Source organism: Micromesistius poutassou (genome assembly GCF_964030765.1).
Source record: "Micromesistius poutassou genome assembly, chromosome: 2".
Classification (NCBI taxonomy): Eukaryota; Metazoa; Chordata; class Actinopteri; order Gadiformes; family Gadidae; genus Micromesistius; species Micromesistius poutassou.
In genome coordinates this window covers 15,704,779-15,819,778 of record NC_140272.1, presented here as the reverse complement: position 1 = coordinate 15,819,778, position 115,000 = coordinate 15,704,779, and the positions used below count along the sequence as shown (strand labels likewise).

Here is a 115,000-nt window from a genome sequence, read left to right as displayed (position 1 = left end):
CCCGGCCTGGCCCACGCAGTCACCCAGACGGCCCCTACACTCCACCACCTCTTTTCTTTTTTCTTTCTCTTGTAAATAAAGATTTAATGGCTTACCAGTCTGCCAATAACCGTAATGCCTTCAGAGGGAATTATCTCGGGGAGAAGTGAGGCAGCAAATCTGGAGGGAACCAGCCAGGCTAGCATGCTAGCTACGCTAAGGAAGTATTTTCAAGGGTTAGGGTTAGGGTTAGGGTTAGGGTAGAGGGTTAGGAAAATAGAAATTGAAGCATTGATTTACCGAATGATGCCAAATATACGTTTTGGCTGTGTGTGTGTGTGTGTGTGTGTGTGTGTGTGTGTGTGTGCGTGCGTGTGTGTGTGTGTGTGTGTGCGTGTGTGTGTGTGTGTGTGTGTGTGTGTGTGAAACGTGTGTTTGTGTGTGTGTATGCATGCGTAAAAATGTGTGTGTGTGTGTGCTAATCCAGTAGTGAATATGCGTATGTGTGTGCATGCTTGTGTGTGTGTGTGTGTGTGTGTGTGTGTGTGTGTGTGTGTGTGTGTGTGTGTGTGTGTGTGTGTCGCTAAACCACCGCGGTGGTCGGTGAAGCAACCGTTGTGAGAGTTTTAACTTTTGATTTTGGCAGCCCTGAGCCAGCTGGTTTACATGCAGCTGATGTCATTCCTGTCCGTGTTCCTGAGGCCAAGGGAAACCTCCATGTTTCAACAAGCACAGACCCACAGGGCTTTAATGTAATACTGCATTGGAATAGCCAGAAAATACAGGCCACCTTTATGTTATATGAGAAAAAATTATTGACATCATTAAATTCAAAGTAGAGAAATGATTTAATTACAATTAACGAAAAATTTGCTTTGCTACTAAAAATCGATGCACTACATTGAATTAATTATATTTACATTTTATCTTTAATAAAAAGAAAGAAAAGACGAACTCCCTCGTGTATGTCCTAAAATAAAGTCATTATTTTCAATGAACTTTTTCGAGCTTATAAACAGAGAGAGGTTGTGGGGACCAAACAGCGAGCCAAACAGCCGTGTGCCATGCACCAACGGCCTGGGGGAGTGAGCTGCTCTCTGTCCGTTGGAAACGCGAATCCACGTGAAGACTAAGCAGGGCCCAGATCCTCCTCCTGCTGAGCAAAACAAACAGCGAGTGTGCTGGCACGGAGGAGAGAGAGGAGGCAGCCGCATAGGGTCTTATCAGATCCAAAGGCCTTGGTTAAAAGGTTCGGAGTCTGGCGGCCATGTTGTGCGTCGTTGTGGACGACGTTAAACCTAACCGGTTAAAAAGTTTGCCACAATATATACATCCAGCAGATCTCGATTTTTGGGGAGTACAAAGTGGACTATCGTTTTTTTGTGTGCTCTATTTTTTTTTAAGTGAAACACACTTTTAATAAAAATCATACACGGAATGAAACTAATTCAGAGAGAGAGAAAGGGAAAAAAAGCACTCTCGGAGTGTGGTAAAGTTGTGGAAGGCTGTACTGGGTAGTAAGTCAGCCAGTCAGCCAGCTAGCGAGCCAGCCAGCCAGCCAGTCAGTAGGGACAGTGGAGCTGTAAATGTGTTCCAGCAGGAAAAGCTAGGCTGGAGAAGTCTGGAGCCGGCAACTTTCCCCTGCTGCAGCTAGAGCACCTCCCTCCCTCCCTGCCCCTCCCCCCACCCCTCCCTCCCTCGCCGTAGCCCACCCAAGAAGCAGCCCATGGGCATAAATTTGAGAGCCTGACTCAGTGCGGATTTAAAACAATCTGCATCTCTCTCGCTCTCTCTCTCTCTCTCTTTCCCTCCTTCTCGCTGTCTTACTCCTTGCCTTGCTATGAAAAAATGTCTCTCTCTCTCTCTCTCTCTCTCTCTCTTTTCTCCCATTCCTTTTTAGTCAATACCCACGGTTATGAGGGAAAAAATAATTCATTCTTGGTTCGTGCCAATAATATTATTTTCACAAATACTTGATTTGATTTGTCTTTGCAAATGCTGTAGCAAATGGGCATTAGCGGTATTTTAGTGTGGAAATGTGGGCTGCGTTGACTTGTTTTCTGAAAGCTGCTGGCCCAAACACAGTCATTACAATCTGAAACAATGATAGCAGCATGTCCCGAAGCGAGGTTTAGAGAAAGCCTCTTGCTCTCCAGCAAGGAACCGCGCTCTTTGTAATGATTTCAGCTCAAGGACAATTATTAGTTTCCATGTCTTTGTAATTTATGGCCGTGGACCACATGGAACATAACAATAAATAATATTTAAAGCTCCAGAAAGGGACACAAACGGCAGAAGGGACAGTTACTATGGTACAAGATGTTTCTACTCAAAGTAAAGCCAAATATTGATGTGGAGCCAATTAGAAGATGTAAAAATAAAGCAAAACTCAATCTCAAATTCGAAAGAATTCCTATGACTTTTCTGAATGGGACCACCAGTGTAGTTGGTAAATTGAAAAGATACATTTACAGTGAATACAATACACCCCAAAACATGTTTCTAGATTGCAGAGTTCAGGGACATGACTTAGTAAGTAAGGCAAGTTTAGTTGGAGTACAACTTACTTGTTAACATGCATGTCACGCATAGCGGTTGTAAATATTAGTCATGTCTTTTTGACTGTGGAAGCAGTTACCTCTGACCTACGGTGGATTCATGTCAGCGTATCAGTGACGAGCTGCCCACATTTGGCTTGCAGTGGTTGTAAGTCATCTGCATGTGTGTGTGTGTGTGTGTGTGTGTGTGTGTGTGTGTGTCCCTCAGCTATGTATGTACACTGATTTCCTGTTGTGACATCTGATTTGGCTAACGTGAGGCTGACAAGTGGCCCTTCAAACACCCTGATTGACAAAACGACATCCAAAGAGAGGGAGTGTGAAGCAACGCGTCAATTTAGCAGAGGACAAAGAAGGATGGGACATCTTTATGCAAACAAAAGACACCACAACCAGTGATTAGGAGCAGAAATAGCATAGCCGGCCCCTTTAACAACACATGCGTGTGTTAGACTAGTAGTTTAGCATGAATGGTGCCGTGTTACATGGGTACTGTAGTTGCCTACTCAAGGGTTAAGGGTTGGGTGTGGGACTGCCATAGTTCCAGCTTGGCCGGCACATGTGTCCGTTCCAAAATGTTCTTCTTTTTTTTTTAAATCTCATCTCAGATAACGAGAGTTGTTGTTGAGAAGGCTTGTCATCAACACACAGTCAGCATATCTCTCTGATCTCGGTCTCCTTGAAAATATTTCTCTCTGGCGCTCAGTGCTTCCCTCACTCTTGCCGGCTTCACTTTGCTTATTTCCAGTTTTTTTCCCGCTTGACGTTGAATGGAAATAAGAAGAAATGATGGCGGCCATTTCACTTTATGCTTTCCCATAAAACTGTTTCATATCTATTTAGGATACCTAATAAGACCTCTTAAAAGAAACAACTCATTCTGAATGGAGAATACCATTAACTCGCAGCCTTGTTGGCTGTAAACAAGTTGCATGCACAGGCTAGTGTTTCAAAGATTAAACCCCAATTTTTGCCCAATTCCACTTTTTCCCCCAAAAAACCTCAACTGCACTCAAAGCTGTCACACACACACACACACCGATGTTTTCTCATTTTTTTGTTTCACTCGCTAACACATTCAAACCAGTCCATCTCATCACCTGTCTAATCGCAGGGCAGCCGTCCAAGAGTGAGGACCTAATTGGCGCGAGAGAGAGCAGTAGCTTACACTGAGGAGGACAGTCCGACAGTCACAGCGCTGCAATTACACGGACCATGACGCCGCCCTAACGCACCGTGGCCATGGCAACCGGGGGAAATAATAAACACCGCCTCCTCTTCAATCTCTGCCTGCCAAGGGGACGACACCATGTGAGTCATCCACTGTGGAGAACACACACATTGAGACACACACACACACACACACACACAGACACACACACACACACACACACATTCTCCTAACAATGCGGGTGCCCTCATTGAAATGACCCAAGTGAGAACATGCACCACACACAGACAGACACACACACACACTCACACACACACACACTGTACTTTTTAACCTAGTTGCACATGCATTAATGTAGATATTGAAAATATAGTAAAGTAGTTTATTCTGTTATTCTTTGATTGTCCACATTCTATGGAGATGTGTGCTAGCGACCACCACTCTCTTATTGAACCATCTCATCAGCCAACTGTTACCAAACTGAATAAGGGCATTGAATCTGATGTTGGAAAATGGAAAAAAAACAGCAACACAAAGACCTGTTCGTTTTCATCAGTGCTCCACACACAAACAAGACACACACGCACACACACAGACACACACACACAAACTGAGACACACACACACACACACACACACACACACACACACACACACACACACACACACACACACGCACACGTCTAGTGTTTCACCTGGTCTTTGTCAAATCTAGATGGAATCCACAGGCTCCTCCATCACGCTGCTCAGGGAGCCCCAGTCGGCCCGGCCGCCTCCGTGCTGTGGGCCAGCCTCACCCGGCGGAGGCAGGAAATGAGCAGTGTGTGAGCAGAATCAGCGGCTGGCCGTGCATGTGAAAGCCATCGGCTGTGTTCACCTGGATCCCATTACTACTGGTCTGATTTCTAATATTAACCACATGAGACGACAGCGAGTCGCTCTGGCGGCCTGCCTCCAGCGTGCATGCTCCTGCCCACGCGCGTACGCTACGCACACACATATATGTACACACACACACACACACACACACACTCATACAAACACACACACACACAGAAACACCAACGCAGTATGCACGTACACACACCTACGCATATATACATAGACACACACGCGTATGGGCTGGGGGATTTGGCCTAAAAATAAAATCTCTTGATTTTTTTCAAACCAAACCCGATTATCGATTTTATTCCATTTTTTTTCTGTAAATTACAATATTTTTAAGTTTGGGTTTTATTTGAAGAATAACAATGATTAACAAAAGCAAAATAAATAACACACGTCTCCCACTCTGCTGCGTGCCTCAGTTTAAGATGTTGGAATAAATGTGTTGCTGCTGCTTCTGGTTGCCACAGCCTTTGGGCAAACTCTACACACTCACTTTTTGGAGTGTATGCTGCCATGTTGATATTTAACTTTTTGTGAAGAGGAGGGGGCGTTACTATGAACTATGGGACCTCAGAGAAGGGGAAGTGGTGGCGCTACTGTAAATACCCGATTAAAATCACTGCACTTGATAAAAAAAAGAAAAAAAAAGTTCAATATATATATTATTTTATAATTGATTTTCATTTTTAAAAATCGCCCTAAACCATAAATTCTAATTACGATTAAAAATGTATTAATCGCCCTGCTCTTACATATCTTTTATATTTTATAGATATATACAGATATATACAGACACACACATATATATCTTATATATCTTATAGATATATACAGACGCACACATATATATACACACGCACATATGCACAGAGGCACACATTCACACACACTCAAGCATACACACACTCACACATGCATACACACAGCATATCAAATACTATAGCACACTAAATACACACACAAACACACACATGGATGAAAAACAAAAAGAAAATAAATCGCCACCCTGAATCAAAGCGTAGGGGGGGGGAGGTAGAAGGGAACGGGTGAGAGAACAGATCCACTCTGCCTGTTACTGTCAGTATCATAAACTACAAGGAACACACACACACAAACACATTCCTGGGGCATATGCCTGGGCGCTAACATGAACGTGCATACCAAGCCTTAACGAATACTGAACACATGCTATGGACAAGAGAGCATGGCCCACTGATGTACTACTGATGACTGGAAGTCGTCTTCTCCGTCTCATCTCCTTCAGCATGACCGCCGGGTCAAGACGGCTTGTTTACATTCACATTCAATTCGTATCCTTTTTTTTTAACACCTTGCTGAAATTAAACGTGCCTTACTTAAATACCCTGATGTTGATTATCGTGACTAAAGAAGTTGTTAAGTGATTCAATGCCATTTTAATGTAAAAAAAAGTATGGTTAGAACCGTTTTTATAATTACCAACATTGAAGCACATTTCACCCATTATTTTATCACAGAAATAAAGTATACCCGCCTTTGTAAATGGATTCATCAGATGCCCTCAGATCCCTTGGGTTAAACATAACCTTTTCCAACGCTCGCTCTGCTCTGGGGAATTTCTTGTGAGCTGCAGTTCTCCCTAGCCATTATTTTCATTGCTGTCCCCTGCCACTGTTGTGACCCCGTCTCAGTATGGACACGATTTAAATATAACCCTAAAAGACGAATTTCCGAATATTCGTCATGAATGTCACATTTCTCCATTAGTTTGTGCGTGCCCTACGCTTACTCTCATTGAGCGCTTTCAAACGCATAATGCCTTTGCCCTCTGGTGTCACACATCCATTTTGTGTAGCCCCGTGTCCCACCCCCCAGGATCATTCCACGGATTCCCCCGAACATCCCCTTATGTTTTACTAGAGGGCCTCACCGTGGCCCATTGAATGAAATCATTAGTGCAACAAGGGGCTCGTCACGAGGGCTGACTTTGGCATCTCCAGTGGATAGATGTTAGTCATTTAGTCAAAAGAAAATAATCCCGATGGTCAAGCACTTTGCGATGAGTCGCCAACGACCTGTGTGGTTTAACACTGTTTTGTTGTTCTTCAGGCTAAATTACACAGAATAAAAGATCTCAGCAATGGTGTGTCATAGTCACATCAAATGTTTGTGAAGACGACAATATGACAATTGATTTGAGAACTCGAGTCTGATTCACACTGAGGGGATGTTTCAAAGGGACGTTTCATTCAGTAATGTTAATTCACTGCAAACCAAAACAATCACTTCTAATTTGAAAACTGAAAATCCAAGCGAGACGAATTAAAAAAACGACAAAACCTACACCGGGGGTAACAGAGAAAAAGACGGTGGCATGAACCGTGTCCACGTGTTATACATATCATGTTCGTGGCTCTACGTGTGTGCACTCAACGTGCGTGCCAATGTGCCTGCGCTGCCTCTGTGTGTGTGTGTGTGTGTGTGTGTGTGTAATGGGTAGGCACCATTCTGTTTTTTTCAACAACAACAAGAAATAAATCTTCTCTTGGAGCATCTCCCCGCTTGTCCCAACCTAAAGAAGGTCTTCTCCGCCCCTACCAGAGCCCAGCCAGGGCAGGGGTATAGCCGGGCTATGCTGGGCCAGGCCAGGACAGGACAGGGCAGACAGACAGCTGCTATTAAACCACAATTGTTTCAGGTTCACAGGGTGTGAAAGGCCCTGATTGAGGGGCTCTGATCCCAGTGAGGGTGGTCCTTCTCTCGCTCTCTCTCTCTCTCTCTCTCTCTCTCTCTCTCTCTCTCTCTCTCTCTCTCCCTCTCCCTCTCTCTGTGGAAGAAAGGAAGGAGGGAGGAGGTGTTGGGGAAGAAAGAGGAGTGGAGGACGGGATTGTAAGCGTCACATCACGTGACACAAGTTCCTTGCCGAGCGGACCAAAATGGAATCTGGACAAAACCACACCACTTGTTGCTGCCTGCCTGCCACCGTGTGTGTGTGTGTGTGTGTGTGTGTGTGTGTGTTGTGGTGTGTGTGTGTGTGTGTGTGTGTGTGTGTGTGAGGCTGAGTGCGTGGGTTTGTGTGGCACATGACTCACAGTCCTTAATTTCAAAGCATGCATTACAAATCATTACCGGCCAATCAATCATCAATCATACCCTCAAAAAATGTGCTCCACAATTGGCACAAGAGGCGCTTTTGGTGGATCATGGCGCGACGCTGAAGGAAGACCCCGCTTAAGAACATGGTCCCATGTTTCACATGGACGAGTTATAAGATTCTGAAGATATCTGTCATTGAAGCCTCACCATGTATTGTTCCTCTTACAGTTTACCGGTTTACAATTATCCCTCATTAAAAAAAAAAAGACACAGTAGTCCTTTGTTTGTTTCAATCGGGACATGCTCTCCGCGTGTGTGTGTTTAAGACTTATCTCTCTGCTCCTGACTTATCGGTGATAACCCTCTGCTGGAGTTAACCCAGCACTGGCTGTATAGGACAGTTCCTTCCTGTATATACGCTTTTCTATTTGTTTAAGGACATTCCTTATAGGGGGACCTTTTGGCCTTAACACAGTGACAGAGAGGAGGAAGCCTCCCTGCAGTGCCTTTCACACACAGCCAAAGTGCACTTTTCATCCGAAAAAAAAAAAAGGTTCACAACTCCACCCTGACCAAAAGGAAAAGAGTTCAAGCTATATCTTCAAGTGCATTCAATTCATTCTCGATAGCATCAGAATAGCATATACTATTGTTATATATATATGTATATATGTATTTGTGTGTGTGTGTGTGTGTGTGTGTGTGTGTGTGTGTGTGTGTGTGTGTGTGTGTGAATATGAAATGGCTGCTTAGCTTGTGTGCTCAGCACTCCACTGTCAATGTAGAATAAATAGGTGTTTGGCTCTTCTATTGAGTTTGGTGTTGACACTCTCGAGCGCTCGCCCACAACATGAGACAAACGGCCTAATCTGTCCACATTAACAGCTAAAGTGACCTTTTAAGAGACAATAAAATGGATTATGGTACAATTATGCAAAATGTCCCTGTATTTGCCACTTCAGATGAAAGAAAGTAAATAAATTTTAAAAAGACTATAATTTTGAAGTAGAGAGGCCTATTGCACTACAGGCCTTACGCCAGTCCAAATTCAACCAAACTTGATAAGAAATCTGTTTATAACCCGTTGGTGCTCGTTTTGTGGTGGGGTCTCTGCCAGAAACTCACATTTGGAAAAATATATTGGCACCTTAAGTATTTCAGGTTACAAGAAACAGCTGTTTTCAGGCGGCCTTACGAACCTCGGAAGAATCCCCCCCCCCCTCCACACACACACACACACACACACACACACACACACACACACACACACACACACACACACACACACACACGGCAAAGAGAAAAAGGTATAGCTAATATTGGCAGACAGACATCTACAATTAATTTCTCAAATGAAAAGTGAAGGCAAAGTCTTCAATGTATCCTTAAGTCTGGATAGTAACATAATTATTACGAGTGTGTGTTGTCACACACGTTTGTCCATCACAAACATTGATTTCGCCTGAACAGAGGAACAGCAAGCAGTTGAATCCACAGGTTGTTATCAACATGTGTCATTTCGCCTTGTTTAGACCACAGTGGGTTCAGCTCTGGTGTGTGTTGCATTGACTGGGCATCACACTGAATAGCTTCCACACTTCAGTCATTGAATCCACTGCTTAATATGTGGTCTGGTTCATGCAGTTTGCAAATAGTTGTAATCATTTGCATGAATGCTTGAAAAACGCAGTTGAAAAATACAATTCTACTTATATGAATTGCGATGTTTTGAACATTTGGATGAAGCAGAAACACCGTTTAGTCGTTTCACTTCGTTTCTGCTTCCACTGCTTCCACAGCAAATCTCTACAGATGAATCAATAAATAAAGCCCTACCTTATCACTTCGGTGGAAGAGTATTCTGCATTAATTCTCTGACTTCATGCCCAGTCCTCGGATGGTCTCGGAAAGTTCAGGGACTGAAGTCTCAGCGTCCGGCTGGGGGTTCGAGAATTTCCAATAAAGTCTCCTCTTCTTCTCTGCGTTCTGGCGGACGCAACACAGATGGAGATGGTTCGCCCCGCGAGTAAAAAGCAAGACGTTATCCCTTCCGTTAAAAGTTATTTTCCATAGTTTTCTTTAAAGCCACGTATCGTAAACAGTGACAAAATTGTATCCCATGTTCGGTTATGGAGTCCCGCAAAATCCGAAGTTGGTTCAGCCAATGCGGGAATGCGCACCCCCTTCGCCTGACTCCCTCCTCCCCTCCCTGCTCCAGTCTGTGGACCACCCCGAAACAGGAAGCTCACTTTTTGTTTTTCTTAAAAAAAAGAGAAGAAAAAAAAGAAGACCACGCTGGTTGGGGTTTTTCTGTTCCAAGTTAATTTATTGCACACGTCATTCGCACACAGTTGAAGGATAAACGCCGCTGCTTTATTTACTTGAATATCAAATTAAACCAATACATAAAGGCCTACATATATTTAAAAAAATATTTACAATTGCGTTTTGTTGCATGAGTGAATTAAGGACACCACGACCTTCCAAAAAGGTATCGTGGTCTTATCTAACGCAGGGCCTACTCACGTCGATCTATAAATATGTGTGTTTACTTAAATGCTGTAACTTCATAGGCAACTTCTTGGACTGCGTGTGTGGGTGGCTTACGTGTGTGTATGCTGTAGAAGCCGAGTCTTACTAGGCTATTAAGTTGTTTAAATCAACCCAAAACCCGGGGTGGATTTCAACCCGGATCTTCCAGACCATATGAATCTGCCTCTGTGAGTGCGCGCGCGCGTGTATGTGTACAGTTTGAATAGATATCAACGGATTTATTGAAAACGCCGAGTCATTTTTGCATTTGCTCTTGACAGCACAGCTCAGGTTTTGCTTCAAATCCATATGCAAATATTTTATACAGATATGACATTTTATAAAGTACAAAATTAGAATGTGACTTTATTATATTATGAAATGCAAACTTGCTGTAGGACATCGACCACAGATTACCCTACAGATTAGCAATGAGTTCAGAACGTTGCTTTGAACAAGGTCTCAAACTGCTCAGCGCGTGAGTACACCGAGAGAGCATAACAGCAGGTAACCAAATCAGATATCCTCAATGAGAGTCTTGGGAATTAAGTCCCAACATAGCCACCCCTAAGCGGCCTCACAGGGGATATGGTGGTGGTGGTGGTGCAAGCAAATATCTCCACAGATGCCGGGGCCATATGCCTTATCAGACTGTGGCAATGAAAATCCTGTGGCGGCTTAGCGCCTCATTCGCACCAGGTGGAAAGTCCTCCACTGTAGAGTATCAATGGAGAGGATTGCATTTTCAATGGAGCTGTTGAATGAGTGAGAGTGTCATGGCATAGGAGGTGGGCTGTGTGTCATTTATTTATGTCAATGGTTTTCAATGTGAGGTAACTGCATATGTAGTTTTGTAAATGTATACATATGCATATGATCACGTTTGAATGGTTACACTTTCCGCACACACAGACACACACACACACACGCATGCTCACACACACACACACACACACACACACACACACACATGTGCACACACATACACACACTAAAGTGCATGCACGCATACACTCAAACACTCACAAAGTTGACCTCAATATGTTTATATTTTACATTAAAATGCCTAAATCCTGTCAAAATATCTACAGAATTAACAGTATCTTCAAATTGAAGGTTAGAAGGATGAGTGAATAACAGTTACAGGTGTTGACTTTCAGAAGGAGTCAGAAACTCATGCAGAGTTTACCCTTGACGACAGATTACACAGAGGGTGAGTAGCTATTCAGCCAAGGCAGAGACTTCTGGCTGCGCTACCTAGTTCGAGGGAAAATTAAAGAGTGGCAGCCTTCACCAAAACAAACCTTTGACAAGCCGCTCTACATGATCTTGGTCATGAAAACACGACTGAGTAGGTTTTCACTCATTTGTGAACAATCTCAGTGCGGAAGCTACGTCGACAGAAATACACCCTCATTGTAATTACCGGTGGTTCAATAACCGTTAGTTTACACTAATTGGATGATAAAAACATTGATTTTCAACACACAAACGGAGAAACGGGAAAGCAAGTGAAAGAAGCACATTGCGAGGGAGTGTCAGCTTGACTGGTCTCCAGGTTAGCCCCAGGGCCATATGAGGCTAGAGGCTCATATAGCCTGGGTGTGTGTGAGCGAGACGGAGCGAGAGACCATGCATCTGTCATTAAGACTCGGGAGCAGCTGGACATCATTCCCCATGTGCTACAAAATCCAGCAAATTGTTGACAGGATTTGTTTTTCCATTGCAGATGGCCCTTTGCACATGTTCCGCTCCCATTGGTCAGGGTCTCAGGCACACTGCCGATGTGTCGCCTGTATGACGGAGCTCTCTAATGTCTCTGGTCTTCACCTTGGCTCACGCCACACCCACACACTCACATACACACACGCGGTAGAAATGAGAGGTGTAAGAGGCTCAGAGAACCGAGAACAGAGAGAGGGTATAGGGGAGGTTGCAATGCATCCACTGTCCCAAAGCATTGTTTTTTTTGGAACACCATTCCATGTTTGGAATCATTGAGAAAATTAAAAACATTGATGCAACTTTGAATTTTCCTCTGCTAGATTGTGTGACAGATGTTGATGGGGAACAGCGGTGACACAATGTTATTGGGTTCATACATTTTTTTAATGGAATAATAAGTAATAATAAGTCCTCCAGCATAATTTAAGAAACTAGAATTATGGTGTTGCTGTTTTCTTTAATTAAACTGCAGTTACATTTTATGATCTAGCAAACTATATAGCATGAATACGGAATTGTGATGCTTTATCATTACTTTGTTCATCAATCCATCCCTTCATCCATTTTCTTTACTGATTCTCAATTAGGGTAACACACGCACACAAACACACACGCACGCACACACACACGCACGCACGCACACACACACACACACACACACATTATTATTCTTATATATATCAGAATGTTCTTTAAGTTTTTTCAGTTGCTTTTTTAGCACAAATGATCATTGTAAATGTGTTATTATGTTGGAATCCCGATATACGACCATCAACAAATCAATTTACAGCCGCTAGAGGGCACCATAACACAGGCTAGGAAGTGGACGTCCCAATACAGAAACTATATGCAATGGATGAGTAGACTCTACTAACGAGTGGTAATAGCCTATATCGCCTGTGTCCAAAATAAAGCTCTGTGTAATACTTTGTAATATAATGTGACCTAGTCTAAATCGTGAAATGTTACAAAAAACGTTTATGTCTTCTCTAGAAAATACAATAATTAAACACAGCCAAATTTGGAAATAAAACTGTTAGCGGTTTGTCAGAGATGTAGCCTAAGTAAAACAGTCTTCATTATGCTAGAATATTGTCTACTTCTATGTGTGTGTGTGTGTGTGTATGTTTGTGTGTGTGTGTGTGTGTGTGTGTGTGTGTGTGTGTGTGTGTGTGTTTGTGTGTATGTATTTGTTTGTATGTGTGTGTGTGTGTGTGTGTACGTTTTTGCATGGTTGTTTGGAAATCTTAGGCATCGATATATATTTACACATGTATGTATGCATCTATGTATATGTGCATTTAATAAATGTGAATAACTTGTGACGTGACTCAAATTCATTGGATGTGTACTAAGATGCCTACCCAACCTGCAATATTGTTGGCAGATTCTATGAAACAGTGATGTACGCTGTTTACACATGGAATCAGTAACTAACATTTTATCACATTAAAAATTAATGCAACAATTGTAATATATATTAATTTAGATCATAAAACCCTATACAAGTAGTGGTAAAAAAAATGTTCAGGGTCATAAGATTGTAATTCAAATAAAAATAATAATAATCCACAACATAATCGGACATAATAGAGTGAAACATTGAGACAACCAATCTCCCTATATACTTCCTTAAAATTCTATAATTATCTCTCAAAACAAAGAGAACAACTAATCTCCATTTGTCCATTGTATATGCTGCTCTACAGCAGACTCCAGTGGTCACACGTGTTAGCTGTAAACTACAGGAAGTGGCATAAAAAAAATACTGGTCGGGTATTTTCCGCTCGATCTGGCTCCTTAGGAGAATTAGGAGGAAAATCTCCACAGGAAATTGCATGCGGTAAGAAATAGCCAAAAGTATGAGTGGAGGCTAAGATGAAACAGCTAGCTCTCTGGCATTAATTCCCTGAATTGTTCTGCAAGAACAGTTGCAAAACAACTCTCCCCATTATGCACTCACTTATGCATTCACTTCTCCCACCTTTGTGTTTGCAAAGCCTTTCTAGGACAATAGCAAATAGCTCTGATGGTAACAACCATAGTGACATTGTAGAAGGTATATCCACTGTTTATTTTAACCGTTGTGAAACTTCATTAACCATTAACCATATTAACAATTGTACCCCCCCAAGGGTTTTCAATACAATGTTAAATGTGTTATATATGAAACATAATTGCTAAACATTATATATTTTATGTTAGAAGAAAGGTAGAAAGGAAGAAAGGTAAAAGTCAGCGCAGACCATTATTAAACAATTTTGTCAGACCCCCGACCATTGTTTTCTAATTAAAAAGTTGTCTGTAAGTTGTAACAGAAAGGCGCGTTGTAGAAGAAGATAGAGACAGCAATAGAAGCTGGGAGAGCTTACTACAATTATTGGCCATTTCCACAGCATGGCACGCCAGCGTCAAATCTCTTTTTAATTTTCATACTGGCTACAAATAAGAAACAGGCAATGATTACTTGTGGATTGGTGGCTATATAATGTAAGCAGGCATCACATCTACAGGCCAAGCAATAACGGGTTCTCTGGAAGCTAAGCAGGGCTGGTCATGGTCAATTATTGGCTGGGAGACCAGTTGGAGTTGCTCATCACTGTTCTCTATTTGATATCCCCAATGACTTGAGGCAGAGACAAGCACTGTCATTCAGATGAGATGTTAAACCGAGATCCTGTCTTCCTTTGGTCACAAAAGATCCCATGACACGCATTGTAGAGGTAGGGCCCATTTGCAAACATGGCCCCCTGATCATTCCCCCTGTCTTTAGTTGGATTGCCAGTGTGTGTGAGCATATTGGCAGCACCTTTTGTGCCCCTTTTCCACCAACAGTACCAGCTCAACTCGCCTTGACTCGCCTCGACTTGGTCCGCCTTTTTTTGTGTTTCCATTGCCAAAAAAAGTACCTGGTACCTGGTACCAGGTACTTTTTTTAGTAGCACCTCTGTCGAGGTTCCAAGCGAGCTGAGCTGGTACTTTTGTGTGACGTAAACAGGCTGCTGGCCACTGATTGGCCAGCGGCTGCAGTGCGAACGGAATAATCACAGTTAAAAAGTCAAGGTCAAATTGTGTCCGCCGTTGCTGGAGTCCATGGACCTGCTCCCGAGGGGGACACGGGTCAGCGTTTTGCCTTGTGTGTCGCTCCTTTCCCGGGGCTAGAGTTAGGCTGCGCATGGTTGTGTGTGTCCGGTGTGGTTGTGTGTGTCCGGCATGGTTGTGTGTGTTTGGCGTGGCTGGAGTCCACGGACCTGCTCCCGAGGGGGACACGGATCAGCGTTTCGCTGTTTCGTTTTTGCATTGTTCCTTTCCCAGGGCTCGAGTTTCGCCTCCATCAACGTTACCGTATGACAATAGACGCACAGTCATTGCGTTTTTTATTTTATTTTATTTCCCATTTCCCGTCATAACCTTTCCCGGGAATCAGGAAATAGTCTTGATCAGATTTCCCGGGAATCCCGTCTCCCGGGATTAAAACCTAATGAAGACCTGCCCACGTTGAAGAGGTTCTTTTCTATGACCCGCCCACGTTGAAGAGGTACTTTTTTATATGGAAACACGACGTGCCTGGAACCAAACCAAGTCGTGCCACGCTAAGTCGTGGCGAGTTGAGCTGGTACTGTCGGTGGAAAAGCGGCAATCACACTGGTAGTGGATAAGGTGTCATAACCCCCCCTAAAACACACTCCCTATAAAGCGCTTTTGGTCTCTTTGAAAGCACTATCATACATTTTTACTGGTTTACTGGTTACCAAGGTAGAATGGCAAGGCCAAATCAAAATTCTGCACCCTGCACATATGAGAAGGTCACTACTCAGCCGTACACACCCCCTTTGCCATTTGAGGACCTATGAGTATGAAAATAAGTTATCACTGATTGGTCCAGAGGGGAACAGGCAGAGTGTTTGTTTTGGTCTGCCAGATACAAAATTCAAAATGAAATGTACACTCAGTTGGCTGAAATTCTCCAACACCTTTTCAGACATCAGTCTAAATCAGTCATTGGAATGATTTAGCATCTTTTTCACTTGGACATATTTCATTATGCAATATAATTTCAGTGGAGCAGACTCAGTCTTGCGATTTGGTTACAGATAAGCCCATCGGTTCATGAACATTTGGGATTAGAAACTAGGGGTGTAACAATACAGAAAAGTCACGTTTCGGTACGTACCTCAGTTTTTAAGTCACGGTTCGGTATGTTTTTCGGTACAGCATTTTTATTTTTTTTTATTCAACTTTTAAATCTTTTTTTTAAATTTAATTTAATTTTGATTTGATTGAAATTGTATCAAACAAATGCCTTACACAAATGAAAAGACCTCAAATACATTTGAGGATAAAAACAATAAAGTCCAGGACTTGGTGGTCCTCAACACAAAACATCAGGACAAGACAAGACAAGAATGTGTGATAATCAATAAAATCTTTTTTCTTTTTCTTTTTTTCGGTACGTACCGAAATGGAATGTGCATCGAACCATTAGACCCGTACCAAAACATTTTGGTACAAATACTCGTATTGTTACACCCCTATTAGAAACACATGGTATAGCCCTGTTTCCACTTTAATTGAACGTGGAAGTATGGAGGTATGAATGCCGTCGTGCCCCTGGTTCCTGACCTTTATCTTTGCAGAAATGCTTTACGCAGAACTGTGAGTTAAGCTTTAGTATGTATTTGTCGAGCACGATAGAGCTGGATCTAGTGTGCATGCTCAAAGTTGGGGACCAGACGTCCATACCAGAGTTGGCCACTGGGACATGTTTGCCGGAGGACAAGTATAAGTATTGTGCCATACCTTGCCTTACTCTTGATGGCCTGAGCCCATTGACCATCAGCTACATACTGCCAGGCAATACACCAGAAGGCCATTAGTTTCCAAAGTACTGCAGATAAATCAGCTTTCTCGGTTGCCTCATTGCCTTTAAATCTCCCTCCCTTTTCCACCGACAGTACCAGCTCAACTCGCCTCGACTCGCCTTGACTTGGCCCGCCTTTTTTTGCGTTTCCATCGCCCAAAAAAGTACCTGGTTCCTGGTACTTGTTACTTTTTTTAGTAGCACCTCAGTCGAGGTTCCAAGCGAGCTGAGCTGCAACTGATTGGTCAGCGGCTGCAAATGGGAATAATCACTCAAAGTTAAGTTGTGTACGCCGTGGCTGGAGTCCACAGACCCGTTCCCGAGGGGGACACGGATCAACGTTTCGCCTTGTGTGTCACTCCTTTCCTGGGGCTAAAGTTAGGAGTCCACGGACCCGCTCCCGAGGGGGACACGGATCAGCGTTTCTCTGTTTCATTTTTGTGTCATTCCTTTCCCAGGGCTCGAGTTACGCCTCCATCAACGTTACCGTATGACAACAATAGACGCGCACTCATTGCGTTTTTTCCCGTCATAACCTTTCCCAGGAATCAGGAAATAGTCTTGATCAGATTTCCCGGGAATCCCATCTCCCGGGATTAAACCCTAATGACAACAAGGTTATTTTCTACGACCCGCCCACTTTAAGAGGTACTTTTTTAGATGGAAACACGACGTGCCTGGAACCAGAGCTGGTACTGTCGGTGGAAAAGTGGCATATGTATCAGATATTATCTTAATTCCCATATGACAACAACTCAGAGGTTATATCACAGAATCATTGCCGGCCTAGCAGCCAGAAAGTACTTTGGCTTTTCGGGCTTTGGGCGTGACCATGATCTCAATAGAGTTGCAGAGGAGTGGCCTTATTCAAAGAATTAACCCTAGTCTTATTTGGTCTGTTCTGGCAGCAGGGAGCCCAGATATGTATATATTTTTCTTTAAGCATATATTGTTACCGTAGTTCAATCAGTCACAAGCATATTGTATTATTAATATTTACAAAATCATTACCAAAAAATATTTACTGTTAGCTGTCAAGAAAACAATTTGCCAGCTGTTTAAGTTTATAAGTTAAACTTTCAGGTACTACTTCAGTCAGTAAAGTATCTGTAATCTCGCTAGCCTCAGCATCTTGGCTACAACTCTGAAAGGTTTGTGTTTTTGGTTTTGGACTTACACAATCAAGTGTAAGTCCTACACAATCAAAATCCTAACATTTGGCCATTAAGTGTTCTAGAATTCCCCACTGGCTAAGCTAAAGTAAGCTGTGGCAAGATCAGCCATGACTGGTTAACGTTGCCAGGCTATCTCCCCCAGCTGAGTCACCATGCTCTCTAATCCCATGACTATTATCATGAATTGGTGATGAACATATTGTACCACATCATACTGCCAAATTTCTGGTTGTCTTTATCAATTAATTATAAAGCCTGTTTACATATAGTTAAAATAAATTTGAATACTTCATTAAATTTATAATCAATGTTTTAAATAAATAAATGTTGCGTACGGATGTTTAGAGGGGGATAGCAAAAGTAGTCCTGGGAAACGTAAACAAAATAGCACACTGGAGCAGATTGTGGGAAGCCTGACATGACAACCAGTGACAAATTGCAAACAATAAAGAACAATATTACACAATTACAATATTATTGCCTCACATTTCAGGATCAGGTGTCATAGGATCAGGGTTTTCTCGTTTTTTAAGCTGGGGAACTTTGGAGAAAGCAACCACAGTAAGCTAGAATTTGAAAGTATCCAGCCGATTAAAATCCTCCCCACCGCCTCCCTACTGAGTTTTGTATGACTTTTGACAATCAAAACCTTCTGTCAGTGGGTGAAACAATAATTGAACCCCTGTAATGATAGATATTAGTAATCGTCCAAGTTTGACAAATCTAGTCAAACTTGGAACAGAAATCTGAACTAGAACTCCATATTGAGGCAGTCTGCATTTGTCGCATTATTTTTTAGGTCAAAGCAAATAAAGGCCCGGTTTTGCTAGCAAAGCTAATACTTGAGTATAGGGATGGGATGGGATGGTGGATAAGGAGTTTGACACCAAACCACAGGTTAGGTTTACTGGGTTTGATCTCCAATGTCGGAAGTCTATCTATCCTTGGGCAAGATACGTAACCCCTAGTTGGTCCTTAGAAACCTGTCTCTGTATTTATTTACTGTTGGTTACGTGGAAGAAAAGTGTCTGCTATATGACTAAGTAGTGGAAGCAGACAGTGTGTCACTCATTGCCAATGTGTGACAAACCGCCGCTCAAGTCAGCACATGAACGCTTTTATGAGTTTTATATGTTATGTAGTTGTCTTTCTAAAGGATGGTCACACCATTTAGCCATGATCTTAAAACAATTGAAGAGAAGTAATCCATGCCATTTGTCATGGAAAACATAGAACTTAAGAAATGTAAAAAAGTTTTGTGTCAAATTTAATGAACAAATACCTTGGGTATACAGTAAGTATATAGCTTCAGTTGTTGCTTAAAACCTTTGGCTCATATAAGTGCAAGTTTCATTCCAATGTTGCCCTGTTATAATGATCATGCACTCACATGCCTATATTCTTGTAGGGTTAGGCATGTCGCTACACGTACAATACATACTCAATACAGGAATCATTGCTGGTTGGGGCATGTTTAATGTGTTTTTGGATAATAGCGTTTTGACAGGCAGAGTTATGTTTCCTTTGTCTCTCAGCCGGGATTCTAAAGTTTTTTTTTTTTTTAAGTTTAGTGCTGCTGGTTGAGTTTGGTTCAATTACGCACTTACAGACCCCTGCCCCCAGGAGAGATTGGTTGAAACAAATATGAAGTGAAAGAAAGTGAAACGCCTTATTCCCCCAGATCCACACTCGTATGCCATCAGACTTTAGATATTATTTTAAAGTCTAATTTGTGAGACTTTAAAATAATGTATTTTGAGCTATCTTCTTAGACTCTGCCATCAAGTGGCAAACATTTCACTGGCATGCTGCTCCTATTTTGAAAAGAAAGCGGAAACCACTTGCACAAAAAACAATGACGTTTGTAGTTTGAAGTAAGTTAAAAGGTATTGAAGGTCACCTTAACATATATTTGTGTTCTCAATTGTTTCTTTGTCGTGGGGTACCAGATTGTTCAATATAATTTGCCACAATATAATATGTATTTTGCACTATATTATGTTTGTGAATACAAATATAGAAAAAGATAATCTTAGAATCATTGCAGATATATTACTTTACATAACTTATTTTCCAAATGTCCTTATGCCAATGCCCACATGAAGATGCTTAAACTAAGGGCAACGTATCTAAATTAATTTTGTATTTGTATTCATATAGCTAACAACAAGGTGCAATTTTAATAGTTAAACATAAGCATAAATGTATTTTGTATGACTTTCAAAACCAATCAAGCAACAAAGGTGTACCCCCTAGAGTCCTCTTATGGGCCCTCAGTGGTCCCCAACTCTACCTTTGAAAACCACCCAGCTAAGGCATCTATTCTTCAAGTTAAGACCAGCACATAGACAATCTAGTTGAAGTAATTACATAAGAAAAGTAAACTAGTCTATAACTATGCTTTAAGTTATGTGCTTAAATGATCCTTGAGGTCACCAAGGATTGAGGATACCTGTTTTTTTCCCAGAAGTAAAGCCATTTTGATGTCACACGTATCAGGAAACTGGCTCTGTCGTAACAAGATCATCCCGTGCTGATCCTTCCGTTATTTGGAGTGGTTTGTACAAGGCTGTAAAAGCACAAGCCAGCCAACCATATACACATCTTGTCGACAGTGGAAGCAAGAAGTGTGTGTTAATTGGGTTTTGTATGGGTTATGCTTCATCAGAAGGCACACACCCTTTCGGGTCAGATCTGCATTTATATAAAGAATAGCAATTCTAGTCTTCTTCAACAGGCAATATTAACACTGTTATGTCACTTACTCGCCAGTGTATCTACTGTGTTTTCAGTGGTAAAAGTTAAGAGGTGGACCATGTATGCAACATTTACGTCGTCTTTCTAAACAAAATGAACACATCTCTTTATTATCAGGAAGGAACTTGAAGACTCAATTCAGTCAGAGGTCATATTTATTGAAACTGTTAAGTTTTGCAGCCCATATTACCGGTTTACTGAGCAAACTGCCTTAAGCACAGGCTTGCACAAATAAATGAGAAAGCCCCTTGAAACTTGCTGTCAGACATGTGTGTCTGACAGCAACATAAACCTCCCCCCCAGCCCGCGCCCTGGGGGATTTGTGGGATGGCAAATGGAGTGAGGGATTAGGGTTTTTTAGTGTCAGCAATCAGTGGGCCTGTGGGTCAGTGTGCCAGTATATCAGTGCGTCAATGGGTCTTTGATACAATCTTCGAGTACTCCCCCATCTCCTTTTCATAATAAACATGGATTTGTCATGCAGATTGCTGTCATCACAGTCTCATCTTCTCACGCATTCATGGGGAAACTGTTTTGTCTCTTCACCCGTCACACCTGCAGCTACACGCTCACTGCCTTTTGCCTGTATTCTCTCTTGGATAAGATTTGGTTGTTCTTGAACTGTGGCAGGGGAAGAAGAAATGTGTTGTGATGTGAAGCAGAGGAACTGTGGCAACATTCTTAGTAATAAGGACCGAAGTAGGCAATTCATTCACAATGCATGGAACTTTCCCTTTCCCTTTGCCTTTGAAATTACATTTGAATACAGAAAAAGGCAACGATGATGCAGGTAAATCATGATGAATCAGTCAGTTATTCTCATGACTCAGTTTTGGTTGCTCTACAGGAATTGCCACATTTGGACTTCATTTTATAAACCCATATGGTTGAAACTGCTAGTCACATCCTCTGTGACTAACTGAATGGAAAGTGTCAGTGTTTTTTTAGAGAAGGGCAGAACGGACTAATTTGAGTCACAGCAACAGACCAAAACCAAACGCCCTAAGGTACCTGGATATGGTTTGTATTTCTTTGCACTTCATTAGAGCTAGGGTCGGCAATTTGGAGAAACCAGCCAGAGTAAGCCAGATTTTTTAAGTTTCCAACTGAGAAATTTCCAACCCTCCCTTCAGGCCTTGCTCCAAAACCAAAATTTAAAAGGCGTCTTCTCTAAAGCCATTGGTCTGCTCTGGGCTGCTGTAGAAACATGGCTATGCAACATAGCACGTCAATAAAGAGAGAGGGACGGGCCGGGAATAGATCAGTTATAGGATGTGATTTTAACATTATTGAAATCATTATCGATCAGCATTGACTACAGATATGTACAGAGCTGAAATGTTCCGTATTGTCACTTTGTTCTTAAGGCACATGCCAATGTGGTGCCAGGTGCCAGGGGAATCTGGAAAGTGTTTACAACACAAACATAGACTCGATAGCACTTCCACCTTTTGTTTGCGCAAGCACAACCTTTGCCTCGGGGTGGGGAGCACGCCGGTGACATGACAAATCCCATGTTTCTCATGGAATGTGAAAATAAATCCTTGAATTTATTTCAATTTGATGTTGTGAAGTATGACAATGCATTAAATGATAAGAAGGAGAAGAGAGAAAAGACCCTCTGATATCTATAAATACAAATACAAAACAAATGCAGCACAGATTTTTACTATTTTTTATTTAAAATATAATTTGACTGTCATTTCAGACCACCCTGAAAATTTTAACCCTAACCTAACCCTAACTTTTAGTTACAATTGATTCTTCAGACAGAGATACGATTACGATTTGAAAACAATTCCAATGCCACAGAATTAATTTTCACCATCAGTTCAACTCTACACACATATTCAACATCATACTGTTACACAACTATAGCATGAGACAAAAACATTAGCTTTTTGCTTTATTTTAGGCAGTACTCAAACATGCTACGAGACGTAGATGCTTCAAGCAGAACTCAAAAGTACAGTAAGTTGATAAAGTGCTTAGTAAGCTTTGTACGGCCCCTCCTTAGGGCTGAGGGGCCTGGAAGAGGAAGTGCTTGCAAAAAAAGGAAATATAAAAAATAAAATAACACAATAACTCTTAGCTTAAATTGATGGCTGCAGGGTTTAACTATTAGGTGAACAGATGTTGCATATCATTTTTGTTTTACAAACATTGGCAGTATTCATTATTATATCATTATAATTGTATAGTAGTAATCTCAATTTATGGATAGCTTTGTAGCCGTGTGCTATTTTATCCTTGCCTATTTCAAAAGCTCATCATCTACTTGCTTCAAATTTGTACCTGTTATATCACATTATCTAAGTCCTGTGATTTGAAGAGACAGCCCATACAGCAGAACGGTACAGTACAGACCATTCAGGCCATTACACCATTAAGGATAGACCCAATACAAGAAAGCAAAAACACACATTTCATTCTAAGTCAAAACTTCAATGAAAGACATACATAGCAAGAACCAGATGTTTCCAAAATCAGATGAATAATCAATGGTTTGCTTGGTGGAACTTGAGACGCATATGACTTTAAAAAAGACTTTAGACTTTGGAAAATGCTAATGCCGACGTGCCTGCAACACATGCCAAATGACCCATCTGTTTCGCAGACCTTCACATTACCTGGTTCTGAAGCAATCGCTGAATGTTTACTCGTGTGGCTGGGAAATAACCTTGAGTTCAGGCCATCGGAGCCTCAGTTGCCCAACGGGTTGCCTGAGCAAACAATACAGTGCAGATGCTGATTAGCTGCATTTCCCCAGCATGAAGCGCATGTATACAGCTCTCAAGGCGGATTCTAGACGTAAAATGCTTGACGCTAGATGGTGAAATCTGAATGCACCAGTGACCCTCGCGACCTGCCTTCCATTATTCACAGACGATCACTTCAAACATCTCCTCAAATTGCTAACAGAATGCAACGAAAACAGAAAAGCATGTTCGACGCACAAAAGCTTCTAAATGGAAGACTGTCATAGTTATGAATAAATCCAACATAAATAAACTTGATCGGATTAAGATGTTAATACAAAAAAATGTGGTTTTCTTTGGACATATTTTTCAGCGTATCAAATTGATGTGCTAAAGGCACAATTTTAGTTTACATAAGGGCAGCAGTTACACAAATTAAGGTAGTGTGTATTTCTAGTACAAAGTATTGCAAGTTAATGCAATGCAAAACAAATTGCACCTAAGTAATAGTTAGATACAATTACAGTTTAAAAACTACTCCCTACAATCATGCTCCCATTATTAAGGCACTATATCATACTGCATCTCTGAACAGAATCTCAGCAACATATTGAATGATAAAAGTAACTGAACTAGTTTTGCCATTAGAATTAGCACACTATATCAATCCCTGTTTTTTGTCTCAATATGTTTGGGTCCAGATTTTTCTATAACCTCCTTAGTATTTGGCTGTTGTTTTTTTGATTTCGAAAAAGTATATTGCATTACAACAGAGTAAGGTTAGTCATTTACCCCCCTGATTAGATGGTTAAAAATTGGGTACATGTTGTTTCTGCATGTTTACTCCAAAAGTATATTGTTTGAATAACTTGCAGAAATATATTATAAAATATATTGTTGTATATATATGTATATATAAATATATATACACATATGTATATATGCATATAATTGTTCTTTGTATGTGTTAGTACCTGTGTGAATGTCAATAGGAATTTCCCCCACCCCTGTGGGATTACATCAACATTATCATCTACCACCGCCTCTCCCTCCAGCTCCATCTCCACCTCCCTTCCTTCTATGTGCATCCGCAAGAATCCACGACCATGTCGGGGACGTCCATCTTCACGATGTTGTGTTGCGAGTTGAAGTACATCATGGAGAGTGGCTGGCGCTCGGTGGGCACGCAGCAGGACGACACGGCCGTGTTGATGCCGTTGATCTTCAGCTGGCTGAACACCGTGGCGTGGAAGGAGGACGCGATGCCGGGCGACCCGGACAGATGCTGCGGACACTGGCCCATGCAGTAGTTCATGTGGTACCCCTCGGGGGCGATGATCCAGTCCTGCCACTGGATGTCCTTGAACTTGATGTAGAAGTCCCTCTTGCAGCACACGGTGACGTCGTCGCCGCACCGGAGAGACCGCTTCCTCAGCGAGCGCTTGGACTGGTCGTTGCGGTGACGCACCTTGGCCACCAGGAAGGGCTTGTGGTGGGGGTTGTCGCCGGAGGAGCTGGAGGAGACGGAGGAGCCCTGTAAGGAGCACAGGTTCTCCCCACAGTCCTCCCGGCAGCTGACCTCCAGGTGGAGGTGGCTGTGCTCGCGGTCCAGGAAGGCCTGCAGCGGGCGGGTGATGGGAAAGGTGTGCCAGTTGCTCTCCTGGACGTCCAGCGTCTTCTCTACAAGCAGCGTACGGTTGGAGTCCCCAAGGCGGCCAGACAGGAAGACCTGGGCTGGTAGGTGGTGCCCCTGGCCAGAGGAGCGGACGTAGACCCACAGAGAGGACTGGAGCACCTGGATGTTTTGGCCGTGCTCCTGCAGGAACTGGAAGGTGAGGCCGAGGCTAGCGTTGTGCCCACTGCCTCTCTCCCCTGTAGAAACCATGTTGCATCAGTTAAAAGTGTTGAATACATGTTTAGGGGCATTTCTGTTTTTGACAAAAAATGATGTGACAACTTTTATTTCCTTGTTGTCATTATGAAGTGAGAACTGTTGGAAATAACTTAAAGTTAAAAGCAATATGTTTATTAAACCAAAAAGTAGGTGTCATGCGGAAAAAGTATGCGCATTCATATAAATAAAGTATACATCATGTTGCTTGTTTGTATGGTATAAAAGTTAAATCTTCATATGGTCATTGCTTGACCTTTTTTTTTCTTTCGCAGAAGTATTAAGTGCATTAAAGTCACTTGAATGATCAGGCCTTTATTTCATCGTAAAAACGTTGTCACCGATAAAAGGTACAACTCACCTGTTTCTGCAAAGCTTACTATCTCGTAGCCTTGATCTTTCGTGGGTATGGTGTTGCTGACGCGCCCCGCTTGCAGTTTGCGAATCGCCGTTAAAAGCGCCGCTCGAGGAATTGTATTGTGAGTGATGTTTGGTCTCTCTTTTAGGTGCAATTTGCTCAAAATCTGTTGCTTCGCGACCTCGATCATCAGTCTTTCCTCCGCTTCCTTATCCAGTGCCGGCAAACCACAGGACACACACCCAGGGGAGTCACCACCAGTCGTGACCTCAGCCCGGAGCCCCGTCAACATCAGAGATGCTATCAATAAAAACGTTGGTAATATCATCGACGTTAATATGTTGCTCTCCTTAATCGAAGTGCGCAAGTTTTGTTTAGTAGGCAGCACAAGTAATAACACACGTGAACGCATGGTTTGAAGGCTGTGTTCCTTAAGTAATCCTAGTCGAACTGGAAGAATATGACATTTACAGAGGTTTTGGTTGATGATGGTCCGGGTCCTTGTGGCCGAGTGGACAGGTTTGTTGAGAGAAAGAAAAAGTGACTCCTCATCTAATGATTGAAATATCTGGGGTAATCCACAAAAAACGTGTGACACGTTGGAGAGGCGTACCAATGAGCTCAGTGAGGCATAGACCAAATTCTGGCATTGCATGTCTCAGCACCTCTCACACAACACACGCACACACACACACACACACACACACACACACACACACACACACACACACACACACACACACACACACACACACACACACACACACACACACACACACACACACACACACACACACACACACAGATGACTGGAAATGCTGAACCGCAGCTCTTACGCACACACGATAGCCAACTGCATGTCTGCGGCGGACACTAATGAAAAGAGATTTTTTTTTTTACCTTCGCTGTATTCTGACATATCTGACATATTGTAGGCCTTGGTACAATTAAGCGTTCTTCAGCACAAACTATAAACTTTTCCCGATGTTGGACGGACAGTAAGACAATTGCATTAAAGAGGAACTCATTAGAAACGCGGTGACGAATACGACGTGCTACAGCATTACTTAACTTATTTCGAATTCAATAGGAGCGAGTTCAACATGCAGCCTACCCCCCGCATCTCATTGGGACGGCGGCTTGTCAGTAATTATAGTAGGCCTAGTCTACTTGCCCAAAATGCCCAAGGCCGTAGGCCTAACGACGTTCTGAAAGTTGTCTTAACATGTCGATCTAGAAGGCACCGAATCAAGTTGCTTAATTATGCGTGTGTGTGTGTGTGTGTGTGTGTGTGTGTGTGTGTGTGTGTGTGTGTGTGTGTGTGTGTGTGTGTGTGTGTCGGTGCCGGTGTATGTGTGTGGGTGTGCGCGTAAATTGCGTGTGTGTGTGTGTGTGTATGTGTGTGTGTGCGTCATGTGGGTGTGTTCATGTTTGTGCGTTTGTTTGTTTCTTGTTCGTTTGTTTAAATGTGTTTGGGTGCGAAGGCTTAATGCAATTCAATGCAATTCAAACGTTTACATTAGCATAAAAAAAAACGCTTCATACATTGTGAACCATGTGCGTCAGGTAGTTGCGGTGGCGCAATCAGCCAGCCAGCTCATTCATGTCGGTAGCGGTAATCCCTTCCCTGATCCTTCACCCTGAATTCAACCTCACCCAACCCTCAATTATCCACCTCTTCTCTCGAGCCTACCTACACGCCACCAGCATATCGTTCTACTATTAAAACCTTGAACAAAATGTACTTTATAAAAGGTAAATAGGCTTGTTATCCATTCAACCTTGTCACCAGAGATCAACCGAACAGCAACCGATGCGTATACTATATTTGACCCATAACCCCGCATGCACACATTGAAATTAACTAATGAAAAATAAATCAAATAGTACTGGATAAAAAGTACTATTACAAATATAAAAGTATAAGCAAACAGACAAAGAGCAAAACAATAGTGTCTATATTGAGTTACAGTGACATAGATATATTGGTCGCCCTCTTAAAACCGCAAACAATGAGTTTATATAGGCCTATAGGCTATATTTCCTCCTTAAAGATAAGAAAGTGATGTGGTGTGTGTAATGGTTTCCAAATTATTGTCCCTTTTTGTCCCCGTTGGCAATATGTGTTTTGATGTCTTGATTGGCAAAAAGATATAAAGCAACAGCAAAAGGCAGTTTCCAACACAACGTTAGTGCCATGTGTACAGACTCACTTCTTGTGGGAGCTGGCTCAGCCTTTACATGGTCGACCGTGTTGTCATGTCAATAAATTAATAGTTCCTATCAGTCACGGTTCGCTCTCTGTTTATTGTTAAATATCAAAACTATTTACTTTAATTTCGGGTGGATTCTTCACAATGTGTCAAAATGAATTGTTGCCATAATCGTATTATTTCTATCTCTCTCTGTCTCTCTCTCTCGTTCGCGCGCGCGCGCGCACACACACACACACACACACACACACACACACACACACACACACACACACACACACACACACACACACACACACACACACACACACACATTAAAACCATTAATGTGGATCGGCATTGAAGGATGCCGATCGTGACACTGATAGTGGCCTACAAAACGAGTCCGTTACATTTGGGAATATCGCGGGACTAGCCTGCCGACACGCGGTACGTATTTGTAAGTACAGGAAGAGCGTGGAAATCAATAATAGTACGCAACCATAAGCAGATGCTGATCGATGGCTAATTTCGGCTCTAGGGTCGATGTTTGAAATGCAGTAAACAACCAATAACTACAAAAAAAATCACTATTCTTAATTTCGACTTTATCATAGCCTACATCCTTAAATTACCCTACAACGATGAAAAGGCATATGAATGAGATTTCTAGATGATCAAGCTGTCATTTCCATGTTGTTTAGGCTACTCTTATTCCCTCTGCTGCTCCTTAATGTGTATCCGTTTAGGCTTTTCCGATGTATACATTTTATCTTAAACGCAAAGGCCAATACCAAACACTGTCAAATGTGCAATTGACTTAAACTATTGGTGACAAAAAGGTGACGCTGCCACAGTGGCCGCAGCTCATAGGTGAATACCGTTTTGTTTATTTTTTTGTTCTCTAATTTGATGAATGCCTTATTTCTAAGAGTTGTCGTCTGGTTAATTTCTCCACTGACAGTCCGCGGTCTGACATGAGTGTGGGGCGACCCGGTCGGCAGTATATAGTCACCCGGCGGCCTATCACTTCTGTCCGTCTCGCGCGGCGCAGTTGTGACAGTGCGGGTCGCAGTAAACCAAGTGAAGCTAGCAACACCATTATTAGCATCGGTGAGTCTTCTGGAGATGAGCCTATATAGCTTAGCCCACCCCATAGCTAGCGCCTCATATTGTGACATGTCAGTGCCTGGTTAGTTTAGGGAAATGGCCAACCTCAGTGTTAATATTTGATATTTAGTTTGGGAGGCAGCTGACGTTTTGGTGACACTATTGTTGCCTGTTGACGAAACGGTATAACGTGAACGTCTACTGGGCTAATGTACTAGTGCTAGCTGGCTATTTCGCTAGGTTGGTGGGTAGGTAACTAGGTGGCTAATTATACTTGCTGGAGAAAGAAAGCTAATGCCATGAGCTATCATTAGCTATTGTTACCCAGTGTTTCAGTAGCCTAGCCTCGGCACCGACACCACCACCTGTGCTCAGCAGACCTATCGTGAAGAATTGGACAATCCAAATCGGACTCATTGAACACAACCCCTCTTGCGGTGAGCCTAACCTTGTTAATGACTCAACTAGTTATGTTTTATAAGACCCATAACAAGCGACGTTCAACACCAATAACACCAGTAAACGTTGTATTGCATTGGGTGACAATCCATATGGAGCGATACATGGAGAGCGGTCATGATATCCCCGGCGGTGAATATAGCGTTGATGCTTAGACGTTGTTGGTCGTTCATCCTTATCTGCACCAAACCCTTACTGCCGACGAAACTGTTGATTCCTAATGTTATTCAAATTGTGCATAAAGTCGGTGCAGAAATGATCGGATGGATAGCATTATATAACCATTACTGTCCCTGTAGATTGATTAACTAACGCTGCGTCTTGATTGGTTGAATTAAGATGTAAACAAACGGAAAATACTAAGGATGAGCGTTGGATGCTTGAGACCATATCGGAATCTGTTCTATTTATTGTAAAAGTGATATGTACTTCAGTACTAGAATTATGTAGTAGTACCCGTGTTCAATGTACTGTATATTTCATTCAGCATTTTTTGGGATTCGCTAGAATTGTGCATGTGCGTCTGGTCAGAATCCATTAGTAATATTTGTTTGTAAATGGTTCATTCAAAATATTTGGACCAGTTGAAATAGCAATACATGCTAGTTATTTATTCCTTAGTATATTAATTTCGACACTATGCCTAATTATTCTATAGTGACCGTCCGTTAATTTGTTTGTTAAAGTTTGAACAGTTTTTGTCCAGAAACACATTGCAGAGATAATTTTGGTCCTGTATAGCGCAACTCCAAATAATGTATAATTATAATAATATATAGTGGGGACATATGTATATATCCTACTATCAAATAATATGTTTCCTATTGATGTCCAGTTCTATTTAACAGTTTATCCCCAGTGCGCTTGGTGCTACTTTGCAATACCCTTCTATTAAACCATTGAGCAATAAAGAACTGAGAATATATAGCGGGATTTATGGCGGTGGATCAGTGAACCACCAGTCTGCTGTTGCTAAGGGTAGAAACAAGGAAGATGATGGAGCCCGTCTGCTGTACTACGCCTCATTTCCTGCCCCTTGCTTATTTTGGTCCTGACGATCTAGCATCAACTATCAGTTAAACTGGAACATCAACTGAAATGCTTAAAAAAATGCTTCTTGGAATAAGTGAGCATTTTGCGTGAGCAAATGACTGATGTCATTTTTCTTTAGGCGTAATTGAATATGAGTGTTTACGTATACTTATATGTAAGATATATGAATTAAGCGTGCACAGCTTGCCTTGTGTAACTTACTCTTCACATCAGATATTAACGCAGGTTAGCATTCTAAATGTGGTTTGAAAGTACTATTAAACCTAAAGGTTATATACAATGCAGGTTATTTAATCATGCATTGGTCCTTTGGTTTGACATTACCCCTGTGTTACTTTGAACAGGTATCCATATCGCCTTCTGTGTCTGAATATCTGTTTGCAGCAGCAGAGTGCCTTTTTCTAGAGAGATTTGAAGAGCTATTTATAGATCTCTGCCAGAGCAGCAAGCATGGTGCTGTTGCTGCTTCTCCTCGCTCCCTTCTCTTTCACACTCCTGCTTCTTTTTTTTCCCCCTGCTTCTCTCACATCCTTCCGAGTCTAGTTGCTCTCTGTACCCATTTCATTCCCATGTTTCTTGATTTCTTTCTCTGCTTTTCCCTTTTCTCTTCCCTCTTCATCATGATCTCCCTCCATCTTTGTTTCCATCTCTATATTCTGCAACTACTACTACCTCTACTTGATGTAAATTATGTATCAGAGCGGAATGGTAACTGGTTGTGTGGTTCCAAGTCTGGCTTCGATGAGGCTTGGCTTCCTGACAGACCTACTGCTATAGACCTAACTCTGCTGCAGAGTTGATGCGTTTTGGCATGATACTCCAACTCAATTCATCCATTAAGTCTCACTGCACAGTGTGGCTTGTAGCCTAATAGAAAAACAAACAGTTTTTATAAATGTTTTACTCTCTCACACACACACACACACACACACACACACACACACACACACACACACACACACACACACACACACACACACACACACACACACACACACACACACACACACACACACACACACACACACGACTCTTCAAGTATTGCAGTACCCCTTTTTATTTAAAAGTATTTTGGGTAGTAAGTTAACATTTTTTTTTACATTGACAATCACTGGACGGAGTCTGATGATGCTTCTTGAATATAAATGTGTCCCTTGTTACAAGACCGAAATTCACCTTCCATGATTTGAGATCATTTGATGTTAATTGCAATTAGTATTTTGTCTCGGTGTTTGGTACCTTCCTTTGTGCAAATCAAGCATTATACATTCTCATGCAAACACCAAGCTTTCTGAGCACAATGATTGGATGCTGGACTGACGTGTATCTTGTAAGATGAAACTTCTTCTGTTCATGTTTGTGAACAATCGTAGGTTTGTGTCTACTAACGAAAAACTTCAAATAGCTTTTGGCGAATCCAGGATGGCCCATAGTGACTTTGTGGGCAGAGGCATTGATTTATTTGATACAAATAGTTTAAGAGGGAAATTGAGCATGCCTGGATGTAAATGGTTTCTATTTTCCTTGGCACTGGCCTTCAATATGTAGCAGTAGTGTATTTCTAGCTGTTGAACAATGCACCGTTAATCCTCGTCAATTACGGGAAACAACCTTAACGCTGTTTGGGCCGACGTCCCACAAGCAATGCTGTCTTGCTGATAAGTCCCTGGTAAAGCCCTGTTTGATGTTGAACTTTTCACCGCCTCTCTGGCATTGGACTACACAGTGGGGTTTGAGGGAAAAGAGATACAAATGTGCTCGGGAGGGGGTTATCTTTATACCATTAAATTATATTGATTGTTTATCTCCTCCCTTTTCTTTATTCTACTGTAGAAGTGTTGATCCTTAGACATGAGCACAATGATTCAACTACTACAGCTCCAAATTTTGGATGGATGGTGCAAACAGTTGCTTTTGTGTTTATGACTCCGGTAGATATCCAGATGTGTGGACATAATGCAGCCTTGAATATGGGTCATAAATAGGCTTTCTGGTTCATTGTTGTGCTACGAAGAATGGCATACAGGCGGATACAAGTAGGTCCATACACAGCTGGGCTTTCTAGGATGGTCATCACAATTATATAGTTTTAAGAGAGAAGAGAGCAAGAGGGAGGAAGCTGGAGAGCTAGAGAGCAAACAAGACCTGGAGACGAAGAGACATCTCAACAGGGAGGGTTGGAGTGGAAGGGAGCGGTGAGCAGTGCGTATCAGAGTAAGCAACACAGAGCGAGAGAAGAGAGAGAGCGTGAGCTAGCTAGTGAGCAAAGCTTTCTAATTCCCTCTCGTAAGCGTGCCTCATTCAGAAAAACCCCCGGATACGATGAAAAGATAGGTGTCCATACAGCTTCTGTAAAAGACACGTCTGGTAGTGGTGGTCACAGTCTAGATGGGATCAGACCATGCGTAAGGTGGAAAAAAGGAAACAAAGAAGAGTAGCGAAGAGAAGTGAGCCAGCTGAATTGTGTTGCCGCGGGAAATGCAATATTCTACTCCAGCGTTTAAGACCAAACTAATCGTCGCTTTCCAAACCTGCTGTCACTGTTTCTGTTATCTCTTGTGCTTCTTTTATGTGCTATTGTCGGTAAAAACCATTTTATCCTGCAAGTCTGGGAACCCAGCGTGCTGAGTTAACAATTCAAGTAAGTTCCTTCTGTGTTTTTACTTCTATTGCTGTGTGTGCATTAGTGAGTATTGGTAACATGCAGCCGAGTAGGGTAGGATTTGACTTACTAATGCTTCCCTCGACTCTGAGAAGTGTGTTTTTGACCTGCGGCCATTGTCACCATTATAATTGCCTTTTTTCGTTTTCCCCAGCCTCCGATTTGTGGACGATGCTCCCAAGACTAAATTTGCGGTCATTTTCTGCAATCTCCCATTAAATAGGCACGTTATATTTAGAAAGCCCTATTCAAATTATGAAGTTAATTAGGCTCTACTTGGAGTAGCAGATCATAAGAATCGGGTAAAGCGCAACACCTATGCCAAATACACATAGGCTTACTCTTTAATGCGTATCCTTTTTCCATTTCAGTCAATGGTACACGGAAGCAACAGCGTGCAGAAGTTTTTGGACTGGTCATGAAGGCATTCTATTCGTGGCAGCTGTTCCCTGATGTCTTGGACAGTGCAGTGTCTCACACACACAAATAAACATACACATACTGAGTGCAGTGAGGCCAGTACTGAGGTTATGAGGGATTCCCTGCTCCTGTGTCCCCCTCTAAGAGTTTAAGGGTGGGTGTGGGTGGAGAGTCGGTGACATGGGGGCGGCTCACTTCAACGTTGTCTTACAGAGGAGGGGGAGGGACCTTGCATGCTCTCTTGGTTTGCTTACAGCTAACATGCACTAATGCTTGTTGTTGCTGCATATGGATACGCTAAAGACTTGTCACAGAGACGGCGATAATTCATAAAATGGGCAAGAGTGCATTATTCATAAAATGAAGGAAGATACTTTACATTCAATTGCGCTGTGCATTATAGCGATCATGTGCCATTCATCCTAACTGAAACCTACGTTTAAGACCATAATGTGCACCAACATACGGCAAGAGAAGGAATAGGAGACCGCAGCAGCAGCAGCAGTAGCAGCAGAGTCCTCCTTTAATACAAAATATGTTGCTATTAATAGCAAATGCTCCTCTTGTCTTAAGTGCTGTTTTAGCTTTAGAAAACATGTATTTTTATATGGTTGACTACTTGGTACAATTGTCCTTGGCTCATACGTTTCCAGTATATACATGTCTTAATTTTTCACACTATATGTAGTATTAAGAGCACAAATTATTTATTCTAATGGAAGTATTTATACATGCGTCAAAGTGTTTACTGCATACAGAAAAATTCTGCTTTTGACATGTTTATCTAGTCAAAAAGATGAAATTCAGGTACGTGTTAACTACAAATAATGTATTTCCCTATCAATCGTTCTCTTGTTGTAAGGTTGATTTCATCTGTTATCCTTTCTCATTGCCTGGCACGTTTTTCATGTCTTTGTGTACACACATTAGGAGTCACACTTTTGCATTTGGGTAATGGGGATCTAAATAAATGTTATCACTGCACATATTATTTATCATCATTAAAATAATTAGGATACAGAATCATTACAAAAAAAAAGATATATATAATGCTTGGATGCCAACCATTGCAGTCAATGTTGTTTGACTGCAATGGTTGTTGTTTCTTATTGTGTTGAAGCTGTGTTGAGTCCTAACATGTATCCTTAGCATATTGCGGACTAGTGCTACAAATACGTCCTTTTGAAAATCAAAATAATGGATATAGATCACAGAAACACCCAAACTAGAAAGACAAACTCCATTTCTTAAACATTCCTCCCTTATGTCCCCCAGCCTACACACTTGGCCCCTCAGTCCCCTCAGAGACTGAGGCTTGGATGACTTATGTGGCCGAAGCATCCAGCTTAAATCCCTCCTCTCACCCATGGTTCTTGCTGTGAACACACCTCTGTCGATATGGCCATGTGTGTTTTTGATGTTTGTTTGGTGGTTTTTTTCGGTAACTGGTTCCCAGGTACTGCGTGCTCGGAAAGCCGCCCTCTTGCATAACAATTATCTGTCCGTGGGAAAAGCGACCGAGCAGGGAATGGGAGTAAGCTACTGGATGAGAGGCGTTGCAGAAAATCAATAGATACCCCCAGATCAGCTGCTGCCGTAATTGCCATTGAAGTCAGCAGGTTCACACTCCTTTCAAACTCGTTAGATGAACATGTAAAAGTGTATTGTCAGAGACTTATCATGTGCATTCACTTTGATTGTTTCACGGTGCTTCCATACTTTCCCCTTCTTTTTATCTCTGGCACACTTGAGTTGTTATTTGTCTTGATTTTCTTTAAAGCCATTGAAATAATCTTTTGTATTTGACTCTGAAGGTAGAGTAAGAACCCTTTAATGTGCATGTGTAGCTAATGGATACGGATAAACAAGGATACCACTGATTTTTTTATGACACAAACAATTTCCTTATAACCAATGGCCTTTTTGTTTTTTATTTAGTTCTCTTCTGCTCTCTTCTCTTTGTAATTCTCCAATCGTACCTAGAGCAGCTTTTAATCAGAGAGAAAATGGGTGGCATTTGAAAGAACAGCTGAACAGCCATTGAAATAATATTTTGTCTTTGACTCTAAAGGTAGAGTAAGAACCTTTTACTGTGCAGCTAATGGATACGGATAAAGAAGGATACCACAGAATTTCTTCTGAAGCAAACAATTTCCTTATAACCAATGGCTTTTTTGTTTTTTTTATTTAGCTCTCTGCTCTCTTCTCTCTTTGCAATTCTCCAATCTTCCCTACAGCAGCTTTTAATCAGAGAAAATGGGTGGCATTTGAAAGAACAGCTCATTGTCGTTGAAGTCGTTGAAGGGCAAGGCAAGGTAGATACTGATAGGCAGGGTGCATTAAGCATTCCCCAAACGCTAACTGGTATGGGCGGTTAGTCCTATAGATCCATCCTTCCTAAGGAAGAATGGAGAGGCGAGTGTATATGAGGGAAGCAGGTACACACTGTGGATGGCGGTTCTGGTGGCAGGAAGCAGATGGTGGAGGGCAGTGAGGAGCGGACCTGTCGCCACGGCTAGGTCACCTACGTGATCGAGCTCGAGTTTTGTGTGCAACTCCCCTAATTAACTCTACATCCTATTCTGAGCTGTGGCAGCACATGTACATGCTGTTCCTTCAGTCACACCAAAAAATGTTGAAAAATACATGATTTCTCATTATGATGGTAAGGGTTGTGATGATTCCAATAAAAATACCTTGCATGATCCACTGGCCATCACTTATCCAAAATGGTATCTGAACATGATATTATCCAGAAGGATGACAATGGCCTCTGCAAAGCTCAGCCAGCATCTGCCACCGTAATTGCCTCCGTAATTGTGTACTTTACCATTCCTGGAGCATTCGAATAATACTGTATCTGCCTTGGATCTGGCTTACCATGTGTTGTTGCTTTATTGTTTCATGCTGTGTTTCTTCTTGTGAGAAAGCTAGGACCTCAAATGTGATGCTGACTGGAAGACTAAGACTAATAGACAACCAGACCTGTTCTGATGGCTAGATAAAGGTTTGATCGACTAGATGGCCGGCTGCTTAACGTCCCGCCTTCTGGCCTTTTTGAAGTGGTTAGCTGTGGGGTGACAAAGACTGCACTGACTCCTGGCCCAGTAGGGGCAGCCGGTCGGGTTGATTGGCTGGATGCCTGAATTCCAGGCTTGTTGGCTGGGTGGCTGCCCTCACAGTCCCTCTTAAGAGGCCCTTGCACAACCACCACCACTGTTTTGACTTTGCAGTGAGGCAGATTTCACAAAGGGTGTCTGAGTTTCTAGTTTGGCAGCTCATCAATGACATTTGATGGACTAGGTCCATCAAATGTCTGCACTAGGTGCACGTGCAGAGCAAGAGCAGTGTGGTCTCTCTGATAATTTGAAATTTGGTTCCAGAAAAGGCTCTGTAAAGGGGAAATTCCACAACACTTTTTAAAATTGTGTCTGTAGAAGTTTCATAACAAACATTAAGGGCAGTCAATGCATCAAGAGTGAAGTAGTGGGTTTGCCATGCCTTTTGCAGCTCAATATTGACTGAAAGTAAATTTCTTTAGGATTTTTCCAGATAATATGATGGTGTGTTGAAATGCAAATTGGGCTCATGGGAAACTTTTTCCTGTACATTCTTCATTGTTGTCTATGTCGTTGCTAGCAACATTTCAGGATGTGCCAAACATTTATTGGAGCTATCAATGCATGACGATATCTTATAAAGAGTGTGGATTTTTTGGTAAGAATATAATGCTACTTAAGCTATAATGTACATAGCATAATCATTTTAGTAAACAATCGGATCATGGTCTTAAAAAGACACGTATAGGGTATTTTCAAGTAGTTCAGAATGAGATTAAACTATTTGTCAATCACTGAAGACGGCATTGATCCATCATCTGCTTTATTTCATAATTGACAATAACGGTACAGCAATAATTTTTTTAACAGCCCTTAAAAAATGCAACATATTTTCAACTTCCAAATTGAAACACTAATTGCTGTGGCTGCTAGCATTGCTGACGTCTCTTATTGACTCTGAATTATTTAGGCTTGTTCGGCTCGTTGTTTTAAAATGAGCTGTCAGCAGAGGTTGTTCATAGTGTGACTGGTAATCTTCTCAGTCACTGATTATCAGGTTTTTGCTCTGATGCCAAAACTTGAAACACAGGTTTTCCTATTAACGGGAAACGCAGTTGAGAACCCCTCACTTTGCAGTACCTGTGCACCTCCAATCTGAATTTCTGCTATAGCTGGACAGAGAATATGAGAATATAAAGACACCTATATACCTACTAGAAATATAAAACGCTGACCAGACGAGCTGTAAGGTAGCCTAGTCATTTATTTAGTTCAAGGGTCTTGTGTCAGTGGCCACAGGAAATGAAAGGAGAATATGCTGGAAGAGCTAGGAAAGGAGCTAGGAAAACGAAAAAGAAGGATGCTTGAGTGCTGATGTTTTATCCCGCTATTTGTTTCACCATTTTCTTTCAAGGTGGATTCTGAGTGCAGACACTCATGATCAGAGTGAGTACAGGAGAGAGATTGGGGACATCAGAGCCATACAAGCTCTGATAGACGCTTCAGTGGTGTTATTGGTGTTGCATCCCTGGGGATAGGGTTCCTGCTTGCAGACCTTTCAGGAAAGCCCCAGTGATGGAGCTGTTGACTGCTCCTTTGTCCTCTTCATATTAATACATTACCCTATAGGGAAGGGTTGTCCGCAAAATGCCTTACCGCACCCATTACTATGTGACAAAGTACACGTCCACAGAGACCCAGAGTGAAAGCTCTCTGGTTGCTAATTATCAAGAGGAAGGCGGTGATGGCCCTCTCAACTAAATCTGTATTGTGGTTGAATTTTGGATTCATTAGAGGTGCAGAATATACTGGTAAATTGTATTTAATTCTGTCCTATTTTGTAGAGAATGCAGGAAAACGAACGTTGAAGCAAAAGGGAGGACACTTTATATTGAAAGAGTTTGTGTAACCACTGGATCCAATTTTTTTTTTATTACCGTATTGACGCAAATGTAAACAACCCAAATAATTAGATGACCCCCCCCCCCCCCCCATTTTTCAAGTCTCATTTAGGAAATAATAATTTGTATTTGAAAAATAATGATGTTACAAACCCATTTAATAAAACCAGGTAGGCTGTTTTTAACTAATATGGTAATGCGAGCTAAGTCAGTAGTATGTTTGAGTATGTTCTTATGTTTGAACCAGTGTGGGAACTTTCAAATGGGTTCATGTCTAGTGGGCGTGGGCACCAGAACACCCTAATTATACACTCTCCCATGTGAGCAAGCTTTAAGGTTTATTGAAATGAAAGTAAAGCTGTCACTCTGCCTAGTGATAGGTGTTAAGTTTATTATATGGCAATAATGTATGCCAGGTTTCTGTCCTCAGTCCCCATATGTCAGTGTGGAAGGAGCCCTGGCTTTCCATCAGCCAAGATGTTTTATTGGAGGCCCGTCTTCTTTTTTTCTCTGGGTACTCAAGCTGTTGGCAGCGGGGTCCACTTCATGAGGTTAATCAAAGCTTTTCTGACAGATTTCCAGCAGGTGGTTGGGGGCATGTATCCATGACTTTCAATTTGTCCTGTTTAGGCATGCACTTGTGAAATTCTGGGCCGATACGATGCTTTAAATAGCAATTTTGCCAAAAGACTATACTGATACTAATTTATTTATTTAATGTAACCGTCTTTCACATGACCAATCATATTTTTGTGAGAAATTACTGTTTTGAATTTGACACCACACAAGTTAAACATCGGCCACTGCTATTGGTGAATGTCATCATATTTGCAGATGGCAGTCAAAAGGCGGATAGGTTGTAGGTTCCCCTTTTGATAAATAAAAACTGCACAGCCTACTTGTTATAATTTGTAGTTTTGTTTAACACTAAAGAGAAACAAAAATCCAGTTGTGTTTTTAACAAAGCTACACAAAACTATAAAAAATATATATTTTGCATAAAGAATCAGGGATTTGACTGCATCTTTCGTTGATTTAAAATTCAGTGTCCAGTTTCCAGTTTCCCACACGCACATATGCACGCAAGCGACCAAGACCTGAGTCTGTTCATGGCCAATCAAACTAAGAGTTAAACCGTGGGCCGACCAGGAAATCGCTTGTTTCTAGACATGGATGCGCCTTCCGATCATAATCTACCAATAAATCCTCTAAATGGGTGATCCGTATGTGTATATCCTTTCAAGCATCATTACATATGCATTATCGATAGTCAATTTAATTTCTATATCCCTTAATCAATCTCAAAAGGCCTTAAAGGACATATTTATGACACCCCCTAAGCCTAGAAAGTGCTTTATTTTCAAGGATAAATCTTAAGAAGGAACACAGAATGGGGGATGCCTCCTCCCAGGGGTGGTTAGGAGTGTAATGGGTGCCTTAGATAGAAACTATCTATTGCAGTTCTGGTAATACTTTTTACATGTAGATCAAAAGAAAGCAGAGGGTCAGACAAGACGACAAGAATTCGGACACAGGAACTTTAGGAGAACACACTGACGTCCTCAGATTGTGTTGGCTTTTTCTTATTTTTCCCAGTTTTAAGATGCCAGTAGATTTGGGCCGCCCATCTTTTAATTCAACCATCCGGATCTGTGATGAGTTGTTTGATCCAATAGGAATATTGTCAGCATAGCAGGGAAAGAAAATTCTGCGACTGTGGATAATAAGGCCAAGAGGAAGACCCTAACCCTAACCCAGCGTGATTAGAATATGAAAAGATAGGCACTGTTATGTTCTGGCTAAGACATGGATGTCTTAAAATCCCTTTATGAAAACCATATCCACTTGTAAAACATTTTTTTACAAATAGTTTTCTTAGGTAGAGAATATCTGTAACGAAACAGGAAACATAACTCTGCCCCTTGCAGTTTCTGGTTTCCTGCCCAGGCTTTTTGCCGTTTCTCATAGTAAAAGTTCTGCTGTAACAGAAATTCTGCTATAACTATATAGGACATGATTATCAAAACGTTTAAAAGCATTTTATATGCGTGAGCCATCATCTTTGTCTACGTGTTCAATTGATTTCATGTCCTACTCAATTTGAGATACATTACCTTTTTGTGTTTTCATGTTTTACCATTTTCTACCCTTTTGCTAAGCTTGTTGACACAGTCGGCAAGGCACGGTGGTTTGGACTCATCCCAAATCTGCAGAGGATTCTGAAATAAAAAGCACTTTATTAGAATTGTGAAAGACTGTTCAAAGAAGAAAGGTTTTCTTGTAAATAAGTCACTAACAATGCAGTCTTACTTATAGGCGAACATTGGTTGTATAATTGTAGTATTTTAATGATTAGTAATTTTAATCATTTGTGATTAGGGTCTCTTTAATATAAATGTCTTTCCTAATTAGCCTAATCAATTTATGTCATGATTTGTAATGTTAAAGAAACATTTCATCTTCTTCACAAAGGCCTTCTTACAAGGCTGCTTCTTGCGTGTGTATCTGAGCCCTTGTGGGCCTGCAGGATTGAGTCTTTTTTTTAAGGATCTGAAGTGTGCAGTTGTAAGTGGGCCACCGCTGCTGTGTAGTACCTGCGTGTTAGTGTTTGTGTGAATACCAGGTGTGTTAGTACATTGGTAAATACACTGAGCTCTATAAGTATGTGTGTCTGTGTGTGTGTTTTGTGCGTGCACGCAGTGGGTGGGGGTATTGAGGGGTATGGCTGCTTTTCTCTTGGTGACAGAGCCTGTTGCCATGGAGCTGTTCTCTCCATTGGTGGAGGCCTAGTCCAATCACTTAACGGCACAGACTGTTTCATCATTGAGAATTTTCTCCTCTCTTCCCGACTCGCTCTCCTTTTTCGCTCTCCCTCTTTGATCATGTTTTTTTTCTCCCCTTACATTCCTCCCCCCACCTTCCTAACAAAATGAGGTAAAGAGGATGCACATGGTCATTTATCCAGTGTCCATTCAGTAATGTAAAGTAATTTGTTGATGTTGACACTGTTCATCTTTGAATCCTCTTATTTTATTGTCTTCTGTACTGACACTAAATTCTCACCTTATAACTCTTGATGCAGCTTAACCCCCCCCCCCACCCCCATTTATTTATTCTTGGAGTGAGCATTGTGCTAAATGATGCTGCCATCTTGTTAGGTACATGTGATGGCCTGGAGATCGTGCAACCAAATCAGAGTATCATGCAGTGAACCTTTCCTGGTCACTTTGCTATTAGTAGCATCACTGCATACACTAGTGGCTTCATTCATAAGGGCTGAAGCTATGTTCCGAGTTGTTTATGTTTGGTTTCTCCATGTGTGACAGTCTTCAGCTTCTCTGCTAAGCCAAATTAAATGTATCGTGTGTGCTCTGTTGCTGTTAGTAAGATACCCCCAAAGGGCTAGCTTCTGACAAAGAGGTTGATGAGGTAGATGTTTCTGCTGGACCTGCACATGCCCATTATTAGACATAAGAAGGGGCTTCTGATGGGAATGACATCAGTGGGGAAACTAGTGTTGTGTAAAATGTTTTTTCGCCCATTGCCCAATCTAATCCTCCACCTGGCAGTGCCGCGAGCCGTATCAATAAAGCATGCCGGTTAAGGATCCCCCCCTTTCTCCTCTGCTACCTATTCATTATGTAGAAGGGAGAACTTGACATGCTCATCCCCTTGCATACATTGTTGAGGCGTTCTGTGGTTCCATTAGGCCCACTCTCATTTCTCTGATGCCTGTTTTCTCATTCTTGCCGAGAAAGTCAAATTTAGCCTGGTAAAGCGTGGTGGGAGAGAGACACATGGAGTAACTAAGGAAGGGGAGGGAGAGAGGAAGATACTTTTAGTGAAACTAGGGGAGGAGCCAGGAAAGAGGTGGGAGATGGAGATGAGGTGCGACTGAGGAGAGGGCGAGAAACACAGGTGTAACTAAGGAACGAGAGAGAGGTTGCTGAACTTGGAAAGTGAGTGACGGAAAGGTAGCTAGGTTTGTAGGGAGGGAGGGAGGGAATGAGTCAGAGAGCTCATCCCACAGGACTGAGTGGGTTGGCTGAGCGGAGGAGGATGGCGTCAGCAGCAAGGGCTGACAATCGGGAGGACACATTAAACGTGGACGAAAAATCAGAGGAAAGGGAGAAAGTAAACAGAACGCTTAGTGGTGGGTTGACCAAAGGATGTGAGGACGGGAGGGGCTGGAGGCAGAGGGGGCAGATGACAGGCAGGGGTATCCTCACTGAACCGAGCGAGCACACATAACGGAGGTGGTGGGATGTTGATGACGGATTCTTAAATGAAGGGAGACTTTAAGTAAAAGAACGGAGCCCCGGTTTCCGCTCACTAACTGTGGCCGAGGAGCGCTTGTCCTACCGAGCCTTGGAGCTTTCGGGTTTGGGGAAGACGCCAGTTTCCTCATTTACTTGAAACTGAGGTAATTAGTAAAACTTACCGAGGGAAAGTCGTGAGCCCAGGCGTTCTTCATGAACGGTCACTGTATGGATACTCATAAACGTGTTCTTGTCTGTGACTGCAACAGCACCCCACCCCAGTCCATTCGCCTACTAGTGTTTCAACTGTACTGTTGCCAAGGCAAAAAGGGGAATCCTGTCTGACGTTCATTCACACATAAATCACAAACACCGGTGTGCTATAATACACCTGCAACGACTACGGTGAGGACATGGGCTGCTTGTGCTTGCTTCCTTTTTTGTGAACCGGGTTTTCTGTGATGTTGCCAAACGGGCTCTGTGCTCTGCAGAATACGGAGTAGGTGAATTATGTTCCATTCATCTTAATTTCTTAGTCAGAGGCTACGCAGAGACTACATTGCATTCTTGGTGCAAACTGTTACGAGGATTGGCGATAACGTGATACAAGGAGGATATTGGTAGGATTGGTAATAGGCTAATGCAGTGGAATGGAAATGAGTGAACTACAGGAAACATTTGGTGCTTATTGTCCAAAAGCTAACAAAGGGAAGTCACAGAGCAGGCATGTTCCTCTGATAGTCAGAATCCATCTTTTACTTTTAGTTGGGTCATTCTATGAGGGGAAACTATTACTTCAAACAATATGCACCCATGTTAGCAGACCCTATGCCCCCAGTGTGCACAGAAATTCCTCTCACTTCGTTCTCTGGAATGCCCTGTTGCTAACTATTGCAAAGACCATGACCCAGCTTGCCCTGGACAAGCTAAATTGGACAGTGACGTACCCGCTGCACATATCCTCCTTGACCAGCATACTGATGGCCATACACTGCACATGCGTGCCCTGTATTGTACAAGCACTTTTCGTGTGAAAGTACCTTCTATTAATTAGAATGCGGTAAGGCAATTATCATTGAAGGTGATCAAACAAGTGGTGTATCCAAGCGACTTCGGCTGCTCCTTCTGCATCCTCTGCTACTACAGAAGGATGCTTGACATTGTACGTGCAATGCACGTAGTGGTAATTTCGTTCATCTTTTCCATATTTTCGGTATCTGTTTACCTACCACCTTGTTTATTGGTAGCTGTCAGGTGGTCATTCAGTCCAAAATTAAACTAATGCAGATGTCCTTTTTGGATATGTACCCGGATATAGAGCTGGAAAGGGTTAATATTTCTCACTCTATTAACCTTCCCTTCCCCCCCCCCCCCCCCCCCCCCCCCCCCCCCACTCACCCTCCAAAGACCGGGCGCTCACTTCCCCTGATTGTGAACCGTCCAGCATTGACTGTGTTTGGAGTGGTAACCTGATACAGTGGGCTGGGCAGGGGATGACCTGTGGCTGTCAGCTAGTGACTTGTCATCCACCATGCTTGTATTGGTGGAGCTGCCAAGGACGCTAATGCCCTGAAGTGGGTCAGAGTGCCCTGTACTGCTTCATGCATGCTGCTGGACTGCCCTGCTCGTGTGTGGTTTAACCTGGGGGGGGGGGGGGTGGTGTGTGTGTGTGTGTGTGTGTGTGTGTGTGTGTGTGTGTGTGTGTGTGTGTGTGTGTGTGTGTGTGTGTGTGTGTGTGTGTGTGTGTGTGTGTGTGTGTGTGTGTGTGTGTGTGTGTGTGTGTGTGTGAGAGCTAGGAAGACTTCCTAGCTTTTTCAATTGCATATGCCTGTTCCAAAACATTGATAATTTCAGCAAAAACATAGTAAAAACGAAATTGCACCATGCATTTACTGCATTTATTTGAGCCTCTGCCCTCTTCTTGAAGAAAGTCCCAGTAAACTTCTTCCCCCGTCCCTTTTCAACTACTTTTAAAGCCAAAATGTGACTCTCATGGTGTAGGTAATTCCTGTGCACTACCCTGTGCTATCACTTCAGTGAAGGTGTAATACGAGCGAAGAGTACTTGAGTACTCTCTTTGCTGACCATTGGATTAAGTCATGTTTCTTTACTCTTGGAATGGTGTGAGGGCAGAATGTCGATGTATAGTCAAAAGCAAGTGTACTGAATAAACCATACGTGCGAGTAAAAGGTGTAATTGCTCTAGCGACCTCGTGCCTTATTGTGTTCGGTTGTGAGCTACTTGAATTTTTTTTTTCTTCCTGTTTCCTTCTGGCAATATGTATTTGTCCACCTCTCTGGCACTTAGCGCGCACTGTAATTCACGTATTTATTTTTAATATTATCCTTCTTCCTGCCCTGCTTACTGGTGCTCGCTCAACGCAAATGGCAGCAGCTGAGAATGACGTTACCGTCTCCTAGGCAACCCATGTCCGTGTGGGGGAAGTGGGGCGCAGAGCGCCGAGAGGAGGAGGAGGGAGAGAATGTGAAAGACAGAGAGAGAGAGAGAGGTGCGGGCTGAGGTAGAGTGAATAGGGTAGGCTGCTTCATTCATGAGCACCATTTGGAGATCCCATTCATTGTGTGTGTGTGTGTTCTGCTCATTCATTCTGTCATTGCAGACACACAAGGCACAATTGCATTGCAAGCAGTGTGTATCTGCGTGGAGGATTTTGTATATGCATACATCAATATGTGAAGAGGCAGCCAGAGCCCCTGGTGAATCATCAATACGCTGTGTCGCTAGCCAAGTAGAAAGTGTATCTGCGTAGATATCTTGGCTCTGTTGTGCTGTGCTTGCTGCTGCATGGCGTGCTTGTGTAACTGTCTGCAGAGCGGGGCGAGGTTGTGTGGGTGTCCTGGTCATTGATGCAGTGCGTTGCTGCTGCTGCCGAGGAGGCTGATGACGCCCTTGCCGTTGCATTGCCTGGGTCTTCCCCACACCGGGAATCCCGATATCTCTCTCTGTCTCTCTCTGTGTCTCTGTCTCTCTCGCTGTCTTTGTCTCTATCACTCTGTCTCTTTCTCTCTCTCGGTCTTTGTCTCTGTCTCTGTTTTTTTTTGTCTCTCTTTCTCTCTTTTTCGCCTCTTTCTCTCTCTCTGCCTCTTTCTCTATCTTTCTCTCTCTCTCTCTGCCTCTTCCTCTCTATCTCTGCCTCTTTTTCAGCCCTAAACACATCAGACTGAGTTTCTCAATAGCATGTTTACCCCTCAGGTGTTTGTGGTTCCCCCCCATTTGTCCAAGCAAAGCTTGTTTAATACCGCAGAGTGTGCCCATGTATGTATGTGTGCGTATGACAAAACATAATTCAATGATGATGAGTGCTGTAATTAACAGGTTGTCGTTCATGACAAGGGAGGTGGCAGAGCTCAAGCTGTTTCCTCTGATTGGAGGAAGTTAAATTAAAAGGAACTTGTAATTGGAAGATGATGAGGGGTTTTTGATTGATGAGGGCAGAATGAGAATGAGTGAGTGACTAACTCTGTACGGTATACTCAACTTGCTGCCACATTTATTGTTGTGTGGTATAAGGTATTTCCTTGTTCTTCGATTGGATAGTGGCCAAATTTAGTAGATGGTATTTGAGTAGTTGGTAAAACTAAAAAGTAACAAAAAAACTAATGATTGGCTAGACAAGTGGATTAACATCTGGAATACTACGTAGATGCTGTTAACATGGAGGTTTAGTAAAGTGTTACTTTGTGGTGGGAGATAACACTAGACTTGTTCCCTTTCAAATAGTACTGATGCTTGCAGTTTGGGGAAACCCATTTTAATGAGAAATGCACTTTTGGTTTCATTGAATAAATATCAACATTATTTTTTGTAATGGTTGCCCAGGCACTTCTATTGGCCAATGGGCTCAGCGTTCTCAGGAGCTCTGCCTTACAGAATCCCCAGCAGCAGCAGCAGCAGCAGCAGCAGTGGCAGCAGCAGCGATGAGTCACTGGATGTGTGAAAAATGACGTCATCCGTGTCTTCCTCTTTCCCTCTCGGTCTCCAGGACTCCTCATTGGAAGGCAGAGCATGCAACTGCACTGAGACGGAGACGGAGAAGAGAGCAAGAGAGTGAGAGAGAGAGAGCGAGGCTCCAGAAGAACGTTCAGGTGGGGGCTGGTCGGTCGGTGTTTCCCTCCCTGTACCACTTTAGTCTGGCTAGCTAAGCGCTGCCCATTCAGTTCCGCCCGATTGCTTTAAATATGCCTGCTACTTTTGTGCTTTTTCACCGGTTGTGTTGTTGTTGATTTAAGTGTTTTTCTGGTCTTCATCGATCTTGCACCTAGGGAATGTGGGGCTGTCAGGATGTCATTGTGTAATAGGCGTGTGGTGTTAATTGTTTTGAAGAATTATTTATTCTATTTGCACAACTCATCTGTTTGATATCAAGATGATAACGATGATTAGGATTTACCAAGATATTCTTACTGGTGAAGCATTTCACCGCTGCTACTGAAGTCATTTTTCAATATTGTTTTGCTACGGTGCATCACAAAATAGAGGAAATATAATTGCTGCTGAATGACTTTGGTAATGGATCCGTAGTGAGTAAACAATACCTCTTCTGTCCATTATTATTTGGTTGTCTTAGTGTTGCAGTAAATGAGATGTAAAACGCCAGTGTCAATTTCTTTTGAATCGTCTGGGATTCTATGTGTAAAAATAGTACACTCTTCCTGATGCTATGACTACCGAGGCAATCAAGTGCGGAGGGTCAGTAATTTCACTGCTGAGATATTCAACAATAGAAATATGGAAAATGAGTGAAGAGTTTATGTCCAGGAACTTAGTGAGGACCACTAAAACCAACTGAATGTGGTGAAACAGTAACTCTCCAAACTAATAATAAGCGGAAGAAAGAACAAAAATGTTGGGTTGGCTTGAGGATAACAGTAAGCCCCCTTTGCCATCAGTAGTCTTTGATCAATACTGTAGCCTGAACCGCGTAGACGCTATCATAATAAGCAAAATTGTCACTAGAGAGTGAGGCAGAGCCAGGATTAATCCCTGCTCTCGGCTGCCTTGAACACGGTCTTAAGTAATTAATTTACCTTTTTACAAATCAATCAATAAAGAAAGAAAGATATAATACTTGAATAACTGTTCATTTAAACGTTCTGAAACAGATATTCATTTAAATATCAAGACGCCATTGATCGTTTAAGAGATGTCTACATTCTTTGGATACAACTATAGATTTTCAACAATGAACATCCACTCCCTGGGGGTTATGGCACGGTCAATGGAATTTTGTTGTGCAAACTAAACTAAACTAAACTAAAGTGAACAATTTGTATTATCATGAAATCCTGAAGAGATGGTTAAATAGAAAGAAACAATCTCTTGTCTAACTGACCTTGACGTTGTAACTGATGCCTCCAGCTCTAAGGCTCCAGACTTGCCATGGACTGCCGTGCCCCTCCTGCTGCAGCCCAACCCTCTACCCCACTCTAGTGGGACCCCCCCTCCTCCTTGCTGGTGGCATCCGCCCTGCGAGTCAGTGCACATCTGATACCATCCACAGGTATTCCACACAGTAGTAGCCACAAACCTGTCACCAGCTTAGCAGCTCCCTCTCTGTCTGACCCCTCTGATGTCCCAACGGATAAAGACCAAAGTAACACACCTGCCTTTTTTTTTTTCTCCCTGACCCCAAGCCTCTGCTGGGTCCTCCAGCTCCCTCGCCCCACCCTCTCCCTTTCCCCAGAAAGATGTCAGTAAGCCTGGCAACGGACATCCAGCAGCAGGGAGAGAGTGGGCAGCTCACCGAGCCCTGTAGCCGAGGCATGGGCTCCCCTCAACCCCAGGCCACCAAGGACGGGACCGGGGAGGGCCTGGAGCCCGACGATGGCTCCCTGCACGATGCACAGGTGAGGCACGGCGATGGAGAGCGTAGGGAGTGGAAGAGGGGTAGTACTTTTGGGATTTTAAATTGATTTTGACTCGCTCTATGTAGACATAATCGTACATATTGTGGCATATTTACAAAATAAATTGTGATTAATGTTTTTGTCCTTCACACACAGAGACGGGCGCCTAACCACAGCCATAGCAGGAAAAGGCCAAAGGTAGCTGTACTTTCTAAAATAAATAATATTGTATTATATCCAAGGTTGAAAGGTTTTAGTGTTGTTAAAGTAGAAATGTGTCCAAACGATGATAATATTTAATATTGCACTTCTGAGTCAGCGACTATCTGTTGTTATGAGTGTGAAACAAGACTATTTTGGGCGCATCCTTGTAAACTGGAAGGACAGGTTTCTTTTAATATGTTGATCGGTGAAAGGCTGGACCACTTGCTTGTTCCTGGAGTTAACCATCTGTCCAGGGGCCTGTCCTAATCAGCCACGTAGAACAGCTATTCCTTGGCACTAGAGTTATTGCAGAACAACATGATTTTGATATTTTATTGAAAATACATTTAATGCTAATATAAGCAGGTAGGTCTGCAACTTCAATATTATTTTCATGGGAGATTAAATGGACCAAGGATTTCATTTTTATTATTCATTGTCTATAAAATGTCATAAATAATAACAAATGCCCATCACATCTTACAAGTCTGAAAGTGAAGTCTACAATTTGCTTTATAGCCAAAGGTCCGATTGAAGACAAACTAAATTATTCATTTTATAACGATCCATGTACCAAATAAGAATTTCTAATGCATTTAGAAGTAAATATTTGTAGCCTATTTGTGTTTACTAAATAACTTTAGTAAACAACTATTATTATTTGATTAATCAACTAAAAGTTGATTAATCAACCAAAATCAACAAAAAAAAGTTGCTTTGCAGTCCTAAATAACAAACATTTATTACATTTTATAATGTGTGCTGATGGATGAGAATGGCGGCTGTAAATACTGTGATTACGCATCGTACATGAGCTTCACTTGCTGTCAACTAAGGCTTGAAAAACACTAATCTTTATATAGGCCGCACTTGTGAAGACAAATGCCCAAAGTTTAAAGTACGTCAAATCCTATCCGAAGGCCCCCACGTTCTGCTGAATGGTGCAAAGACTCACAAAGATACTCTTTTGATTTGACCTTTAATTCAAGTGTTTTGCATTGAAAAGCTGCAGCATAACAAATCAATGAGTCCGTGAAAAGCCTTATAAAATTCGGGGATGTTTATGTTGGAGCAGCACCCTGTAATAGAAAGGACAACACACGGTGGAACATTCGATGGTCTCGTTCTGTCCTTAATATATAAGGAGTTGTATTGATGCCGCTGCCATGTGCGCCAAGGCCCGGAGCACGGTTGGAAGTTGTAACGCGGCTGTATGGCAGCGCCGCTGCGAGTGCTCTAGTTGGAAACACGACCCACTTAAGTTCCAATGAAAGTTTCAATGAAATTGCGACGCAGCACTAGTGCTATTCGAGTGAATGCGGATAAAGGCACTATTCTGAATGACGGATCACCAGAAAAGGAATTGGAATTGGAATTTAATTCCCAATTAGCAGCCTTTTATTATTAGTAGCCTAGGTAACATGTTCCAACTCTTTATGCCAGAGGGGCATTACTATTAAGCAAATAATGACCATGTTGATATTCTTTTTGAAAGGTATTTCTATAGAATACAGGGCATAATCACAGAGGAGTGAAATCGCTGCGAGGCTAAATTGTCGCCAATTTTAGTCATACACTTTTGTGTATAGGCTGCACTCGTGTACAGGCCGCTCAACCATCATTTGTCTGAAATATTTGTATACAGGCCGTGGTCTATATTCGATTAATTACGGCAGAAGTATGGTGTAATTGACTGAATGGCTTGTGTTTCAGTCTAATGCCAAGCTGAAGCTAGTACGGAGTCTGGCGGTGTGTGAGGAGTCCTCGGGTCCATTTTCCAACGATGGACTTCCAGAATCGGTACATTTCATTCGTATTTATTCATATACGATATGCAAATGCATAATCACGTATAATGCAGTTGTCCATGCCATAAGTCAGCTTCATTGTATTGACCGGTCGAACAGTCTGGTTTTTATCTGCTGATCCGATCTTGTTTTCCAGGATATCATTCAGCTGCACATCAGCTGTCCATCCGACAAGGAAGAGGAGAAGTCCTCCAAGGAGGAGTATGAAAACGAAGAGAAGGAGAAAAAGGACAAAACGGCACGCAAAATGTTGTCCCGCGGTAAGATTGCATTGTATAGGTTTTGTTATATGACGTGTGATGGTGAGTTGCATCATGTGACCATCTATCACCAAGAAGACAAAGCAGACAAGATGTCAGGCATGGCCAAGTATCTGATTGTAATTTAATCTCATTAAGAGTGCTAGTGCAGTGCCCCATCAGTTAAATAATGGAAACCAATTTGCATCGACATGCAGGTGACTTCTAAGAAAGCCAATGGGAATTATTTGCTTTGTTTTCCCTTTCATCATTGTTTCTTCTGTAATCTTTTCTTCATCTCTCTACTTCTCTCTCCATCGAGACCTTCAGGCCTTGTTTGAATCATAGAGCAGTAAGGAGACTAAACGACTTGGCCCACGAGTGTAGCAGAGGTGTGTGTGTGTGTGTGTGTGTGTGTGTGTGTGTGTGTGTGTGTGTGTGTGTCGGTGCCTCCATAACTATATGGAATTAGTCAGTGTAACACTTAATCTCCTCTCCCTCTGGGAACCTTGCAGCATGGAGTCGCTGGGGTTCTCCAAGGCTTTTAATAATGCATTGGAAATGCCCTCATTGATATATTTATGATCTCCCTCAGACTCCAGTCAAGAATACACAGACTCCACTGGCATCGATGTGCACGAGTTTCTGGTCAACACACTGAAAAACAATCCCAGGTATTTGTCCCACATTCCTTGTTCCTTTGTGGTCAGAAGAAATGGACCAACAACAACACTGGCATGTGCTAACCCTGTCAACCTGTGAGACTGTTTTATTTTGTTTATCATCTTATATATCTGATCGGTGCAAAGGCTGCTGCTTGTATATTCAAAGGAGAACAAGATTTTTGACCCGGAAGCATTAGCCTGCACCATACAGGGAAGGAAATCCTGTGTTTCACTTAATGGGCTTACTATTTAGAGATCTCCCCAGTCTTTGGCATTGGATAAGTCTGGCTTGCGTCAGCGCTGGGGGTGCCTTGAGTGGGGAAAGGGAGCTGGCCGTCCTCTCCTTTTAGATGGGTTGGAAAAAAAGAGCCTCGCCTTTTGATCTTTCCCTGGTACTTACACACGCTAATCAATTCTCTCTCTCTCTCTCTCTCTCCAAAGGGATCGAATGATGCTGCTCAAACTAGAACAAGATATCCTGGAGTTTATAAATGATGACAAGTGAGCCACATTCTTCACAAACACTCGCTTGTGTTTAAATTTAGCTCTCCCGGGTCTAGCCCATTTCTGCTTATAGGCTGTTGTGGTAATCAGATAAATATGGCATGCTCCATTCGGTATGACAAAGTTAATTGGAACTGACCATTGTGTTATATCACTATGGGTTAGCTTTGTCCGGGACACATGGCGTTTTAGTAGTTGTTGGGTGATTTCAGTAATTTCAATGTATCCATAAAACATTTCTTTGAATATATCTTGTTTTTTATCGTAGTTGCATAAACATTTGGAAAATAACCTTCAGAAAGCAAAGCAAATGGACCTTGGTTACAGTGTTTCACGTATGTGAGCGTTTTGGAAAGTTGGCTACTGCTACCCAAGTAAACAAGTCATGGCACCATTTTTGTCCACCGGCAGTGGGAACCTATGCACTGACGTCTGTCCCTGGTTTTTCACTGGCAGTAACCAGTATAAGAAGTTTCCTCAGATGACCTCTTACCACCGCATGCTGCTGCACCGGGTGGCCGCCTACTTTGGCATGGACCACAATGTGGACCAGACGGGCAAGGCTGTCATCATTAACAAGACGGGAAACACACGCATGTGAGCTGCTCAAGAAACACGCTCACTGTTCAGTTGAAGCAGAAGTACTGTGTTACTATGATGTTTTCTTTTTAGCGTATGTGGATGATGTTGAAAAGTCCTCACAGTCGACTCTTACGGGCCAGGTTTGAGTAGATTGAATAATGGCAGGGTTTGTGTGTTTTACCTGTTCTCTAATTGGATGCATGATACTAACAGGACACCATAGGGAACTTGTCAACTCGAAAAAGTTGTTTTTTTTATGTTGACGTTGTTGCGCTCTCCTTTGTTTATTTGCCCCACAGCCCAGAGCAAAGGTTTTCTGAGCACATTAAGGATGAGCGCAACATTGACTTTCAGAAAAAGTTCATCCTGAAGAGAGATGACGCTAGTATGGACAAGGACGATAATCAGGTACTCGCCACTGTGCTTACTAAGTGTTGGACTACGAATATGGGTAATGTGCACAGTACAAACTATCAAGATGTAAGCCATTTCATGGATAAAAAAAAACGTTCTATAAAAGAGAACTACGGCATGTGGATTACATTGTTTGTTTGTTCAATCTGCTGATTGAGTCTTGTATATTGAACTGAATAAGCTGCTGTTGAAATACCAACCATCCAGCAGTTTTTTGAACTTGGTATGTCATGTAGCTGTCAGTGAAACACAGGAAGGTGCCTATTGGCATAAAATAGTTTATCACAATCACATTGTTCTGCATCTTCCATCAATACAATCTTGCTTGTGATGTTTTCAAGATGCTATAGCAGGAAATGGAACAATGCGTTTCAAATGCACTGAAATGAAATGCAAATGTTAGTCTGACTAATGTAGAATTGATCGATGAACGCTCCAACTCTGTCTTCTTGCATTTGCAGCCAGTCTAGCAAACCACGATAATGCATTAGATGCTGTTATGCATTATGATCTATGCATGGAATCGCAGCTTTAATGAATATCATGCATGTATTTCGTATAACATGTGGAGGTCTGGTTTTCCTGCAGATCCGTGTTCCGCTGCAGGACGGGAGGCGCAGTAAGTCCATCGAGGAGCGTGAGGAGGAGTACCAGCGGGTACGAGACCGGATCTTTGCCCGAGAAGTAAGTATTGAGTAGAGACAGCGTTTCAGACCCCGTCGGTTTACTGCGAATCTACGGTGTTCAGAGGAAATGGGAGTACACGCAGGGAGAGATTTTCTCTTTGTGTTCAACCCGTACTGAGTCATGTAACTGACCCCTGCTAAAACGCTAACCTTTTATCTTTTGCAATGATCTGCAAAGAGTTGAAGCATTGGTCTCTTCTGTGGCCCTTCTTTGGCTGGAATTAGCCATTTGTAATGTGCAGGTGTCTTTTTCTTTACAGTCCTCTCAAAATGGCTACATCAACGACAACAGGTAAGACGATGCGTCCACTAGAGTTTGTTGTGTATATTAAATAAGACATGGCCAGCCCCTTGCCAACATCCTGTCTCAGTAGACAGGGGCATGTGCCCTGAAAGACAATGGGGTCTATAGATTAATTTAAGTCCTAATAATGGCAGCTGAGCTGATTTCATAACTTGCTGCCGTTATTGATTTCATTACATTTGGTATCAGATGAGGTCCATTTCCATTAACTTGTAATAATGAATATGCTTGGCCTGTTGGATTTGGCTCAATATGACTGCAGGGGTTATATCATCTGTTGCAAGCATGTGTTTGTTGAGGAAGGGCATTTTGCAGGGGAGGTTAGCTAACAGAGGCAGAAAAGTCCAGCTCCCTCCCCAGGCTGTTGACTATGACAGATTTGTGGACAATATGCTGAGGAGGAGAGAAAAAGGGGAGCGTGGGCCTTTTGAGCAGTCGGGTTCTGCCTAGTTTGCGATTTTATTCCTTTATTTAATTATTTATCTTTTCTTGGAGGGCTGGAAGTTGTGCACTGTGCCTACCTCAATCCTACTCCTACTGCCCTCCCCCCCCAAATCCCCCGCCTTCCCAAGCACCCCCTACCCTCCTTCAATCCATTCCTGTAACCCTAGCGTTTTTCTCCCAATGTTAACCCCAACAGACTTTCCACTGATGGCTACTCCTCTCAAAAGAGGAGGCAGATCTTTAGGTACTGGGGTGTTCTGCTGACCTTGACCTCTGTGTTTGCCATGCCCATTTCTCAAAGTGGTTTGGTGGTGATAATGGTGGTGGACTTGTGGTGCTTTTCCTATTTTGGTTTTTGTTTGTTTTTGTTATTGAAATGTATCTCTATCTCTGCTTGGCATAGTCCGCTGATTGATGGCTATTCCAGCACTGCACTGTGGGACCCCCCCATGACCCATGCATGGCTGCTTTATGATCTCACCGGGGACCGATTTGACCTAGCTTACGTTCCACTCCGTCGATCATCATCAGCACTGCATATTTGGTTATTTTTCATGCAGCTACCGCATTGCTTTCGGTCTTATTGTTTGTTTCGTGAGGTTTTTTTTCCACATCATTCGTTGTATAATGCATGAAAGAAATCTCCATTGTGCGTTAACGATTTAATTATGGGAGCTGTATATCAAAAACAGGATGACGGCTAAATATTTGCGATAGGAATATTGAATCATCTATGATAGAATGTAATACACAGTAATTTGGGTTAGGGTTAGCCAGGCAGAAAATATGAAACGTTTAAACCAAAGACACACTTACTTTTCTTTGGTGGTTGGAACAATTCAGTTTTTTGTGTCCTTAAAAATAGTAAAACTAAATAAATATGATGCAAATAAACTAAAGACTATTTCCAGGGATGTCCCCACTTTAATCATAGGAGGAAGATTTAAGCAGTAATTGCAATAAGCACATTTACCGTAGTTTAAATGTTTAAAGTAACACAAAATGATAATTTCTCTAGGCTTGATGATATCTCAGCTATCAACAAATGTTGACAAGTTATGCAACACAATGTAATCAATGTAGTCAAAAAAAGTACAAAAAACTAGCCCTGGGCAATAAAACAATAAATTATCATATCATGATAGACTTTTGATCAATATCAATATAAAACATGTTCAATATATATTGATAAGAGACTTGACCACCGAATCTAGCAGGTGGGTTTGTTAAACAAACACAGTGCCATACTTATTTACAGTATAGTACAGTATTTTTCATTATTGTCTTGACATTGGAGTATTTATCAATGAAGAACAGTGGAAGGTCATATTAAGTGTTAAACAGAAGTGTTTAAATCCAGCATGTAATTCCTAGTCTCTTTAGGTCATTACAATTATCAATAGTTATACATATATCGATCAATATGATGAAGTTATATCGTGATATGTCTTTCAGCTATATCGCCCAGGCCTACAAAAATTTACCTTCTGGTAAATGTCGATGCAGCAACAATATGGTAATTTGTTTAGCATTGTTTTTCTGTATACAGTAGGCTAGCCGTTCATTTCTTGCACTCGATGCTTTGGTATTTCAAAGGTTATTTGAAGCCAAATGTACATTCATTATTATTCTATTTAGCTTTCAGCGTTGTCTAGCACTTGGCATTAAAGCAGCGTTAATTGATATTTGGCCACTAGAGGGCAAAAGGTACCCTCCACATAAGTTGAATAAACAAACTGACAGTAGGCAGTCCTCCCCTCCCCCCTACTACAGTAAAGAGTGAATTCTCGCTCTTTCATGATGTTTGAACATTTTGAAAAATAACATGCAGACTAAAAAAAATAAAATCCATGTGGCACCGAACAAACAAAGAATTTGGAGATGGGAGACAAATTTGGGTCAATGGGACATTTTAATCTATTCATTTTAACACCTCTCTTTTAAACATTGAAGATCCCATAGTGTTGGTAACCAGTTAAATGCATTAGACAATACAGTCTTTGAATCTATTGGTATTAGTGTAATAGTATTGCATAACAAACCCTTTATTTAGTCATATAAAGCCCACTTTAGACAACATATGTTTTTCTAGTTGACACAATGTTTAACAATAATTTGTTTAACACTTAACAATAAATTGCCATTAAACGGACGAACATGGGCTTCCCATTACTGACCAACCTACATAGCCTTCAGAGAGAAAATGGAACCAGTGTCGATTTGCTCCATACTATGAGCACTAATGATGAAAGCACGAAACAACAGTGGGGCTTCGGCCAGATTGCATACATATAAAGGTGTGTTTCTATGCGAGTGCTATAGATGGAATATCATGTGATGAGCTGCAGAATCCCCCCCCCCCCCCCCCCTCCATCTCCCTGCTCTCATCTTTGTCTCCAGAGCGATGTGAAACAAGCGTTGGCTGTGTGCAGTGAGCAGCACAGCACCCGCCCGTCCCTAAAATAGGCTCTGCAGAGTGAGGGCTCTAAATAGATTCTCCATTAATTGCAGCTTCTCTGAAATATTTATCAACTATTGCCATGTCAAAAACACAGTTCACCGAAGCTGGTGTGTTTTTACCGTGTTTCGCACGGCCCCCGTTCTGTTTGGCAGAAGATCAAAAAAAATCATCCATCATTTTAATTTTTATATTATTTTTGATATATGTATTTATTTCCCAACATAAACCTCAACAGGAGTGCACGCTCTGTGTTAATCCGCTCAGCATAACTTTGCGACTGACAGTTTATTTTTATATTTTGGCTACCATTATTGCAAAATATTAAATTATTTTGATGTAAATGTTTTACATCAATGAAATGAAACATGAATACGTTGTATTATTTGGAGTTTTGTCTGTCATGCAGCATTGCTTGAAGACTACTATAGCTGCCGGTAGTCTGATTTCCTTTGGAAGCAACGTAATGTTAATAGCATGTCGTTTGCAAGGCCATCCATGAGCCCTTACGGAGTTGTTACCCAGAGGTTGTGCTTACAGTCTGATCGCTTGTTTTCTTGGCAGCTGCTCCAACGCAGAGCGACTACATCACCGCTAAACACCACAAGAGCAACACATGTTTATTCAGCAGTCTAGTATCAACAAAACAGTGGTTACTAGTTGCAAACCAGTGCAAGTTTTTATTCCCTAGAGAGTGTCTCCGTTTTGTATCCGGTCTCAATCTATGTGTATTTCTGTGCGTTTGTCTCCCTGTTTATGTTGAAGTATGTCTGTATGTGCGCATGTTTTTCTTTTTGTATGAACCTGAAATGTTTCTATAATCACAGAGGTTCATTAGTTAATGTATCTGTGTCTCAAGTCTTGGATGGTTTGTCTTTTGAGTCTTGACACATTGGCGTCGGTTGTCTTGGGAGATCACTCTTCCTGCATGGTTGTGTTGATTTTTGTCGCACCGTACTGTCGCGGGTGTGTGGGTGTGTGTATGTTGTTATGGTTGGGGTTTGTTGCCTGTTTTCTTTTACAATATTTTAAATCAGTTTCATTTAACTAGCCCACTTGCATCTCTTGTCTGTCGAATGCCCTCATCCTGTCAGACTCTCGAGCGGTGGATGGCCATTCTGTCCTCTGTCCTCCCTCACCTCCACCCTCTACAGCCCCGCTGGGTCTCTTTGCACCTTAATGATCTGTAAAACATTGTTCTGTTCCTCTGTGTTTCCTTTCTGCCCATTATACCTCTCGCACAAACCTTCCATCCTGCTCCCCTCACCTCGGCTCTTCTCAACCCCCATATCCTATAATTACACACCTTCATCCCTTTTCTTTTTAACCTCTGTCCGTGACTGACTTCTTTGTGTTTTTTTTCCTCCTCTGCTTCTTCCCACTTTCCTACTTTCTTGTTCCTTCCCGCCCCCGTCGTTCTCACACATCCCACCGCCACCGCCACCACCTCCGGCCCAACCAACCAGGGGGAACCGCGAGAGCTCCAGCCGGGCGTCCAGTAGCCGTCAGAGCAGCACGGACAGCGACATGAAGTGCCTGGAGCCCCGGCCCTGGAGCAGCACCGACTCGGACAGCTCCAACCGCACGCTGCGGCCGCCCGTCACCAAGGCCAGCAGCTTCTCGGGCATCTCCATCCTCACCCGCGGCGACAGCCTGGGCAGCAACAAGAGCTCCCAGGGCAGCTGCCGGGGCTCGCGTTCGGGTAAGGGGCCCCCGCGGAAGAGAGGGAGGGAGGGAGGGAGGGAGGGAGGGAGGGAGGCGGGGGCGCGCAAGTGGATAGATGGATGGCTGATCCCTGAGGAATTGGACCTTTGGTGAACTGTTGTCAAATGTATCATTAGAGGAAAGGCTTTTCCTCATTAGTCATATCTGTGATGTGGAATTCTTATGCTTCCAGGCTTTTGAAATTGTGCTTATTAAAATATTAACAGTGAGATCTCAAGAACCTTTTCAAATTAGCATGTCGGCTAATGGTTCAAATGACAAGTATTAAATTTTCCGTTAACATTTTTGATCATGTTGATCAAAAAGAGACATAATATTGATTCATGTATTTCAAATCATAATTTTGCACAAAATCAAATCAAACTCTGCTTGATCACTTGGCGGTTCTTCTATTGTCTCCTTTGCTTTCTTCAATGTTTGTTTGTTTTTGTCTGTCTTCAAGGCCTGCCCCTGGTCAGTCCGGACCTATGTCCCCCGAGCCAAGTTCCCCAGTCCAGCCGCAGCCTGCTTCCCTGCCCGCCCCAGCCCCAGCAGCCTCACGCCCCGCCCCCACCACAGACCGCCCTGCTCCCCACCCCACAGCAGCACCCCATGGGGAACCATATGATGGCCCAGGTAAGAACAGCCTCCACCCCGCGTCCCAGTAATCGCCATGATGATACATTTCAATGAATGACTTAGTGGGTTAAATTGGGCATGTTTAAAGACTTTGGAACCACCTATCTGGTCTTTGATTTGAGATTCTCTCTGGGGTTGCATAACACCTTAGAGAACCTCATGTTTTCTTCCTCCCCTGGTGATATCCGTCGGCGCAATTGCGTTGCGTTTCCATGCACCACGTTGTCTTCAAAGCATTTTGAGGCCAAACCATTTATTTTAGTTACCAATTTCCTCAGTGTTCTGACCCAAATCTTCCCTTTGTCGGCCTGTTTATTAACGCGTATTCATCTGTCTCTGCGATGTCTTGCTCTCCTCCTCCTCTCTCTCTCTCTGTGTGTGTGTGTGTGTGTGTGTGTGTGTGTGTGTGTGTGTGTGTGTGTGTGTGTGTGTGTGTGTGTGTGTGTGTGTGTGTGTGTGTGTGTGTGTGTGTGTGTGTGTGTGTGTGTGTAGCCAGTGACGTCAATGCAGCCCTCCCAGTCCGTCTCCTACTCCAGCCCAACCTGCCCCCAGGTCCTCCTGCCCGTCTCTCCTCCCCAGCAGTACACCATGGTACTGGCTCCTCATCGTCACTCCTCACCCAAACCCTGTTGTTGATAAAGTGGCTTGGCATATTCAATCGGGCTTGCAAAACATAAATACAACTGGTTGGACTTTTAACAGCTGACTTGAGACCAACCAACGCTGGTCTTAAGTCATTCGTCCTTTTAATTGGAATCCGATGGCATTTCAGCATTCATACTCTTGAAGTGAATAATATCAGCCTTTGTTTTTTTAACCCTGACACTGCCTCCCTCCTCAGGGAGAGGAGCTGGCCCCCCAGTTCAGCCAGATGACCCTGAGTCGGCAGGGCTCCAGCGAGAACCCGGAGGCTCCGCCGATGTACCAGACGGCCCCGCCCTCCGCCGTGCTCACCCAGCACCCGCCCCCCCAGGCCAGCTACATCATGGCCACCGCCGGCCCCGCCATGGCGCCGCCGTCTGGCTACCAGCCCGCTACAGGGCACCCACACCCGCCGCCCCCGCCTCCTCCGCCCTCTCAGCCCGTCATGCAGGCCCCGCCCCCACCGCAGGGCTACATGCAGCCCCCTCCGCCCCAACAGGTAGGGAGGCAACCGCCACGGGCACAACAGTCCCAACAGGGTTTACGTTCCGGTTGTTGGATTCAGTGGTGGCCGTTTGGTAGTTCTCTACAAATGGGGGTCTGTAAAAAGATGGTGACTGACTTGTTAAAGTATGCGTGGTGTGTGGAGAACTGGTGGCCGAGAGGGAGAAAACCGGTAGATGAATTGTCACTAGCCATCGTTTGTTTTCGAGGTTGGTGAACGTTAAGAATAGATCCACCGGCTAGCAGAATTTGAATGGCATCCTGTTGCGTCATGTGCCCTGGTGGACTCTTATCGAGTGTGTGTTCATCCGCGGTTGAGTAGGCCACTGCTGCAAACTTGTACATTTGTAGGATACGTTTCCTCTCTTCAATATGTACAAATGCCCTGCATTCTGACCTGCCGTCATCCATGCACTTTGAAGAACGCTCCATGGTTGACATCATGTTCCTAACGGCTCATTAATCAGCCCTAATGCAGTGCCCTTCCACTGTTAAAACAGAGGTGCAAGTACACCGTGTTCTTCACCCTACCACTGCTATCACTCAATTTAGAGCCTATCAAACTGCTTCCTAGCTTCTCCATCAAGCTTTCCAATTGCCGATTGAGCTTGGTTACTTGGATTATTTACAAGTAATTTTTCACTAGATTGGATTTGATGATTGTCCAGTTTCCACCTTATCCCAGTCTGCACTCGTCCAAGAAAGATCTGTTGGCAATCAGTTGCTGTCTGCTTTGTTCTGAAAGTAATTCATTTATTTAGCCTTGCTTACTTGGGTCCAACACCGGAAGAGTGAAATGGTGTGAATTTCACCAAGTAGCAGCGTTCCCTGGTGTGAAGTGCTTTCCTCCCACTCGGTTTGCTATACGTTCTGCTTTTCAGTCAGTCATGCTGTTCTCTTATATAGCTTTTCAGATGTATCTTTGGCTCTCTCCTCTATTGGTTATTTGGGGTATAATGAGCCCTCAAAATGGTTTAAGGGATGCATTTTCCTACTGCGAGTGATGCTGTAGTAGTGAAGGGATGTATAAATATACTAACTCACTCATAATTATTAATACTAAGAGGAGTCAACTTTTGTCTCATGAAAGTCACCTTGTGTCACCTTGTAAATTGGGATTTAAATGAATGTCAAATGATTTGCCCAAATGTGTACATACAGTATGACTCCTTGGTGTGGCCCACATGTGAACTGTGAACTGTTGAATCCACATTAGGGGCTCAAGTGACTACAGGTCTGAGCGTATCTATTGTGGTGCAGTGGAGCGACTCAACTCAGCACTAGCCAGTGTCCTGCCAAGGTACTTACCGTCCGATAGGAAACACAAAAGCATTTATTTTGGTAGGTGAACCATGTGTTACCTTGCAAAACGTTGTTGAAGGAACTACAAGACTAAAAATATGAATTAAACAAGCCACGTTGCTATTTTCCTTTACTTAAGTGAAATTTAGGCGTTAGTATTGTGGCTCCACTTTTGCTGAAGGCACCCACACTCCCGCGGCCAGGGTCACACTTCCTATCTTAAGGAAAAATATTAATATGTGCATTGCTTAATTCATTGTTTTAGTTTCGAGTTTTATCAACAAGGTTTTGCAAAGTGACACATGGATCATTCATCGATAAATCCTTTAACTCAACTCAAGCTTCCCACCAGAGGGTAATTGTTCCGTCAGTGCTGAGTTGAGTTGCTCCATTCCACCACAGAAGAAGGAACCTCAGTGGACACACACCGATCGAAAGCTACGTGTGTGTGTGTGTGTGTGTGTGTGTGTGTGTGTGTGTGTGTGTGTGTGTGTGTGTGTGTGTGTGTGTGTGTGTGTGTGTGTGTGTGTGTGTGTGTGTGTGTGTGTGTGTGTGTGTGTGTGTGTGTGTGTGAATTGTACACATCCAAAACGCAGGGAAATATGTTTAAAAACTCTGACGAGAGAAAGAGTGTTTCACAACTAAGTCAATGATTGCACACGTTTCAATCTATCCAAATATCCGACAGTTCAGGAGCCAATTTAACATTAACGATTGAAACTAATGCATACAGACATTATTTTAAGGTATTTGTTAAAAAAGTATAGTTTGGATTCAGAAATATGTATGCACAAGTTAACTTATACAAGACCCAAGTTGACTCAAGTTGAAGTATTATTCCGTATTGTACTTAATCTGCTGACTGTCCTAAATGGTCTGTCTATTTTTATATTTTTTTCTCCTGATCAACTCCCTGTATAGGCTTTGTCTTTTTCAATTGATACTCTGCAGAACGAGGTGTGTGTGTGTGTGTGTGTGTGTGTGTGTGTGTGTGTGTGTGTGTGTGTGTGTGTGTGTGTGTGTGTGTGTGTGTGTGTGTGTGTGTGTGTGTGTGTGTGTGTGGGCGCGGGCGCGGGGGCTGGTCCACAGTGTAACAGGAGAGAGCAAATATCGACATCCCCAGACGGGCCGCGGAGACGGTTGTCATTTATGTAGATGAGGGTGGAGGCAACAGCAGCCATCGATTCTTCACGGCTTCGCGGCTTCTCACTTTTGTTATGTGTCGTTTTGATGTCTCCTTTTGTGTGCTCACACAGTATGTCTATGTTTATCTGCCAGTGTTGTATAAACCACTGTGGGCTGATACCCAAAAATGGAAAACTAAGGAGGCAGACATTGACAGCGCTGGGCCTAAATATGAGCCCCATGTGTACTTTAGTCAGAGTGCATTTCAGCGCCTATGCATGCACAGCCTTAGCTGGATAATGATGAATGGATAACAGGATTAAGGCTGTATTCAGAATCAGGTAACTACATGCGTTTTCAGTCCATTGAAAGCTTCTTGTCAATGGGTTTACATGACCAATGCTTAATAGCATCGTCCAGCGGATGATATCTGTGTAAACACCCAACGCATTCTTCCTTCATTTGATGAAGTGTGTGTGTGTGTGTGTGTGTGTGTGTGTGTGTGTGTGTGTGTGTGTGTGTGTGTGTGTGTGTGTGTGTGTGTGTGTGTGTGTGTGTGTGTGTGTGTGTGTGTGTGTGTGTGTGTGTGTGTGAGAGAGAGATATGCAGGTCTTTGACCTTTTGCTGCATGCACAGAATCAACACAAAGCCACGGCTATTATGAATATGGTCTTAATCCACCTTATTCCGCGACCGTTCTATTTCCCATGATTCATAGTGGCCCACCGGTTTTCCATTTCTGGTCGAGTGCTGTTTACATAGAGGCTAGCACATTTGCACCGCTAGCGCATATCTTGAAGGCTACAGCAATAGTTTAAAAAGTTATATATTACATTTGGTCAAAATGGCAAGTGGAGTCAGAACTCATCCTCTCACTCAAGTACTACCAGCTACGTATTCTCGCTTCTAACCGGAAATGGGAAACCGGACTGGTCGTCATGGTGGCGCGCTTTGTTTAGCCTGGAGTAAGGTGGATAGACACAAAGGTGTGTTATTTGCAATATGTCTGATCCATATGACTTTTGTTATGCTGTTTAAGGTGTGAACAGGACAGTTTAACTTTTTGGAAGATACTTTTGTGACATTGATCTTGTCACTTTGTGCCTGTGGGTAATAATTTTCACACCCACGCTCTCTTTCTCGTTCTCCTTGGCGGGACGGCGTGCTCATCACGTGAGGACTTTGAATTATTGTAAAGTCAAAGTGTCCGTTTGGGACAGGCTCTCTTTTGGCTTATGCGTCGTCATCACATTGTCCTTCTCCTGCCCCACCACCCCGTCCAGATCCAGGTGTCCTACTACCCTCCCGGTCAGTACCCCGGCACGGGCCAGCAGTACCGCGTACCCCAGCCCATAGCCCACCAGGTGTCCTACCCTGCGCAGCGCACACAGCCCATGCCGCAGCCCATGCCGCAGCCCATGCCACAGCCCGCGCAGCAGTCTGGTGAGTGGGGGAGCGTCTGAGGCCGGGGTTTAGGTGGAGCGAAAGTTTGCTTGCGAGGCATACGCAATTTTGTGCTCAAATAAAAATAACTCCTATGACCCGAACTTTATTACTTCAGGCTGTATTTATTTCAGTTAACTGAACGCTCTGAAATGTTCCCATACTAGTCCTTGAAGCAAAAACAAAAAGCGCACACACTGGACACCTGACACCAGCCTATGTTTAGCACAAGTAAACAATATATTATCTTTGTCGATACGAGTGCTCTAACATTGTTTATTTTGTTTTTGTAATGGATTTCTGTCTGATCAATACTGTCTGAAACATATTTAATCTGATTGTACTGGTTAGAGCCTCTGGTCTAAGAAACTTCAGCGGGGAGAAGTTTTTCTCCCCGCTGAAGTTTGCTGTGATCATTGCTTTTGTAAGCTAACAAGGGGATTGTAGGCAGATGTCTGTCTGTAAACGCTGCCCTAACTCCACATATACTTCCATTTCCTCCTGTCTTAAAACTCTACATACCGGTACTTGGCTTTTTAATATTGCATTGTTGCAATCTATTTCACCTAATCTATTTTTATTTTTATAAAATATGTACATGCTACCTAGGTAACAAAAGATGAAGTAACTGAGTAATACTTGAGACCAGGTGAAAGCAGGTGCAAGGGTTAATATGTCCAATAATGGTCCTGCATTATTTGGTCAAGTCCATTATGCTCAAAGCAAAATAGACTTTTATTTTTGGCAGGAAAACACTTGTTTTCCGTCAAGGTCCTCCTCTGAAGTGTGTGTGTGTGTGTGTGTGTGTGTGTGTGTGTGTGTGTGTGTGTGTGTGTGTGTGTGTGTGTGTGTGTGTGTGTGTGTGTGTGTGTGTGTGTGTGTGTGTGTGTGTGTGTGTGTGTGTGCAATGACTAATGGCTAGACTGTGTTGACCAGTTTAGAGGAGGGGTTATAGTGTTTGTCAGTGAGACCTTCCATTGGGTAATGTGTGTGCAGACACTTGCTAGCCACTGAGGGTAAGGTCAATATTGATATTGGAGGGGAAATAGGCTTATTTTTGTATTTTTTTTTCTAATACATCCGTAACGTCTGGGATGATAAAAGTGCATCTTAAATTTGCAGAAAACAACTTACTTGGTGTGGATATGAGATGTGACAATAACATCTTATCTGAATCTTATATATTTATTTTGCTAATGTATTACTTATAATTGATAACTCATCTTGGTGATAAACAATAATTGCCTTTAATTAATAATGTACAGTTCAAAATATAATTTATTTGCACCAACAATATTAGACCAGCCACCACTATTACTTCTCTGTAATACTATGATTTGACACACAAACTGCCTGTGCAAACGCCACCTTTAATCTATATTGTCAACAACCTCCACGCAGCCACCGCTCTCTCCCTTGTGTTTCCAGCCAACGTTCAAGCCCTTATTTCTCAACAGGGTCATGGGTTCCAATGTATTTCCATGTTTTATGGGCCACACAACCTTCCACCTCATGACATCATCCTTGTTACTGTGTAATAAAAACACATACACCTGTACTCCAGCTCCTCCAATCTTCCTTGTATTAAGTCCCTTTGGTGTAATTGTGCTCTGCCCTCCTTTGTGGCCGCAGGTCTCCAGACCATGATGCCCAGCCAGCAGCCTAGCTACCAGGGCATGATGGGGGTTCAGCAGCCCCAGAACCCAGGCCTTATCAACTCCCAGAGGGCCGGCATGGGGGGTCAAATGCAGAGCATGATGGTCCAGTACCAGCAGATGCCCTCGTATCAGGTATCTGCTCACATCAATGTCTCTGTTGGAAGTACCACAGCAAAGTATAGCTGCCCTCTCGGCACGTCTCCATGTCTTTAAAATCTCCAAGTTACGACTGCTGTTTCTGTTTGAGGTCATTACCAATAAAGACTTATTTTTAAAAGGGAGACTCATTTTGCAGGATGATCTATATCTATACAATGATGTAACTATTGATACATACAATGTCATAAGGATACCAAAAGGATAGCAAAAGCATGTAAAACATAAAATTATAAAAAAAATAATAATAATAATAAATAATAAATAAAGTGATAGGGGCAGTAAAGTGGTAATTGTGCGTGTAAGATAAAGGGCAAGATTGTAATTAATGTGCAAATGTAGTTTATTCAATTGTTTATAGTGTATTCAATTCCCCTGATGATTATCCGCCATCGTCATGTGTGGCTTACCATAACCCTCATCAATCATCTGTATGTACAGGGATATACCCGTCATACAGATGTTCACATATATGTGAGCATCACAACAAATCCACCGGTCCCACTCAATGTTCTGTCCACGGTGTTGACTTACAGATGGAGTCGGGTCTCCCTGCCTGCGTCCAGGTGTCCGTGGGGAATGAGTCCCAGCAGGTGCAGGTGCAGCAGCAGTACCAGCAGCAGGTCATGGTGCCCGTCAGCCAGTCTGTCCAGGGGCCCATGCCTGTCTACTACAGCGTTATCACCCCCACACAGCAGACCAGCACAAGGTAAAAAGTCCCAAATACCTTTCTTTTTTCTTTTTTTTAAATCGCTACTAACCTTCAAGTCCTCCCAATAGCCTTGGCCGACTTTCCAATCCTTAGCAATTAATTACAATTTAAAAATATACACACTGAGGTAGCATTACATATTGCATACGCCCATAGCAATGAGTACTACATTGTAAAATACATTGTAAAATAAGAGCATTTTATTTACAACGTGACATCAAACGTTGGACATAGAATAGCTTTTGCCTGCGATGCCAAGGATGTGTGTAATGTTACAAGGGCCTATATCTGTACACAGTGTTCCAGAGGCAACTTTTATTTAACAATAGCATTTAATGGTGTGCGAAAGCCCTGTCCAACTATCAATAAAGTTATTTTTTGCCGTAGTGACCCCGTTCCCATCCACTTGAACAACTTGTAAATGCTCTGACTCCCCGTCAGGAAAGGAAGACAAGGCTTGTATAGATTTCCATGAGGGCAATCAATAACACATCTTAATTGTATTCATACTTATATGGATGTGTCCAACTATGGATGTGAACGGACTAGTGTGTTAGTGTGTGTGTGTGTGTGTGTGTCTGTAGGTGTGTGTATATGTGGGTGTGTGCCGCAATCCCTCCTAGCCATACATCAGGGATTTGAGCTAGTGCCATCTGGGAGGCGGTATAGTCTGCTTAGAGCTGACAACATTAATGATAAAAGCTCTCTTATCCACATCCAACGGTATCTGTGTTTGAATCAAGATGTCCAACACAGATATCTATGCTGTATCTGATGTCGGCTCATTTGCTTGTGTCTCACTGTGTGACACTGCGTTGTGCCCCCCAGTCCATCAGTCGGCTACCTGCAGCCCCCCAGCACGGAGCAGTACCAGATCACCCAGTCCCCGTCCCCATGCAACCCGCAGCAGATCCAGCAGCAATATTCAGGTGAGGCGGTCATTATCACCGGATGGGGTAAAGTCATGTAAAAGGGACCTTTTTTAGAACGTAAACCTGTTTCATGTAGCAGTAACTTGATTTGAAGTTGGTTTCTTCCCTCCTAAAAATGTGTTCTTCTAAAGTCCACCCGGCGTTCGTGTGACTGCTAGGTTAGGGTTTCACATGGACATCAGCGAAGGCGTCATTTATTTGAGCTGGGACTGATGTTGAACTTTGAACAATACGTAATGCGTGAACCAATACGTAATTCAAACTTAACATTCAGTCAACCTGTCTTTCAACATCGAGTTTGGCATAGTAAACAAAGCACTGTTTGTTTATTGTCGGTTGTGTTATTGCTTTAGACCACAAGTCTGGAATTACATTTCTGCTCAAATAGGACGTCAAACTCAGTCAAATGAATACACAGTCTAATTTGCTTTCATACTTAAATGTGAATGTTGTTATGAGACATGAAACGGTGTTCAGGCTCATTTATAACAACGTAAACATCACTCCCCTCTCCTTGCTTGCCACATTTGACATTAAGTTTATGTTTATTGGGAAACAAACTTTCTTTCGCCGTTGCTAGGTGTGTCACTCACATGTTTTCCATTGTGTGTGTGTGTGTGTGTGTGTGTGTGTGTGTGTGTGTGTGTGTGTGTGTGTGTGTGTGTGTGTGTGTGTGTGTGTGTGTGTGTGTGTGTGTGTGTGTGTGTGTGTGTGTGTGTGTGTGTGTGTGTGTGTGTGTGTTCGTTCCATCAGGAGTGCCAGCCCCCGGTCCTGGGGTGATGGTCATGCAGCTCAGTGTCCCCAATGGACCACAGCCTACCCAGAATCCTCCTCTGGTCCAGTGGAACCCGTGCAAGTACTACAGCATAGAGCAGAGGCCCAGCAAGCCCGGGGAGCTCTACAAGTCAGAGAACCCTCAACAGGTGAGCAGGGACGAACCACAACATAGAGACCGCTGAGTGAACTCAATCAACACTCCAACCCACTCCAAACCATCCCTGAATGTGGTTAATTAATTTATACCCTGACTCTGCCCACATAACACCGCAAAACCAGTCACTTCAAAAAATGGTCAGCCCGACAATTAGTTGGGCTGAATTTATTTCCTTTATGTATTATTTTGTGTGGGTGTTCTCTTGTAACAAGTGGCTTATGCATGTCTTTCCCCCGAGTACCGTCATCGTCGTCGTCATCAGCATTAAGTTGTACCTCTGGTCTCCTCCTCCTGTCCCCAGGCCGGTACCCAGCTGGCCAACAGCCCCCTGGCCTCCCCCACCCAGTCGCCCGCTCCGTCCCCCTCCGGCAGCGTCAACAGTGTGTGCCCTGGCCTGGGACCCCTGCCTCTCATCTCCCAGTTCCCTCGGCCCGGAGGACCAGCACAAGGTACGGCACGGGAGTCCCACTATAGACGAGCCGACACGAACCCTAGTGATGAGTGGGAGAACACGTGGGGTTAGGAGTGTAAGAAGAGGTCTTCAAAAGTCATACATTCACAGATGTCAATTATAAGGACTTTACAAGGTATTGAAAGGTCTTAAGTTTAAATTGCATAGGGCTTTTTTTTTTGGGGGGGGGGGGGGGATGTATGGAGATTCAAAATATGACATTTGTCATTAATATGATTTATTGTCTTTGATTACATTAAATCATGTTTTTGCATTGCTTTTTATGTTGTGTTGGTTGGGCTTAATTTTGCAAGTCTGGTGTCTCTAAAAAAAATGTTTTTGAGTTGTTAGAACCTGCAGCTACCATGTGTTAAGTGGTTAATTATAAAGCACTTTGTCTTTGATAATTGCATTTTAGAGTTAACTAAAGTTGACTTAACTGTCCCCAAGAATGTAAAGTTGAGTCCGGAAGGGTTTGGATATGTTTTACTGGATTTGAAATGGCCCAGAAAGACCCATTTAATGAAATTGCAATTCCATGCGCTCTGTTGTGCTGTTTGTGGTAGCTATGCGGAACTGCTGCTCTCTTACATACTGCCAGTTTGACCCTCTGTGTCTTTGTTAAGGCGACATTGATGGCATCATTGCAGGCCATTCACCCACAACATCTCTTTCCCCCATAACCTGAGCTCACCGCTTACCTACAACCCTGCACAGAGAAATCCTTTGGCCGGTAGAACGTAAACACCTGAAATAGTTCAGACCAAACTGTCCTGTAGCCTTGATTTTATAGGAAACTGTATGATTCAGATTCAACCTTTTTCAATGTTATTTATGCAATCAAAAAAGATGAATAAAGCAATATTTGGATTGAGAACATTTTTATTCAAATGTTATCATTCATCCAGTTAAAAGAAAATTCTCCAAAGCCTAATGGGTAATTTCTGAAGCAGTTAGTACTTCCTTGATGTCTAGCTCAAGCTGTGCCGTCTCCAGCTGATTCCTCTCTGTGCTGAAGCAGCATAGCCACTACTCTGAAAGCATACATGTGTTGTTACTGTCATTACAACTAACAGTCTCTCTCTCTCTCTCTCTCTCTCTCTCTCTCTCTCTCTCTCTCTCTCTCTCTCTCTCTCTCTCTCTCTCTCTCTCTCTCTCTCTCTCTCTCTCTCTCTCTCTCTCTCTCTCTCTCTCTCTCTCTCTCTCTCTACACCTGGCTGGCTGCTGTGTTGTGGGTGACCCAGGTGACGGTCGCTACTCCCTGCTGGGCCAGCCCCTGCAGTACAGCCTCTGTCCCCCACCGCTCATGCACGGACAGCCCTCCTATAACTCCCATCAGGTCAGTGCACAGCTCCGCTTCCCATTGGATCCATGCATCCACTCGCGTTAGTTTGAATGCCTGCCTGGTTACGCCCACCCCAAGTGATTTAAATTCAGGCAGTGAAAGGGTTAAGTTGGTATTTTCCACCAATCACGGCATTATCCAATACTCGTTTCTGTCCCTTTATCAGCAATGCTTTATAACATAATTATTCAACCAGGACTGTAAAATAATTTGTTATGGTTATTTAAGGGTCGCAACCTGTTTTTTATTGTTATTTTAACATTTGGGACACTGTAAAGAAAAACCTCAATGGCAGCCCCGTTGTTTTTGTGCGGTTGTCCATCTGTATGTGTGTGTATATACCGCCATCTGCTGTCACAGTGCGTCACTACATGAGACTAATGTGCCACAACACTGTCTCTGATGTCGGGTTCCAGGGCCAAGGAGCCATGAAACACGGAGCCAGGGGGAAGAAACAGACGCTGAAGTCTCAATCGACAGATCTTGGCACCACTGATGTCGGTAGGATATGAGAATTCATCGAGTCTAATCTGATTCACACACCTCGACGCACTCTGTGAAATGCATGTTCTTCACCAAATGGACAGAGGTATACATTTCAGGTTCAGAAAGTGAAAAGACTGGATTAAATATACGGACTAACGACTCGAAAGCCACCAAAAGCTAAGCTAAGCCCAAATTCACATATTTCAACTCGAGCGAATGAGGCGAATTTGCGCCGTTTGCACTAGTAGAATCACGAAAATGTTGCATCATTTGTGCCTCCCAGCTGAGAAACCAGTGTCTATTTGTGTCTTTGCATTAACCACTACGTAATGAAAAAAATAATGGCCGTGCTTCAGAGTTGTTACCTTTTTTACAAAGAAAACAAGCGGCGCTCGGCTCTTCTCCCCTTGCGTCGTCATCTCATTGTCCCCGTGTGTTTACCGGCAGTGGTGAGCCGTGTGCTGGAGGTGACGGACCTCCCCGAGGGCATCTCGCGTCCCGAGGCCCAGAAGCTCTTCAACCAGCTCTCGCTGTGCGGCGCCAGGATCCAGTGGCTGAAGGACCCCCAGGGGGGCCGTGGTGGGGGAGGGGACAACGGCAGCCACCCCCACCACCACCACCACCAGCAGCAGCAGCAGCAGCAGCACCACCACCACGACCCGGCCCACCTGTACACGGTGGTGGCGGTGTTCCCCAGCACCATGGCCGCACAGAGCGCTTCCTTCAAACTCAACAACAGCGGTGGTGGCCTCTTCAAGCTGCGCGCCGCCAAAAAGAACTATGACCTCCGCGTTCTGGAGAGGGCTAGCTCCCAGTGAGGAGGAGCAGCAGGAGGAGGAGGAGGAGGAGGAGGAGGAGCAGGAGTAGGAGGAGGTCAGGCTTTAGGGTAGGGAAGGTGCACGGAACGGAGAGAGAGAGGGAGAGGGAGATTGAAAGAGAGAGAAGGACTGAAAGAGAGACATTCATGATGTGGCGTTGGTGGCATTGGGTTCGGAGGGTGAGGGAGGGGGTTGCTGGGCTGGGCTGGGGGTCTCTCTCTCTCTCTCTTTCTCTCTCTCGGTCTCCTCTGCCACTACAAGGAAAACTCAATGGCCGATGAAGTATCCATTTTGCCATTGTTGAGAGATATATAAATATATATATATAGTATATAAAGGCGGGGAAATCGATGTGAATAATGAGGTGGCCAGTGTTTGTTTGCAAAGATGATTATTATTTTTTTTTTTTTTTGTTGTTTTTTTTCTGTTCATTCTTATTTTTTGTTTTAGTATTTATATACCTGAAGAGCACACAAGACACGTGAGCATGTGTTTCACTGTTGCCGGTTGGGGGGGGGGGGGGGGGGGGGTATGAAGGGAGAAGGGGGAGGGGGGGGGGGGGATAATGTGCTGCCATTATACAAATGCACAGCATACAGCATGCATACAAATACAAACATTACTCTTGTCCCAGCACTGGGGGAACCGACATGGGGAACGGATCAAGACACCCACCCACACACACACACACACACAGACGATAACATAAACACATGCGTGCACTGCACACACAAACTGCAGGCAACAGGGTTCCGTAGCACATCAACAATAACACGCTGGAAATCAACCTCACTCCTCTCTCAAAACACCGTCCCTCTCTCCCTCCTCTCTCTACCCCAACCCCTGCTCTCTTATCCCCCACACAGACACACACACACACACACACACACACACAGAAATACACATACACACACCCATGCCAACCAACCACTCCTGACCTTTTCAACTCTCTCTTGTCTGTGCTTTCTCTCCTCCTACTCATTGTGATGCCCCCCTCTCCCTCTCCCTCCCACCAAAAAAAACCTCCCCACTAAATCCTATGAATCTGTCATATTTATAACATTTCATACGCACAGGCTCTCCGTCACGCCACCTCTCTCACCCTCTCTCTCTCTACCTCTCTCTCTCTCATCTGCTTTCTCTTGACTGTAACCTCTTTTTCTCTCTCTCTCTCGCTTTCTGTTTGCCTTACTGCTGTTGTGGGTTTCCGTAGTGCGCTGTTATTTCTCAGAAGAGTATTGTTCTTTTTCGGTTCGATATATTTATAAAAAGTGATGTAAGGAATAAAAGAAATCTATATATTCAGTGATTATTTTTCCTCCAGTGGATGAGTTTTAGGCCTTCTGTAACACCATCCTTTCCCCTCTTCCGACCCATTCTCCTTCCCACATTCTCTCCATTCTTTGCTTCCTTCTTTCCAGTTCCTCTCTTATTTTCTCATTATTTTTCCCTCTCCCCCCCCCTCCCCCGCTCCCACCCTCCCCTCCATTGTGTTTGCTTTTTTATTTTTTTTGACAGCTGTGCAGAACGTTTCAGAATTAGTAAAAGTGCACAATATAACATACGTCTTCTGTAAATTTTATTTAATCTTGTTATTTTTTGTTGGTTTTTAAAAATATAAAAGTTGAGAAAAAAAGAAATCCAAAAACATCCCTTGATTGTCGTGTGGTTCGTTATTGAATCCCCAGAGACAGATTGTGGAAGCTGAACTCAACACTGGCACAGCGGAGGTGTTATTTAATTATATAGGTGTTAAGAAAGGTAATTGTCTTCCTCCGCGACCACAGAGACGGCGAGTGAGGAGAGTGAGTCATGCGGGGCCGGGTCAGAGGCTGGAATCAAACCGCGCCGTCACTCTCCAGGATAAAGTCTGATTATTCCCGCTTCCCCGACCCTCACAAAACACCACAGTAGGCGACCCGATGAGGATTATCTTCAGTTCAGATTTTCATCCTTAGATTCATGGTGTTATTAAAAACAATATCAAATTCTGTAAATACAGCTACTTATTAGTAATTCCCTGATTTTAATAGAAATAGCTATGACTGAAATGAAATTTCAATAGTCAACTGTAAGTTGCTTTGAATGAAACTGTCTGCTCAATGTAAATGTAATGGTTATGCGGGGTCCTAACAACCTGCAACTAATTAATGCCTAATTTCACCACATTTACAATACATGGCAGTGTGTATCTTGCTGGGCAGTCTTTGGTATCTTGCTGGGCAGTTAACACATATTTTCTCTTAGTCCTAGACCATTTTTACACTAGGCCGTCGATAACTGCAGTATATTCTGCGGGTGTCTTGTGTTTCGGTTCTAATAAGACATGTCAACATTGTCTTTAGGGTGGAACCAGAACTGGGCGTTGTCAGTTTAACCACAACTACGAGGGGGGCCATGTTGGCTTTCAAAGTTCTCAGCTGTCCCAAACGGTCACAAATGGAAAACACACACACACACACACACACACACACACACACACACACACACACACACACACACACACACACACACACACACACACACACACACATCCATAGAATAGGCTAGACCCGGCTGGGCTGGGCTTGGGTTTCGTGCATTGCTGCGTGTCATTCTCCCACCTGTTAGGGCCCCGTTTAACGACGAAAACAAAGGGGATGATGGGGAAAACGCTGGAAGAAGAAGTCCTGTCATCGAGGCACTCGCTGACAGGGAGTCAGATCTTGCACTGCATGTCTGTATGTCTGTGGTCCTTCATCCCTGTCTGTTTTCCAGTGAGGAACTTCGTTTGACTCTTGAGGTTAGTTGATGTGTGGTTGGCATGCGCAATTTGAATGGTTACTCATTGAAAGTATGTATTTACCTATGAATGCTCTACTTCTTTTCGTGTGAAGCACTTCCCTGCTGATGCATTCAACATATATGCGTGTTTTTGCCTCTACAGAACATTATTATGCAAGGTGATGGGAGAAATATCTTTTCAAAATGATATCACATTATAATTAAGTAGTGGGTTATAAAAAATATTTTTTCTCTCCTGCTTTGGAAGGAAGCACATGCATTACATAGGAGGCTGGGCTGGATGATATGGAAAGATATGCCAAGTCAATCAGGACATTTTGCACAACATAGTATATATCTAGTTGTGCTTGAACATTCATTAATTATGTTTTTTGTATTTGAGTGGATGGAATAGTTTGGCAATGATATTATATATGATTGCGACCAACATTCATATCCTGCAATAGGAAATATTTTCTTTGCAGAGCATTTTCTGTGTCAAATAATTGACTCAAAATCTGGCTGATATCTTCATTCAATTCTGTCGCTCAAAAGGGAAAACTGATATGTAGACATAAATGTATATAGAGGTAATGTCCTGCCCTAACATCCCGGCTAAACCAAAGTAGGAAATGGAAAGTGAATATTGTGTGTGTGTGTGTGTGTGTGTGTGTGTGTGTTGGTTTACAGTGCAATAGACTATTGTAACACTACCTGTTGACGTCTGATTGCCAGCTGAATACCAACCATGGCTAACTATGACTCGTGAGTTCACCCTTTGTCATTCTTGACCTTCATTTATATTGATTATTAATGCTTCTCAAGTATTAAATAGACATATGGTTATATGGAAACAAGCGTAATCCATGAACCTTGTTTAGTAGTTAACGTTGGTATTGCTCATGGATGTATGCTTCTGTCTGGGACGCCTGATGACAGATTGGATGACAAGAATTCCCTGGACTTCCATGACAACCCACCTGCGCCCGACAACGTGGTGAGAGAGGACGACAACACGGTAAGAGTAGCAATTACCAATCTGATTACGGGATTACTGACCGGGCAACACGGCACAAACACATGGCAACAAACTACCGGATGATGGCCGTGACCCTCTGAAAAATGGGGCCCTTCAGACTTAATTTTATTTTTGCTTAAAAATAAGTTATAAGCCCCTGTCTGCAAACAGGCCATTGTTATCCAATCGATGAACAAACTAAAAACAAAAATAAACGATCAAAACTACACTACGACCTTCATCGGTGATGGTCAAAGACGCCTGAACCTAAACACGGCCATTACATGATTACTCCTTCCACCTTGGCATGGAAGAATTAATCCTACACACTCATTCTCTCCAAAGATACTAATGTACCCTTCAAGAGGGTAGCTTATGACAACAAAAACACACATTTTCGTCTCTTATTCCATTTAGTTTGTTCGTTTTTTTTGGGTAGGCCCGTACAATGGAACAATGAGCTCATGGTATAGCATTCTATACTGTAGGTGCTTTGGAAATACAGCACCCAGAGCTATATGAAGCTGGAAACGGATGGTACAGTAATAATGTGTTAACTGTCTGTGGCATTAGTCAGCTATTGTAATGTTAATCCCCGGCTCGTCCAGGCCTCTGAACCCTGCCAAAACCTGACAGTGGTGGACACGGTGTGTGTGTGTGTGTGTGTGTGTGTGTGTGTGTGTGTGTGTGTGTGTGTGTGTGTGGCTATAGCTGCCGTATATTTAGGAGCAGTAATGCCAAGCTCTTGATTACATACAGTTGGGACTTCTGGCGGTTTCTGCTGAGTTATTTAAAGATGAAAGCCCTTTCAAGTCGACCCACCAGAGGTGTCTGGGTGGGTGTGTGTCTGTGTGCTGTGCAGCGCAGCATGATGAAGGGTATGATGGGGAATCTGGCCGTCATCTCTCATACCTTCTATACGGTCAGAGATGTCCACAAACTGCATGGAGCGGTATTGTGTCCATGTGTTTGGGATGCATAGGTGGTGTATATGTGTCTTGATGACATGGATGGAGCCTGGTGGGCTGTAATCTCCCTAGTCCCGGGCTCACACCAGAAGGACAGACTCCATATGGGTCAGTTCCCAGGGGGGGTCAGTATTAATAGCATGTTATTGGGGGGGGGCTACTGTGTGTGTGTGGTGCTCGTTGTAGGTCGATGGAAGTGCTGTATGTATTTTTTCATTTTTGTTACACTACAGCCAGTTGAGTATTACAAATGGCTTATTTTGTTTGATTCACACATCTCATCTTAGGTTTGATCTTTCATTTAGTAAAGATTAGAACCAAAATCTACGACATATTATCATACTGAACTTAGATTAGGGTTCAATGATCTTAAATTGAATATATTGGGATATACTCATTATCCCACATTCACATTTGGTATATCTATATATATGATATATATATATACATATATATGTATTTATAGTTACAACTCACTACTAGTTCCTATTACTTACTGTCGATCCATTTAGTAAATTGGTAGTTCTCACTCTATAGTCTCTTTAACACTTGAAGCCGTGCTGTCTGTCTTCCCCTGACAACTGGAAGGGGTATTTCCTCTAGTGGAGTCCTTCCAAGGCCCCATCCACTGTCTCGGTGGGGAGTTTGTGGTGAGGGGGTTTCCTGGGGTGTGGTCAGACTTGGTGCCGCTCGCTAATGACAATCTTACCACACAAAGAGCACAGCCAAGAGACACACATATGTATATATCTTAAAATAAGACGGCAAATAAGGCAAAATACTCAAATAAAAAAACCTAGAGCTTAAAATAAATACAGATGAAACAAGATATACATAATACAATGATTCAGTTTGACCTAAGCCTTTCATCCTCTGTGATAAGGATTCCATTCCAAAGAGCTGTATCCTCGATGCTCTACAGCAATCCTAAACATCCATGCCCCTTTACCCCCTGCATGGCTGCTGGAACCCAGGTGTACTTTGTCTACGACGAAGAGGTGGAAGAGGAGGAGCGAGAAGACCCCGCCTCCCTAGAACCTGTCAAACCTGTCAACGACAAGCCGCACAAGTTCAAGGACCACTACTGCAAGAAGCCCAAGTTCTGCGACGTCTGCGCGCGAATGATAGTCCGTAAGTCCTCCTTTCCGCCTGCTGCCTGCTACAGCTGCACCGTCAATTCACCTCTACACACAGCTCAATAACACCACCTTTAAGGCCTACCTGCTGACCTATTGCTACTACAGCTGCACCATGGCATCACCTCCGCCCAGAGCTCACTAACACCACCTATAAGAGGCCTACCTGCTGACCTTTGTGTCTTCACTCCAGTGAACAACAAGTTTGCCTTGCGCTGCAAGGACTGCAAGACCAACATCCACCACCAGTGCCAGTCCTACGTGGAGTTCCAAAGATGTTACGGCAAAATTGTGAGCCACTCAAGACTAGGTTTCCCTTTGAGTCGTGGTCGGCCTTCATTGTAGGTCTTCCATGCCAGACATGGTTTGCAGGTGCAAACGGTGAAAATGTTCCTCTGTGATCTTCACGGTTCTCTCCATGCTCTTCCGCCCCCTCCAGCCCCCAGGCTTCAGGAGGGCCTACAGCTCCCCGCTGTACAGCAGCCAGCAGAACGCCACCGTCTCCCAGCTGCTGCCCTTCTGTGAGTCCACCCCGCTGACACGTGGGATGGGAACGCCGTATGAGATCACATCAAGTACAAAAAAGCAGCTGTGTGCACATCCCACCTTCTGGCCAGGTGCAGGACAAATAAAGTAGTATAGAGTGAAATAAATTAGAACCAGAGCAGACATCCAAGCGACCTGAACAACCGAAAATAACAATTTCAGAATTTGCCGGATTTATTATTATTAAGTCAACCAAAATTGTAATATTCATAATGTGTTGATTCATCGTCTCGTGGTGTATCATCATTCTGATTCAGTATCTGAAGGCAATTTATTTGCATGTATTCAATGTAGGTGACTGGGAGTTCGGAGGTGACTGGGAGTGTAATATAACGATCTCCCAGTCACTATAGCACAGCCACTCTATCCAAACCATAGTGGTTCACCATGTTCCACGCTAGAATTTCAAGAAATTCTGAAAACTAAATGAAGGATAGTAAATACGATACAGGTTATCATCAATGTATTACCCGGAGCAATTCATCAAAACAGATCATAAATAGTGCCATGTAATTATTTAATCCCACATCCCTTGGCCTGCCCTGCTCGTGCCTCGAGGCAGGAACAACCGATTTAAACCAGGTCCCCTTTCAGCGCAGTCCAACCGCACCGACCCCGTGTTCGAGACCCTGCGCATCGGAGTCATCATGGCCAACAAGGAGCGCAAGAAAGGCTCGGAGGACAAGAAGAACGTGAGTCAAGGAGGGTGTGAAGGGGCTGGAACCACCGAGAGGGAGCCATTCAGCCACCACTAACACTACGTTCCTTAAAGGGATAATGATCAATAACAGCATCACACTCATGAACACAGGAGTCACTCAAAAGGTATTAAATATATGATATGCGCTCATAATTTCACTAAGAACGATGCTAGGTATTTCCACAAACAGTAAAAACAAACTATCTAGAGATGACACGCAGCGCTGGAGTGACTTAACGTGAGGTGTTGTCCTTTGTTGTCTGTTGACTGCACATTGAATCACGGTACAGGTTATGATGATGATGATGGAAGAAGAGGATTCCCCACCCAAAGGAGACGAAGGAAGAGGAGAAGGTGAGCGCGAGGTTTCAACATCTTTCTTTCTTTCTCTTTCTGTTTGAGACGGGTGCTGTCGATGTGAATCGTAGCACTGATCGCGCCGACTGGTTCGTGTTTTTGTTTTCATGTGAACGATTGATTGATTATGTGTCTTTCTGTTTTGTGCATTTCTGCATTCTTGTGTTCCCTACCAGCCGTCCCAGAGGCAGACAAGAAGGGGGAAAAGGTTGTTCCAGATGATAAGGTCAGAGGATGAGGAGCATGTGGATCACAGTGATGCTAAAGCATATGATAAGTGAATGAACCACAAGGGAAAGTTTATGCGACAGTGGTCAGAACGATGCAACCATGAACATCACAATGATACAATGAATAAACAATGCTTAAATCATTGATCGAACATTACAACACATAAACACTACAGTCTTTAACATAATGGCTCTGATTACAGTCAAGGAACACAACATCAAAAGGACTCCAACAATACAATTAGTTAACAATACAACAGTGTGACCATCGGAATACGAAGAATTATAGTGAGGAATAATAATAATGACGTCTGAGATAATGGTAATACTAATAATGTGCTTAAAGTGTGCAACAGATGAAGCCCCACTGATGATTTGGATTGGTTCAGAACTGGGATGATTACGATTTATTCATTCGTAAAGTCCTTATCGAGCTGGCGCTGTAATACTATTGTCCCATGAAGTCGTCATGTCATCACACGATACACCTATGAGGTGCTAGGTCATATTTGAATGAAGGTTCAGATAGTCATCGTGATGTGATGTGAGTTCAGAGTAAGAAGCCCCAGCCAGGGAAGATGGGCGTGTTCAGCCAGTCCCACTACTACCTGGCTCTCTACCGCTTCAAGGCCATCGAGAAGGACGACCTGGACCTGCAGTAAGAGCCTCAAACCACCCTCCGTCCCTCCGTCTATCCATCCATCCAATTGTCTGTCTGTCTCTAATACTTTTTCAGTTTTTTCCTGTCCATTGTTGTCTGCACTTCTATATTTTTCTTCAAGACATTTGCATATATATTTGTATTTCTTTGTTTTGTTTTGTAATGTTTTTTTTGTCTTTGGTCATTGTACTTCAGTCATAATTGAGTATCGTAATATTACATTCCATTATAAAAGCACAATACTAGCAGCATATTAGCAGCAGTATCTTATGTATATTAGCAGTTTGATCGCAGTAGGTCGTGTATAGAATCATTATAGCAGTATCCAATGTATATCATCAGTTTGATAGCACTATGTCACGTTTAGTAGCAGTGTTATAGCCGTATGGTATGCATATTAGCAGCATGTTACGTGTATGTGATCAAGCTGTGCTGCCGCTGTGTTGCAGCGCTGGTGATCGGATCACGGTGATCGATGACTCCAACGAGGAGTGGTGGCGGGTGAGCATTAGCTAACCATGCTAATGCTACTAACAGCACAGGGTAGCGTATCATTTAGTCAACCGTCATGGCTATACCCGCTATGTGAATGACTCCCGACTACTGCAGTGCATTCACTGATGCGCTTTCATCGGGACACAAGCTGCAATGTCGCAGTAAGCTCTGTGTTTGAAGTGGAACTCGTGGGGCTTGAGGATTTGTGTCGGTATTAACATTTGTGACCGTATGTCTCCTTTCTCAAGGGTAAGATAGGGGACCGCACAGGCTTCCTCCCGGCTAACTACATCATCCGCGTGAGGGCCGGGGAGAGTGTGTACAAGGTGACGCGCTCCTTCGTTGGGAACAGAGAAATGGGTCAAATCACCCTGAAGAAAGACCAGGTTTGACTCACACACGCACACACGCACGCACACACACACACACACACACACACACACACACACACACACACACACACACACACACGTCGCACGCACCCACAAACTCTGTAACTGCAAACTGAACCAACTGCAGTGAATGAATGGCAAACTTCCGACTACACTGAAGTGTAATGTTTAGCGTTGGTTTAAGTATCTGCACAGTGTTGTATTCAACGCTCTCCGCACACTCCGTCTCTCCAGTCCACTTCAATAATTGAGTAGAATTGATCCGGTGGAGTGTATTAAGGGAATAGTATAATACAACACATCACACTCTGCATTCCCCTGCATTATACATCAGGCCATTAGGCTTCATATGCATAGGGACAGATATAAATGACACTACAGCGACACAAACTCGCTTTACACACAACGAACATCAGGGGTCATTGAGTTCATGGAGGATATAAACGGTTACACTCCCTCTACCTTAATGTTGCCACCTCATGACTAGCCCTATATTACAACCTAAATACTTCCCATAATCATGATATAACCGTTCCATGCTCCATCTCTTCTTTTTAGGACCCGCTGCGTTTTCTGTACGATTACACATTTAATAGTAGATAAGTGGAGTGAAACAGGGGCACGATACTGAAATTGAGATGGATATACACATGCACACACACACATACAGGCAAACACACACATGGTGTGGGGACACACAGTGTGTGTGTGTGTGAGTGAACGAGCATGCCCTTGTGTGGGCGTACATTTGTATGGGGCCAGAGTGTGTGTATGAACGTGCGCGCGCCTGTGTGCGTATCCATGTGCTGTGGACAGATCGTGGTGAAGAAGGGGGAGGAGCTGAACGGCTACCTGAAGGTGAGCACCGGGAGGAAGCTGGGCTTCTTCCCTGCTGACCTGCTGCAGGAGATCTGAGGAGCAGGAGGAGGAGGGGCAGTGCCACATGGAGCCGCCTTCTGATTGGTCAACAAGGAGGAGCCACACCCACCTCGGGCCAGAACCACTGCCAGACTCAACGAGAGGTTAAAGTGCCAGTGAACTCACATTTGTATACATTTTTTTAGGTCTAGGTATGGGCCTCTATTTCATTAATACACAGGATCAGATGTTATAATCCCTTGTGCCAAAATCCAAGGAAAAACACATATTCAGAAGCCCCTGCTCAAACCGACCTTATAAGCACGCTGGCCACTAAGCTACCAACCAAAGGTGTAAAACACGAGACAAATGGCCCAACTACCAGCAGTAAATACAGCAGTATGCAGTATGCAGCATTTCGTTGGGGTTATCAAGTGGGCACCCTCTTTCACCGATGTTTCGTTAAGTTAGGCCCACGACTCCTCCTGAGGGCTTAACAATGAAACCAGCGTCCTGGAGTCACCCCCCTCTATGCTGCCACCACATTGCCACATTTAATGCATCTAATTACTCTCTTTCCTGCATCGTACCCCTAGCCCTAGCCCTAACCCTGACCAAACAATGATCTTCAATGTAGTTAAAGATCAAGCTGTGTCATTTTCTCATTCTTACTAGAATAATTGCATAATTCAGAAAAAAAAAGCGCAAAATCCATAGACTGCGGAAAAAACACGATGATGATGATGATGATGATGATGATAAGAATGTTTTATGCTCAACCAAATGAAAACACTTACCAGAAACAAAACCAGGCAGAAATATGATGTATTCTATTATTGTCCCTCTTGTCATCAGAATCCGATGTGCCTTTAATGAGAAAGAGACTATATCTTCATTTATCTTATCTGTTATATCTGTTATATTGTGATTCAGCCTGAGGAACTGCTGATGGTGCTATTTTAGGATCAGACAAAGGAAAAAAACTATGTGTTGGTGGAAAGGCCCAGTGTGAGATATTAATGAAGTGTGTAGAGTGTGGAATTAAAGAGTTGGCATTATGCAGTTTGTGTTTCAGGTTTTTTAATATATTGACCCTTCAATATGCTGTTTAGTGTTAGAAATAAATTAAACTAACAATATGTATTTTTGAGTTTGGAGAATGACACAATACGATACAAAAGTCTAAACTAACGTGAGGACTTTACTGTACAAAATACATTTTTAAGGCAAATTATTTAGAATCATAACCCTAACCCTAGAAAACATTAAGTGAGCCTCATAAATGACATCCAGACTGGATTTTAGGCTTCACACCTATATAAATACATATATTGTACATGCATCATTGTCTACTCGAATCTATGGTCCAGACTGTGTGTGTGTGTGTGTGTGTGTGTGTGTGTGTGTGTGTGTGTGTGTGTGTCGGAGAACGAGACTTCTTCTCGTTTCGAATGAATGACAATGTCGCGGCAAATCATGTAACCAAAGTGAAGAACGAGAAAAAGAAACACAAAACGTGAGACAGAGAGGTGACGTCCCAGAATGCAGCGCTCTCCTTGGTGTCAGTGTGAGGGCCAGTTAATTACCGAAGGGAACCGCTGTCTCTGTGTGGCTTTCCCTTTTCAGGGGGGGTGACTGGGGGACGGAGGAATGCAGGGAATGGCATCTTCATATCCAGAGAGACATTGCACCGTTAACCAAAGAACACACTGACATGAGGCGGACAGACAGACAGACAGACAGACAGACAGACAGACAGACAGACAGACATGCAGACAGGCCACTCTCCCCAAAGGGTCCCGGCACGAAGATGACTTTATTTTTAAGAAGTCAAACTAGAGGAATCCAGATGTATATAGGGTATACAAAGACATGGTTACACACACACACACACACACACACACACACACACACACACACACACACACACACACACACTTGACAGATATTGTTGTGTGAGTGGCAGCAAGGGGGAGGGGGGGGGGGGGGGGGCACCAAGGAGAGAGCGAGAGGCGGTGGCGGTGACGGGATCAGCGCTAGCCTTCAGCGGTCCACTGATGGGACAACACAGAGCAGCCCTTCAGACACGGGTCACTTCCTGCCCCTCCTCCACTCCCCCCCGGCTAGTGTCACCAAACAGCTACTGTTTGGTGACACTATACACTCCTGCCATGTTGTGTGTGTGTGTGTGTGTGGGGGGGGGGGATTAGAGTAAGGCAATTCTTATATAATAAATGCTACAGATACACACCACTGTCTAGGCTGCTTTAGGTGCTTCAATCTCCAGAAATATACCAAGGTAACCATCAGTAGCCCTGCCGTACTGTGTGTCAATTGAATGTCAATAAACAACACATTCTGTTGGGGAAATAAGTAATGTCAACTTACATTAAAGAGTGGTTTAATGACCTTAAAAAGCCACCATAACCTGAATTGCCTCAATGCGTCCAATATTCTTCATCTCCATCTTGTTGGATAGATCCTTGTTTCTCTTTTGTACTTGAGATGGAAACTGCTTTTGTGATCCAAGGAGTGCACACTGGGCTATCTAAATGACTTACAATATATATATATATATATATATATATATATATATATATATATATATATATATATATAATATCACATTCACATCTATAGTTTATAAAAACTGATAAATGGCCGTTGTGAGGATTACTCTGACCAGCAGATGGCGGTGTTGTAGTGGATATCAGAGTGCGGGAAGGATAACCGGCCAGGAAGACCATATTCAGGTACAGGCCGACACACACCGGGCCAGACCGAGCACTCCCGAACAGGTACCAAGTGGCTTTAATATGTGTATCAAATCAACATCAAAAATGAAAATCCATTTTCTGGGCAGCACTTAGTGAACTATTTCATACCACCCGCATCTTCATCTGTAGCAATTATACAGCTCAAACGTAAACAGTGTGAGCTGTATGTTTAACATGTTTAGTTAACCCTCAGACTTACAATATAGCATACTTTTTGAACTCCCTTAACACATTTAGGCTACTTACTTACTTCAGTGTGTTCATTGACTTGGTGATACACTCGAAAAAACACACGAAAACAACACTGCTTCGTTTAACAGCTCTTATTAAAAGCATACCTTGTATCGGTATGGTGTTGTGTCTACGAGGATTGTCCCTGTCAACCGCCACCCCCTCACACCCAGAGAATGACACATCCTGTTTTCAAAGCGCGGGCTTCGTATCATATCATTGACCCGTCCTACCCAGAAACACATTTAGCGTCCAGTCACTGGGAAAATCCATCTTCCCTCCGCCAGCCGCTGAGAAATGTACCAATGCGCGGTGAGAAATAATAACATAAAACTATGTTATAGTTCCTCTTTGCCTGGCAGAGGAGGTATTGATTTTTAAGAGCAATGTTTCAGAAAGTATCTTCCACAGGCGAATACTAATGCTTGTTTTCTTCCAAACGATATATGTAGGTGCATTTTGCAAAGAATGTGGCTTATTTTCTTATTTTATGAGTGTGTATTCTTATGTGTTCAGGCCACATGCATTTCTGGGTGCATACCTTTCTGTATAATTTTGCGTTGCAAAAGGTGTGGAAATTTGTCATATCTTAAATTATACATATATATAAATAGGGTTTAAATGCAGAAGTCAAGTCATTTATTTTACATTATGCAGAGACATACAAACACAGAGACATTATATTAGAATTAATCAATGACATTTGGCTTTTAATAATTGTTGCGGAATAGCCATTCCTATTTTTTCCTATAGTTGTGATTGCAGTGTTCCAATTCAATTATCTACTGTGATAAGTATCATGGTTAAATTCCACTGTGCAGATAGTGTAAATGCTTTTGCAATATAGTGAAGTCATAATGTAATCTTCATCAAGTGGACGTTTAATATGAAAATCTCCATATATTACTTCAGACAGGGAGCTGTCTAGCAGTCAGACAGATAGATGGACAGGTATATACTGAAATAGAAAACTAGATAGATACTAGAGGATGGAAGGCTTAATTTCTGACACTAGGGAATTAAATGGTGTTTCCATGCAAGATCTGCGTAGATATCTCGTTTGGTGATGAGATGTTGACAGTTGGGTGTTCAAGGGTGTGTGGATAGGGCACTCATGCGTCCAGGTATACTATGTGTTTGTCTTTCTCTCCATCTTTCTCTCTGTCCATCCTTTCGTCCGTCTGTCCGTCAGGAGCACATGAGGAATGCACAGGGAGTTCAATTCAATTCAGTTTAGGGTTTATCTGATTATCCGACGCTTAGGGAAGTTTTGCTAAGTCCGGTTGGAGGCCTCTAATAGGAGAGAGAGAGAGAGAGAGAGAGAGAGAGAGAGAGAGAGAGAGAGAGAGAGAGAGAGAGAGAGAGAGAGAGAGAGAGAGAGAGAGAGAGAGAGAGAGAGAGAGAGAGAGAGAGAGAGAGAGAGAGAGAGAGAGACGGATATTGAGAGAGTGCAAGGGGAGAGAGAAATGGATAAAAAAGCCAGAGAGAGAGAGAGAGAGATGGATATTGAGAGAGCTAGGTGGAGAGAGAGAGAGCGAGAGACTGCAGGGTTGGAACCAATTAGGCCAGAAGCTCCCTCCACCTGCACCGGCGGGCCCCTGGGGCGTGAGGCCCCAGTGACAAGATGAGGGATCATCATCATTACCATTATTTATTTGCTAAGCAGAGGACGACTCTGGGCCGCCACTAATGGGATCCGCAAATTACAATGTGTGTTGCTGTTGGGCTGCTTGGTGACGAACTGTGTGTGTGTGTGTGTGTGTGTGTGTGTGTGTGTGTCTGTCTGTCGTTTTGTGTGTGTGTGTATATTTTTCTGTATGTTTGTTTGTGTGTGTGTGTGTGTGTGTGTGGTTAAAAGCCCAGGAGAGTAAAACCTGAGCCCCATGTTAATGGCTGAACTGCAGTGTGAACTTTAGAGGCTTTACAAGGATGGAGTTGCACGGGTGACTTCGGTGGGAGTTAACATTTGCCACGTTTGTCACGTTTGAGTTATACATATAAATGCATTGTATCTTGAGCATTTGCTTGCTAGCATTACATCTATTATAGACACTATATGATCAAGGCAGGATAAATACAAACACACATTTAATATTTGTGTTGATGTGGTATTTCGGCATAGTTATGGAGAAGGCTATCATTGAATAGCCTTTGCCGTTGAACATTCATGCATTGTTGTTCAGAGGCCGAAGGAGATTAGGTCGCCACCGTTTGGTGGCTGGCCCTGTTAATTGCTGAGAGAGATATCGGATAATCAGATCAAACTGATTATCCGATAACGGTGTAAAGTTGCAGAGGAGACGGTCAGGCACTACTACTCTCTAACAAAGTGGCCTATCCTGCCCCTAACTTAAACCCAATTCAACCTGATAGGTCACGTTTCACATTTTTCGCAATTTCCCAAAATCGCTGTCTAGAAGTATACTGCGTTACTCCGGTGTGGGGGTACAGCACATGTAGAAAATACAAACAAAAACTGATAGTTAACCAACTGATTGGTGCAAGATCAAGAGAATGGGTCAAGCTCTGTGTCATATTTCCGTGGCACCATTTTTTATTATGTTTTTCTCCGATCGCGGAGGGCCCTTTTCACGCTCAGGGGCCCCTTGGTCATGGGCCCCTGGGCATCGGCTCAGATTTCCCATATAGTGGAGTCGGGCTTGTATATGATACGACAGCCACAGCTTATGGGAGGAAGTCTGAAGTTCAGGGCCCAAGTCCTCTTTGCCAACTGATTAGGCATTGCTTGATGGAAACCAAATGTATGTACTGCTCACCGTGCACACGTCGGCACAAAACCCTCCCAGAGGTGCTCTGGGATTTCTACATCTAATATGCAACATCAATATTTAATTTAAATACTTTAATGCCTAAATTAAACGTAGGCAGACGATCTGTCCCCCCCTCCCCCGCCTCCTCCCCCCTCCCCCCACTCCCCCCCTCCTGCTCCCAACCGCTTGGGTAAATGAAAAATAATTTGCAATCCGAGCGATCACCAGAGGCCTTTCACCGCTGTGCTCCCCATGTTCTCATCACCCTTATCATCATCATCATCATCATCACCATCATCATCACCATCACCATCATCATCATCATCATCATGGCCCTAGCTACATCACGAGAGGTTATGGGGTGGGAGACCTCCAGCTACTAAGTATCAAGGTATAAAGTCTGCGTCGCCATGGCTACGTCATATATCTGTCTGTGTGTGTGTGTGTGTGTGTGTGTGTGTGTGTGTGTGTGGGAGAGATTGTATATAGACTGAACGTGTATTTATTAACTTTTTCATTTGATTGTCCGCATGTTACCGTATGCAGACACAGGCGATGAATGTGTGTGCTTGCACGCACGCTTGTGTGCGCATGAGCGAGAGAGAGTCATTGAGGAATTGTGGCAGAGAGAGAGAGAGAGAGAGAGAGAGAGAGGAGCATGGTTGGATCATAACTCACGCAGTTCTCTATTCACAAGACACCTTGGGGCCCACATTACACCAGCAAGACTCAATCACAGCCTACGCAAAATCGATAATCCCAGAGATAGTGGGCAGAGAAGGGACAGAAGGAGAGAGAGCCAGGGAGGAGGAGAAGAAGAAGAAGAGGATGAAGAGGAGGTGGTGGAGGAGGAGGAGGAGGAGAAAGGGAGAAGAGGGGCTAAGAATGGGAAGATGAGGGATGAGGTCTGGGTTTTTTCCCCCTGGTCTCCCAAAGGCCCCGTCTGCTGACTGTGACTTTTAGCCGAGGATGTGAGAACATTGTTGAGGAGGTGCGGAGGAGAACGAGAGAGAGCGAGTGAGAGAGAAAGAAAAGGAAGGAGGCAAGAATCGCTGAGACAGACAGGGAGCTGAAAGGATACGGTTGGAGTGAGAGAGGGGGGCAAAAAAAAAAAAAAGGCTGGTGTTGGTTTCTTTGTTTCCGTGTTGTTTGTTTGCATAGTGGGGGGGGGGGGGGGTATCATCAGCGCGGGAGATTGAAAAACGCCAGGTCAGTCAGAGTTAGCTTTTTTTCAGTTGGAGCTCCTAGGGTTTGATTTCCTTCCCCCCCATCCGTGTTTGGACCTGGTCCCCTCATTGTGGACGAGACCTGGGATGCCATCAACAGGTTGAGTCACAAGCCCCCAACCGCCTCTCCTGGTTTTCTCATTCTCTTGTCATGTGGCATCTGTTCCGCCTCCCATCCCTCCCCCTCCCCACTCCCTGTTCCCCCCGTTGTCTCACACCCGACCTCCGCTCTGTTTTTTTTTCACACACTGTTATTTTGGAGTTGTTTTTGTTTTCTTTCCCTATTTGCCGCCCATGCTCTCTATCAGTCTGCCTGTTTCTCTTTCTATCTGTCTGGTTTTCACTTTCACTTTTGTAGCTCTTGCGTTCTCTCCCTCATCTGTCTCTCGCTGAGTCCGCATCCCTCTTCCTTCTCTCATTATCTCTTCTTTCTCTCTGTTCTCTCTTTTCAGATTGTCTTTAGATGGCTGAGAGTGTTTCTCTCAGCCATCATGACGTACAGACCCCCCATCTCTCCTTTCCTACTGCCTGTCTCTCTCTCTCTCTCTCTATCTCTCTCTCTCTATATATATATGTATATATATATATATATATATATATATATATATATATATCTCCCTCTCTCTGTTTTTCTGCGTATGTCTCTCTCTCTCTCTCTTACTGTTTGTGTGTGTGTGCGTCTCTCCGTCTTTCTCTCCACTGCTTGCTGTTGTTTTTGAGTGATGCGTGGCTGACGGCTACCACTGTGCTCTGACAGATGAATGTGACAAGCAGATGGTTTTGGTTGTCGTCTCTTTAATCACACAGATTCAGTCGGCCATGAAGCCCGGGCTCTGTCTTGTCGTAAGACAACGCAAACTGGAGACAAATTTATCCACCAAGACGACGTGCAAGTCACACCAACAAAAATAAAACACCGAGTCGTTCGGCAAGATGAGGGACTAAATGTAAATGGGGGTCTCTGTGTGTGTCATGGCGGGCCCCTGATACGGGGCCATTTTGTGAGCAGCGTTGAGTGAGTGGTTTCATTTCACAGCTTTGACAAGTGGGGTGGAACGAATCAATGTTGGCGTTGGTTGTTTTGTTGTATATTATTGTTTGGAAAAAAAAGAGTGCTTCTTATTCACAGACTGGAGAGCAAAGATGCCTAAAGATGGGTTGAAATGTAATTGGTAGCGCATTTAGTCGATTTCTTTATGGCTTATCATAACCCTTATTTACCTGCTTCATGAGCAATACAGCCTTGGTATCTGTAATGTTATGCACGCTATAGCTATCGTTTTTTAATGAGTACTGGTTAAAAAGTCCTTAGCTGTTATCAGGGAGGTTGATGACGCAGGTGGATTTTGGGAGGTTCGAGGCAACATGGGGGTACCCTTAGTTCATTTGCATTCTTAAGCTGAGAGGCGTACTTAACTCAGAATATGAGTGCCAATCACTCTACAGAGGGACAAAACGTAACATTTATGAGAACAATGTGCATACTCTTTGCCAGCCCCAAAAACGAAATGCCTCTATTGACATCCTCCCATTAACTTGAGTGCCAGGACCAGCCAAACGGTTCTGGGTTAGATTCCCCAATCGCAGCCTACCTCTCTAGCCTAACCCCTTACACTCCCCTGCACCTCAACTACATACATTTGTACACATTGTACATTTCACTCCCCAGATAGAATAGTGTTATTACTTAGAATCAAAATAGTAATAATAATGATATAAACATTACTGATACAAACCGCTATACGGGCTCCAGAGGGAGCGAACAACGTGTCTTTGTGTATTGTAAACAATCAGTGTATAAAGAATGAGGTCATCCTTTATAAGTGGAAGCAGTGAAGTCAAGGTCAGCGAATGGAAGCTTTGCCGATTTCTTTCTTTGGACCGAGCTGTCGGACGCGCCGCAACCCGGGCAGTGGAGTGGCCTTCCAATCGATCCATACGGCAGTGCTTCCAGACACAGTGGCAATGCTGAGGCCACTGGCCTAGGCCCAGCCCAACAGTTAGCGTAGGCCCTGCTCCGGCCCACACAGTGTCATCGCTGACCCGGCCTCACCATCTCCAAGGTTAGGTCGGCAAGGTCAACTGACTTTAGATTCATTAACTGACAATTAACCGAGTAATCGCGATCCGGTCCGGTGTTGTCCTCGCGGGACAATGCGGGCGGGGCTGACGCTGTCAGAGCTGGTTTGAGGGCCGATAAGGAAGGGAGTGAAGCCACTCGCACGCACACCCACACGCACACACTCAAATACACGCATGCACTTGTCATTCACACACAAATAAACAGCGACGGAGAGAAAGAGAGAGGGAGAGAAAGCATATACAAGCAACAAAGGACTCGCCCATACTGTGTGATTTCATTTGTTGTGCACGTGTGTGTGGGTTTTAAGTGGGAAAGCACAAGGTTGAGTCCCATAATGAGTGGCCAAGATGGACAGGGCGAGGGATATAGCCTCCATTATCCCCTAACACCTGCTCTACTGGCGGCCCTTCTACCCTCTGCTGTCACTACTTTGCACCGGGTCACTGTGGTACACACACACACACACACACACACATGCGCACGCGCACACACACACACGACTACACACACAATTTTTAGTCATGCACAGACACAATGCATTGAGACACACACACACACACACACACTCACACATGCACACACACAATTTATAGACGCACACTGACACAATGCATAGACACACACACACACACACACACACTCACCTACACACAATAACATCCAACACTGGAAATGCTATTCTTTACTGGATTCAACTTTCAGGAATATATTTGCGAGGCAGACAGAATCAAAACAACCAAATATATACACAAACTATACTACAGCAGTTACAGAAAAAATAATACTACATTCATACACAAAAGAAAGAAAAGCAAACATGTGTCCAAAACATTTATGATGAATTGTATAATGTTGCGGAGGAGGGCACTGGTGCTTGGAGCTGATTAAATAGGGATTTGGTCATGTGCATGCCTCCAGTGTGAATGACATCCACAGAAACGCTTGTCACTCAAACTTATATCCTGCTCTTTACTTCCTGTATACCGAGTGAGGTTTGTCCTCTCAGGAAAATCCACATGTGCCCTTGTAGGAAGTCACTCCAAACATGTTGATTATATGAAAGGTTGAACCTCACAATATTCCACTATAGTTCAGTCAAGTTATCACCACAACACGCATGACAGCGATGACATATGGCAGCAGGTTAGGATGAAAACATGGTAATCGACCTTCCGAATATTTCACTTCAAACTGGAATGCATACTTGAGCAGCTGATGACAGCATCACACACACACATCACACAATTCAATCTATGAATATAATTGATATCAATCTAATAATGAAACCAATATAACTCGTTGTTTTTCATCTGTTGCCCTTTAAGGAAGGCAATACCCTGTTCTGCCACAAGAGGCAGAGTAGGCCGAGGAGAAGGAGTCCTATGTTCCCCAATCCATTTCAATTACAGCTGATCTCCGTGAGCTGGTAATTGGTTTCTCAGACCAGAGCCTTCTTATAATCAACAAAACACTTCTTGCCGCTCCAGTCGAGACTGTACATTGTTTTCCGTCAATGACTTAATTGCACACTCCTTAACTGCTTTCATTTCTTAATTTCCCCGTTTTTCGACGAGGAAATCCATCGATTTGGACACTTCTCTGCACCATGCAAGTCAAGCGTGCACTGGATCTGTTTTGATTGATGCAAACCTCCCCCATCCCTCCCCTGCATTCCTTTTAAACACCACAAGAGTGCTCCTTATGGTCCGGTCGAAGATGGATGAGGTGCGCCGCAGTGCATGGATGGATAGGTAGACTGATGGATGGATGAATGAGAGGATGGGTGGGTGAATGGTAAACAAATGGATGAACGATGAGAGGCTAACGTGGAGGGCTAGATGAATTGCCAGATAGGGTCGCAGATGGATGTGTAGATGGATTGATTATCTGAAAAATGAAGGGCAGGGAGAGAGGAAGGGAGGGAGAGAGGGATAGAGAGGGTGTCGAGGGCGACCCAGGGGGGTGATAGGAATACGATAGCCGGGGTTGTCGGAATGGCAGATGAGCTGATGAATAAATGGGCAGGTAGATAAGTGGATGGCGAGGGAGATAGATTGATGAGGGTTGTTTTCCACACACAGGGCCACCTGCACCCTCTGGGTTTGGGGAAAGAGAGAGCAGATACTTATCTGTAATAATGGGGTAATGGGGCCCAAAATAAACCCGTTGTGAAACAACTCCCTCCGAAACCGCACTCAGCGCCTCTCTGTGACCCGTGGCTGCTGCCGCCACGTAGACGTACGCACGCCCGAGTGCTAGCCCTCGTGAGCAATCACGACCGCAAATAAACCCACTGACAAACTATACGATTACACTGCACAGGGCTACTGCCGTCGGTGTCCGGCTGCTGGCGTGTTCTCTGGCGCGAGCCGTCTTTGCGTGCGTCCCGCAGAACTGCGCTGAGTCGACAGTTTATTCTGGTGAACCCGCGGAGCTCCGTGCTGAGACACCTTTGGCCCCTTTCTCAGAGCAGCGTTTGTCTGCGGGGCCCGTTTCGGGTTCTACGGCACGCTGGTTGATGGCTTGTGTGCAGGATCCCTTACACCTCTTGCACACCACCACCGCCAACGGACGCATCTCATTGACTTAGCATGGGGCGTGGCCCCTCGAAATGCATTGTGGGTCCGTCCGTTCTTTGCGGCTCCGTGGCCTGCGTCAAAAGTTGAGGAATGTTCAACTTTTCGGGAAGCGACGGGTCCGTCGGCCAATCAGATCACAGTTATGAAAATACACTAGCGTGTACTTGGGCTCTGTCCAATGAAATGTATGTCTTTGTGATACAACCCGCCGTGGAAATGTCAAAAATGCAGGGGATTTAAGAATGGATTTAATGGATTTAAGAATTGGGCGATTGCTGTGGTACACGTACAGGGGCAACACTGTCCTTGCGACTACGGGATCCATTTAGCAATAACAACAACAAGCAGGAAGACGCAGGAAAAAGCCAGCTTTATAACGCCTGGTGCAAGGAGAGCGCAAGGAGAGTGTTGCCCCTGTTGCAGGCTGAGTCCACAAAGACTACTCCCCCCCCCCCCCATACGTCAGACACGCCCTCGCCCACCCGTCGACTGACGGAGGTAGTGTGAACGAGGCGTTACAGCGCACAGGGAGCACTTTGCTGTGCGGTCCGTTGAAGAAGGCTCGCTGTGAGCAGAACTCTAACCGTAGCCACCCGTAGCCACCCTCCTTTCCAGAGCTGCTCAATAGGCTTTCAGATCCAGCGTCCATGCATCTGCCTCTGGAGCGGTGAAGACTTGTAATGCCCCGTACTTGGAACCATTCCACATTGATGTTTGTTTTAACAGTTTTAAGGGCCGGAAGTGTCGATCCGATGGTGAGTGGCATGAGGTTTGAGGTTCGTCCCAGGGGCGTGGCTTTTGGTTTTGACACCCAGTCGGGGCGTCTCTGTGTGTTCATGCCATTAGCTCCGACTTGGAATCCTTCTCTCAGGGTTGTGCGTATGGAAACAGGCAATGTGTTGTTTCATCAATAGTCTATTTGTCGTGTTTTAATGTAAAACAATCACGTCTGCGAGATTTGTTCATTTAATATTAAAATATGTACATAATTACAAGCGTCCTTCCTTTCTTTGACGACCACGTCAGCGATTCAAGACAAAACGTATTTGAGCCCAGTTGAGGAAGAGTCACGTGAGCGGTGTGTCCTTGATGTTGGTGGTTTTCGTGGTTGTGGCATCCCGGTCCACTTGAATTCATTCGCTGTTCTCATGTGATGCCCTGCAACTCTACCAACTTGAAGGGCACATACAACAAGTGGTAGTACGATCGCACAACAATGGTGCTAGGTCCAGCACCCCTGGTGACCAGTATCTGCTTTGTATGGTCATCTTTTGAATGTTTACAGTATATTTCCCTGAAATCTGACATATGGGCCATGACTGGAATACTTGTGGACTATGCTAAATGGTAATGCTAAATGTATCGCCTGTGCCTGATATCATTCCTGCTAACAAATTGTTGTGTGTGTGTGTGCGTGTATGTGCTTGTACGTGTATGTGTATGTGTGTGTGTTTCCTACTTGTGTCTAAAAGTGTTTTTTAAGTGCTTGGGGCTTAACACTTAACCTGTGTGCACAGGTGTGTTTATAATAGTGTTCCTCTACATCTGTTACGATATGGATTTTCCGGATATTTGTTCTGCTTGCGTACTCTCGCCCTCTTTACTCTGTCGAGACGTTTCTCTTGCCTTCCTGCACTTCCTCTCATCTGCTCTCGTCACACTTCCCCTGCCCTGCTCTCCTCTCCTTGCTGCGTGTCCTGAATCTCTCTCTCTCTCTCTCTCTCTCTCTCTCTCTCTCTCTCTCTCTCTCTCGCTCTCTCTCTCTCTCTTGCGCTCTCGCTCCTCTCTTCTCATTTGTTTTGCATGGAGTTGTTCTGCTGTCCTCATTCAGCAGATGGACTGGACACACACTGCTGGAGCAGAGTGGGGCGTTAAGGTAGCAAAGAGGCAAATGCTGGCGCACGTGCGTGTGTGCATGCGTGCGTGCATGCGCATGTGTGTGTGTGTGTGTGTGTGTGTGTGCACTTGGACGCATGCTTTTGTAAGTACATGTGTGTATGAGTGTGTGTTGACAGGTGGCGGCGAATGAGCAACTGTTAGCGACCACGAAAGCCAGATACATGGCCGAATACCCCCTCCCCCCCTTCCATCTCATTAAACAGTGGTCCCAGTGGTCCCAGTGGGCCCAGCGGTCGACCCCAGTTATGCTAATCTGTTGTTGGATATCAAACAACTTGTTCTTTAACCATCTTATATTAGCTGTATCGATCGGAACTTCGCTGTAAATAATTGGGCTGATAGCTGTTATCTGTGGAGGGTTGTGCAGATGGACAGAAAAAAAAAAGTGAAGAATTTGCATACCCAGGAAAGAAGAGAGAAATCGATCACGAGTTTACATTTATTTATTTTTTGGCCACTTGAGAATTTGTTTGGGTAAAGTACAGTTCAATAAGACAATGCCTCAGAACTGGTTCAGCCATTACAAACCAAGTCATTAACGTCTGTACAAACTTGGAACACAATAACTGTAATTAGATGTAGAATGCTCATATTACTTTTCTATTGACCAGATGAAACACATTTATGGGCTTTTTATGTTCCATGTGTTGCATTTTCCGTCCCATCTCTGACGGAAAATCCAATGGGCACGTTCAACGGTTTGGTTTTAGAGAGTCTGTTTTCTGACCATAACAGTAAAAAAATTAATGACTCTTGTAAACAAACTATTAGTCGTGCTCCAGTTTATTAATTTGTTTGCAAACTACATTCTGTTCTATAACATTTGGAATAAAGAAAGCCATTGTCCACTGCGGTAGAAATTCTTAACATCTGGTGGCAGGGGTAAGGGGATGAGGTGAATTCATCAGCAGTTGCCTGAGTTGGATTTCATGGTCATTATTTTGTCCTTTGTGATGATTTAAACAACTTAAATTGAATTTGAGGAATTCAATTTTACCCCAGGGTCTTCATTTTTTGGTCAAACCTAGGGTCTTCGGGGTCAACTTGAAGACCCTAGGAAGGTTAAGTTGAACTTGTAAAACCATATCATATATTTCAGAAACAAGCTCTCATTTATCAGATCAATTATTCTAAAATTATTTATACTATTCTTTGTTTTTTCTCACTCTTGTCTTCTGTAAGTTCTGTATGATGATGCGATCAAAACATCATTCATCTACCCACCCTTGGAAACCCTTTTCAGTCCTGAGATACTCTATATGATGCATAGAACCCTGAGCAAAGTATAGGCACACACACACACACACACACACACACTAACATAGATACTGTGCCGTTAGGTTCTTGCCCTATAGGCAGCCTCATCAGTCAGGGAGTTGCATTAGGAGCAGCTATCCGACCTTCACCACACTCACCACAGGGACACAAGGTTACAGCAGGGGAGGGGGTGGAGGTGTTAGGAATCAGGAGGCAACAAAGAAAACATGAAGTTTGCTGTTTGGTCAAACCAAAAGACAACCAGAATCGGGGGTAAAAAAAAAGTGATTCTGAGCAAGCAGGTTAAGTGAGTAGAATTGGCAATGGTCCACTGCAGCAGTATAGTTGGCAAGGAGGAGTTTGGTTTGCAGTGGCAGAGAAACCTTCTTGTAATAGCATTGTCAACGTGTTTTCTGGTCCTTTGGATGAATCTGCAAAAATCAAATCACATCTCTCAATATACCTCTTCATGTCTTGTTTAATGTAATACATTCCACCAGATCATTCACCAGCTGGCAGTTATCCCAAAACCAAGTATTTACATCCACATTCAGCAGAGCTCAATCGATGGTCCTCCATCACTCTTCACAATCTATTCCTTAACCTTAAGGAAATGTGTGGACTAAGTGTCCAAGTCTCGAGTTGAACAAGTCTCCAAGTTCTTTGTATATCCTACTGTCTTATGAAACAGCATTGGTTATACTGACAACCCTAATATCGTACTCTCCACTCCTTTCCAAAACAAATGACACACAAACATCTCACATCCTTGGCACTGGCTGACGGTGACGCGTCCAAATACCAAACCACAGCAACGGCACAGGGGAGCGTCACATTCCTTGTTTGCTGAACAGAAAAATTACCTCCGCTGCCGAGAGTCTTGCTGCTGGTCATGGATTGAAAATGTTATCGAGTGTGGAGGATGGAGGCAGGTAGGCAGCGGGACTGACTGTGTGACTGACGGACGCACCAGCAGTTTTTCACTTAACCGCTAACGTCAACTCTTGACTATTCTGCCCCGTCGGTGATTATACGTTGGTGACCTTCCGGTGGCTTCTTCTTGTCGGTTCTCTTCACTTGCTGACTGGCTGGCTGTCGGACAGCGGATACAGTTACACTTACATTACCCCGGATAACTGCTGCTGCTCCCTTTTCACCATGCTCCGAAAAAATGTGCTCTACATTAAAAAAGAAAGAACAGAGAAAAAAAAAGAAAGGAAAAGTGCTGGGACATGCAGAATAGACAAATATTGGTTCTACGCAATCAATGGTCTCTCGGATATGGTTGACAACAAGGCAAGATGCATAGCAACACGGCTTGTGTGTGTGTGTGTGCCTGTAGGTAAGTGGGTTGTCTGTAAGCACATGGGCAATATTTTTCATGTGAGCATTATGAAGAACTGCTTTGAGACACTTTTGTATACAGACAATACAATGTGTGGATGCACTTGTGTAAATTCTCAGGATATGTTTAGGTGCCTGTCACTTTATATACATGTAAATTATAATCATATCAATTATCCCATGCGGTAATGTTTCTGAAAAAAAATCATACGTTTTGAACCCCACTGAAACTCTCTTTGTATTTTTCTTTACCTGAAATGTAATTATTAGATATTCATTAACCAAATATTCAAACGACCACGACCATCCTGTCCTAGCACAGCAAGCCCTCCTTTGTGTATTAGGCATTTCGTCGCTTTTAGGCATTAGCGATTAGGTAATGAATTGAATCTAACCACTAGGTTACAGGCAACCATACATGAAGAGATGAGCCTTGTCTCTGCTCCTGCTCCACTATCACAGTCCGTCATGATTTCCTGCAACTTTCCACCACCCCAAAAACACCCCTATAGTCAAAGTCCGACATTCATTCAAAACTCCTATTATTGCTAAGAGCTTGGGGAAGTTCAGTGATCAATAAGTCACCCCCTCTACACTCCACAGTTTTCCACAGGCTCTCTGATTCTGACTAAAGACCCTACCCAGACTTCAGCCATAGCCAGGGTCAGCACTCAAGAGTCAGCTGCTAAACAGCAATATCTGGACTCTTGGCTGGGTATCTCCTATATCAGGAGTTCCCATGCCAACCGAAATCCAAAAGAAGCCTCCACCTCCCCCTCTTGCTTGACAACGTACGTCAACACCGGTATCTCTAACCGTGTCAATTTCGCACTCTCGCCACAATCAAAGTCAAGCAAAGTACCTGGTCCAAAACAAAATAAATCTTTCAGTCACTGAGACATGTGACTGAAAGACGTATCTGTTTGTCGTATCCGTCTGAAACATATGTTAACCGTGTGTTATCATTCCAGCATGCATGTCCCCACAGAGGAGCATAGACAGGGGTTTGTGTAGCTTGTTGTAGAAGGTTAAGTAAAGGTAGAGAGGAGTTTGAGCATATTGAATGCCCCTGTGACACAAACTGACAGCAAATAAAGAATCAAGGTGAGACCCTCTCGGGAGCAGGCAGACACTGGTTGTGTATGTGTGTGTGTGTGTGTGTGTGTGTGTGTGTGTGTGTGCCTGCCTGTGTGTGTGTCTGTGTGTATCTTATCAACACACATACAATGTGCAAGTTCACAGTTGCAGGGCAGCCATGAAACCTGTGCATCTTGACAGAGGGCGAGAGTGAAGAGGGCACGGGGGGTGGTGCTAAGTAAAGGCCTTTCAGGGAAGAAGATGGACAAGCGCCACAACCGCATTAGCCTCCAGCATGAGAGAGACACTCCCGCTCAGCCTATCTCCGCCACCGCTCTCTCGCTGCTCTCATCCAAAGGCCTGGGAGGCCGGGGGCGGAGGAGGAGGTGGTCCGTGGTTCTGCCGCCAGCCGCCTCGCACGTCCGTGCAGGAGGAATGCGGGGTATTCCTGGCCGCGCAAGTGAGGTGGCGGCAGCGGTAACACTTCCAGATTAGGAAAATCACATTATGTCTCCATGAGCAGAAAATGGATGTGTCAGTCAGCTACGCCACACACGCACGCCGCCAAATTCACAGAGTTTACATACAGAGCAGATCATCAGGTGAAATTACCGCCAGCGAAGAAAGATGATAGTCATTCTTCCGCAACAAAAACCTTTTTATGCTGGAGTGGGATCATGTGTGTGTGTGTGTGTGTGTGTGTCTGTATATATGGGTGTGTGTGTGTGTGTGGGGGGGGGGGGGGGGGTGGCAAATGGAAGATAAGTTCTGTCTGGGAAAAATGAATTAGTCAGAAGACTGTGTCTGGGTGAGAAATGGCTCTGTCATGTGGCAGCGGCACAGGGACGGTGATAATAAAGTGGAATGTTCTCGCAGGCTGGGAAGTCACTGTAGCACAGTAGAAATCCCCTCATCCCCCCCCCCCCCAACACACACACACAAATACACACACACACACACACACACACACACACACACACACACACATGCAGCCCAGCCACCAGGCCACGTTGAAAAGGTATATAACGCTTTAGCTAATGACCCTTTTCACTGCAAACATCTTGGCTATTTGATTGAGTTCATAACCAACGATACATTTTTATTATTATTATTGTACAACCTTCACGTATTTGTCCTCCTTGTGTGTTTGTATGTGGTCATACGTTTGGGGGGGGGGGGGCACGGCCACAAAGTAATGTGTTGTATTCTCTCCAATCTTAGCTGGTTGTTCAGTTGCTAACTGTTCGGTCGGATCACAACAGTGTTGAGGTAGATGCAAAGGGGATGCACCAGATGTGTTTTTCTAGACTATATGCTGATGTGTTGTTGCACTAATTCCCTAAGAGCATCTTGTAGCCAACAGCCGTGTAATCTACCTAAAGCATTCTCATGCGGTGGCACATATATGTAGCTCTGATAGGGCTATACACAAAACTGGTCGTACATTGTCTGTTAATTATCCACCATAATGTTTAGGTAGCGTAAGGTAATGTGGCGCTAACATTGCAGTAGCTTCTGCTTCGCTATGTGTCTCATAGCGCATGTTGACGAGATGTTTTCTTCCGATTGTTCTCTTCCGATTTGTGAGTGAATAAGACATTCGACTTGACCAAAGAAAATACCTCTTTTTACAATGTGTACAATGCTCTTGTAGTCTATTTCTACAATATAAAAATATTATATAAATAACAATATAAATACGTAGATGAATTGTATCTACCTGGCACTCAATACTAATGAACGCCCACAAAGTGTAATTGGGTACTGAATGTTACGAAGATTATAGTAAGTTAACTCTTAAAAACATATACATTTCAGTGAACGTACTGATACCACAAACAATACGTACGTATCATAAGGTAAATTAATGAAACAACTGGAGCAAGTGATAATGAGTAAAAAAAATGTGCTGTGTGCCTCTAACCTTCCCTGTGTTAATATGGAAAATAACATGTTGTTTTCACACCACATAAGAAATCTGCTCACAGACATGGACCTTACTAACACATAGGATAATTAAAAGAGCACTCATCTTCGACAAACAAAATGAAACACACACACACACACACACACACACAGACACATGCTGCTTCAGAATGTTGAGATTTGCTTTTGCTGTCTAAAATAGACAGACATACACACATACACATGCACACCCACACTCACGAACTCACTCACTCATACACTCTTATACATACACATAAACATACACAAATATACACAATACACATACACACACAACCAAGAGCCCTGGAACACGTCCAATTAAACAGGATCTTATCAGTGAAAGTTTTAATCGGTCTGAGGATTCAAAATCAAACATGTCGGGTCACTGCTCACAACTCCAACAGAAGAATCCTACATCAGGGGTGGGGAACCTTTTTGACATCAAGGGCCGTATAAATTTTTGTAACTTGTTTCGGGGGCCACACTTTTTTTAGGCCTATAAAAATAACTCACTCACCATATAACTTGCATGCACAAGGTTTTCTCTCTCTAAATTTGGTCTGGTGAAAGCTGCTTATTGGGCACCCAAACTTGGCTTAAGTGCGTTTATTTTGTCCTTGCTTAACTGCCCCTGCGATTCACTTTGCCTAGCATGTTTAGTACTGTAATGACGTTCCAGGTTGGTATTTCTCAATACAAATACAAAGAAGTAATCGTCAGTCACATTTTTCTTGGAAAGCACGACATTCATTATTAACCTTTCGTTTCTCGGTGGATGCCATGCTAGCCGTCAATGGTTCGATTTAGAAATGACACTGCGACATGTGACCCTCAACATTCCAAAGTAAACAAAAACGAAATTAACCTTTTTCTCCTTAATTCATTTTGTTTGTAACTAACTTGTGCATAACTATATTGTAGGCTATGCTATATGCACACACACATGTTAACATTTTATTTAATACAATTTATATATATATATATATACATATTTTTGAATTATTATAATTTTTTTGCCCTTGCCTCCGCAGGCCGGATGAAAGGCTTTGGCGGGCCGCGCGTTCCCGACCCCTGCATCACATCGACACTCAACAGTAGGCTGTCTTTGGGCTCATAGACCTCATAGAGGAGAATGACAGTGAGGGGGGACAATTATACCTCACCCCCGCAAACCCTGTGTCCGCCATCGTGACTCAACACAGATAACACAGCCACATCATACACGGAATCACACACTCACTCAAACATGAAGGAGCCTCTCTCATGTGTTCAGTGTTGAGCTGTGTGTGCGTGCGTCACTCGTGGAGTCAAATGTTGAATGTATTCCCAGCCCGAGCCTTGCACAAGGGACGCTAGCAGAGTGGCCCTTAATTAGGGTTTTAAAGGCGAGCCACCAATGCAGCCGCTCTACCTGGTACCCAGTGTGCGATTGTTTCATCTACATTCTGGTGGCCTCCATCTGCTCCGTTGGCTCCCTCTCCAGGGGGTCCGGTGGGGGGGGGGGGGGGCGCGGGGCCGGCTGTCACTGCCCCGCTCACTGCCTGCCTAATTGAACAGCCATGCAGCCTTCTCAGGGTCACCTTTTCCCAGCTTCAAGCCTCTTAAAACCACTCATGTTCCCCTCCTCTTCCCGTTTTGCCCCCCTACAGTTTCCCTTCCCTCCTTTCATCTTCTCGTGTGTGTTCGATCGCTGCTCTCGCGAAAAGAAATGCAGATTTAATTTTTCCGTCTGTGCTGTTGTTGGTGTCCTCTGTTCATCCTGTAGCTACAGTTTTGTCTCAAGTGTATTTGTGTGCATTTGTGTAAGGATATATGGTGTGTGGATTCCCTCGTCAATGATTATTATGACAGCATTTCAATGATTTCCGTGATTGTATCTTCATAGTTATTGATTTAATTGTAATGTGTTGCGTTCTCTGTTGGCAAATAATGGAATGCAATTGCATTGGTACTTATTATATTTAAAACAACAACCACCTAGTGCCAGATGATCTGATCATGGTTACATAATAATGTATTGCACTTTTCTTTACACTGATAAAGAGGGCATGGGCATCTAATGAAGCTTCTAGTATTCCAGGTAATTACACTTGGTGGTAGAATTCCAATAAGCGTCTGAGGGCCTTTGGATGGTGGGGCCCTTCTATTGATTTCTGGATCAATCCAGCAATTAATCACCTCATTACTTACTTTGAGTGTTGATTGAGATCAGGTCGTAGGTGGATCCCAAGTGAAAGAGCCGACAATATGCACTATACACTCTAGGAACAAAATGGCTTCCCAAATTCTGTACCAAGGACCCACGGAAGACAGAAAGTTGTGGAGAACCTGTGTATGAATTCTGGCTAAAAATTAGGATGATTCCAAGGAGCTTTGTATGTGCGTTGTTCTCTTGTTTTTTGTAATGAACTTGAATGTTATGTGAAACTGGAGAGTTAAATTGTCCGATCCTTATTGGTAGTAGTCTAGATCAGATGAATAAGGGCTGTCGTATAGGTTTTAACAATTCACTATTCTCCCTAGGCCAGCCAGGCAGAGACTGTGTGGCAGACTGTCACATACTTGAGACTTTAAGGTCACGTGTCTATCTTTAAGAGATCATCAGATTTGGTTGAGAAAATTAACAATCTATTCCCGTTTTCTGTTATAAAACTTTAAAATCGACTCCACATAGCTTTACATTACTTGCATACAGACCAATTCACTCACTGCTAAGTGATATTTTTTACAGATTTTTTTTTTCTCGGATCTTGTGTGAATCTTAACTTTAACTTGTTTTATATTCATGGATTCAAAGATAAAGATATTATGATAAAGATATTATGATAGCTGTAGCTGAGCCAGTTCTGGCTCTCAATCACACTAGCTGTAATAACTCCCAGTAACTACCTGTAACTGCCAAAGAGCAGAACCTGTGTTCATATGGACCCTTTAAGGCCCCGTCCACACGGGCAAAAACTATCTTTTCCCCTCCGCTTTCCGTGGCAGCGTTTCAAGAATTTTTTCCGTAAAGACGAACTCATTGCAAAGAACGCATCTAAGCTTTAGAAACGCTGTGGTACATATTCAAGGCCTCTATGTGGCGCTGTTTCTCCATGCGTATTAAGCCTGCGCGCCGTATACAAACATACAGTCGAGGAGGAGAAAGCAGTTGTTAAACCTTGTTAGATTGAGCAGAAAATACTTAATAGATAAATAAATAATAATGACGGAAATCGTTGCCACCTGGTGGTGGGGGGGGGCGATGATGTCATCGTTTGCGTATCTGGTGTCCACACGAATCCTAACACGAAAAACGCAGGGGGTCGTTTTTCTTTTTTTTTTACCCCGGGACCTGGTTTCCAAAAAGTGAGTTTTCGTGCACCGAAAACACCGGATCCGTCTGGACTGTCGGCCTAAACGCACAAGACTTTGTGCGTTTTCACACGTTTTCCGTGTGGACTGGGCCTTAGTATGTTCCGCCGTAGTGGCCTCATAGCGGCCTCACTGGACACCATAGGTAGCGATTCTTCCACACAGTCACGCATGACATCTAGTTCATCTAGTTCATTCTCCCAATATTAACATTGCACACTTTCTCATCAAATCTTTATTTTACTTTCCCGTTGCCGTTGCTGCTAACCCGTTTTTTAAACCACCCATGATCTGATGCAACATTATGAACACTGAATCCAAATTTCCTCATTTTCATCTTGTTCTTTTCCAAACTATTCCAGAGAATAACACCTCCACCTTGCTGGCATCTTTTCCTAGATTGGTATTCCGCTCATGGTGACTGTCGACATGGCAACGAAAGCCCCGGACAGAGCCCGACCATGGCATCGTGTGACGTCCACACCTCCTCTAACTCCCTCCCCCCCCCCCCCCCCCCCCGCGCCGCCGCTGGGCTCTGCTGGCGGAAAAGCACATTTTTTTCATCTCCAGCGTGGTAACCACTCAATAGCTATGAAGGGTTCATCTGATAGAGACACAGATACTGTAGACAACACTTATCCTCCGCGAGCCATAGCACACACACACACACACACACACACACACACACACACGCATGCACGCACGCACGCACGCACACACACACACACAAGCACCCCCCCACCCCCAACCAACCAACAAACCATTATTCCTCTCTCTTTCTCTCTCTCTCTCTCTCTCTCTCTCCTTCCACACTGATGACTTGATAACATACTGCAGCGATGTGTTACATCCCCCCACCTACCCCACCTCACTATCACCCCTATCCTCCCCCACATCTGTGCAGACAGTGGCACACACACACACACACACACACACACACACACACACACAGGCTCAAACAACAACTAATTTTCTCTCAGAACCAGTGTGTGTGTGTGTGTGTGTGTAAATGATATAGCTCGTTGGCTCCCTAATTGCATTAGCCCAGTGGGGAGGGGAGGGTGTGTGTTCGTGTGTGTGTGTGTGTGTGTGTGTGTGTGTGTGTGTGTGTGTGTGTGTGTGTGTGTGTGTGTGTGTGGGCGGGGGGGGGTGTTATTGAAGTTTTCTCGCTCCATAACTTGTGGTCAGTCAGCTTTAAGGGTAAACCGGAGAGTCGTCTCCCAATCAGCGGGATCAGGGTGGGGGGGTGGGGTGTGGGGCGGCGGCGGCGGGGGGGCCGGGCCGGGCCGGTCGCACAGCGTGGATCCCATTACTGTCGGCCGTAGCGGAGGAGAGATGGAGGTTACGCAGCTGGGAGAAAGTGGGGGGGGAAGGACGTATTACACCGAGCGGCGGAGTTCAAAGACCCCCCCGCCTGCCTGCGTCTTCGCCGCCGTCGCCGACGGTAACGGAGGCATTAAAGGAACGAAGAAGCGCTGGATTCGCCACTCTGCCGCGCAGTGTAATTGACTCCTCCGGAATTTTAACTCCTTATCCAATCAATAGTGAGTGGAGTGTTTTTGGCTTTATTGATGCTCGCCGTCGAATCAAATAGAGCAGTGGAGCAGAGTAACCACACCGGTCTTGTACCGCGGCCGTATGAGTCGCGCAGGGAAACAATCAAAATCGATCGGATTTCATTGTTCAGAGTATGTTTTGCACATTGTATATTCATCCTTGTGTTTCATTTTCCCCTCAGCCCAGCAGTAGGTGCGTAGGTGTGTTGTGTCTACAGGCGATGAGAAAGTTAAGCGAATGAAGTGGTTTGGTGGCGCGTGAGGAGAGATTTGTTGATGAAGACAGGAGGGTGAAGGGCCATCGAAGTGACAGCATGTCATTCAGCCTTGGGCACACTGCCTGGAAATGTGTGATTTTGAGCACACGGACACAGAAATAAACACACACACGCACACACGCACGCACGCACGCACACACGCACACACACACACACACACACGAGTGGGCAGGCAGGCACTGTAAGCTCCGTCCCTAAGATGTCCCCCACTGTAGTTGTTGTCTGAGGTGGATACAAAAAACAGACTATATATTTGACCACCCACACACACATGCTTCATGCTTTCAGTTTTTTCCACTTTGGATCAGTTGCCGGAAAGGGGTTTTATAGGTCGGGATCAAGTGTCAAATGGGCAACATCCTCCAACTAGATTGGCTCCTTAGGAGAGGGGTGCTCACGAGTTCAAACGGACCGTATCCTCTGAGGAGAGAGAGAGAGGGAGAGAGCAAGTGTTGGTGAGTCGCAAATCTCTGGAAATAGATCAGACTATCACACACATCCATGGCAGCAGCTGGCGTGAGGGTGGAACCGGACTTTGACTCCAGGAGATCTTTGTTCACTTCCCTTCTCCTTTCTCCTTTTTTTTTAATCCTTTATTCCAGAGTTTAAGAAAAAAAGGGAATGCGTTTTCCAGCTTATGTGTTTATCTAAATATAATCGTAAGAGACTGATCCTGTTGAAGGGATCGACAGGAGGATTCTTGACGATCGATTCAATGATTCTGAAGTGTGTGTGTGTGTGTGTGTGTGTGTGTGTGTGTTTCATACTATTAGGTATAGGATGTATGTTACAAATTCAGTTGTTTCTGACATCAATGGGAAAATGAGGCGGGGCCCTGAGCTCTAAGTCATCCTGCCAACACCACAATGCCCGCCCTGATTACTGTAATGAAACAGCGATCATTACTGAGAAATAAACCCCTCAGCTTGGCGTCGGGGTCTTGATTCACCATGAAGGTCAAAGTTTGATTTGAGGGTTGGAAATAGCTTCCATAGCAACGGTCTGTTATACACAGTAGCCGTATGCAATACAGAAATAATAACAGGCCGCTGAACGCCGTAATTGACCACAATTGAGTATTCATCAAAGCTGTGTAATAAATATATAAATATATTTGTATTGTAAGATACACATAGTGTGGAGTGGCCAGTATACCTGCGACAAGATTTGACACGTTCACGACATGACACGCTCGCCCTGGCATGGGCGAGCGTGTTCACGAGGATTTAGTAGCGTGACACGTCGCGACACGTCTCTCGAGTTGAAATATTTGAACTTTGCCGCAACATCCGTGTGATGACAATCAGCGTTCAACCCGCCAACCGTTCCCTGCAGTCCGGAGTGAACCGCAGCATGGAGGAGAAGGTGATTGTTGCCGTTTGCGATTCCCGGAGCTCTATATATCATTTTATATGATATTATATAATATACTATATAAATATCTATATAGTATAATATATAATATCACAGCCAAAAGCTCTGTGCGCCTCCGGATGATATTATGAATAGACTGCGTCGGGTTCTCCGACGTCTCTGGTACTTCCACAACAACCCAACTTACACGCGCGACTATATTTGCGTGATAAAACTTGCACAAATCACTACAGCGACGGATTATGACTTGCCGTGCGACCAAACTCATGCGACACCGAGACCAGGCGACAAATGTGGCGTTTGGTGTGAGCGTACAGGTACAGAACGTGCGCCTCGTGCACACTCCCTCCGTCCACCAACGGATGGGCAGCATGTCTGACGTATGGGGGGAGTAGTCTTTGTGGATGCAGCCTGCCTCCAATCAAATCGCCCCCCCGCTTTTTCCTGTGTCTTCCTGCTTGTTGTTGTTATTGCAAAATGGATCCCGTAATCACAAGGAGAGTGTTGCCCCTGTACGTGTTCAGGGACTGGTCAAACAGAATTGGGCGATTGCCCACAGCAATCACCGAATTCTTAATTCCATTTTTAAACCACCCGCCAGCTTTTTGACGCATCCACGTGGGGTTGTATCACAAAGACGATTTCATTGGACAGAGTCCAAGTAGCGGCACAGTAGTGTATTTGCATAACCGCGATCTGATTGGCCGACGGATCCGTCGCTGCCCGAAAAGTTGAACATTTCTCAACTTTTGACGCAGGCCACGGAGCCGACTGGACGGACGGACCCACAATGCATTTCGAGGGCGCCCCATGCAAAGTCAATGGCTGCGTCTCAATTCAGGGGCTGCATCCTTCGAAGGACGCGTTTGAAGACCTATTACGTCACAGCGACGCGTCAAGGCTGTCCCATTTCGAAGGCTCCTTCAAATGCGGCCGAGATATGCAGCCTTCTTTTCCTGGATGAAGGATCCACCAGGTGGATCCTTCACGGCCCAACGTATCCCAAGATTCATTGCGTGTTTGTTTCAGAAATGGCGCGGAGAGAGCGGAAGCGGCAGCTGCAGCGAATAGATATTTAATGACAAAACTATGTAAAACCACTTTTTTATATAAAAGTTGGGACCATTTTAATTATGTAACTTTACTTTTTGTCAAAGGTCAATGACATTAACGCTAGCCATATAACGTTGAACTAATTAACAGTAAGCCAAGGTCCTCTCTTCCTCTTCACCAGTCGGCTCCGGTGGTGAATCTTCTCCCACTCCTCCAATAGAAGATAAAACATAACAAATAAAATTAGGATTTCTGGCTCCATATTTCTCCTCCGCTGTCCGGTTTGAACCGCAGCTGTCAGGGTTGCTAGGCGACAGGAACGGCGCGTGGTAACGCAAGGTAAAGGGCGTTAACGGCTTGTTACGCAACCCAGAAATCCGTTGCTTCCCGAAAAGTTTAACATTTCTCAACTTTTGACGCAGGCCACGGAGCCCAAAGAACGTACGGACCCACAATGCATTTCAAGGGCGCCCCATGCTAAGTCAATGAGATCCATCCGTTGACGGAGGTAGTGTGCAAGAGGCGTCACGCCTCTTGGACACTACCTCCGTCAGTTGACAGATGAGCGAGGGCATGTCTGACGTATGGGGCAGTAGTCTTTGTGGACTAACAAAGACTAGAGGGTAACACTCTCCTTGCGCTCTCCTTGCACCAGGCGTTATAAAGCCGGCTTTTTCCTGCGTCTTCCTGCTTGTTGTTGTTATTGCTAAATGGATCCCGTAGTCGCAAGGACAGTGTTGGCCCTGTACGTGTACCACAGCAATCGCCCAATTCTTAAATCCATTAAATCCATTCTTAAATCCCCCGCTGCTGGCCGGCTTTTTGACATTTCCACGGCGGGTTGTAAAAAAAGTTAAACATTTCTCAACTTTTGACGCCAGCCACGGAGCCGACTTGACGGACGGACCCACAATGCATTTCGAGGGCGCCCCACGCAAAGTCAATGAGATGCGTCCGTTGACGGAGGTAGTGGGCAAGAGGCGACAGCCAGCGAGATCCGTTGACGGACGGAGGTAGTGTGCACAATGCGTTAGGCTTAGATATAGAGACAATGCAGCCGATGGCTTAGATGTGATGAAATTAAATGCCTGGAAGATGTTATTGATTACTTCATGAAGACAGATAGAAATAGATGCATGAGGACCACAGCCAGTTGAAATCTGGTGCACCAGGTACACACATGAAGAGGTTGGTTTCTTTCAAACTAGTAGTGTTTGATACACACACACATATATAGACCTCACCCGCATTTAACCAACCATCTTATAAGATCTTTTTGTATTATAAATTGACCATTATTTGTATTATAAATTGACCTTAATTCCACTCCTTAGAGAAAATGATATACTGTCCAAATGACAGTATATCTTGTTCAAACCTGCCCAGCCCTGAATTCAAACTCTTTTCACACACACACACACACACACACACACACACACACACACACACACACACACACACACTCCCCCATCATCAGCTATCCCTATTAGGTTTATCTATATTGTAAGAGACCATGTGCAGGAGACTGCATCATTTATTATTTTGCATCTGCATAATCAGGCTGTGTAGGTATTGTGGCCAGGGCACGTATCCACGGTGGGAAGAGAAGAGAGAGAGAGAGAGAGAGAGAGAGAGAGAGAGAGAGAGAGAGAGAGAGAGAGAGAGAGAGAGAGAGAGAGAGAGAGAGAGAGAGAGAGAGAGGGATGATTCTGGTGTGCGAGGAGACCACCGTTGGTCTATCACTTCTCCCCCGGAGAGAGAACCGGAGAGAGATGGATTTAAAGAGAGAGGAGAGAGAGGAGAGAGAGAGAGAGAGAGAGCGAGAGCGCGAGAGAGAGTGCAGAGGTATTTTCCTCTGAATTATCTCCCCCTTAATGACCAACAGATTCTAATTAAAGGCATGATTAGATGGCTCTTAAGCACCATATTGGAAATGAAGTACAATCCATCCTGGGTGACAGCGGGGGGGATCAGGAGAGATACGCTCCACGCTGATCGGTCCGGCACTACGACCGGCCAGGGGCATGCTGGGTCCCGCTTTTTCTTTTGTGTGTTGCTTTCTTTTTTTTTTTTGCATACGCTGGCACAACAGATGAGGCTGGGAAGGGGTGGGGGAGTTGCCCTTGGAAACGCGCATTGTTAGAACGTGTCCCTTTTGAGATGAGGTGAATGACAGAGCGAAGGCCGTCGTGATATCGATCCACACACCCACGCTTCTATGGATCCATTTCAATTCTGTGCGTCGTCCGCTATTTGAAAAACGAAGAAAAAAAGTTTATGGTCCAAACCTTGTGTATGCGGTGCACTTCTGCGGCAGTTCTATGCACTCCCTCTTCATGGCTGCACCATAATAGAGGAAGGAGACAGCTCCGACCGTCTGGGTCAGATTGGCAGCTCCGTCAAACCCTGGGGTCTGTGCCACTGTGGGTGCTTTCTATGGTTGGGATAGAAAGAGGGGTTAGTAACGCCTCACTTACCAAGTTCAAGTCGGTTTGCCTGTGGTAATGTAATGGTCCAATCTCCTCAGCGTGGGTGGGAATGTGCTGACTGGCCTTCCACCCAGGACATAGGAGGGGCCCCAGGGGGTCCGGATTGATCTGCGACTAATGGCAACGGAGAGGTGTGGATTAGAAATATACACTCAAACATCTTTTGGCCCTTGATCGTTGGGGGTCACTTTATGACCAATAATTGCCTTCACAGACAACAAATGGCAACATCTGCCTTCTTATCAAACAAACGCAAATGGTGTTGATGGTGATGATGTTTGGAATGCTGTATAATGTGTGTGTGTAGGGGAGGAAGAAAAAGTATATACAAACCAAAAGTTCCATAGCGTCCCCACAATGGAGATACTATGTGGCCTCTGAGGTGTGCCCTTTGATGGCTTGACCAAGCCGTCTCTGGAATGCCCTGACGTCACAGGAAGTCATGTCCCCGTGTGTTAAAGAACACGCTCTGGGGACAGGTTCTTGTAGTATTACAGAAACGCTGCCATCACTCCCCTAAGGATAGGGTTGCAACCTTGTTCATTCACATGGTGTTTTTTCACGTATCTCAGGATGGGCTTTAATCAGGTGGAGTCATGGCACACCAAAGAGCATAATTTGAATGATGCCTGTAGATGGGATTTTTAATGTTTTAATATTTCTAAAAAAACCCACGTAGTCTTTCTCCTTTTTTGCTCTATCTTCCTACTTCAAAGATTGACAAGCATTTTCTATTCCTTTTAAATAATTCTCTTTCTCTTATTTTTTTTTTACTTTTTCAGAATAAATTGCAAAAATACTTTGTGCAACTGATCTCTTGGACTTTTCAATTGAGCTATCATCAACACATATGCCTGATCATATTTTTTGTCCTCCAGTATATTTGTTATTTATAATTTATGACATTTATAACATGTCACCGGAAATTAAATAAAGAAGTGGGAAGGTGCAGACAGAAAAATTATTATCAGTGTCATCATGGGTAATAAAATAATATTTTGTGATTTAAAAGATGAGTAAAACAGAAACTACTTCTGAAACAGAACTGCCTTTGTTCTGATAATACTAAAAATAGATGAAAGAGATAAAGAGGATTAACATTTATACTCCTAAGGCAGCATGTAGATCATGATGGAATTGAAATAAACGGCTTCCCAGCCCTATCAGCGGAACGGCCATGATTTATTTTAACGTTTCAAACCGTTACCACTGCCTGCCATTTCATACACGTTATGCTTTGTCGTACGTTTAATACTACAGAACGGACGGGTAAACTGCCACAGTGTTTGAATTCCAGTGGGTTTTTAACTCTGTTCCATCTACAGCACACACAGCAATATGCAGAAATAAATGCACACGCACGCATATGAATGCACACAATGACATAACTACACATACACTGCCTCTGACATTTCCCACCTTCCATCTACATTTAGTGCACCCAGCCCACCCCATTCTATTACAATCTATTGATTTCGCCACATTCAGCACTAACAAGTGGGGCGCATTGATTGCCTTAAATTCCACCATACATTTCTTTAAACGCATTAGCTGAATCCTATAATGGTCTGTAGGCTGCATATATCGTCCCCGACCGACACCAAATGGGGGAGGATGTTATTACACAGAGCACGACTGCATGTTTATCCTTAAAAGATTAAAATATAAACAGAAATTTGGCAAATACAGAAACTGCATCGCATTGTGTCGGCCATTACATCATCGGCCCTGTTTTGTGGTCTACGGATAACGGTGCACCACAGTTGGCGCCCGGCGTTCTCCCTGGAATGCTTCACCACCACCGTTTTTTTAGTTTTGTAAATGTGATTTCTAACCCGACGGAAAATGTGGCATGAGCAGCGCTCTGTAAGTGCTCCGCTGCCCATCCCGTCTTCGGGAAGACTTGTTGAAAAGGTCAATTTGTTCGCTCTGGAGATGAAAATCCTTTAGGAGGCTGTTCTCCACCCTTTGATAACCTTTACACAAACAGTCCTATTGGGTTGACTCATTGTGGGGCGCGGGGCGGCCAGAAATCTTTACATGACGCTGGAATGCGTGTCTGTGATCAATGTCTCTGGGCGCTTGTCTTGTCTTATCCCTTGCACACGTCCATTGATCATGACAGCCGGCGTATGAATAGGAAAGCAATTACCTTACAGAAGTACACACACACACACACCCTTCTAGGGTGTGTGTGAGAGAGTTGGTCCGTGTGTGTGCGTGTGCGCTCCCGCATGTACATTTTTGTGAGAGAGAGATTCCATGTATTCGTGTGTGTGTGTGTGTGTGTGTGTGTGTGTGTGTGTGTGTGTGTGTGAATGTGTTTGTGCGTGTGTAGTTGCCCATGTGCTCGTGCGCACAATCAGTTAATGAAGCGCCATCACACACACACACACACACACACACACACACACAAACACACACACACACACACACACACATCCACCACACAGGAGCTGTGTGTGTGTGTGTGTGTGTGTGTGTGTGTGTGTGAATGTGTTTGTGCGTGTGTAGTTGCCCATGTGCTTGTGCGCACAAACAGTTAATGAAGCGCCATCACACACACACACACACACAAACACACACACACACACACACACACACACATCCGCCACACAGGAGCTGTGTGTGTGTGTGTGTGTGTGTGTGTGTGTGTGTGTGTGTGTGTGTGTGTGTGTGTGTGTGTGAATGTGTTTGTGTGTGTGTAGTTGCCCATGTGCTCGTGCGCACAATCAGTTAATGAAGCGCCATCTCACACACACACACACACACACACACACACACACACACACACACACACACACACACACACACACACACACACACACAGCTCCTGTGTGGTGGATGTGTGTCCACGTCTCAACCCTTCCTCCTCCTCCTCCTCCTCCTCCTCCTCCTCCTCCTCCTCGTGCATTACGTCCAGAGCTTCCTACTCCATGTGTTAATTGAGCAGTGGGAGCTGGCGATCACAGAGGGCTCACGCTGTTAGTGTGGACATGGAGCTGAGCTGAGTGGTAGGGAGGGAGGGAGGTGTAGGGAGAGAGAGAGAGACAGAGAGAGAGGGAGAGAGAGAGGGGGGGAAGAGAGAGGGAGAGAGAGAGGGGGAGGGAGAGAGAGAGAGGGAGAGAGAGGGAGAGAGAGAGAAAGATAGAGAGGGAGAGAGAGAGCGAGAGAGAGAGAAAGAGAGAGGGAGAGGGAGAGAGAGAGAGAGAGCGAAAGAGAGAGAGAGAGGGAGAGGGAGCAGGGGTGACAGCAGGGGTCAACCGTCCTTCCCCGAGTCCCCAGGCACCGCTGACCTTCTTACAACACCAATTTAGCCCCCTCTGGGTGGAGGGAGGTCTTTGTGTTCGATGGAAGGGAGTGGGGGTAGGGGGGGGGGAGGAGAGGGGAGAATGGTGGCCCTGTTGCCACGGTCCCAGCGGCGGTGGATGTGTATATAGGTGACATCTTAACTAAGCCTGTCTCCGGCAATTAGAGCTGGAGAGACGAGGGCGGAGAGCCAGAGTGTGAGGGGGGAGGAGAGGTTGGGGGGGGGGGGGGGTGGAGCACGACATCACAGGGGAGGTCACAGGTGAGGAGGTTGGATGGAAGCGGTGGGATGGAGGTGAGCCGGGAGAGGAGTGTGAAGTGACACACAGGCAGGGGGCTCTTGTTCATACTATCTCTCTATATATAGATATAGAGATATGAACAATTGCTGAGCATCTGAACAAGCACGAAACTCATCGGTTTAGCTCCTCAATTCCTTGAGCTGAAAGGTATACAAACAC

The 115,000-nt window shown here is 43.9% G+C and overlaps 3 protein-coding genes across 4 annotated transcripts; 2 read left to right on the top strand and 1 right to left on the bottom strand.

Annotated features, from left to right (window-relative positions):
• Nucleotides 1–22,382: 22,382 nt before the first annotated feature.
• On the bottom strand, nt 22,383–26,220 carry LOC311338685 (inhibin beta E chain). Its single transcript, XM_084463999.1, has 2 exons — nt 25,673–26,220; nt 22,383–25,292 (listed from the first exon to the last, which is right to left on the bottom strand). The coding sequence occupies exons 1-2, from the start codon at nt 26,079–26,081 to the stop codon at nt 24,499–24,501; spliced, it is 1,203 nt and encodes a 400-aa protein (XP_084320125.1). The 5' UTR covers nt 26,082–26,220; the 3' UTR covers nt 22,383–24,498.
• Nucleotides 26,221–28,896: 2,676 nt separating this feature from the next.
• Nucleotides 28,897–72,335, top strand: r3hdm2 (R3H domain containing 2). Of its 2 annotated transcripts, none has more exons than XM_084464229.1 (26): nt 28,897–29,408; nt 46,789–46,891; nt 48,165–48,306; nt 48,440–48,652; nt 48,809–48,850; nt 50,570–50,656; nt 50,801–50,924; nt 51,499–51,577; nt 52,010–52,069; nt 52,529–52,669; nt 52,954–53,062; nt 53,657–53,752; nt 54,015–54,046; nt 58,427–58,662; nt 59,128–59,300; nt 59,796–59,894; nt 60,145–60,444; nt 64,160–64,319; nt 65,952–66,109; nt 66,670–66,842; nt 67,674–67,774; nt 68,531–68,700; nt 69,013–69,160; nt 70,407–70,501; nt 70,924–71,008; nt 71,441–72,335. In XM_084464229.1, exons 4-26 carry the CDS (start codon nt 48,494–48,496, stop codon nt 71,809–71,811), a joined length of 3,198 nt encoding a protein of 1,065 aa, XP_084320355.1. In that variant the 5' UTR covers nt 28,897–29,408; nt 46,789–46,891; nt 48,165–48,306; nt 48,440–48,493; the 3' UTR covers nt 71,812–72,335. The 2 variants fall into 2 exon arrangements, with proteins under 2 accessions (XP_084320355.1, XP_084320354.1); XM_084464228.1 differs by having other exon boundaries at nt 53,997–54,046.
• Nucleotides 72,336–75,484: 3,149 nt separating this feature from the next.
• LOC311338193 (SH3 and cysteine-rich domain-containing protein 3-like) lies at nt 75,485–82,189 on the top strand (the record flags this gene model as incomplete). Its single annotated transcript, XM_084463434.1, has 11 exons — nt 75,485–75,592; nt 77,535–77,691; nt 77,890–77,987; nt 78,136–78,217; nt 78,837–78,934; nt 79,233–79,296; nt 79,476–79,525; nt 80,084–80,187; nt 80,640–80,691; nt 80,934–81,071; nt 81,894–82,189. 11 exons carry the CDS (start codon nt 75,485–75,487, stop codon nt 81,990–81,992), a joined length of 1,050 nt encoding a protein of 349 aa, XP_084319560.1. The 3' UTR covers nt 81,993–82,189.
• Between the last annotated feature and the right edge of the window lie 32,811 nt (nt 82,190–115,000).

What these genes read in the sequence shown, in the direction of transcription:
- LOC311338685 (XM_084463999.1), bottom strand. Translation starts at nt 26,081, where the DNA reads ATGCGTTCACGTGTGTTATTACTTGTGCTGCCTACTAAACAAAACTTG. An exon ending in AGTAAGCTTTGCAGAAACAG is followed by an intron (nt 25,293 to 25,672) that starts GTGAGTTGTACC and finishes TGGTTTCTACAG; the next exon opens with GGGAGAGAGGCAGTGGGCAC.
- r3hdm2 (XM_084464228.1), top strand. Translation starts at nt 48,494, where the DNA reads ATGTCAGTAAGCCTGGCAACGGACATCCAGCAGCAGGGAGAGAGTGGG. An exon ending in GGAACCATATGATGGCCCAG is followed by an intron (nt 59,301 to 59,795) that starts GTAAGAACAGCC and finishes GTGTGTGTGTAG; the next exon opens with CCAGTGACGTCAATGCAGCC. An exon ending in AGTCAGAGAACCCTCAACAG is followed by an intron (nt 68,701 to 69,012) that starts GTGAGCAGGGAC and finishes TCCTGTCCCCAG; the next exon opens with GCCGGTACCCAGCTGGCCAA.